The following is a 144,179-nucleotide window of genomic DNA, read 5'->3' as shown; positions in this document are numbered from 1 at the left end:
TGAGCCAGTGCTGATACAGATTTAGATGATAAGGACTGCGTAAAATTGAAGGCTCTGAAGAGCAGCCTGCAAGTAGCAGGCAGCAGCAGCAACAAGTAGCAAACAAAATTAATCTTTAAAAATGCATTAATTTTTATTGAAGAAGACTGTGCTAGTAACACACCGGACACTTAGAACATGGGAAGTAAACAAGTGAAGAATCCCCTGAAAACTGCAGAAATGCAAAAGGTCTGACCAAGTTCATCCCTCCCTCCTACCCTGCCCAAGAAAAAGTGATAAATAACACAGTTTCTATATTTTTTTGGTCAGAATGTAGTTTTCAGTTGACACATCACTGTGATATACAAATTTTAAGGATAAAATATTTGGGGATTTTTAAGGTAGATTGAATAGCAACAGTAAAAAAAAAAAATTGTATGTTTCCTACAATTTCATATGTGCTGTTCCCTTTCATCATCTGATTCTGTTCCACCAGTTTCTGGGAAGATGGGCTGAGAAGCCATTCACTGGATTATGCAAAATGAGCCAGAATATTGCTTTGTCTTCAGAGATCATTCTTTTAGTCCTTTTTATCTTTAGGTTTGTATTGCTAGTCTAGTCTGGTCTGGTCTGGTCTTATAGCACTAGTTTTTGGTGCTGTACCTGTTAGAGTGTTATGCATAAGTTGAACAAGCACCCGTTTACTGCTGCCAGTATTTATGACAATTATTAAAACCACAAATCTATGTTTTGCACTAAATTACATTGTAAGGGTTCCTGCCATGCATAAAAAAGGACACTTGTCATGGTGACACAGTGCCACAGACCAGACCTTGCAACAGGTCCTTCCTATGGCACAGAGTACAGGAAGAGCTGGAGCAGTGCGCAGGGCATGAGCCCTGGGCTCTCCCAGGTGCTGTCTGCCTATGACTCAGCAGCCAGTTTCCCTGGGCTCTGCACAGCTCCAGCAGCCCCAGCCTCCCCAGCACTCAGACACTGTGGAAGAAAAGCTAAGTGTTAGCAGTTGGCTGGCTCTGGTCACTCTTGAAAAGTCCCTTTGTAGGTCATGGAGATGGATTTCATCAGCTGTGAGTGTCCATTGGTCACACACAAGGAACCTTCTTACAAGATGATAAATATAGAATAGTGAGTAACACTACAGAAATGCTAGCAGCTTGTATTGAGACTGACTGTGTTTCAACATGGAAAAGTCAATGTTCAGAGGTATTTATTCATTATACGGGGAGCTTTGGTTTGAAACAAGTACCCATGAGACATTAATTTACATCCCAAGGTTTCCCAAAGGAAATGTTCAGTCTCCTAGTGAAGGCACTACATGATTAAGAGTCTCTCTTGTAAAAAAGGATATAGATATCACTCTTTAGTATCTACACACACCTATTGAGATGTGGTCTGATGAAGATTATCTGAAGAGTAATCAGGTCCTTACTCAGCTAAAGGCTTTAAGTATGAAAAACTCAACCTGACTATTTTAACATGGTTCACAGATACCAGCAATTTGCCAGAAAGTGAAGTCCCTAGATGCAGCTATAAAAATTCCGAAATGGATGCCATCAACAATCCCTGACAGGTTTCCAGTACTGAGTATGTTAAATTTTACTCACACAAAAGAATACCATTCAAGGAGCTCATGCCATTTTTCACCAGCTACTAAGAAGGAGAAAAATGACTGCTACTGCTGAACTCAGGACAGATGGATGTCCATATGGGACAAACCCAGAATGTGTCATGTGAGCTCTGCTGTTGCGTTGAGGAACCAGAGTTCCAGCAACACCACCCATTGGTGTTTCAGATAATTATTGCAATTAAAAAGAACTATATTAAGTAGTAAGATACTTATAAAGCCAGCACATTGTCCATGTAGGGAACAAAAGTGTCAATGGCAGGGTATTTTTAGCCTGGGAGGGTACCTTGGGCAGTCTCAATAATGCTCCTTGCTTGTGTGAGAAAACCCCAAGTGACAAAACAGGACTGAAATCACCCACATGAGAAGCAGGTGCTGCTCCATTGACTGCAGGTCAAAAAATGAATTGAGAATTGAGAAAAACCCAGGATATAAGCAAGTTTACATTTGACTCAGGTCACCTCTCATAAGATTGTTGGGTACTGCTGACAGATCCTTCTATGCCCTTTTCTTTCTACAGGCAGAAGATCTCTTTCTGTGTGAGGAGCATCCTCATCAAAGGCAACAGAGATTGGCCAAGATCTCTGGTTATTTTGACTTCATTTCCCCAAATCACAGTATACCATCATAATTACACCTTCAATCTGCCGAAAACCCAGAGGCATACACCAGGCTCAGTAGCAGCCTGAAGCACCCAAGCAGGCACCTGCCAGAGCATCACTTCCTCCTGTGCCTCCCTATTAGCTTCAGCTGTCTAAGGCAGGTGTTTTCAGCTTAGTGTTTGTGATCTGTGGAGAGGTTAAAGCAAGCTAATGCAATCTAGTTCCAGTTCAACAGAGCTTGTAAGCACGTAGCTTAATTTGATTGGAGTCCCTGGGACTATTACATTGGATGTTATTAACTGTGTGCTTATGTGCTTTGCTAGCCTGGGAAAGGACTTCCCAATTTTGTAGGTCTCTAATAGGCAGTAGTACTGTCTAGACAGTGCCCAAAACAACCATTGTTTTTCAGTAGCTGTTTGCTAGGAGCCTTTCTTTCTCCATGCATTTTGCAATGGGGCTTTGCCTGAACATTGCAGTGAGCCCGAAAGCTTGGGTTGTGAACACACAGGATTTATGCAAGTTACATCCCTGGTCCCAAACTCTTCAGTCTGCCATCTCTGTTAGAAGTTTTGGAGGAGGCTGGTTATATACTTATTTCAACCAGCCAGCTGTGTCATATTCCCTTTCCTACTCTGTACTGCATGGCACAACTGAGGTGAGCTATTGTAAGTCTGTGAGAAAAATTGTGTTGCCTCCATATTTTTATTACCTGGTCAATTGCTTACTTTTCTCAGCCTCACAGTGTCAAGACTGAAGATGGCCAGTCTTCTACACCACAGATCTGATCTGCCCAAGAATTGGTCTAGCTTTTTACCTTCTTTTCAGCTTTCAACGATTTATTTCATGCATAAAAGATGGCTGCGCATCAGGAAATTGTAGTAATGGAAGAGGAGTTCTTGTACCTTCTACACAGGACATTATTTGTGCTGAGCCTTGATGAGCCCTGCTATCTACTTGTTGCATGCTTTTCCTCAGGGATGCCTCAACCGCGCCATGAGTGCTTCCTCGTGAATGCCTGCAACGAGGCAGGCAGGTGCTACTACCACGTATGTATCTCCAAAGAACATCTAAATAACTAAAGCATAAAAATAACCACAGTTCCTTGAAATCAGTCTCAGACTTTAATGGTATGAAACCCTAATGTTGGAGCCTTTCCATGGAAAAATCAAATTTCTTCCAAGGCAACAGATATTAACATTATAAATTAAAACATGACAAAGTCATAAATCTGTCAAAAAACTGATTGACCCTAGATCATAGAGCTTCTGTGCTAGAACAATCTTCTGTAAACTGGATGAGAGAGGGATATAGCATTTAAAAGTATTAGTTATGACATCTGGAAAGACCAGTGCCTTTTTCTCTTCTGTGTATCAGAAATTGAAGATTTCAGTGTTCATTCCCTGGTTGTTTGTGCCATTTCAAAAGAGCAATTGCAATTAAAGGAACATATGACCTTCTTTTGTCCTCAAAGAAAACTCACATAGTCCTCTGGTTTAAAGCAGCTGGCTGTAGCAAACAAAATCTTGTAAGCCATTTATCTAAGTGTAATGGTGTGTAATGGTGTATAATGGTGCATTTGCACTAAACCAAAGAAAACTTCTAGCCATGTGAGCCAATGATAGACACAGGGATCATGTAAGAATATCAGATGATCCATAACAAAACTCGTGTGTTTCACAACAAAAATGGAAAGTGTAGTAAAATCTATGGATATTCTTCTACCCTTTTCTACCCTCTTAATTTCCAGCTCAGGGTTTTCCCTAGTATTGACCTACCTAGATTTTTGATTAATATATTGCTGATTTTCCATAGACACTAAAGACTACAAAGCTTCGTTTTTAGACCAGCACACCATTTGCCTCTCAAAACATGCAAAGTAGAGCATGTGAAAAAGACCTGGGGTGTGTGCATGGATGTGTGTGTATACACAAAGATGCACTACAAATTGCCAAGTCATTCTTTGCAATAGGATTATACAGTTCACCACCTAAACTCAAAGGCTGAGCTTTCTTTTTCGTGCCCAATTTGGGCAGGTATGAAACCAGAAGAAAAACGAAGGAAACCATGTAAGAGCTTTAGAATATATGAATTATAGAAATATAGAAAATCAAGCAACTAAAATAAAACTACATGCCTCTGCATTAACGCAGAAGGGCTGCACTTCCAAGGGGTGTTCTGGAAATGTTACAAGCTTATGGAAATAGGAGGACTGGCTCAGCCTCAGGGAGAAAGGAAAAAGAAATGGGTCCCTGTGTCAGACCCACAGCAGACAGATTCATGCAACCTCTTTGTGAGGAAGAGGGAGGGATTCTACTGTCACTTAAAGGAACAAACCCTGAAGCAGTGGAGTGCCAGCCTTGAGCTAGTCAGATCAAGCTATCTTCCTAGTACACAAAACAATCAGAAGCGATGAAAAAGATCTGAGGGGTTTTGTCCTTAGTTTGCACTTCTAAATCAGAAGAAAAAAAGTGAATTGCCTTCCATTCAGTGCGTTTTTAGATGGAATTAGCTGAGAGACTGGACTTCTTTCCTTGCAAAGCCAGAACCATCAAGGGGCAGATGTCTGTGGAGAAGCAAATGGTTCCCTGTCCAGAACGAATAACAAAATGGGGATAGTTCCGTTTCTATTTCCTTACAACAGGAGAGAGGTGAAAAAAAGGAATCCCGGCAGCAGGGTTTGCTAAATGAAAAAGGTACAGAGAAAACATCGTTTGACTTTCTTACATTTTATGGCAAATTTTGCACGTTTGAATTTGCAATTAGCTCACGGTACCGCTGGATGAAACTAGTATAATACGCCTGCTGGAGGCGGCCAGCTCTAAGCAAACCCTGCTGTAACCCGAAGAAACCAGAGGATGTGAAAACCGGAGGGTGCTCGGGGCTCTCCGCGCCGCGGCGGCGTGAGTGGAGCATCTTCCCGCCAGTCTCAGCCGGCTGAGAGCTGGTTGCCATGGGAGCACGGATACTTACCACCGCATCGCCCTGAAATCTGTGCTCCGGTGCTCTGCCCTTGTAACCGTGTGGACATTTTTCTCTGCAAACGCGGGTGACCTGACAGACTTCGGGAGTTCCCAATGTGTGTTAGCAGAAGAGTCGACATTTCAGCCCCGCAATTGTTAGCTTTAAACTGGAAAAGGATAGATTTAGATTAGATATGAGGAATAAATTCTTCACTATGAGGGTGGTGAGGCACTTCAACAAGTTGCCCAGAGAAGTTTTGGCTGTCCCATTCCTGGAAGTGTTCAAGGCCAGGTTGGATGAGGCTTTGAGCAACCTGGTCTAGAGGAAGGTGTCCTTGGTCGTGGCAGGTGGGTTGGAACTAGGTGATCTCTAAGGTTCCTTTCAGCTAAAACCATTCTGTGATTCTATAATTATTTTCTGTCCCACTGGGTTTATATTTGGAGAGGAATGGGGATTAAGGGGATGCAGCGCCTTCTTTATCATTTGAGCACATGCTGTATGCGAAGAACTCTGTAAACAGCCGGCGCTCGGTGCCAGAGGGGAATGCCCGGAGATGCAGGCGGCAGGCGGGACGCAGGAAGGCGCGGAGTTGCAGCGGGCAGCCCATCCCGAGTTCCGGTCCTCTTCCCAGCTCCGTCCCGGGTGGGGAGCTGCCCGCAGGTTTGCTGAGCCGATGCCGCCCTCTCGCGGGCTGCGGGACCGGTAGCCGGTGCTGGGGAGCTCCAGGCAACCTTCTTTCTGTACAGGAAGAAAAAAAGATAAAATAAATCCGGGCAAATATAGACCTTTCCAAAACCAGGGAGCATGCACGTAGATTTAGAAGAAGCAGCACTGGGGGGGGGGGGGGTGTCCCTCTTTTTCCCCCCATTATACAGACATTTATTTGTAGATCTATTTGTATGTGCCGCCCATCACTGGGATACACGGCTGTCATACACAGACAGAAAGCTCCTGTCAGAGGCAATCAGCACAGGCAAAACAGTTGTGGGGCTGCTGTAGTGTTTAATTAGAGGTCTGCTGAAGCAAACGCTCTCCCCTCAAACCTAACGCTTACCAGGCACTGGGTATCCCAGGCACCTTGCTGGAGGAAGCAGCATGTGCAAGAGCTGTCCCATGAGAAGACATTGTCACTGGTTTAAGACACCAAAAGGCCCTGCAAAAGCCACCCTACAGACCCAACTTGCATATGTTGTTTAGTGGTTCTTAACAATAATTCACAGTTTGTTACTAAGGCTCCAAGAAAGAAAGCAGCCTGGAGCCAGTCTGAGATTCCGGACACTGGTTTAAACCATGTGGCCCCATCTGGTCAAAGCTACAAAGGTTGGTGGTGTCCCTGCGCTGCCAAAGACTTCCTGTTGCCTTAGGCAAAGTCTATTCTGCTGGGGTTTGACCTGAGTGCCTGGACACCTGCAACTGAGGTGAGGGCCTCAGTTCTCACCTGGAAAACAGGTAAAATTGTGTCTCTCTGCTTTACTTGCCCATACATGGGGACTCACCTGGTGTGAGATAGGAGCTATGAAAACTACTGTGACAAAACTTTAAGTGTCACAGTCTGAAGTGTCTCCAAAAGTAAACACACTGCCTACCTGGGCCCTGGATGCACTCTGTCACCCTCTCAGGAGCCCAACAGGTGAGTCTGCACTGGAAAGGAAGGTTTGCATCTTTCTGACTCACCTGGGCAAAGATGATCTATTCCCATTATTTGAGAATCTAGGTTAAACCTAAACCCCACTCTGTGAGTATTTCTAAGTTGGAATATGTATACTCCAACAGCTGTAACACAAGATGGTCTGAAATGCTGTCAGGCTGTTGTGCTCTGCAGGCATTTCTTGGTCGGCAGCAGGCTCTTCAGGGCTACAAGAAAGGCTACAAACCAGCAGCAAAAAGGAAGTCCATGCTTGCACCCCACCCAGCCCCAGCCTTTAGAGGACCAAGGAGCATGGAGCAGCTAGGGGAGTGGATAACATTTTTCCACTAAATTAATCTTTCTATGGAAATGAAATGCAGGAGCTCCTGAGACTTCATCTCAAGAACAAAACCTATTTGTTTGCTATGCTATTTACAATCCCATTGGATTTCCTGCTTCCAGCAGATCTGTGTGGCTGTACCTTAGAGCTTTTCAGCAGTTTGGGCACCACAAGGAAATAGCATTGCAGTTTTGCTGGTCTTGGAAGCACGACAGAAGAAAAAGAAAAAAAAGGTGAAAGAGCATTAGTACAAAAGGCATCCAGGATACAGTCATGGCTGTAGAGGAGCCTGTGAGTATTTTACACCGAGTTATTTTTCCCCAAATGTAAAAGGCAAGAACTCACCACATAAACAGCTCCAGTACAAGCACTCACTTGCCAGTGTTGAAAACCCTCACAAATGTGGAGGTTCTTCCCCAGGACTTTATTGCTTATCATAGGCAATAACAATTTGTTTCAGTGTCTTCACTGTTAGGTATAATAGCCAAACAGAGGTATGAGAGACCCATGCTGACACTCTGGTTGAAATCTGTTGCTCTGCCTAATCATTGTATAACCAGTCACAGCGAACCAACAGATCACCAGTGTGGCTATAAATTCTGTTTTTGCATAAATAAATAAACAGGTAGTCTTGTGCATTCAGATTTCCCATTCCATAATGTGGTTTCTCTAAGACCCTTATGGGGGTTTCTGAGTATTGCTACTCAAGCTCCCAAATCTTCAGCAATATCAGGATTGACAGTTTTTCACCTGTTTGAAAAGCAGCAACATCTTGTTATGTGGAGTCCAGAGAACAATTGGGTGCATTTGTGCCTCATCCATTTTAGAGAAAAGGATCTGAACCATACAGAAGAGGAAAGATTTTGGACAAAAAATAAAAGAGAGCTCCTGGACATCTGTAGATGTGAAATGAGCAATTATCCTCCTTTATGAAGGGAGGACTCACCACACTGCCCAATCCTGCCTCCAAACTGAAATCTCCCCTGCAGCTTTACTGTTGTGTGTGGTTAAAAAACTCCTGCTTGCCAGCCCACTGTGAGCATAATTATTGCTATATATTCTCCTCTGTGGCACACTTCGGTATCTTCAGGAAACAAAAGACAGAAAATGCATGCAGAATTTGATGTTTATCCACAGATTTAATATTTTCTGGATGAACAGAGGCAGCAGCTGGCTACTAATCACATCTGTATGAACCGTTACATTCTGTTTGCTCCATCTCAGTCTCTGGTGTTCATTGTTGCTTTCCCTTTCTGCTTGATACAGTGAAACAGACCTGGGCATTTTGTGGTTCCATTAATAGGCTCAGTGCAGCAAAGTGCTTTCAGCTCATGCACACTTCTCTTGATTTCAGAGAAGGAATGGCAAAGTTAAGGGCATCTGCACTAGTGATTTTTTGCTGACTCGATCTTTCCAATTTTGTTCTAAACTCTTGTAAGAGTTCATTTACTCTCATGTAATGTAGGCCTGTAACCATCTCCTCGCCTTAAAAATGGCTCTCTGCCACAATTTATATTTACAAAGAGTGAAGCACATGGCTCTTTTCCCCATCTTCTTTCATACACTTAGTGCCAGGGTCTGCACTTCAATTGTAAACGAAAAATAGCAGGAGAGAAAGGGAGGCTTTGGAGGTCATAATGAAAAAGATAATATGACAAAGGGATTAAAGACTTGGCAGATCTGAATCCTTTTTTATTATTATTTTTTAGATCTGATCACCATGGCTCTGTTCAGGTATTTGTGTGCATACTGCACAGTTGTTTACTTTTTCATATTGTTAACAACATTAAACATAAAGTACTACATCCACCTGAAATAATGAAATTTGGCACTTAAAAGACATCTAATTTAAATTATGTTGTTTCTGTGGATACAAGATGGCCCAAAATAAGGCTCAGCTTACCTCACTAGTTTAGAAATGGCCTTTTCAGAATGAGACAGAGCATTTGTTGTAAATGAAAAGGGCAAAACCATAAAACAACAAAAAGTCTGTGGCATATTTAGATTAGATTATATTCGGTTAGACTAGATTTAGATTTAGATTTACATGGGACATTAGGAAGAAATTCTTTATCATGAGGGTGGTGAGGCACTGGAACGGGTTGCGCAGAGAAGTTGTGGATGCCTCATCTCTGGAAGTGTTCAAGGTCAGGCTGGACGGGACTTGGAGCAACCTGGTCTAGAGGAAGGTGTCCCTACCCATAGCAAGGGGGGTGGAACTCGATGAACTGTAAGGTCCCTTCCAACACAAACCATTCTATTATTCTATTTTAATTATCAGTCTGAAAGAAACTAAAGCCTCAGGGATAATCTGGGGTTTTTTTTGTAAGGACCTAATCTTAAAATTACCCCTTTAGAGGCATAGTTTCCAACCCTGGGACCAGACTGCAATGGAAGTAAGTTATTCATATTCTTACTCTGTCAGGAGCTTGCAGGTTCGGTACTGTAACCTCAGCCACTTACCAGTGAGCATCGCTTCTCTATAGCCAGATTCAGGCAATGTCACCTAGATCTGGTCCAACGGCTCTTCTCAGGCAAGTGCTTATTTTTTCCCTACTAACTTTATCCCTCTAAAAGCCCATACTGCTTTCTTCTTACCAGTACTTGAGAAGGGACAGTGTGAGTTGCTCATCTCAAATGTTCTTCAGACATTTTGGTATCCATTGGATATTCCTTTCAGACAGTCCAGCCAGGTACACTTAAATAAGATGCACCAAAGTGAAAGCTGCTATCAAAAGTGGAATATTTTATTTATTCCTGCATTCATTTACCACATGCACATTTGGGCTTTGGGCAAAGTCAGCCAGAGGTTTTGGTTTTTTTTTCCATATTACTCCCTTTCCTTGGTAATCCAAGTCACACATGAGAAATAGGGGTTAGAAGTGTAATTTCATGCCTAACAAAGATTGAAATTATTGATGGTGTCCAGTGATGAATTAATAGTGGACATTGATCCAAATTATGGAGTTTAAGCCTTTTTAGTTCAGCAGTTCATTAGCAACAATTAGCATACAGCATGTGGGACATCAGGCATTCTTCGCTACAGCAATCAGTTTACTTTCTGTACAGCCTGCCAAACAAGTCATGTCAGGCTGTAGTTCTGACAACACAGGTAGGGACCGGTCCATTTGGGAGCACAAACCAGAAGAGCTGAGGAGGAGAGTACATGCACAAGAACCTGATCCTCATTAATGAAAGCGTTGCTACACCATCACTTTACTGTGATGAGGACTATCTAATCCAGGTCATCTTTGTCCTGTTCTTTACCTTGAGCTCTCATGAGCTAGTAAGTAGCCCCACGGATGCCCTGAGGTTTATTGTGTGGAGACTCAGCGCAGACACCCAGATGTGCTTTGAGTTCAGCAGAGGTGTCCCACCAGGCTCACAGGTCATCACAGCCAAATTTTCATGCCCAGTGTGAACGCAAAGATGAGAGAACTCAACTTTTCTTCAGTTCAACAGTTAAGGGAGCAACTATTTGCTGAACTGTTGAAATAGTGCTGAGGCGTTTGAGATGTGCACCAGCTAACATGCCAGTGTTTTTTCTTAACTCTTCCGCAGCAGGTTCCTGTTCTTTAACCAAGCTCTATGGATTTTGCTGTCCTCTCGCATGAACAACTTGGTCTATTGGACATGTAGAACTGAATTTTGTTTCACGGCCTACTTATTCTCAGTTAACTAGTAGGTTGGTTTAGCATAGCCTGTGATACATAGCTGGCCACTCTGCAGTAATATGCAGATCAGACCACAAAACATATGCGAGAAAGAAATGCCCATTTTTAATATCTATGTCTGATAGATCCCAAATAGATCTCTCCACACAAAGCAAACATTATCAGGAACCTCAAATCATGAGATTACACCATGTTGATTAGACCATAGATGAAATACAGAAATCTGGGGGTAAAAAGAGGTCCTTTGTTCCTTCCCTGTGGGAGCCACTAATTTCTCACAGCGCTGAAAGCTGAACAAGCAGAAATAACCAGGCAGCTTCAAGCCCCTGCCCACAAGTCTTTCTCCAAACCCCTCTCCTTCCTTCCCATTGTCTCTCTCCACTCGCTGCACCCTGCCATTGGCTCTGCAGTGCTGCAGCAGCCAGAGCTTGGCCATGACTGGCCCCCATGTCCAAACCCACCCATTTTCCCCCGAAAGCAGGAGTGCTGCTTCTCCAGCCAAACCCAGCTAAGTACTCATCAACTTCAGCATTCATGGTCTTGGAGTATCAGTGGGAGTGTACAAATCTCATGCAACAGCCATAAAATATCCCCAGACAATCTATATTAACATTAAACATGCTGCACAGGGTTTTTCTTGGAGCACATCAAAGCAGTAAAATAATGTCCAGTGCAGAAACAGATTATTTTTATCTACAAGAATCAACTATTCAATTAAGATGGAGCAGTGCTGAGTCAATTATATTGGAAGCTGGTCATGCCCAGCCTTTGAGAGAATATTTGCCTTCAGGGTGCAGCAGGCCATGGTCTAGGTGGGATACAGAACTAAGAAATATCCCCAGAACAGCTGTCTCTATAGAGAATTGTCCAGTAGGAGCCGTGAAAACACAGGTTCCCAGAGATTGTCCAAAAGAGAAAAGATCATCACATCTTTTACACAAACACTTCCAAAGTTCTTTCGGCATCAGAAGTTATGACATCTTTTGAAAGAGATGATGGCATTTTGTGTTTCATTTTTGTTTATCTGATTTGTTCCTGTGCAAGAGCTCATCTGGGAAAGGAGTTTGAGAGTGCTAACAGTATCACTGGGGGACAAAAAAGAGAAGCAAAGAAAAAGCATCATGTTTGTTGATGTCTAAAATCTTAATTTGAGTTTTAAAGACCAGGAGTGTTGTTAAAGATCCAGTACAGCCCTGGAGGTTTGCTTTGCTGACAGGCATCCAAGTGTGAAGGGAGATGCCAATGCCTTTACTGAACTATTTCTGAAGCTTTCACAGAACTCTGTTTTATCTCCTGAAAACTTGAAATAGAAGACATTTGGTAGCAAAGGTTGCTGCAAGCAAACTTACAGCAGCAAAGTGTGTCCGGCTTTTTAAAAGCCTCATAGAGCTCCATTCCTTATCCATCAGCCAAGGGGTTGCGTGCTTATATGCCAGAGCACGTCTTTTGCACCTGATAAGTGACCCATCAGAAAAACAAATATCTTGGCTTTTCCGGCCAGCCCATTAGAGGTGGCAGAAGACCTGGTGGCAGCCTGCTCAGCAGCTGCTTACCACAGGAGATAACTACCCGAAAACCAACTGGGCCGTTTGACCTGGAGAGGTTTTCCCACATAGTTTAGAGGCAGAGCACTCAGGGCATCCCATGGGTGCTGCCCTATTTGGGACAGTGTCCTCCTTTCTCAGAGCTTACTCACCCCTCAACAAATTGGATCCTTAAGGCCGTTCAGGGAGTCTACTCAGCAGGAGAGGGGATGGTCTAATCCATCCCTGATCCAGTCTGTGAAGACACAGACAGAAAAAGTCCCCTAGATTAGTGTGACTAAAGGTGTGTGAGGAGGGGAATAGAGAAGGGAATGTGTCCAAAGGTGCTGGTAATAGAGGAGTTACTGTGAGCATGTTACAGGTGTCTCTAGGAAAGGGGAGGGGAAGGGGAGATTGCTGAGTAGCAGGTACAAATGGCAGGCAGCCTATGTAAGGAAGATCTAGTAAATAGGCAGGCAGGGTCAGAAAAGCTCCAAGCCGTAGAAAATCATCTAAAACATTTCCTTTCCATTTGGTACTTCAGAGCACTCTGCCAGAGTGAAATAATCAACCAAAATTAAGTTGCAACCAAAAATGTTTATTGTTTTCCCAGAGGGTGTATTTTCCTTTCACTTTACTGATTTTTTAAATAACTCCCCTGACTCTGAAAAACAAGGGGTACCTTTCACTTTTCTAGAAGTATCCAGCATTAACAGACGTGTCGTCTACTTTGCATGTCTGCCACTCAATAAGCAGGGAAATCCCAGAATGTGACAAGCGTTGAGTCACACAGTCCAGGCTGATCATAGAATAATAGAATCATAGAATGCTTTGGGTTGAAAGGGACCTGAAAGATCACCTAGTTCCAATTCCCCTGCCATGGGCAGGGACACATTCCATTTGACCAGGTTGCTCACAGCCTCATCTAACCTGGCCTTGAACACTTCCAGGGATGGGGCAGCCACAATTTCTCTGCGCAACATGTTCCAGTGTCTCACTACCCTCACAGTAAAGAATTTGTTACTAGTGTCTAATATAATTCTACCCTCTTTCAGTTCAAAACCATTAACCCTTGTTCTATTGTTATGTGAGCTACTAAAAGATTGTCCCCAAACGTGGGGCTTAAGTAGCAGGAGCTGGAGACAAAAAGGCAACGGAGTGACAGTCTATGACTGCATAACTAATTGTTATTGCTTCAGCTTAGATGTCTTCCTTACTATTAATTAGTGGCTAGGGTTTAGATATTTATTCATGTTCAGGAAGCAGGAGACTGGATTCAAGCTAGCTATGTTGGGTCATAAGAATGTTACTTTTCTTTGCCTGTAATCCACTCCTCAAAGTCTGTTACAAGGAGCACCTATAGCCCTTGATATTAATTCTCAGCCAGCTTATAGTTCTGTATCTGAATATCTACATATAAGCCAGCAGTGTCTCAGCTGTGACAGTGGCTGTCACACAGGCACATACCCTCTTGTCTTTCTCCAGATACAACTGAGGTTATGAACTCCCTTGGGAAACACCATGATGCAGGCTAAATCTTTGTAAAGACAACTCTTTCCAGATGAAGTCTGTCACATTCCTGCTTATTGCCATGTTTTCAAAATGCCGCAGTTAAATGCCACTGAAGCAAAGGAGGTGAACATTACGCAGAAGATCATCAATGTGCTCTGCTGCCAATGAGATTAGCAGCCTCAGAAAGTTTGTTCCACTTCTGTGGCTCTTAGTGTTTCATGAATTTAAACAGAAACAGATGTGAAACTCCACCTCTGGCTCACTTTTCCCAGCAGTACTTATCCTGTGCATGGGCCACCATGCCTGTCCTGGATGCTGGAACACCCTGAGAAAGGCACTCCACTGGCTGTGGAACTTTCCTCCTCGGGTCTATGCAGAACTCATGAGGCTTGGGAAGAGAATTCCTGCAGCACAGTGGTGTCCAGCCAATAGTGACAGCACTTTAGGGAGTTCTATCAGCGTAGGTGAACACGTTCTCTATCTCAGCCCAATGGCCTTTGAACAGGAACAAGTCATTTCTCCATCACGGTACCCTGGGAGAGGAGTGTGGAACCTGGCAGGGGTTGCATGGGCAGGCTTCTGATCATTAGCGCTATGCAAGGAACAGAAAAGAGACAAGGAAATAAGTGAACACAGAGATGTGTGCAGTGTACAGACAGCCTGGGAGCCTGCTCTTGCTGTGGTCCCTGGGACATAACCTTCTGCTTGTTGTGTGAGCCATGTCTGTTTGTCTGTCCTGAACCCAGGACACTGTCCCTGCCTTGAAAGCAACATCTAGTTCATTCTATGTCTTACAGTACCAACACCATACATTAAGTGGATTTTACATAACATAGTTGCAAATATTGTATAAATATTTCATACATTGTCCAGACTGTGTTTTGGCCTGGAAAGAAAGAAAGAAAGCATTTATTACAGCTGAGTATTAGTACAAGCATTATGGATAAGTGTGGAAGAGGATCTATATTTCTAATTGTTATAAAACATCCTGTCTCCAGAAGCTTTCTCCTGAGGGTGCCATACATTATTACATTATGCTTGGACAGAAATCATAATTGCACTACTGGAAATGGTATATTTTTCTACCAGCTGCTTCAGGCCTGACTGGGAAGAAACAGAAATAAAGAAAACAACCCTTAAAAGCTCAGGATTTCTCTTCTAAGAGTCATGCCAAAAATTTGGGATGTTTTCTCAAAGTTGCTACAACTGCTGGATTCTTTGTATAACTGAATTGCAAAGCCAAGTACTGCCAAGTCTTCTGACTCTACAAAAACTCTTGGGGTTATGAAGCTTTGTCTTTAAAACTTTGGTTCCAGGCTCTTATGATCATGTTAAAATCTTGGACTGTGCTGACTGTGAAGAAGTGAGCTTCTGCTATCCACAGCTGCAGAAAAGAAGCTGCAGCTAAACCTTGGTATAAGCCAACAATGCAAAAGAAATAGTAGAATTACCTATTTTCTTTCTGTTTCAGGGTTGGGGTTTTGTGTTGGTTTTCAGTTTGGTTGTTTGGGGTTTCTTTGGAGGTGGCTGGGTTCTTTTATATTTTTCTTTTTTCCTAAGTCTCAACAGTTGTCTCAACAATTGTTTACACAGTCCTGGAAACTTTGTGAGAAGAAGACCATGTGTACTCCATGACTTGGGGGCAACCACTGGCCATGTGATTTCTGTCTGCCACCTTCTTACGTCTCTGGTCATCAGAGGTGTATAAAGCAGGTCATCTGGCTTCACACATCAACAGGCAGCTTCAGCCTTGCATTCATGTGTAGCTGGACAGGAACTGCTTAGCCATGGAGAGATCATTTTTCACAGCTTACAAATTGTCAGATGGCTGAAGCAGTTGGGGAAGGAGAACATCATATCCACTGGCTGTTGGGCTTAAAAAATGCTCCAAACAACACTTCCGGAGCATGATGAGAAAGAGGTACAAGAAGATGCAGAGTCTTTCTGAGGTGTGAGGTCTCTTTGCCAGTCATCCGCCTCCTCCTCCCCAGCACACAGTGGGACCATACCCATTGCTTAGAGCTACTAAGTCTCTGGAAAGAAAAGTGGATGCTGACTTCTGTGAGAAGAGCCATCTTCGTAGTGTCTCAGCTTTCATATCCCATTTTAATCTGATGGAGAATGGCAAGAGGTGCATGAAAATTGTGGTCTTTATCAGCCTCAAAGGTTGAAATTATCAGAAAGTCTGGCTTTGTGGAACTTTGAATGGATTCATCAGCAGTTTCACCCACATATGCATCACAGCTGCACATCTGCACATGCGCTGCAAGTATGGCAATGTACAGTCACAGCAGTGGCCACAGGCTGCCTATGAGTCAGGCCTGTGTAGATAAAAGCCTGTGCCATGAACTGTGCATGCCAAATTGCACAAGAAAACGTGCTGCCTTATGGCCCTTCATTATTTAAATTACAGCTTTGCATCACCAATTTTAGCTCTGCTTGTGCTTATACGATCTTCAGGTTTTGGGAAGGTTTAGGAAAAAGCAGGTTTTTCTTGCTTACTAACTTTTAAAGCAGTCGTTGCAGGTACCTACCTGCTGCTCATGGAAATGAGAGATAAGTTCAGCTAATTCCTGCATAATCTATGCTAAAAAAATGTTCAGCAGCTGCTAACAAAAATTCAGAAATTAACTACTTTTAGGAAATAAAAGGATCAGTTCATGTTTAACAAGTACTCCAGGATTTTTATGTTTTCTGCATTTATGCCACCATAGCTGCAATCCTAGACAAGAGAAAAGCATCCTTACATCCTTCTTTTTTGTTGTTTCTCTTCTTTTACAGGTGCTCAAAAATACCTGCCACCTTCTGAAATGGATTTCTGCTAGATAGCCAAAAACCACATTTGTTAGCTGCCTAAATGCTATGTTTCTTAACACATTGATTCATTTGTAATGGTCTTTTTATTTTCTGAATTAGCATTTTCATTTTTAAAGTATTTCTCGTCTTCTGATGTAAAGGACTGTGGAAGCAATCTTAGCACATTGACTTTGTTTATTCTGAATTCCCTCAAACTGGTGCTGAGCAGAGACTAATGTGTGCTTGAACTTTGAGGATACCTTGTGTGTACACGTGTGTATGAACAAAAGAATTTATACTCACACTGTTCCTCTGTTGCAAGGATCTGGGAACAAGAATGAGATTTTGGCTACAGTCATCACTGCCAACTGTTTGTTAGACATACATCTGTCTGACAGATTCTGTGCTGCAATATTAGCAACCGGATGGCTGGCAACTATCAAAATGAAGGTGAAAGTAGAAGCATGAAAGCTGGATAGTTACCTAAGCTGATCACATATCTCAAACTAAAAAGTCTGCCTTCATTTATTTAGACAAACTTGGTGATGGGCTCAACTGGAAATTTCCCAGAGGGAGCAAATAAAGTCAGAACATCTGCCTTGGGGATGATAGAAAGGGAAATTTTCTCTTAGCACCTCAGCACTTCCTTTTCCAATCAAAGACGTGCCAAAGAATGATTGAAGTGCACAAAAATAGAAGTAGGAGCTTTGTCTCTTGAACTCATGTATCTCATCACTCTATAGGCACAAAGTGACAGTGAACATGGAGACAGCAACCCTACATGCTGTGCAGGGACTCATTTGTTTCACATCATTTTCTTTCCAGTTCTAGCTGATGTTGGAGGGAAAGTTTTTCTTCTTCTGAAGGGTCTTTATTTGCTTTACAATAATGTACTTATATTGCCTAACACTGTCACACATTTACCTGTAAATACAATTTAGGCAGGATAAATTGTGTGTGCTAAATATACCCCTCTCTCTGTGAACTGTACAAACAACCTAGATACCTTGTTAGATGAAATGGAGAGAGATGAAGAGTGCTCAAAGTCACTTTCTACTTATCTGGACTGACAATAACGGATGCCTTTGGTTATGGGTGTCCTAGAAATAAATAAAATAGAAACTTCTCTCCACATACAAGAGGCTTGAAACTGTTTAGTCCACCTGGGTGCTTAAGCAGAAGCCATGTAAGCAGGAAACCCAGCTACTTCCTCAGGCTTGGGAATGAGGAGCTAGGCAGCCAGCACACCATTTAGGTCGGTAGCTGATCTGTTACTCAGCAACGCCTCCATTGCACTTGCCTGCAATCTGTTTTGCTTGCCCACAGCTACTAGACTACAGGTGGAGGGAAAGCCCCATGGAAAGCACAGGATGAAGACCTTGGGCCTCTCTGAGGGGGTTAATGTGGTGCTGGCAGGGGACATGGGCACTGCAAGGTGCTATAGATGTGGGCAACCAGATCGTCACCCCCGTGCTGTGGCAGCTCCACCAGGTCTGTCAATGAGTGGGTCACAGTCTGCAACAAGTTGTCTGGAAGCAAGTGACTCAGCCATATGCCCAGGAGGACCAGAAACACCATACCCTGCCCAGGGCGATGGACAGGGGGAAAACCAACAAGGAAGACCACATCACTTCTTGCACCTTGAAGCTGCTCCTCTGCTCGAGTCTCCCAGTGTAGCCTGCCCCTGTGCAGCCATTCTGGACAGGCAAATTGTCCAAGACTGTTCCTTTTCTGTGGATGATCACTGCAACAAGTTTCCCAAGTCACAATCAGGGCTGCTCCACACAAATGGTCATTTGCTCTTGAGCAATATTAACCTGTCAGCTCCTCATGTGCACTGACTGCTGACTGCAGCAGGCAGGATACCCAAAGCTTTTGTATCAAGAAGGATTTTCTGCTTTATTGCATAGTACTGAATGATATATAAGAAAAATCCTCACATGCAGATAATCAGTATGTTTTACTCTCCATGTATCTGAATTACATCGCATAATACATGAACAGATACTTTTCTTCTGCAGGAAAAAAGAAAAAATAAGCGGATCTAGCAAGTCCTGATAGAACTATATTTAATAAATGGTATTATTTTCAATCAGATTAGTCACCAAAGGATCTGAATGTGATCAGCACATCTTAAATGAGAGTCTGAGGAGATGGCAAGTATGAACTAGAACAGAGTAGCTTTTGAAATGCAAACAAGCATAGCTTGCTCACAGATTTGCGCCTTGCAGTCACAGGTTCTCATGGGGAACTTCAGCCACCATGGCATCTGCTGGAGGAACAAACCATCTAGGAGGTTCCTGGAAAGTACTGCTGTAACTTTCTGACACAAGTAACGGAGAGACCAGTAAGGAGAGATGCGCTGCTGGACCTCATATTAGCAAACAAGGAAGGACTGGTTGGTGACGTGAAAGTCGGGAGCAGCCTGGGCTTCAGTGACCATGAGATCGTGGAGTTCAGTATCATGCAAGAAAGAAGCAGGGCAGTAAGTAAAATCACGACAGTGGACTTCAGGAGAGCTACTTTGGCAGCTTCTGGGACCTTCTTGGAAGAATCCCATAGGAACAGGCCCTAGTGGGAGGAGTGGTGCGAGAGAGATGCTTAATATTCAAGATCACTTCCTCCAGACTCAAGACCCAGTGCACCCCCAGGGGCAAGAAATCAAGCACAGATAGATTTCAAGCACCAAGCAATCAGGGTACCTGGATGAACAAGGAATTCCTGTCAAAATGCAAAACACAAGCAGGAGATATACAGGAGGTGAAAGCAGGGACAGGCTGCTTGGGATGAATATAGGGCTATTTGTCAAGAGTATGCAGAAAAGTGATGAGGAGAGGTGAGACCCGTTTGGAATTATATCTGGCTAAGGATGTCAAGGACAGCAAGAAAGGCTTCTTCAAACACATCAATCATAAAATGAAAACTAGGGAAAATGTGGGCCTGCTACTGAATGGAGCAGGATGCTGGTGATAGGACACAGAGAAGGTAGGGATACTGAATACCTTTTTGCTTCAGTCTTAATGCCAAGGTCAGTCCTTAGGAATCCTTGGCCCAGAAGACTAGAGAGAAGGTCTGCAGAAAGAAGTCTTTCTGTTGGTTGAGGAGGATTGGGTTATAGATCATTTGGACAAACCCGACATCTACAAGTGCATGGGCCCTGATGGGGGCATCATTGCTAGGTCACTCTTGGTCATCATCAAAAGGTCACAGCAATCAGAAGAGGTGCCTGAGGACTGAAAGAAAGCAAATATCATCCCAGTCTTCAAAAAGGGGAAGAAGAAGGAACCAGGGGACTACAGGCCCGTCAGCCTCACCTCAATCCCTGGAAAGGTGATAGAATGTCTCACCCTGTAGGCCATCTCTAAGCATGTGGAAGACAAGAAGTTGACCAGGAGTAGCCAACATGGATTCACCAAAGTGAAGCCATGCTTAACTAACCTTCTACAATGGGACAACTGGCTGGATAGATGAGGGGAGAGCAGTGGATGTTTTCTACCAGGACTTCAGAAAAGCTTTCAACACTGTCACCTGTGACATCTCCATAGGCAAGCTCAGGAAGTGCGGGCTGAACAGGTTAACAGTGAGGTGGCTTGAGAACTGACTAAGTGGCGGGTCTCAGAGGGTTGTGATCAAGGGCCCAGAGCCTAATTGGAGACCTGTGACTAGTGGTGTCCCCCGGGAGTCAATACCGGGTCCAGTATTGTTTAATTTACTCATCAATGACTTGGGAGAAGGAATAGAGTGCTTTCTCAGCAAGTTTGCTGATAATACAAAACTGGGACAAGTGGCTGATACCCCCGAGTGCTGTACTCCCATTCAGAAGCATCTAGACAGGCTGAGAGGAGCATTTTGAAATTCAGCAAAAGCAAGTGCAGGGTATTGCACCTGGGAAGGAACAACCTCAGGCACCAGTACAGTCTGGGGCTGACCTCTGGAAAATAGCTCTGTGAAGTACTTGGGGGTCCTGGTGGACAGCAAGTTGTCCGTGAGCCAGTAATGTGCCCTTGTGACCAACAAAGCTAATGGTGTCCTGGGCTACATTAGGAAGAGTATTGCCTGAAGGTCTAGGGAGGTGATCCTCCCTCTCAGCCCAAGTAAGAATGAATTGTAGACCTGATATTTTATTGTAATTCTGTTTATTCCTTCCCTTTCTAGGAATATCTTGTTGATAGTCATTCCCTCATCACATAAATGTTTTCTCAGGAAAAAAAAATATAACTGGGTATTATGTCCTTAGAAATATATTTGATAGCCAGTGAAATTGCAGAGAAGGTAAAATTATCCTTCCAAAAGACTCAGTGATTCACCACTGTGTAACCTTCAACACCTGCAAACACTAAATGTCCTTCAGCTGAAAAGTTCAAGCAAATATAAAACCTCACATACAGGAAGCTCCCACAGTTCAGAAAGTCTTTCGCACTAAACAGCAAACGCAACAAGTTGTTTAGTGATGTAGGTTCCTTTTAATAGCTCTATGACATTCAAAATCGTAAAACTAAAACCTACCAGAAGTAAAACTCCAAAGAGCACCAAATAAGATGCATGCTTGCTTAAGCATTGTACAGTTGATATGTAGAAATAGTCTTCACACTGAGGCATTGCATTAGATAAGGCAAGCAGCACCAGTGTGTGCACCCAAATTACTAGAGGCTGACGGAGCTGCAGGAACTGGTCCCACATGACTCTGTCATGCAGACAAGAGAGAAAGTGCAGAAAAGGAAATTAGGGTACTGAAAAATATCAAGTGAGATCCATAGTCAGACTGCTTGCTGATGGTCCTTGCCCCTTCTGGCTTGGCTGGGCACTTCAGCCTGTTGCTGTCACCTTCAGGCTCTGAAATCTGCGAGAAGTGACAAGCTTCCTCAGAAGGGGCAGAATTCAGTCTTTGGAGGAACCGTCTTTCTTCTAGTGCCTTTTTAATACACTGCAAACGCAGAAGTGAAGGTGCTGTGAATCCCTCCTCCTGGCCATATGTCTCCACTTCCGAAAGCTGGTGTAGTCATCATGTCACCCCAGAGTGAAGACGCAGTCTCCTGTCCCTGCTGCTTCCTCTGGCAATGGCTCCTCAGACTGGTGAGCAGAGGGTTTTACCATGAGAAGTAGCCTTGTTGGACATTGCTGGTGGAGCCATACCCATGCCTGTCCAGGCTAGCATCAGGTGACTTTTTCTCTCCTGCTTTGAACAAAAAGTAAACATACACTCCCATGTGTGGTTTTCCCTCAGTACTCTTTCCATAGGTGTAAGATGAAGATCGAACTCATAATGACGCCTGCTCACAAGAATGAAAACCATTTTTACAGCTCTTTAAGAAATTCACAAAAATATTCAGAAAATTGCACTAATTGCCCTATCTCTTAAATGACCCATTAAGAAAAGAGACGACAGGCAATGCATTTTTGTAACGACTCAGGAGCACAAGGTACCTGCAAAGCTGAATGCTGCTGCCCCCCTCATTTCCAACTCTATGGATGGATGCACAGATTCATAGTCTGGTCATATGGTGACACCAAGGACTGCATTACCCTGACCAGGCACCTGCACTGGTGCTAGAGGTCCCATACTGTACTTGCAGTGTGTGCCAAAGACGTAAGCAGAATATAAATACAGCTACCTCCTGCTGCTGTAGATTATACTTACATCTGTGCTTGGCATTTTGGCTGTAGGTAAATTAGCGCTGCTGAGGCAAGCAGCGAGCAACTCATGTTTGAGAACAATTTTCCTATCCTTCCTCTCTGCTGCTCAGACACTATAAATTGAACTTTCATTGCTTTGCTCTGCCTGTATCATATATAACCCTGTGAGGCCCTGCAGACTCACACTGTCTGGGGTGTATAGTTAAATGCAGCAAGGCTGCATACCTATTTATTAATCAAGAAGGCGTGCATAGCCAGGCACTTCCATCTGCCTTCTGAGACTATCTTTTCAAAGTTGGCAGTGACTACTGCTAAACAGACCTTTGAGAAACTGTGTTAAGTGATGTTGATGGATATCATCACAGGGCTCAGTCAGTCTTTTTTCTTTAACTGGAAGCACATTGCCATATTAACCTTGATGAGAGATTAATTTCTGTTCACTTTGGTTTGTTTTTTTTTTAATCTAGAGCCAGATTAAGATATTTTTTCTCTGAAGCAGACAAAATGTTTAACATGTTGCTAAATTGCATGTAACAGACGTAATCAATAGTATCCCAGATACATGATAGTGACTAATCATGAACACTGCTGAGATAACATAGTTACAGCAGAGCTCAAGAAAAACTACGAACAATTCTCATGACTTTAATGAATTTATTCACAGTTCTTCATTACAAAATCTGCTAATTCATTGTTTTGTCCAATTTCTAATGGTTATATAAATTTAATTTCTAAATTGTTACATAAATTCCAGTAATTATGTGAGGAAACATGCTGCACTTCTCTCTAAGTCTGGGGGAGGAGCATGATGTTAGGACCTCAAATTCTCTATTTGGGTTTGCAATTAGGAAAATAGGCAATGAATATTATTTATTTAATCCAAGTATGTCATTCCTCAGGTCACACTAGAAAGCATGCTGAATCTACAGGGCAATTTCCAGTCCAGGACTTTTCAGAAAAAGAAGAAACAGCACCTTGGAAATGAGCGTTTCTGTCCCCAACTCAGCTTCCTGACAGAGATGGGGAAATGTGTCTGTGTGACTGATTTCTACCTGGTGGTACTTAGGAATGGGTCCAATTACAAAGTGCCGGGTTTGCTGCACAGGGAGAGGAGGGCTGGCAGAAAGGTTTGCTCATCTCCCAAACCCCTCCAGTAAATTGGCTTCTCAAGAGGGGTGTTGAGGGTTTTAGGTATTCAGTGAAGTAGTCATTAATCTAGAAGAGAGATGAGGCTGTCCACATGGCTCCAGCTGATTGCATCCTGTACAGGATTTCCAAAGGAAAACAGCCTTTATTTCCTTTTGAATGCTTTCTATAGGTTTGCAACTCACTTTTTTACCTGACAGACAGTGAGATGGCATGACAAATTTCTTTTACCTACTTTTAGTAAAGCTATTTGATTTTTTTGTTATTGTATCAAAGGCTGGAATTTGATGGCTGTAACTGGATTCTTTATTCCACCTGTCATTTCCACCAGGCTTTTTCTTACTCTCAAATCAGATCTTATTGTACTTCTTTGGTATTTAACTGTCCCCACTAATGATCTCCACTGGTCTCCCTATATTCCTATAATGGCTGCTTTGCTCTTAAAATCTTGTTCAAACTGCAGCCAAGCTTTGTGATCTATAACCAATACTTGTTCTCCAACTGTACTATCATGTTGAGATTGTTATCTCTAATACAAGCTTTGATCTAATCTCAGGTGATACCAGCAATCCATGAGCTATACACAAACCCCTTTCTTTATGGAGCTGGTAATTAAAGGAACGTTTTGTTAATATTACTGAAAGTGCATTGCAAAACCCAATGCATAAAAAAATATCTGATCATGTGAGTGTGGTGAAGGGCATATAGAATAATTGATAGCGGCAATGGCACTGCACAGTGTAAATCTCTCTCACATGCTTTTAAGAACATGAGCAAAGTTCAGATCATTACATGAAGTCCTGTCCACCAACTGGAGCATACATTGTGTAATACCAGCAGTCTCCCCTCCAAAGGTCAGAGGGAACTTGCATTCACATGGTATCTAAAGCCTGAAAAGTGAGGTTGGGCAAATCACCAGGAGCTGCCAAGCTAAGAATGGAATAAAGTCAATTTAATACTCACTCAGAAATACCGTAGTGTAAATCTGGTACACAGTGGCAGAATCAGAGACCTAAAATACAGAGGCTGAATGTTAAACCCATACCTGCTGAGGGCTGAGTCCAGGAGGAAATATTCAGAAATTTCTCCCTGTTTTCAGAGGTGAAGGCTGCTCCACTAGTGGCTGCCCCTCACCGGCACCTGCACACCTGCCTGGGGTCTTTGCGTGCCTTTTGGTCAAGACTCCTGCAGACATCTCCCACTGGCAGCTATAAGGGCAGCTCAGGGTTTGCTATTGGGACTGGTGCTGCTCAATATGTTTGTTGGTGACATGGACAGTGGGATTTAGCACACCCTCAGCAGCTTTGCGGACAACACCAAGCTGTGTGGTGCTGTTAACATGCTGGAGGGAAGGGATGCCATCCTCGGCTGGCTTGAGAGGTGGGCCAGTGCTGTATGCTGGGCTGCATCAAAAGGAGCGTGACCAGCAGGTCAAAGGAGGTGATTCTCCCCCTCTACTCTGCTGTCATGAGACCTCACCTGGAGTACTGGATTCATCTCTGGGGCACCCAGTGCAAGAGGGATGTGGATCTGTTGGACTGAGACTACAGGAAGGCCACAAAGATGATCAGAGGCCTGGAGAACCTATTATACGAAGACAGGCTGAGCTAGTTGGGGTTTTCAGCCTAGAGAAGGGAATGCTCAGGGGAGACTTTATAACAGTCTCCCAGTACCTAAAAGGGGCCTACAAAAAGTCAGGAGAAAGAATTTTTACAAGAGCAAGTAGTGATAGAACAAGTGGGAATGGCTTTAAACTGAAAGAGAGTAGATTTAGATTAGACATTAGGAAGAAATTCTTTACTGTGTGGGTGATGAGACACTGGAACAGGCTACTCGGAGGAGCTGTGGTTGCCCCACCCCTGGAAGTGTTCAAGGCTAGGCTGGATGGTGTTTTGTGCAACCTGGTCTAGTGGAGGGTGTCCCAGCCCGTAGCAGGGGGATTGGAGCTGGATGATCTTTAAGGTCTCTTCCAACTCTAACTGTTCTATGATTCTAAGATTCCTTTTGAACCTGCCCCCATGCTCTGAACAGTTTGCATGACCACTTTGCCTCCAGCTTACTCCTTCTGTTGTGCAATGAAAGCACCACACATGTGGCCTGGCAAGGTCTTCCCCCATGAAGGTGGAAGAAAGAAGCTCCAGAAGACTGAGCAAAACTTTAAGCCCTCTTTCTGGACCTTCCTTGCAGTCTCTCCCACATACTGACTTCATATTGAAGCTTATATTGGAACTGAAACTATTAGTAGAAATAAGCAACCTGACGGATTTATTTAATTTAAGCTCCACCTACAGCTGAGGTTTGAATTTACTCCATACCATGCACACTGCTGTCCAACAAGCGGACTCCCAACAGAACTACTGAGTTTGATGTGATGTTTGGAAGAGTTTGTGTTGTTTTTCACAGTTTTTCATATTTCAGCTTGATGTAGCCCAGAGTACTAAGCATGTAATTACCAGTGTGTGTGTGAATGTAAATTTATGTGAATCAAACTTCGCAAAAGGCTCTGATATTCTCTGGAAAGCTCATCTTTGTGCCTGAACAGTGGAGTGCTAATCAACACAGATGATGAGTTAATGGCAGAGATTTCAGCTGGTGGTACCACTTAAGAATGCACATAATCTAGGATATTTCAGATAAGCTCTGTTGATATCCTTAAAATACAAGAATTATGTGACTTTAGAGGTTGCTAAGTGGTTATAATTATGGCCTTAATAATGAAAATTAGTCTGCTAGTGATAATGTATTCTTGCTTTACAACACTTAGGTTCTAGTTATTTGTCAAAATGCATTCATTAGAAAAAAAAAAAACCAAACTAAAAAATTATACTCTATACACAAATGTGCAAGAGGTATTTTTTTTTATTTTAATGAAAACTTTTTATTTTAATGTCAGAGATTTTCCATATGTTTGTATTCCAATTTTTAGGTGCATTGGGAAAACAGTGAAATCAGGACAAGGTGGAAAACATATGTGTCTTCCACCATGATTATGACCAATTTCACTCAGCATCTGGGATACTGAGCAGACATAAAATAACATGTAGCTGTGACTACTGATGAGATGACCCGTGAAGTTTGACTTCTTCACATCAGCAGTTGGTGAAACTGAAAGCAAACCACTTGCAATACAATGAAGAACTCGGTGATGACATCTTTGGATATTATTCTTCATGTTCTATGATCAAGAAATTGATGGGGTTTTTTGCACATTCTTGGAAAAATTTCATTGTTGCTGATATAGCTGTGATCTCAAGTGAAAGATTTGCTTGGAGTGTTCAACTGCATTTCTCAGTAATTTTCATGTTTTTTTTTTTTCCTGATAAACGCAAAAGTCCATGTCAGTCCTGTGACTTTCTATACCTTCACATTAATAACCTTACACATTTTGCAAGCTCAGCAAATTATTACTACAATGCATTCACTGAAGCAGACATAAATCAGCTAGGCAGGCTGCTGGGAAATGGTTTCAGCAACAGTAGCTTCTGATGTTCACCCTTCAGTGTTGCCCCTGGGTTTTTTATGGTGCATAAAGATAAGGACACATTGGTGAGCATTTCTTACTCAACCCTCTGTTCTGAGCAACAATTTCTTTTTGAATAAAATGTATCTATTTGGAATAAAGTTTCATTTACTGTAAAGATTGACACCCCTTTATCTTCTGTTGATTTCTGAACATGATTCAAATTTCTCTTTTAAAATGCAGTCATAATGTTTAGAAAAGGAGGATCACTGTCAATATGACACATCACTTTCTTCCTCCCTCCCCTTCTTCTTGCATCTTCCTTCCCTTCTTCTTGCACTTTCAGCAAGTCCTTAGCAAAAACTCTGATAGACCCAGCTGAGATGCTGACAAAATCTCCATGATCATCTCCCATTGTTCTCAACCCATTCAACCCATTGTTCTCAAGTGAGGCTTCAGCATCTGCTTGGTTGTGGTGTTTGTTTTTTTCCCAAATTCTGCGTGTCTGCAGATCTGTGTGAGCTAAGGTAGAATTATTCTGAGGTCTCTTATTTGTACATACAGCTGCTAAAGGCTTAGCAGTTATGCAGTTCTGACAGGCATTGCTATCCTGGAGGATGCTAATGCCCAAGATAATCCTTGGTAACCCCTTAGGCATTTTTTTGGTCTTTACTCCAAGTTTTGAGGCAACCACAATGTGTACAATTCATCTTTTGATGTCATCTTTCATTGTTAGAGCTGCTTTAGGCAAAATTACTTCAATCTCCATTGCTTTTTATTAAGCCTGTGGCAGCTCCTTTTAGCAGTAGAGATTTTTTTGCAAGTTTATCTATCAGCAAGTTATCTACACACACACAAGTTTCCTGTTGCTATCACAGAGGATGTTTTTGCCATTTTCCTCTGAACTTGGCATCTGGATCATGAGGGAGTGTCATGGTATAAGCATTGTTCTCAGACTAAAGGCAAAAACACAGCACTGCACCAGCTGCTAAGGAGAAAAATAACAACTTTATTTTGTAACATTTACATTGTAACATTTTTGTAACATTTGTAACATTTATTGTATCATTTGTAACATTCATTGTAACATTATATTGTTACATATAACGTAACATTTATATTGTAACCTTTAAATGTTACAGCTGAACCCAGGACAGAGAGGTGCCCCTTGGTGAAGCTTTTTATTCATCAGATTCCCTGTGACCTGCTCACTGGGGCCAGCCGAGCTGTGGGAGCAGGTATCCTTACCAGCTTCCAGAAGCAAAGACTTTTTTTATGCCAAATAAGCACAAACAGCAGTTGGTACATTACATTTTCTGCTTCAGAATACATATCCCTCTCACAGTCTTGGAGTGGCCCCTTTTTGCTCACTTTAGCGTGCAAACAGCAGCAGTCTCAGTGATAATGAGCCTCTGTGTCAGCAGACAATCTCTCAGAGCAGTAAGGACCTTGTTCTTTTTATTTGCTATAGCACCTGGCACTTGTGTGTCTGCGCTAGCACAACACACTTAATTAGCACTGCACACGTACCTTACTTCATAAAGTACCTGCTTGTTTTTGGAGGAAGATTGATTATTCTGGCTCTCATACTGTTGCTTAGTGATTTCATAGATGTTTCTACATTCAGTCGCTGCTGTCCTAGATTGATAGAATGGGTTGGGTTGGAAGGGACCTTTAAAGGTCATCTAGCTCAACTTCCCTGCAGTGAGCAGGGACACCTTCCACTAGATCAGGATGACCAAAGCCCCATCCAACCCGACCCTGAACACTTCCAAGGATGGGAAATCTACCACCTGTCTGGTCAATCTGTTCCAGTATTTCACCACCTCATCCAAAAGAAAAAAATAATCTTCCTTACATGTAGTCTGAACATGCCCTCTTTTAGTTTAAAAACATTAATCCTTGTCCTGTCACTACTGACCCTATTAAAAAGTCTCTCCTCATCTTTCTTATAAGCCCCCTTTAAGTACTGGAACACTGCAATAAGGTCTCCTTGGAGCATTCTATTTTCCAGGCTGAACAACCCCAGCTCTCAGCCTGTCCTCATAGGGGAGGTGCTCCATCCTTCTGATAGTATCTGTGGCCTTCCTCTGGACCCACTCCAGTGACCCTTGCTCATTTGTCACAATTATCATACACCAGAAGCCCTAATTTTTCCCACTGTAAGAAAGCCAAGGCATTTCTGAAGCCCCTGCCTGTGAAGTATTGTGCTCATTCTCTCCTTTGGTCACAGCCAGGTATGGAATATGATTGCAGAATTGGGCAACTCTCAGAACTTGTATCAATATTTAACATGAAGTGGCATTAGGATTTTCTGCAACTGTGTAAATTGTAAAGGTCTTCTGTGCTTACTTGGAAGGGGATGGACAGGCTCTCTATTTTTTCTGCTTAGCTTCACAGAGATGACATTTACACTTTGGCAATAAAAACTGTATGAGCTGTAAAATGCATGAAAAAGGAAGAAAAGTCAGAACCACCATATACACCATGTATTGAACAACATGGTCTAGTGGAAGGTGTCCCCTGTTCATGGCAGGACATTGGAACCAGGTGATCTTAAATGTTCCTTCGAACCCAAATCATTTTATGATTCTATCAAGGCCTTAGATCTTCAAACCTGGAGTGTAGCTTTATATATTTCATGTATTTCACAGCAGTAATAGTAGTAAGTGCAAATAAAATTGGTGTTTGACAACCAGTTATTATTTCAGGCATCATCTTTGGGAAGATACTGTCATGCAAATGTTAACCCTTCATTCCCCAGGTCATGGACAGAATGAAACTTGATTCTAGTGCAAGGTGGAGCTTGTATATAGCTGTAGCCATTGACACACTAGCTCCATGGTTCTGCTCCTCTCGCGCACTCACTGCTAGCATGTTTTATAAATCTCAGTAAATAAACAAGGGTTCGTGAGTGCAGGCTGCTACGTCTGCCGCATCCCGCAACAGGCATCTTTTGTCACCCATCTACATCCTGTCACCTTCTCGTGGACCCATGGCAGACCGGTACCGAGCAGGGCCCACACACAACATGCACTCGGACGCAGCGTCCAGCTGCCCTCCGCCTCCGCAGGGGTCTCACACCGCCCCGTCAGGCTGGGCTGTGCCGGGCGAGTCGGGAGCACCGGAGAGGCGTGGCTAAGGGTTACTCCCCCACCCCGACCCCCCTCCACCCTCCGACCCGACCAGATCCCATTGGTGGAGGTGCCTCTGGTTACCGCCCAGGGGCGGGGCCGGGGCGGGCGGGACGGCGCGGTGCCGTCCACCCGCTACAGGCGGGTCGGAGCTTTTGCTGCCGCCGCGGAAGGGCAGCATGGAGACCGGGGCGAGGACTGTGCGCAGCGACATGGCCGGGAGATACGACGTGGTCGTGGTCGGGGGCGGCATCTCAGGTAGGTTCGGGGGGCGGCGCCGTCCCCGGGCATCCTCCGGCCTTCCTCGGGGCATCACTCCAGCGCTCGGGGTCGGGCCGATCTCGGCTGGACGGCGCGGGGCCGGGGAGCGGTGGGGCAGGGGGTGGCTCATTCCCACGGCTGGCTTTAAGGCTCAGGCGATGATTACAGAGGGTGTCAGGTCCCCAGGGGCGTCAGCTGCACTTGGGGAAATAAAAACATTAAACAAAGGGAAAAAAATATCCCGGTTGTTGTTTTATCAAGTGTTTACTGCTGCCTGCGCTGGTTTGTACTTCGCGCTCGCCAGAAGAGAGTCTGTAGGAAAACTGACTTTATAATGTCAGGAGAACGCAAGGATACAGGCTGGGACTTCTGCATCCCGAGGAAGATGGTGTTTTGAAATTGTGGGGTTTTAGGTTGCTCTTGCAGCACTGGCAGCTGTATTGCTTTGATAAATGCTGCCGAAGGACATCTGGAATAGCTGTAAAAGCACTTTAGGGTTTGTTACTGTGACGAGAGCTGGACTACAGCCAGCTAAATTCTCCCAGTGCAATGGACTCTTCACACTTTGCTAGGAAATACTTCTCCAAACACTCTTCAGATCTACTTTAACCCTGGCAAGGTACATTGTGACTGCTGATTCTCATGCTTAACACCCCCTCAAGCCCCCCTCCCCCAGAAATAATTATTCTTATGGCACTTAACTGCGCCTAGAATGAGAATGGTGCTATGACGGAGAAAATCTGTTTCATTTGTCAGTTGCATAAATACTGTGTTAACAGCTTTGACCAGGATTCAGTTTTCAGGGAGTCTTTACTTCACTAATGATAACAGTGAGTTATGTCACTTCAGTGATACTACAACCATTACAGCTATAGGTAAAATGAGCTTTTATTAGAATTGAGGAGGAGTTGGTGGATTTCCTTTCTTTAATCTACAGTGAATTAATGCATAAACCAGCAAACAGTTTACTTAATTACATTATATAATTTGCTAAAATGATATTAATTATTTTTTGTGTCAATGTAGTTATTTAAAAATCTGTAGAAAGAAAGAGCTTGGACATAGTTTTGCTTGCATTTTTTCTTTTATCAAATGCCTGGGTATTTTTCTGCTATCATGAGTCATTGGGTCTTCATGCTTAAGGTTCACGTAACAGACAGAGTATCCTTAGGAAATTATAGAATAGAATAGTTAGGGTTGGAAAGGACCTCAAGATCATCTAGTTCCAGCCCCCATGCCACAGGCAGGGACACCTCACATTAAACCATCCCACCCAAGGCTTCACCCAACCTGGCCTTGAACACTGCCAGGGATGGAGCACTCACAACCTCCCTGGGCAACCCATTCCAGCGCCTCACCACCCTAACAGGAAAGAATTTCCTCCTTATATCCAATCTAAACTTCCCCTGTTTAAGTTTTAACCCGTTACCCCTTGTCCTGTCACTACAGTCCCTGACGAAGAGTCCCTCCGCAGCATCCCTATAGGCCCTGTACTATGACCTATCACCCTGTACTATGTGCAGCTGGTGGTGGTTTGAACTTAATGTGGTTTTTAGGGTTCTGAAAAGCTCTTTTTCTCTTGCTTCCCCAGCTTTCAAACTGTAGCAGTGATTTGGAAAACACATCAAGCATTTCTAAGTGGTATCTTGCTTCACTAGTACAAGAATAAGTAAATTTCTTCAGAATAGTTATGCCTTGGACTAAAGCCTGGTGTGGAGTCTGAAATGGAGCCAGCCAGGAAATTCCAAGGCGTTGCAGTCTCTGAAAACTTGTCAGTGGCATTAGGAAGACAAATAAACATGTCATAGCACTCTTGGGGTACAGGAACATTTTTCTTACCAGTGGAAACCCTTATGTCACTCCAGTAGCAGAAAAATTGGTGTTTGCCTATTCTGAATTACAACTGGCATCATTTGAAGAAAACAGTCTTAGAAAAATGGACTATAAATGCCTTATTTCATAATTAATCTATCTTCAATATATAATACCGTTCACAGCTGGGCACTATAATTCCTATCAGCTCCTGGTTTGTTTTGCTTTTTACACAGCTTCTCTGTCCCCACTGTTCCTGTACCAATGCACCTACACCTCAGCTCTGTAAGAGGTTAGACAGCACTGCTTTCTGATCTTAAAAAATGTAATCTGCATCCAGAACTTTGGTGCTGGTGAGATAAAAACCATGCTCCAGTATGGACAGGGCTTCCCCTTAACATGTCTCTGACTCCAGTCTTGACTTGCTGCTGCTTATTTCTCTGAAGATCTATCTGAAGTTGTCTTATCTGCTAAGTTGTCTTATCTTTTCTCCTTCTACTGCATTTTCAATACTCATGACCTGATGTTTGCAAGAAAGGATGGAAAACTTTGGGATGAACTAGTTATTCACTAGAAATAGATGAAATATGCATCGGGTATAAACAAGGTGCTTGTTAATACAGTAAGTGTGAGCTTCCCAGCAGTGAGATTGTTGCTTTAAAAAACAGTTGTACAATACTTGTAAAATAAAGCTCAGATCATGACTGGCAACTCTAGAATTATCTACTCCTCAACGTGAAGCATGCTCTTGAGAGCAAAGTTCTGTACAAACTAACACACTCTTCTCATCTGTGCTCCTCTCCTCTGTATGCACACATCTGTCATTCATAGGGACACAGAATCGAGTCTGCCTGTAGGAAGCTGCACTCTAGGGGTGGAGGAAGCTTCTGCAAAGTGTGTTTCAGAGTGGGGAAGCCCTTGGAAGAAGAGCTCATTTCTGCTTGACCCTACTGCTGATATTTTCCTGCTGTACTCCATGGAATCACGTTCAAACAGCCCACGCTTCATTAGCAAGTGCATTTGGGCCCCTTCAGAGACGGGGCTGCAGAGTTCAATTCCTCTTTTCACATGGGTACACATGCTGAAAATGTGGATCATGGCCAGGAAAGGCCCCAGTCACATGTTTGTATCATTTGTAATGGATAATGTCCCCTGTAATACAGTTAATATTAATTATAATATTTTAAACAGTGGCATATGAAATAAACTGAAGCTTGAATTTTAAGACTTTCCCCATACCCACAGGGAGCTCTTAATTTTATGCCTTGAATATTTCTCCCATTTTCTACCTGTAGGGTTTTCTGCTGAGCTGAAGAGGGTGTTCTGGTTTGGATTGATTTTGACCTTTTGCTTGTACCTGTTGGTTTAGGCTATTAAATTCCCTCATTTGTTAAACACGGCAAGCTGACAGCGCATGGTGTGCCATGGGTGTGTGTCTGCTTAATCAGCAGGATCATAACCCTAACATCCCATCGGAGAATCCTCTGCTGCTTGGGTTAAGTGGCTACACTAATTGAGGACTAGGACATCGTCATCCTCTGTGTTGACTACTGTATGGATGGCTTTCAGAAGTTGTCCCTTTTATGCAGCAGATCACTGCTATACTTCTTCTGACACATTGTCCACACCTCAGCTGTTGCCTGCAACTGAAGCTAAGGCCATGATTACAGGGAGATTTACATTTTGGCTCCATAGCCCTAGGATGCAGTATGCACCAAAGCTCTGAGATATGAAATCAGTTACAAGGCCCAGGACGCTCAGTCACTCCTCAGGGATTGATTGTTAATGACTGGTCAGCGTTAAGTGCTCAGAGAGTTTGACATAAACTTCAGATATTTCAGCTTTTCAGATCTAGGAAGTGGCTGCTGCCTGTATGTGACCTGCAATTCCTTACAACTTTGTAACTGACCCTATTGCAGCATATTTTCACATAGATAACAAAATGTGCTATGATGACTCAAAGGCTATCTCCTTGCCAATTTTTAAGTTGCTGCTAGAACTTCCAAAATAGGAATAAAATAAAGACATGAGTTTTCAAAATCAAAAAATGTTTGTTTCATGAAGGTTTAGAAATAGCCCATTTTGACTGAGATTTTCCAGCAAAAAGGAATCAGCCTGACCCTGAAAATTCTGTCTTAAATAATTCAAAATCTTGCAAAAATAGAGTGTAAGCAAAATATCCTAATTTGTTTCAGTGGAAAGTCTGGGCTATATTTGTGTGCCAGCCTCACCTTACACATGAATTTTGGACACTGGGAGCCACGTTTATCAAAAGAAAGCAAGGGACATTAAGGATGTTTGTCTACATAATGCAAAACAGAGACATATTACAAATGGAGAACAATGTCCAGAAGCAGACAAGCCCAAGAAAACTTACATACAAATACCTCTCGGAAGATATTTCAGCACATCATGTTACAAGCACAAAGCACAAGGGAAACACAGTCATCACTGAAACTTATGCTGAAGATTATAATTCTTTGATATGGACAGTTCTCATTTCCACATAAAACCACATTTGCTCTTGGTTAGAAGCAAGGAGATCTCACGGCTCAACAAAACAATGCTTAGATTCGCCAGCCACATGCAGGAAACAGCACTGTTTTCTGTTGCACTTAAGGAGTCCAAAGGCCACAAACTGTAGGAGAAGCTGGGATGTAAAAATAGTAGCAATTAGTCTTTATGCTGAAATAAACAGTATGACACCCTATTAAGGCTTTTTTTTTTTTTTCTCTCTCCAAGGAAGGGCACTATGTGTTGCATGATGTGAGATTGATGGGATGTGAGATGATTGAGAACCTTACCACTTGAGCTACCCACACATTGGCTGAGGTCTCTGAGTGAAAGAGCGAATAATGAGGAAATGCAGATTTTCCTTGCTTGCTATAATGGCTGCTCTAATGGCAGCACACCTTATGTTGTATACCACTTTGTTTGTTTTGACAGCATGCTGTGCTGCTAGTGGGTGGTGGTGTCAGATAAACTGTCAAATACACAGTTATTGGTAGAAGACAAAATCAGTCTCACCTGTTCAAATCTGGACTAGATTTCAGTAGATTTTTCTTGTGGTTTGTTGGTTGTTGGTTTTTTTTTTCTTTTTTTTTTATAATTTTTTTCTTTTTTTTTTTTCATTGTTACTTCTAAATTTACCCAGAATTTGACCTGTAGAAATGCAATAGCTTGTTCCTAAAATCTATCCTGTGTTTGTCTCTTTACATCTGCCCTGTCTTGGACTCTGGCTGCCTGATTCCTTACTGTTTTCTTTCTGGATCTAACAGGAAAGCTGGTAATCAGTGGTATTGTTGTCACTGAGTACCAGAAATTCCTACATTTTTGGGGATGCAGAAATAAATAGAAATGTTTCACAGAGCTCTTGGTTCCCCATGAACTGCTAGGAAGCTGACTGTCATTATGAGAAAAGTTTACAGCAGGGACAAAACTAACAGGGCCCTGTATAAAGTGTCACAGATAATCTATACAATAGTTGCAAATAAGCAGAAATATCAGTTTCCATTTGCCTCCTTGAAAATGTGTTCTAAAGTTTTGCTACTAGAGACAAAAAATCCTATGATGTAGAGCATGGGTTTTGGTTAAGACGCCCCTTCCTTTGTGTTATGCTTAGTACCAGATACATAGTTTTGGTCAAAATATGGTTGTGATGTGCTCATTATATAACCAGATGTAAAAATATTATTATTTTCTTAATCTTTCATAATATTTGTCATGTTGTTTTCTATGGTAAATGCATCATTTCTAAACATTGTCTAACCCAGGAGGTAACTTGAGTAGCCACAGCAGGTTCTGCCCCTGGATGAAGAATGTGTTAGGTTTCTTTCTGGCAAGACCAAAATGTACACCAGCATGATTCATGGGTTAGCAAATTTAGAGCTCTTGAGAGAGCACTGGAAACGTATGGCTTGTCCTTGAGGAGCAGATTTTGCATTATGTCTCAAGCTTAGGTGAAAGGTATTGAAAGGTCAGAAAGAGTGTTTCTGTTAGCTAGGTAGGTCTGAAGTCTTAAGAGTGTTATTTACTCCACTAAGCAAAATAAATATCCAATTAGAACAGGTCTCTCAATATCCTAGCATAGCAAGAACAGGATGCAACAGGCATTATGTCTTTTCTGGGAATACTTATGTTCTTGATGTTTCTGTCAATGACACTGGCCGCAGTTTAGCAGCAACATTTTTTCGCATACCTATCTAGCCGAAGATTACCATTTAGCCATTAGGAATTTATTCTGCCTACTGAGCAAAACAATTAGCAGTAGTTAGAAAATATGTGTAGTTACATTAGATGTTTCCATTAACTAGATAGTATTAAACCATCTTCGTCTTACCTGGTGGTGTTCATTTTAAGGGGAAGGAGGATGTTGCATTTCTAACTGCATGCTTTTATTAGTTAAGTTTCTTCTGTCTTTAGGGGGAGTGCATTATTCTGGCGAAGAGACGTTTACTGCAATGGGCTTTGGACTTGAAAATCCCAGTGGGTGTGTATGGAGGAGTGGATTCATCCTCAGGACATAATTCCCTGTCCCTGCTTATTGTGTTTCTGTTAACACTTGCCATGAGAAACTGCCTTTGTACTGTTCAGAACATGGCTTGCATCCGATGAAAGCATTTAGACAGTAGTGCCATTTAAACCAGTCAGAGTGGCTGATCTCAGTTGAACAATGTACTCTGTAACAGAAAATATTTGTTCTCTTCTGGTTGAAATCTTTGCTGAATCAACTGGATTATTTTTGCTTGAGGGGAAGGAAAGAATTGATGAAAAATAAGTGAAAAACATTTACCTGAAAATGACAAAATAAATGAATACAACCTTAGCCCCAGAATCAAGTATTCTACATCAAGGATTGTGAAATAACATGTGGAAAGACAAAATACAACTTGTGACAAACAGAGAGTTAGTAATGTTATGGATTTAGGCAACATAGAAGAAGAAATTGTGGATCATAAGTCTACCTTAATGTGTATTCCTACTGGTTTGTGCAAATTTAAGGGGCTGTAATTTAATATCTTTTTGTTGTTGTTGTTCATTTTCAATGGCAATTTTAAATCTTCAAATCCTTAGTATGTGAAAGAAAACAGTTCTTTCATTCTCAGCCTTCTGCATGTCGCTGCCCATATGTGATTTCTCTGGTCAGCCTGATATAAATGAGTACATTTTAATTATATCGTAAAACTTATTTGCATAAAATGGTGCGCACAACAAAACAAATAAACAAACAAAACCTGAACAAAACAGAAGAAAAACCACAAGCAAGGTAAAAAAAGAGGTGAGGAAGCGAGATATTACCCTGGGGTCATGGCAGAAAGGTTTTCGTCTCTTATTGACAGGTTTATGTTTACTTGGCAAAGAAACTTCAAGCTGAATAACGAGACCTTATTCTAAGGTGGGCACTGGCAGATATAATTACCCATTTGCATCTGGAAAAAGTTAAGTTTTTCACCAGTGAAATGATAAAAATAATCCCAACATTAACATGCTGTTACAGTGGAACTTTCACAGGGATATACTGTCAATTGTCTTACTTTACTGATGTGTATTAGCATAATATGTGAACAAGTTTAAAAATTATTCCCCTGCTTAAGATCAGAAAAACACAGAGATTTTCTAGAAAGCTTTTTTCTGTACAGTACTCAATTAAAGCCTGCTAGGTTAGAACACTACAGTAATGGCTTAGTAGTCTTTCACACAACGTAATTATCCCACTCCTGTGTAGCAGGGTGATTTAACAAGGATATTATGAAGGAATGTTGTATTAGGTTGGGTTTTTTTAAACTTTTAACCCAATGGAGGATCCAGAAAAGCAAACACACTTTTTCAGAGCAGCTAGCAAGCAGGCAAACAGTGTGCCCAGAAAACCAGCAGAAATTTACCTTTCCAGTATTAACAGCTAACTTCTGCCTTTGTTTTGGTGTGCTCAATACAGCGCATACATAGTGGCCTCAGTCTGAAAGGTTAAAAGGTCGGTGCCCCTCCACTGCCCTTCTGTGGCTTGGAAATGTTCAGCATGCATTACATAAGAAGTATGCTGTCTCTGGAAAAGGTGCTGGTGGTTTTTGCTTCTCATCATGGGGTATCAGTAAATCATTTTGATGCTGAGAGTTACAGAGCCTAGATTTTGAAAAGTAGAATTACTCTGCTATCACTGTAGAATTACTATCACATTTCCAACAAAGTAATTTTTAAAAACTCCCACTCTTCGTGCTACAGAACCTCTATCTGTTCATATGCTCTGTATCAACTCCAGTGTTGAGGCAACTTGGAACTGTTCTCAGAAATGCTACCCTTATAACCATTTCCATACAAAATAGGCAAATATTTCCTACATTATGGGGCTCGGTTGGGTATCAAACTCAGGTCTCTTAAGCCCCAGTCTTGTGCACTACATGTAGAGTTGAACCTTTCTTTCCTATGGGGTAGAGGCATGCTTCGTTGTATTTTCCATGAGGCTACATGCAAAATCCAGTTTTGTTCAGCACCTCTGTGTTTCAGCCATGGCATATGTCTTGTAGTCTGCAGATTGGTTTGAATTCATCTTACTTGCTTTTACTTATATATTTTTTAACTGTATATCTGGTGTTCTGATGCACTTGAAACTGCTTTGCTTGACAGGATTATGACAATTTTCTGAAAGGAAAATAGCAGCAGTATGATCTCTGGTGACAGCAGCAATTCAGAGTCCTTAATAGTGCTGCAGAATCAATAGAAACGGGGCTTTACCACATGGCGTCTTCAGATGGGGGGGAGCTTGTTGTGAGATTGCCATAGAAACCCTTGTGGAGGATGTATAAGTCATCTCTCCTTGTTTATTCTCATCTAATAACAAGTGACTTTCTACAGCCAGATACTTCAAATGAGGCATGGTTTTGGCAGGTTTTTTTCACCTTTCTGGGGCAAGTAGTTTCTTTCTAATTCATAGGGTGATATCTGGAAGGAGTGCAGCCAGTGATTTGGTGTGGTTTGCTTGGAGGAGGTAGAGGTGGCAATGGGGCACAGCAGTGGCCTTGGTTGTGACAGGCATGTCCATACTGCAGTCATACAGGCATACTCCGGTGATTTTTAAAATACCTCACCTGAGCCCTGGCTGCAGCCTGAGTGGTCACAACCCAGTGCGTGGCTTTGCCCAGGGCACTGTGGACATTCGTAATATCCCAGGACATTGTGGTGTCAGAGCCCATGTGTGATGGAGGGCCATGGCTCTAGGGGAATGCTCAAGTTGCAGGAGGCTCTTGTGGTGTGAAGGTCCTGCCCTCCCCCTTGTCAGCTCCTTCAAGGCATGCAATGTCCTCTGGGGAAGTAATGGAGATGTTGGAGAGGAGGTGAAGACTACATCTGTGTGGCCCAAGGGAAGCTGAGCAGGCAGAGGTGGGGCAAGCATCTGGAAAAGAGAAGGTCTTATTTCTTCCTCTCTCTCATTCTCTCCCGATCAATCAAACAGAAATAAATGGTCACTCTCTGGCATCCAGTCCTGCAGAAGATACTGGAATAGCAACAAAAGTCTTGAAAATTCAAGTTATTCAGAAGATAAAGGGAAAATATGCAATCTATTCAGAGGCTAATTGTGTGTCAAAAGCATGTAGGCTTCATGATTGTTGTGATGCTGTATCTGGTGCCCTTCGGCCAAACCACAATGAAGCTAAAGAGTTGGATTCCGTAGGCAGCTACATAGTAATACCCCATGTGTGGGTGTTGATTCTAGTCTTCCATTTTCAAAGAAAATTGTTTCCATGGTTTAAAGAAATAAATACATAGTAACACTCTTTAATCAACATACTTTGCACTGTTTTGATTTGTGATTTGGGCCCTCTGGCAGTTGCCAGTAAGCCATTGCTGTCCCAGCGTATCTCTTGCCCATTCCCACTCTGTGTATCTCTCAAGACTTTTTTTTCTTCTGATCAGCGTCTAAGGTGACACTTGGTAAACAATAATGAAACAAAAAACCTGTAAGGTGGGAGTGCAAGAATTACGGTTTAACAAGCAAACAGGTTAGAGAACCTTGGTCTTACTGCCACATGTCCTTCATCCTTCAACAGTCCTTCTTTATTTGGACATATCATCTAATTAAGCTAGAAACCAGTAGCAAACTTAGCTTCCAACCCAGTCCAGTGCAACCACTATTCTTCCTACACAGCTATGGCATGAATATAGCTGTCATATACAGCATGGAATGATGGTCTTAGGCACTAAGTATTTGCATACAACAGTTGTGGGGCTTTTTTTCATACCTAGGCCAGATTTTTGTTTGCTTCATGCAGGATAGGATAACACATGAATGCACTGTCCATTTTTTCAAGACTTATACATCTATGATAGACTTTCTTACAAAAAAAATATTCATAAGAAAATACTTCAGTTTGTATTCCCAGCATTATAGACTTGTGTCTTCTATGCTTATGCTGAGGAAGAATAGAACACCATCACAAAAGTATCGAAGAATTCAATATAAATAAATAAAAAAGTTAAATGCTCTCTATAGACTTTCATGCAGGAAAAAAATGATCAAATACTGCTGAAATAAATGTGATTAATTTAGAAGATGTTCACTCCACTGAAAAATTTCTTGCATTTTTGAAAATTAGAAAACTAAATAAATAGAAAAATCAAGTATACTTCTGCTGCTGTAGCAATTGAAAGAATGTAGTGCGAGGATGTAAATTTACTTTTAGATGAGAATGGAAATCGTATATATGATTTTTGTCAATGTAAGCCATTTGAACTTCCTCAGTTCTGGTTTCCAGTGAATGGTGTTCCACTTCCTCATTAAAAGATTATGTGCACAGAAGTTTCTGGGGTTTTCTGTATTGTTCTCAGAATAAACAGATACACTTAATGCTACCCAGAACAGTTTCTCTCCTCTGGTCTTTTCAGACATGCATTCTTTGTTGGCTCATGAGCAGTTACTTTTAATCACATTTTGAGGTAGTGTAATAAACATGAATATAATATTATTATTCTTTACTGCGGGCTATCTTCGAAGCTCTGATCAATACGGCTGGCTTTCGTATACTTAAGGGGGGGAAACGACTCCAAAGAAGATATGCCTCAGTGCTAAATTGGCCTGCAGGGCAGCGGGATAATCTGATTTCACAAACTCATAATTGCTTTTTACAATTTCAGCTCACATTTGTCAAAAGCAAAGAGGAATCCTGTCCTCTTGAATTTTCAGTTGTCTGTACTGCCTCCATCACAAAGTCCCATAATTAGATGATTTTTGCTGTGACCATAATTCCTTTTATAAAGTATCTGTGTTTGATTGCCATGGTCAAACTCCATTGCTTAAAATTAATCTTGACAGTGAAGCAGTCTTTCTTCCTGCATGTGAATGAGGACAGTGGATAGCAGTAGAATGGGGAGTTGATGAATGAGAGAAGTTGGAAGCCTACCTTGCTGTAGCATGCCTAGTTAGTGTATTATTATTTCTATCTCTATGGCACTCCAAGCCCCACAAGCAGGTTTCTGCCTTTCTAGGTACTGTGCAAACGAAGAGTAGCATTTTTGTCTCTTAATAACTGAGATTTTACTGGTTTTTAAATGCCAAAATACTAACTGGAAGGAGGAAAACTTCAGTCTGTGAATGCTACTTATGGATATGCTTATAACATGCAACTAAGCAGCAGCCACATGATTTCTGTGTTATGACATGCAAAGTTTCTGACTTCTCTCAGGAATTTTTGAAAACAGTATGGAAATCTCTGACCTTGAAGCTTTGGTTCAGTTTTTGACCCTTGCTTTAAAGCACTTTGTCTTTTTCTGGTAGGTTTATCGGCTGCCAAGTTGCTGTCTGAGTCTGGGGTCAACGTGGTGGTCCTTGAGGCCCGGGATAGAGTTGGAGGAAGGACATTCACTATTAGGGTAAGTGCTTCATGAGATGCTGGACTCTCACTTGTGCTGATCTACTGTGTGGCAAATGTCACTCCTGTCTTCCAGAAGAGCAAGAAGGAGGAACCAGGGAATTACAGGCCAGTCAGCCTGAACTCAGTCCGTGCAAAAGTGATAGAGCAACTAATCCTGGGCACCATTTCCAGGCACATGTAGGACTAGAAAGTCATCAGTCAGCACGAATTCACCAAGAGGAAGTCATGCTTGACCAACCCGACAACCTTCTATCATAAAGCAATTGGCTTTGTAGATGAGGAGAAAACAGTGGGTATCATCTACTAGGACTTCAGTAATTCAACACTGTCTCCTGTAAGATCCTCATAGCAAGCTGATGAAATATGTACTGTTTGAGCAGCCAGTGAGATGACTGAAAACTGGCTGAACAGCCTTTTCCACAGGATGGTGATCTGTGGTACTAAGTCTAGTTGGAGGCCGGTAACTTGTGATGTACCCCAAGGGTCAATACTGGGTCCAGTCCTGTTCAGCATTTTCATTGATGATCTGGATGATGAGGGGACTGTAGCTTCTTTCCGATGAGGAAAGGCTGAGAGAGCAGGGAGATATTCAAAAGCTGTCTGGGTGCAGTCCTGGGCAGCGCGCATTAGGAGATCTTACCAGAACAGGAGGGGCTGGACCAGATGACCTCCTGAGGTCCCTTCTGGCCTCAACCATTCTGTGATTCTGTTGGGTTTGACTTTTGCCAGGGGGAAAAAAGGGAGTATGAGTTCCCAAAGCAGACAAGTGTACCAAATTGCCATCACTTCTGTCAAGTAATAGAGCTGTTTCAAGAGGTTGCACTGCAATACATGCCAGCAGGCTTCTCTTGACAGGAGGTGCTTTAAGACTGGACTGGAAGCAACTCTGAGAGCCATGGAATGGGACTTGGGTACCTAACCAGAAGCATGTAGTACCATTTTAGCTGCCCTAGGATACCTTGCCTGGCATCCAGCTGCAGGTCTTCCATGTGTCATAAGACAAATCTGTTGGCCTTGCTCAGCTTGGGTACCTTGGGCTGTCTAGAATTGTGTTAAACATCCGTATTAAGGTAATTGAATTCCACCCACATAGTCCATACCCTTTGTCCATGGCAGGATCTGCTCTGTATTTAACATTACGGAGGAAAACTATCATCTTGAGACCATGAGTATCAAAGCATTTCTCCTGTCATTCCCATCTCCTTTTGCATACTGTAACAGACATGGTAACTAAGAGTCCTATAAGAAGCAGCCTGAGCAGAGCCAAACATCATTACAGCTCAGGCATACATTTTAACACAGTTAAATTATCTGAAATAACACTCCTGCTTCTAAAAATGGACCACGTTTTAGCTGCCATTAAAAAGAAAATGAGAGAAATAAGGAGCCACCTGTGGCACAGGGTAGTGTAATACAGATATTACTTCTGCTTCCCACCCTGAAAGTGAGGGAAGTTTAAAATATGTCAGATGCCGTTCCTAGGGAACCAGAGATAAACAGTGGTGTTTCAGCAGAAATCATTGTGCATGAAACATGACGCATAAACACCATTCTTCTGTGACACTGAGAATGCCTAGCTTAAAATGCTCACTATAAACAGTGTTAAAAAGAGTTACTATCTTGGAAAATCAGCCTGCTTGTAATAGTATTCGTTCCTGAAACCTTTGGCTTTCTTTCTGCTTCCCAAGTGAGCATAATGCTGGTCTGAGGGATACATGGAGCACCTTTGGTGGCAAGCATTGCTGGGAGCTGCTAGCCAGAGCACACCAGGCTGGAGCCAAGGTGTGCAGTACTGGAAAGAAGATTACTCTCCATGAATACTGCAGTGCAGTGCTCAGCATCCACTGCATTAAGTCTAAGCAGTTATCTACAGAGAAAACAAGTCTTGGTGCTGGAAGTGGTTTCAACAATAAATGGTTCATGATGTTTTGGTTGGATATTTCTTCAGATTCTCATATCTTTTGTGAGACTTAAAAGACAATATTAAAAACTACAGGGGAATTTAAACAGGAGTTAAACCAAATTGCACATATGCGTGTGACAGAGTGAAGACACTGATTTCTGCGTGTCTGTAATTACATATGCATGTAGTTGCAGTGCTAATCAGTATGGAATTATTCTTTCTACTTCTACATTTGTGTTGAGGAGCATTCTGTGCAGCTTCTGATTCCTGGATTCTTTCTTTTAACAGAACAATCAAGTTAATTACGTAGATGTTGGTGGAGCATATGTGGGACCTACCCAAAACCGGATTCTCCGACTGGCAAAAGAGCTGGGTATTGAGACATACAAAGTGAAATTCGATGGCAATATGATCCATTATAAGGGGGCAAGTATTGCATTTTTCATGTTGAGGTACCTAAAGGTACCACTGAGCTTGGGAAATTTCTGACAGTCATTGAGAGTGTTTCATTTACAGCTCAATTTTAGTATCCAATAAGCACCTGTCTGAAGTGTTGTTATTCTATTTTAACTTACTGAGAGTGTGACCAGTGGTTCTTGTTTTCTTTTGTAAAGTGTTCAAAAAAAAGTGGGACTGACAGCAGTTAAAAAATTTGGGATACATTTGGCACCTGATTGTCTTTGAATCATATCGTCTAAACATATCCTCTGAAGAATTTTTTTGTGGAATTTGCATAAAATGTTTATTCTGAAATAAAGGTTAAATTTAAATAAGAAAAAAATTTAAAACTGTTGGATACTATTGAATGATAATACTAGACAACGTTATTATGAGACTAGTATGGGAGTAAGTATAACATTTTTGCCCCACTTATGTAACTAGATTCACGTAAGATGCCTCCCAGACCTGTAGCATGTGATTTGCCTTACTTACAAATGGATGTCTGGAAGCTGGACATAGAATCATAGAATAGTTAGGGCTGGAAAGGACCTTAAGATCATCTAGTTCCAACCCCCTTGCCATGGGCAGGGACACCTCACACTAAACCATGTCACCCAAGGCTTCATCCAACCTGGCCTTGAACACTGCCAGGGATGGAACATTCACAACCTCCTTAGGCAACCCATTCCAATGCCTCAGCACCCTAACAGGAAAGAACTTCTTCCTTATATCCAATCTAAACTTCCCCTGTTTAAGTTTTAACCCATTACCCCTTGACCTGCCACTGCAGTCCCTAATGAAGAGTCCCTCCCCAGCATCCCTATAGGCCCCCTTCAGATACTGGAAGGCTGCTATGAGGTCCCCACGCAGCCTTCTCTTCTCCAGGCTGAACAGCCCCAACTTTCTCAGCCTATCTTCATACGGGAGGTGCTCCAGTCCCCTGATCATCCTTGTGGCCCTCCTCTGGACTTGTTCCAACAGTTCCATGTCCTTTTTATGTTGAGGACACCAGAACTACACACAATGCTTCAAGCGAGGTCTCGCAAGAGCAGAGTAGAGGGGCAGGATCACCTCCTTTGACCTGCTGGTCACGCTCCCTTTGATGCAGCCCAGGATATGGTTGGTATTCTGGGCTGCGAGCGCACACTGAAGCCCGCTCATATTAATTTTCTCATCGAGCAACACCCCTAAGTCCTTCTCTGCAGGGCTGCTCTGAATCTCTTCTCTCCCCAACCTGTAGCTGTGCTTGGGATTGCTCTGACCCAGGTGCAGGACCTTGCACTTGTCATGGTTAAACTTCATGAGGTTGGCATCAACCCACCTCACAAGCATGTCAAGGTCCCCCTAGATGGCATCCCTTCCCTCCAGCGTATGAACCGAACTACACAGCTTGGTGTCATCAGCAAACTTGCTGAGGGTGCACTCAATCCCACTGTCCATGTCAGCGATGAAGATGTTGAACAAGAGAGGTCCGAACACTGATCTCTGAGGAACACCACTTGTTACTGGTTACATCTATTATGAGACTCATTGAGATTCCCTCTGTAGGTAATGGTGAGAGACAAGCCCCTTCCAAGGCTTGCTGTACGCTTCATGTTTGAGATGTAGGGCAGTGGGAGTACAGATGGCCACTCCTGAGTAGGTACTTGTGGTTGAAGTGAACTAGAATGAAGCCTCTTCAGAGCAGATTTCCAGCCCTTGTCTCAGATCTTTAGGCCACCAAATTTTTTGCTCAGGTCTTAGACACGTCCTATTGCCAAAACAAGCACAAAGGGAGAGCAGTAGGGAGAGGGACAGAGAGGCCTAAGATTCATATGTATGAGGTACAAACGTCCATCTCCATAACTCACAAACTACCTTTCCAAAGACCATAACTTCTTGTATTTTTTAATATCCTTTATTTTTGGTACTTCCCAGACTCTGGTAAAAGGCTTGAAGCCCATATGAATCAGAGTTGACATACTTTATAGAAACACATCTAAGTGGTGGAACCATAAATGGCTTCATTTCTATTATCTTTCCACTTTTTCATCCAAGAATTAGACCAATGTGTTCATGCTGCAAAGTTTTATCATCTGGTTCTGTAACCTCTCCTTATTGGGCAGATTCACATCCTGCTCATAAAATAGTCACATCTTAGATAATTGCATAGCTAGTCTATAATTCTGAAAAAGTTGTTTTATACTACCTGGTGTAAAGTTGGAGAAATTCGACAGCAAAATGGCTGGGCTGATTTGTACCAGCTGAATGTTTGGCCCACTCTATTTTATTTAAGCTGATGGATCTTAGACACGGATCTCTTAGCATCCTAAAGGCACTTATGTGTGTAAAATAAAAGGCTCTAATGGGTTACATGAATTTCAGCCCTTAATCCATTTTAGCACCGAAGCTGCAGCTTTTTTTTTTTTTGTTTTTGTTCCACGTTGCATTATGCATGTCCTTGCTAATGACCATGTAATTTTGTAAATTTTCTTTGAAGTAAAAGCATGTTTCTAAGCAAGAGGCAGCATTATGAGCTATTCAACTGGATCGCAGGCTGTGGATCAGTTGTATCATGGTCCTGCCAAGCTAACTGAGGTCCCCAAAGGAGGCATAGTTGTTGGACCAGGGTGACTGCAAAGGGGTTTTAAGGTCTCTTAGTGCAGACAGACTTGAGCACTGAAGAAATAATGATGCTTTTTCTCTATTAGGTCTCATTTCTCCCACATCGTCTTCCCATCAATTGCATTTTTTTTTTATTTTACCGAAGGTTTTCCGCAGCTTCCTCTCCATACCCTTTCCTTGAGACACCATGTAGTCACCATGCCCTTCGTCAGGTATCTGTTGTTGAACCCTTTCTTACATCCCACTTCTACAAGAAGCCTGTTGAAAACCATCTGTGTAGTCCTGGCTATTGGCTGGGTTGGTGAATGCTCAGGGCTGTAAGGGCTTTTACATTTTAACTACCCTGTTAGTGTGCTGTGATGATGGTGAGTTGGCCAGGTAGGGATTTGTGCTCTCCTGGCTATAGTTACACCCCCTCATATTCATTAAAGATGCTCCAGAAACCCGAGCACCCATGGTATCTCCTAGATAGAAAATGTTAGCAAAGAGATGATTTGATATTAAAGGATCATTGCCCCAGAAATTAGATATTAAACTGAAACAGGGATATGTTCAGTTTCTTGGGCTAATATGCTGTCAGCCTTGGGCCATCTGCTGCCTTTCAGGTTTGAAAAGTTTGACTGAAACTTTTCTCCTTGCATCTCATCTGCTATTTCTGTCATCTGATGGCTGTCAGAGAGCATGTAGCTAGAGACAGACAGGAAGTTCTCTTCCCAAGGGCATTTCTCCAAAGTCTACAATGCTGTGCAGTTTTGTCTGAGGCAAGAGGGACAGTGTTTTGAGGAACGACTAAACATGTCTTTAGATTTTGTTGCGACAGTCAGACAATTGCATATAATCCCCAGCACCCCCAGATTAGGAGTTTTTTTGGTTTTTTGTGTACCATACTAACCATTTCAGTCTGGCTTTTCCTGAAGATTTCCAGGATACTGCTTGGACTGAGTTAGAAGAAAGTGGGAAAATGTTTAATCCTAGTCATGGAAGAAGCCAAGGGAAAGTGAAGATCCCTAGAGGGATTTCATGAGCTTCTTTGCTCTGAAAGGAATTTTTCCCATGTGTGTGGAAAATTTCCATGTATTGCAAGCTTTAAAAAACATGTTGCTTCATGTGGACAGGTTCCCTTTGTAGCTAAAGTTTCCAAATATATAACTATTGTTCATCTTTGTAATTATTGTTTGTTCATTCTTTTACATCAGTTAGTACAGTAACGTGGACTGCTTTGATGTCAATTGGGAATTTGCTTGTATCCTGTCATTGTAAATCTGTAGCTTCAAACTGTAGATTTTGATACGAGCCCCAGATTTTCTTTCCAGCCAAATGGGTCTGTGGCTACTGTCCTTTAATTCATCAAGAATGCTTTGGGACTGAGAAAAGGCAGATGTGGTGGAGTTCTTCTTTCTCAGATGATACAGACAGCTTTTTATTTTTACAGAGGTCCTTGAAGGCCAGGCTATGTTCTGTTTTCACCTTCTCTTTAGTATAAGACTCTAGAAAGTAAACGCATTAGGGTCTTGATGCAATATTAAACTTCTCGCATAACTGCAGTCCTCTAATATCTTGCAGCAGCACCAAACTCCAGTACACATAACTTTAGTAAATAAGGACAGATTTTGCTTATTTGTTTATGATTTTGAGAGCAAGGTAACAGTTGAAGAAAGATGAGCATTTCTATGTAGTAAAGGATGCCTGCCTCGGGGCTCACACCATAGTGAGCTGCTGCTGTAGCTGTATGCACTATGGGTGGCCCAAGGGCAATAGCAATCCCTGCTCTGGTGCACAAGGTGTGTTCCTCCTGTACTTCCTCATGTGCAGCTTTTCCTCAGCACAGAAGGCAGGAGACAGACTTACCAGACTGCCAAAATTGTCTGCTCCTCTTGCACAGCTTTAAACTTGGAGTGGTGTCACAGCTGGGGCAGCTTGGGCTTAATTCCTGTAGTTATGGCTACAAGCCACGGTGCAGCCCTGGGCAGGGAAAAGCGACACCTTGCAGAGCAGAGCTCTCTGCTGCCTTTCTAACCACTGAAGTATGGTTCTTAGGGATATTGTTTCCTTTGGATTGGTGTGGGGTAACTAATCCAAGCAGGCAGTAGGACCCCAATCTGAGGTCTGCAGGAAAACATTCTGCATGTCAGGAAATGAAAGGAAAAAAAGAAAAAAAAAGATAAACTCTGGTCAGGCAGGCAGCTTTGTGTGAGCATGGGAGCAAAGCCAGTAGGTTATTTGCCTTCCAGTTAAGAAAACAGTTGTTCTCAAAATAATACACCCAGAACACTATAAACTTGTTTAAAATGGAATATTGCAAGACCTTGCTTGCTTGCAGTGATCTCTGAAACACGCAGCCAGAGCTGTTTTGCCTAATAGGTAGACAATATTAAAACCAAATGAATAACTTACCAGTCCCAGGTCATTTGGGCTAGATTTATTCCCTGCTGTGGAGATCCTTGTGCAAGAGAGAAAGAGTTGAAAAACTGATGTGGCTAAGGCTGTTTGTCATGTGCTCTCTGGTGAGCAATGGGAATTTCTCTCCTGGAATTTGTTAGAATTGGGCTTTCCTCTGATCAGTTCCCACCTCTTATGCAGCCACCCCTTCATAAGGAGTTAGTGTGTCCATGAACTATTTCAGGCTCTCTGAATTCAATCTCAAACTCTTTCAGGTCTGTTAGACTGTTGTATTTTTCCAGCTTTTCCTGCCCTTGGTCTCCAGTCTTACTGAAGCTTACAGGGTTTTTTGCATGCAGAGGAGAGCAACAAGTAATGCGGCTTTAGACTGTTATGTGTGTTTAGACTGTTATGTTTAGACTGTCAAGTTGGCATTTCTTAGTTTTCAGGGGATAAAATACGTTTTCCTATTAATCTCCCCGGGCTATGCCATTGACCAAAGATGTGAGGTTAATAATGTTTTCAGACCAGTAATGAAAAGATAGTTATTTTTTCAAATAGCAGGTAAGTGAATATCCAGTGCAGTATGTGTCATATTCTTGGTCAGTCCTCAGCAACTTGTGGTTCTGGTGGTCTAAAGCTAGCACCGAGGTTGAAAAGTTGGAGGAAAATATTAGCCAGCGAGAGTGTTCACTCACTAATTGTCCCATCTGAAGCAATCAAGATAGTTCAGGAGTTTCTCAACCTGTAGCTGTTGAGCACAGTAAAGTTAATGTTGGGAGTTGGGAAAGTTGCTTTTGTCCAAAGCTCATTGTAGAGTTTCTGGGAGAGACTTTTCTTGGGGTGCTGTTTCCAGCAATATAAGGAATAGGATTGGCTGAAAACAAGGGGAGGAGAGGAGCTTTAGAAGAAGTTATTTATTTATTTATTTACTTTCTTTTTAGAGTTAAGCAAGAGGATAGGAGTGGTGTTTGCAAGTCACACCACCCACTACAAACACAGTCACTTATCAGAAAGTCTGTTGAAAAGAGGTATCACTCAACAGTGAAAAACTGGAAAGTTTTCACTGCAACTCCTGAATGGCAGGCTTATCTTTTCCCTTTGTCCCTTCCAGTCTCAACATGACAGAACTGTGGTAATAATTTATCTTCACCTGTAGTTGGGTGGCCTGACAGCTTTGCACCTCACCTCTGCTCAAGGGCAAGATTATTGGTGTTAAAGCATGTGAAGGAAGGCATATTGATGGCACCTGCATTCTAACCAGAATAAGAAGTCTAGCAATAAATGAACTTTGGAAGAGCAGTATTTGATGATCTTTTGGGAAAACAAAATGTTGTGCAATAAGAAGAAAATTATTAGCAATATATTTCTGCTTTGTGTCGCAATTTCTTTGTTTGATACAGCACGGGTTTATGATAGTAAAAGCTGTAGCATGCAGTATATCCCTTTGCATGTGGGGGTTTTTTTTTGCCCATTTTTCTGTGGCTGAACACACGGTGCTCCAAACTGGCAGTGAGAAATTGTACTCTGGAAAACGAAGATGCAGAGTCATGCAGAGGATTCCCTTGCTGGTAGTTCCTAGGAGAATTTTCTCTTCCCTTGCCACGGCAGGACTGTGTTTTGCATACACATGCACACCTGCAGAAGGCTAGAGCAGCATTCCCTGCCCACCTTCCTCCAATATAACTGCCTGAACCAGAATGAAATGGGGATAAAAGAACAAAAAAAAAAAAACCCCACCAAACCAAACAAAAAAAAAAAGTTGTACACAAAATTAAGATTACATACTCAGAAATCCAGAGGTAACCAACCACCTCCAGAATCATAAAATCATAGAATAGTTAGGGTTGGAAAGGACCTCAAGATCATCAAGTTCCAACCCCCCTGCCATGGGCAGGGACACCTCACACTAAACCATGTCACCCAAGGCTTCATCCAACCTGGCCTTGAACACTGCCAGGGATGGAACATTCACAACCTCCTTAGGCAACCCATTCCAGTGCCTCAGCACCCTAACAGGAAAGAACTTCTTCCTTATATCCAATCCAAACTTCCCCTGTTTAAGTTTTAACCCGTTACCCCTTGTCCTGTCACTACAGTCCCTGATGAAGAGTCCCTCCCCAGCATCCCTATAGGCCCCCTTCAGATACTGGAAGGCTGCTATGAGGTCCCCATGCAGCCTTCTCTTCTCCAGGCTGAACAGCCCCAACTTTCTCAGCCTGTCTTCATACGGGAGGCGCTCCAGTCCCCTGATCATCCTCGTGGCCCTCCTCTGGACTTGTTCCAGCAGTTCCATGTCCTTTTTATGTTGGGGACACCAGAACTCATCCTGGTGAACTGAAAACTCAGGATTTGTTGGATATTTAACCAAAAGCCTTTAAGCATTTGGATCTCAAACTGAACTAAATACGGAGTTTGCTCTTTGCTTGGCCCATAGCAGAGATTACTATGTCTAGACCTAACAAGAGAGCATATCTGCAGATGCACTCACTGAAAATGAGGAGGAGGTACACCATGGGCCCACATGGATCCCAGGGTTCTGCTACCACTGCAGCTGTCTTCTGGGGAAAGAAGAATCAAACAATATTGGCCATAGCAATTTTTCTATCCCTTACCCATGTACTCTCGTCTCCTACGCTGTACCTGCGCCGGGGCTAACAAACATTGACCAAAATGTGGGAATTTGGATTTTTTTTTTACTGCTTTTTCCAAGTCTGGAAGCTCACTGTGGTCTCTGAGTTTCATTTGCACCATTTATCTTTCTTAAGATCTTTGCAGAAAAATGTTCTGAAGAATATCAGAAATCCATTTGTATTTACACACACATGCACAATTACAAGTAGGGAAGACCTATAAATTCTCTTTCACTAAGCATGGGGAAGGTGCGTTTGGCTCCTGCTTAGTGTCCCCCTGTCCCTCGGTCACCATCTCATGCATTTGCAGGCTCTCGCTTCATCTGTGACTCCCACCTGCCAGGTGTGATGTGCTGGCATAGTATGCACTGCACTGAAAAGCACATTGCACACCTCTTAGCACCGCAGCTCCTACCTATCATCGTCCGCTATGTTCGCTGTACCCTGCCACGTGATCTCATGCAAACTTTTGACACACCTGGAAGAGCAAAAACAGTTAAAGAGGTCTGATGAGAAATTTGCTGTTGATTTATATGGGGGAAGGTTCCAAGCAATTTAATATGAGACAATGTTGCCTGCTCATCCAGTCCTTTCAGATTAAAGTTATCGCAAAGAACCACCTGCTGTTAGGCAAGTTTTGCTTATCACGATATCACAGGATTATCTGAGAGATAATTATTATTATCTGTTGCAGTTATGTTTTATACACATTGTCAGTATCGGTACCATTTTTGAAACAGTATAGATTTTTTCTTCCTGAAGCCAAAACCCTTTTTTGGCGTATTTTTGGTAGGTTTCTACCAGGGTACTTGGAATAATAAAGAGGCACGTTTGCTTTTATAGGTGAGGTGTACCGTAAAGATGCTTAGACACCAAAAGGCAAAAGGTCAACCATGTGATGACTTCAAGAGCTGTGTTCTTGAGCAATGAAGATATGCTCTATTCTATTTCAATTGCTTATGTTCTTATGTGTATTTTAGGGGAAGTCACGCTGTTTCTCAGGTATTTCCCCTCCAACATGGAATCCCTTAGTTTACCTGGACTTCAATAACTTCTGGAGGACCATGGACAAGCTGGGAAAAGAGGTAGGCTGTGTAAATTGCATCTGTTTCTTAAAATGTTCATGTCACCATGAGCAAATCCGGTTTTGGTTTGTTTTGTATCTGGCAGGCATTTTTATTGCTTCTTATTACAAAAAAGAAAAGAAATATCCATCAGGAAAAATACCTGTGTTGCCCGGGAAGTATGAGGAATAGCAGGGTGTCCAAGGTGCCTTGCAACCCAAACCATTCTATGACTCTGTGAGAGGATACAAAAAGGTCCAAAGGTGTCTAAGATATCTGAAGAAAATGAGGTTGAACCTCAGTATATGTATTTTCTCAAGCCAAAGAAAACCATTCCATGAGCTGGGAAATGAGAAGGGTATTTCCCCTTCCCTTGTGACAGCTTATTTGAGTAACAATTTTTTGCGTTTTTTTGTTGTGTTGTTGTGTTGCTTGTTTTTTTTTTTGGGGGGGGGGGCTGGATTTTGTTTTGGTGCTTTTTGTGTTGTTTTGTTTGGTTTGGTTTGGTTTGTTTTGGTTTAGATGTCTAAAAATCAGCTTTATCTTATTTTATGTCTAAAATTTTATTTCTAAAATTCTTACACAGTAAATGCCTTCAAAATTAAAGCAGTACAACTGCCGACCTTCCTGTGCACAAAAATTAGCCTGGAACATCATGCTGTCTTCCAAATATTTACCAGTTGCCTTATAATCTGGCTTCAAACCAGGGGCCCTTCCTTACAACAAACTTCAAGCATAGCTAATGGTACTCCTGCAAAGTTCGTTGGGTTTATGTGGTTTTGCAGAATCAAATTTGTCCATGATACTACAATATTTTTTGTAAAATAATACATATTTTTTATAGATTCAGATATGTATTTGTGTCATCACATGTCATAGTACTTTGATGCAGTGGATTACTATTAAGAATTTAACTGTCTAAAAATAATTGAGTAGTATTTAGGGATTTCTGCTCCCTCTGTAGTTGACAGAGAGACATAGGGGCTTTTGAATGCCCATCTGACTGAACCTCTGACTGGAGAAAGAATTTTTCCCTCAGCTATGAGAGGATATCAGGGCAACTGAATTAGAACAGACACCTTGCTTCTGGACAACTAAAGGCTGGATGAGTCCCAGCATAAGGATGTAGTTCATTGGTCAGCCAAAGCCAGATTTGGTGGTCACAGTACAATTCATGTCCAAAGCTGTGAGTGGAAACTATTCCATTTAGTTAATTTATTCCAAATTTACAAGGGGACAAAAGCAGCTTCTGGTCAATATGTCAGTCAGCTCTGTGTTGCTAACTAGCTATGACCAGGCAATGACACAGTACTAAGTAACTTCTTGAATATTTCACCTCTCTCTCCAGATTCCTTTAGAAGCACCATGGGATGCTCCACATGCTGAAGAATGGGACAAAATGACCATGAAAGAGCTGATAAATAAGATTTGCTGGACCAAGTACATAACTCTTCATTCACTTTGAAATCTAGCTACTATCTAGAATGACAGTGGCAAATTCTGGGGTACAGCTGAGTACAATAGGGGTACAGGTGATGAGAGAGCAGGAAGTATCTGGATGAGGCTGGTCTTTGTGATGTGCTGTTGCGGGGGTGATGGCCTGTAAAGGTTAAGGTGGTATGACAGAGCTTGGTTTGGCTGGCAGGTAGGATTAAGGTACGGGAGAAACGTGGGGTTTGCCTCAGGAGGCCCATGCACACAGGAATGACAGTGTGGGTTCTTCCCACCGTGCTTTCACTTCACGCAGTTGGAGAGCATGGGCCTTTGTCTTTAGGAAAAGAACCATTTAGATAAAACTCCACTTCATAGGCATGAATAAAAGCCACTTGCAGGCACAAAAATGGAGACAGAAGGAGGTGAGGGGGCTTCGCCAGCCCCACAGCAGGCTAGGAGCTGAGGAGTGATGTCCCCTGACTCTTGACTAGGTCCTCTCCTGAACTGTTATCATATTCGTCTGAGTTTATTGTGTGAGCTACATCACATGTACCAGGGAGCAGGCAGATGCTGATGGCAAATCGCAGAGCAGCATGCTGTACCAGAGGGCAGCTGCTCTCCAGTGGTCACTCAATGGATAGGGCAGTGTGAGACCTGAAGAGTGTGAAGTGAGCAGCTGTTGGCTCTGGAAGCTCTGGAAAAGTTCAGACGCTGCTCCTTGTTTCAGCAGTAGTGCCTGCTGGGCAACCAAAACCCTTAGAGAGAAACAAAGCAGCTGAAGCAACCTTTCTTGTTTCCTTTCCCTTCCCTGTCTGATTTGTGCCTTAGCCTGTTGAGTGCCCTGTGTTCATCCCAGCAAGCCTGTTGCTGCGCTTGCTCAGCTCTGCCCACTGTAGTGCACCCTCCCTCAGCTCCCGGGAAGCTGTCCTTGAATGACAGCCAGCTCTCCTGGGGTTCTTTGTCCTACGGGGTATTTTCCCATGAGACAGTGCCAAGCAGGTCCTTAAGAAGGATAAAATCAGCTCTTCCAAAGTCCAGGGCTGCTATTCTGCTGTTTGTTTTACTACTCTCAGGATATTAAACTCCACAGTCTCATGGCCACTGTACCTAAGGCTGCCCTTCACCTTTGCCTCATCCAACAGGTCTTTTTTGTTGTGAGTAGCAGGTCCAATCAACCCTAGCTGGCAGGAAGAGGATCCAAGCTGTTGTATCACCTAGAAAATAGCCTGTGTGTTTTATATGTCTCTGAGGGACCAAACTGTATGAATACAAAAACCAAACAATGTTCAATAAGAGGTGATAACAACTGGAAATACACTTCCTTTTCTTTTTCAATTGATTCTTTAGAAGTGTGCTCAGGTACGCTCGTGTCCCCTCTTGCTGTGCCATCCTCCGTGCTATTCTGTAACACTCTCCTCCCCTATGTATTCAGTGACTTTTATGTGTGCAGCTATGCTGTTTGCTCTTTCATTCTGACTGTGGTTTAGCCCTATGCCTGCAGCTTCCTGACCAAAACTTTCCATCTGAAATTTTGCTAGCTTAAATCTTGCTCCAGCTCCATGTGATATAGGGTACAGCTGCTTGGACTTGCTCTTGCTCTCTGTGGCGTTGTGGTTTTCTTTACAATAAGTTTTATGGGCTATTTGCCTGCAAACTCAGTTACTTTGAACTACCCTTCCTGTTGCAAGTGCTCTGGCTTTTTCTCTTCTAGTTTCTACTGTTCCTCTTAGTCAGGGAGCCAGTGGAATAAAAGCAGAACTTACGGTTTATAGTGACCTCTCCTCTAACACGCTTCTCTGCATGACTGCTTCTACTACTGATGGTTTTGTGGCACTTCAGTTTTAATGGATGAGCTCAGCTGAAACATGTTTAAAAACTCAGTAAAAAGTCATTTTAGATCTTTAAGCCTAGGCAGATTTTTCTGCAAGTAGTTAAAAACCATAGCACCCTAAAATAAAAAATAAAACAAAAAAAACCCAAAAAACCAACCCCCACCCCCCCCACCCCCCCCCAAAAAAAAAGCTGTTCTGCAGCATTTTCTATCTGACTTGGGACAAGATTATAAAAGAAAATTTGCTTGTCATGTGTCACAGGTCAGCATCTTCTGATCCTGGAGCCTCTCTTCATATTTCTTAGGTGTGAACCTGTTACAGCTGTTTTGTGTCTTGGTGCTTTCAGGATTGCAGCAGAGGGTTCTTGCATGCAGAGTGTTTTCATACCCTGGTTTAAGAAATAGAGTTGACTTGACTTAATACCCAGGGAAATGAAGTTATGGAAGTTTATATGTTATGTGTTTTAGCCTAGATAACCTTCAACATTCCTTCCTTTAAGATGATTATAAATTCATATTGTTTTATGAGACTTCATCCAAGTCAAAGACATTTCATCTTCTTTGCAAAATGATCTCAATTGTTTTAGCAATCTGTAGCCACAAATGAAAGAAATGTGAATAGCCAGGTCCTCATTTCCTGCTGCTGGAACTCTGTTTATGTTCATTGTGGTAGACAGCTGGTCCTCTCCTTATGTTTATGGCAATGATCACCAGTTTGGTTTCTCTGGGTTATTTACTATGTCTGATTCTTGGTTTCACAAAAAGTCTGTGTAGCACTGTTACATAGGAAATGGAAAATGTCTTGGCTATTTGAGTCCCTCACGACCCATGGGGTCGTGGAATGATGTGCCCTATGGGCTCCCCATGGAGATGAAATGCAGAAGAGTTTCACTAATAGGTTACCAAATGCATCTTGTGTTGAGAAAAACACTTGTTCTGATGAAAGGAATAGCAGCTGGGAAACTAAAGAAAGAACTAAGGTGAAATCATCAGGATTTCATACCGAATGGATAAATGCTCTGGGGCAGAGGGGGGTGCTGATATAAACCCAGTGAAACAGACTTGCTACAAATTAGAAAGTGAGACACACAAAAATCACTTTGGCTTTTCTGACTTTGGAAAAGCGGCCCTTGTTGAGAATAACAAAGAAAAACCCATAAGCAGTCAGGAACTCATGTTTACTCACTGGTTGCTTCTGCTCTTGTGTCTCATGCAGAGCTGTTAAAGAATTTGCCACCTTGTTTGTGAATGTCAATGTCACATCTGAGCCTCAGGAAGTCTCCGCTCTCTGGTTCCTGTGGTATGTGAGGCAGTGTGGGGGCACAGCCAGGATTTTTTCTATCACCAATGGAGGCCAGGTATAAAATGTCTCATATTCTTCCTCCTCTTTTGAAACCATGAAAAGCAAGTGGAGTATTTTACTTGTTAAAGCCCTGCAGTTATTGAAAAGAGGGCAAAACACCAAGTGCATGTGGCACAACACTCCAGTTGTGTTCCCACAAACTGGAACACCCCTTTTGGCTAACTCTGTATAATGAGGAATTTTATTAGCTAGGTTTTGGGATAAAATGGGACAATCTAGTCAATAGTTTTTTCCTGCATTCACTTCAACAAAGTTCTTTTGTTGCTATTTTGTTGCTTTTTTGCCAATTTGTTTTCTATGGGTTACTTAGCACATTCGAATGTTTTCAAGACTTCAGAGCAAGTGTACTTCAGAGTGCAATATGGTTTTTTGGCATTGAAGCCTCTAATGACATGAATTGGAATTAAGTAGCTAAAGATCCTTCCTTCTTGGGACAGCTCGCATGGCAGCATGTTTTATGAGCTACTTCAGAGTGTTTCTCACCTTGGTTGTGGCAGGTGCCTGGTTACGTGCAAAACATCATGGTTTTCACATGATCGTTCTGAATGGAGTTTCAGAGGAGGGAAGGATGTGCTGGCAAATTAATTTGGATGGAGTATATCGACACCTTTTATGAGCAGTTTCTCAGTTAATGCAGCCTCAGAAAGCACATGTAGCATTTCAAACTCCAGCTACCAACAGCGAAACCAGCAACAGCGTCACACCCTTCCAAGTGTGCCAGGATAGGGAGACATTAAGGGAAGTTGCCTGGAGAAATGCAAAGACTCCATCAACATCTGTCAGTCGGGGTAAGAAGAGGTAACCCTGTGTCCAGGATACAAGTAGAGCCACCCTGGAGTAGGAGCAAGACCTGAGAGCCTTCCTCCCCAGGAGCTCCTCATTTGCATCATTGCACCCACATCAGCAGCTGCTAGACATTGCAACAAGAATTAGAAATAAAATTAATCCCAAGGTACTTGCATCTAAGCAAGACCTGGAGAGGGGAACACCAGCCTGGGAAGATCATTTCCATTTCGTTGTGGCCGAATGGGGAGATCTGTCTTGGTTTCTACCATCCCTCACTCTCCCTTCACTCCAGTACGCAAACCAGTTGAACAAAACCACTAAGAGTTTCTGACTTAGTGGCCATGATGAGTCTTACAAGACTTTTTCAGACAGCCATTTCAGTCTTTCGGCACAAGACTTTGTGGATCCTTCCCTTGCTGCCAATACCAGCATCTTATATGTAGAAGTGAGCTGCTTGATATAACGGTGGCTAGTAGAGAAGTGTGCTACTGCTTCCCCTGAGCATCTCACAGACATTGCAAGGAAATGTGTGTCACAGGTTGTGCTCTTTTCCAGACAGCAATATCTTCATGCCTTCCAGGGACAGATAAAGCTCATTGTCTGCTGCACTTGAGGCCAGACCCAGTTAAAGATCTGTTGTGCTCCTGCACTGGTGCAGGCTTTACTGTATGGATGCAAGCTGGTGTCTTTGTCACACAAGAGGGTTTTGGTAGCACAGTGATGAGTAAAACACTCAAAACATATTTTAATGAGGTGATATATTTATACTAGCTAGAATACCTGCATTATATGTGTTTGTTCACTAGGCTTCAAGAGTCTTTACTCCAGCAAATTGAGGAAACCATTGCAAATACGGCTTAGACAGCAATCCCCACTGAGGCTCAGGTTTATGCCTTTGCTCTTCTAAAAGTCTGCACGACTTTATGTACCTTAGGACTTGCAGATCTGGCCTGGAGGTTCCTTATTGTAAGCAGAAGTCCTATTGAATGTCATCATAATTAATGCTGGTGATATTTTTGTTTGTTTTTCTTTTCTGTTTGTTTTTTAGGAGAGGAAGTTTAAAGGGGGTTCTGGTCAGATATCAGAGAAAATAATGGAACGCCTCAAAGGCAGAGTCAAACTCGAGAGACCTGTGGTCCGTATTGATCAGACAGGTGATAATGTCATTGTGGAGACTCTAAACCATGAGATATATGAGGTAATTTGATCAGAATAAAAGTAGAGTATGCATTTAGTGGGGGAATACATCTGCTGTAGCTCTTAGACAGATGTAATCAGGAAGTACCCATTTGTGTGTGTCCATTTCTCGGACAATGCTGACACTCCGTGAAACCTGCTTTACAGGTTTATTTATGAGTGGGTCTCTTCTTGGTGTGCTGCTAGTTAGTTTCTGTCATTACCCTGTCTTTTCTGTCTTAACATTTTCTATGATTATTTATTTTTTCATTTCAGTTCTGCACTGAGACCATTTCAGAGAAAGAAAAAATAATGTTCCTCTTCATATCGAAGTTTGTGGTTTGCAGAACAACAAAAAAAGACATTTCAAACACCTTTAGTAAGATCTGGCCTCTGTGCAGTGGTGCTGTGAAATTCTCCATCAGTATGTGATTACCTGCAGTGTCACACATAGGGTGGTAGCTGCCTTCTGAACACAGAGCTCAGCCTGCCACAGGGGTTTGTGCAGGACTACCAGAGTCTGCAAGATCCCCATCTCACTGGTGGCAGTGTTTGTGGGATATTTAGAGAATGCTAGCAGAAAGGGAAGGAGCTGTTTGAAAGAGAAGCTGCTCTAAGGATGTCCTGGAGGAGGGACTCTCCCTGACCCGCGAGTTTTTAAACCTCAGAGTAAAACCTCTGGCTTCTCCCTCCATGCTGGCTGAGTGAGAGCCAAGTTAGAGGAGACAGGATTCCTGCACCTGAGAACAGAAGCATCAGTTGTTACACTGTGTCACCCTGAGCCCTGAAACAGTGTCCTTCATCGCACCAGTCAGGCACAGTACCTGCCAGTGGGATAGTGCGCTCAGGAGAGCTGAACTCACCGTTAGTGTTGCTTGCCCTAAAGTTGTACCCTGTGAAAATGCACAGAAGTGATTTTTTTGTTGTTGCGGTAACAGCTTATAATGGACAAATGTGGTTCAGATTTTTCTGGGCATGATAAAACACACTTTTATCTATGCCATAAGATCTGTCTTGTCCCATTTCTCATTTGTCTCCAGCCAAGTTTTGGCTCTGGTCCTGTAGTGTCTGGAAAGCTGTCAAGAATCATCTACCTGCAAACCAACAAACAACTATGCTTTTCCCATCTCCTTTCTCTGAAATGGCAGAATTATTTTGGTCTCTTGGAAATATCAGTGTGGGAAAACTAATTAGTAGAGTCAGGTATGAGAAATCTGTTTAACAACTAAGAAGATCGTCTTTCAAAAGTGTCCTGCAGGGTGAGCTCAGTGAGAGGCAGTGCCTTGTCTGTATTGACTGTGTTCTACATTTCAGGGCAAGTATGTGATCAGTGCAATTCCCCCAGTCCTGACAATGAAGATTCATTACAAACCAGAACTGCCACCAAAGAGAAACCAGTTAATTCAGCGTTTGCCTATGGGATGTGTCATAAAATGTATGATGTACTACAGGGAAGCCTTCTGGGAGAGGAAAGGTATGCGGGAAAAATGAAAGACGTGGGAGCCCCATGCTATGAGAATTTTGAAGCTCTGCTGTCTTTTGGGAAATAAATCCAATGGGAGTTAAAGGTGCAAAACATCAAAACCAAGCACACAGAAAAGTGAAAGATAAAGCTCTTAGGAAGGAGAGCTCTTCTCTCAAGCTTGAGCGCACACCTTGTCCCAAAGATGGGGCCAGATCCATTGTTGCTTGCTGAGGAGGGATGACTTAGAGAACAAGCAAGATTTCCCTGGGAAGCATTGCTGAAAGCTGCAGCAGCAGGTCCCTGCTTCTCCCAGCCAGGGACAGAGTTAGCGTAGCCAAAGAGAATTTATAGCAGATGGTAAGGAAAGCTTAAGATGAAAGCAAGACCTTTCCCTGGGTTTAATCCTCTGTTCGATAGACTTGATTATCTCAGAGGGCCGGAAAATGTAGGTTAGCTTTTTGTTTAACTCAAGATATTTTTTCCACGTGCTGCAGCATCTTGTGTTTCTCAGCTTTAACTGATACCATTTCCAGAACTATTTGTATGAACAGATTAGTTTCCACTTCCTGTGTAACGATACTGAGAGTTATACTGGGTGAGAATATTTCTTAATCAAAAGAATATAAGTTTGCATGTTTCAGGGTATAAACCAGCCATTGGGATTAGAAAGAAATGTAAGCAGGTTTATACATTGTTATCTATATGAGAATTTTTGCATGTTCATCTGAACCATGCACTGATGAGATACTAGATTAGATGGCCCATGCTTCTGCTACAATGCTGTTATGGGACATCAATCCTGACAGTCTTACCATTAGCAAAATCAATACATGGTGTAAATTTGAGCCCACTGTGACCAGATGCAATTACACTGGGTTTTGTTGCTGCTGCTGTTGTTTTGGCCAAAGTTACTCATAGTTTTTATTAGATCTTTTTATTTTAATGTTTATTGCCCTCAGTATAGAGAGCCAGAGGGACCTGCAATAATCCAAAGAAATTCTTTGCTAAGTAATACTGGAATTTAAATACGACTTTTATGAGTCTGTGTACAAAATTTCCCAGAGTCAGAGGGAAGAGAGGAGAAAGCCTGTTACAAAACCATTTCAGACATGTAGGTATTATTGGTGACAAAGGAATTACTGTACAATTCCTTTTTGGATAATCTTCCTTGCTCATTGCTATAAAAAATAACGATCAACAAGTTTCTCTGGAAATAATTTTGTTTTCTTTCCCTCCCTTAGGTTATTGTGGTGCTTTCATCCTTGAGGATGAAGAGTCTCCAGTTGGATTAACCATAGATGACACGAAACCTGATGGATCTTTCCCTGCCATTATGGGGTTAAGAGTTTCTAGCCTACTCTCACAGATGTGTATTCAGTTTTGTACAAAGGGGCGGGAGGAGAAGGAGGAGGGGAAATGGCCAGGTTACCTCAGTGGTACTCACTCCCACAGTCTTCTCAGATGCAGGAGAGTACTTCTGACAAACATCTTATGCCTCTCTAGTCCATGTAACCTTTTAGGCGAAGCTTCTGCTACAAATAGCCTAGAACAAAAGAGCTGGTTGGGAAAGATTAGTTGAAATCAGCTGTAGTTCATTCATGTAGTTCATTCATTTTAACCATTCAGGTAAGGATTTTTTTGTTGTTGTGGAGTAGATCTAGAAATAAATCCCTTTCTCACCTAGCTTTATGAGCCTGTGTTTGGCTTATGTTGTTTAGTGCCTGGGCCAAATTGAAAGTGCAGTTGTCCAAGAAATCCTAATTTGCCTCCTTTCCCCATTGTGCTGAGGCAAGACAGTGTACATCAGCTGGTGACTGAGTGGGACAGCAGCTGTGCAGTGTAGAAATGGGAACTCTGAAGAAACTGACAAGTAAAAAAGTTGTAGTTTGGACAAACAAGTATGAAACATATGAAATAGCTGGCTTTTAAAATAGGTTGAGCCAATGTGAGCAAACAATCTTTACAAGTGTTCCCACTGTTGAGTGAGACTGCCAAAAAAAGGCCAATATAAATGTCAGGAAACTACTCCTTAAGTATCTGGCAAGGAAAGCTTACCACTTCTACTGAACTGTGCATGTTTACGGCCATATTGAAGGCTTAAAAACTTCCATGGCCTGAAAACAATAAGCCTCCTCCTAACCCCACACGGCAGATAGTTTCCTGCTTCCTCCCTGTGGATTTATGCAACTTTCTAAAAGAGTGCAGGAACATCATCCCCCAAGTATCTCCACTAAGGTCAGAAATCTGTATCCTTCAAGCTGAATAAATATTGACCCTAGTTCTTAACAGGACTGGTCCATGACACTATGCAATGCTTGTCAGAGCAGCAGGTTCCCATCACCTGCTAACACCAAATGACACGGGTGGTGGTTTGGCCAGCTGTCTGCAAGTCTTCAAAGGCTTAAGAAAACTCAGGTTCTCCATCCTTTTGTGTAAGACCTAGCTGTCAGAGGGTAGGCAGTGCAGGCTAGTAACTTTCAATTATTAAGGAATGAGGTATGATGAAAAAAATGTTTGATAACAAAAAATTGGATTAATTTCTAGCAAGACCTGGCAAATCAGCCAGGGTGCTGGCACTGAGTGATATTTACATGCCATATTTTTCTTTTCAGTTTCATCCTTACCAGAAAAGCTGTTAAACTGGCCCATCTCAGTAAGGAAGAGAGGTAAGAGTTCAGAAACTGTAAACCTTTTGGAAGTCAGTCAGTTCTCTGGAATAGTTCCCCACAGGAATGCGTGTGGATATGTGTGTGCATACTCATGTATGCACATTCTCAGCACAACTACTAATATGGAAACCGGGGCAAAGATTGAGCTTCTACCATAAACAGGCCAAGACACTAATGCTAATAGGCATCCAGGTAGGGATGAGTTTCCAAGTCCTGCCCACTCTTCTATGTTATGACATAGCATCTCTGTGTCTTTATGTGAACTGAAGAGATTTTTCCTACCGCATTCCCAGGCTGCATCCCGACTGAATGTTACTTCACCCTAGGGATATAGGGAGCACTGACATGCATAGTTTCTGGTGTCCTTCACATTCAGACCAGGTGACAAACTTTTTAAACCTCCATGTTTACAACAGCATGGTTTTTCCTTTAGCCTGTGAAATGAACAAACAGTACTCTCTAAATGGCATTTTGGGTACATATGCAAATAAAAAAAGGAGCTCAGCTTAGGAGTGTGAATAGTATTCTCCAGATCATATTTTGTTGAGAGCTATAGTAAATCTGTAGAGATTTTGCTGATTTATGTTGCTTCTCTTCTGGTCTTACACCAGTGAACATGAGAATGAATTGTCTCTGCATACTAAAATAACTGTACAAAGATTTATTTTTTTAGAGCTCATTCCCAAAATCAACCTTCATTTCCCATTCCCTAGGTCCATTTTGGATGTCACATTTAGACATCAGCATCTGAAATATTTATGTTGAGATAAGAACATGAAATCAGACTTAAAAACAAAGCCGAATTCAGCTTGCTGTCCAGTATATTGTAGTAAATGTGATGTTTTCATATAACAAAAGCAACAGCAGCGACATTTTTTTTTCCACCTTCCTTTTTTCTTTCTTTTTTTTTTTTTTTTTTTTTTTTTTTTACCATGACTCTGATTTTATTCTCATATAGGAAGACGAAGATCTGTGAGGCATATGCCAAGGCAATGGGGATGGAAGAGGCTTTACATGTAAGGAACGAATGCCTGTTGTCACATCTGCTGTACAGTAATGTTCCTCCTTTGTTCTGGAAGAGGAAACCAAAATTCTTGGTACCTGAATTGTGTGCCTGAATTTGCATATTGTTCCATACAATCCATACTCCCAAAGGGAGGGCAGCAGCATCTAGTACAGGAAGAAAAGAGCTGCCAGTCTCACTCTTTACAGAAAAGAGAAGGCAGTGCATGGTTTAATTTGTCCTGTCATTTCCCCATGGGAGGCTAGTGCTTCTATAAAAGTGAAAAGATTCACTTTGTGCAGAGGGATAGCATTAGCCAAATGACAGGATGCTCCTTTGACAGGTATCCTTAGCCTGTTTTTCCCCTCTTCAAAGAAAATTTGGGTTTTTATTTCCAATTTCTCTGTCACTGTTTCACTCTCTAATGTTTGCTGATACTTACAGCCTGTGCATTATGAAGAAAAGAACTGGAGCATGGAACAATATTCAGGGGGTTGTTACACAGCCTACTTCCCACCAGGCATAATGTATTCTTATGGAAGGTAAAACACAGAATTCTTTGCTTTCTAATATACATTTCTTCGCTCATGTGCAATTATACACCTTATGCAACAAACTTATGGCATATGTAGCACATTGAGGGAATGCCAACCCTCGTTCTGCTTCCCTACATTTCAGCTACTAAGGATCTTACTATTGACTTTAATGACAGCAGTGTTTCTCTTGTAACTTTCAAGGAAACAAGACACAGTCACAAGGGGACCTGCTGGAACCACAAAACCTTTCCCCACTAGGCTATGTACAGTATTTGCTGCTACACAATATTTGCAGCAGATCCCTTTAACACTTTCCAAGACCTTGAGGGCACACATCTTGGACAGATGAAAAGTTGTCACTGACTGTAGGTGGAACATGAGGTTCTGATAAACCCCATTGAGTCACATCACAAGGGGAAGACGTACATTTCCCTTACATGAAAACTCATTTGTTCATCCACCCAGCAAAACCTCCCATGCCCTCCCCATGTAGAATTGCTGTATTCCTGAAGGAATAATACTGATTAATATTAGGTATATTCCTGAAAAGTTTGTGGAAGGCATGGCTCAGCACGTAATAGGAACAACCAGACAAGTCTTGTATCCATAATCAAAGACCAGACAAACGATGCAGCACATCGCAGCATGAGCTCCTTAGGATGACCATCATATAGTTACACCCTGCCTCTATGCCAAGATGCATGTGGGAAAGGTCATCTTGTGCATAGACTGTTTTGCTGCAATTTGTCTAAACAGTTGGTGGGTGTTGCCTCTGACCTGGGAAAGCTGGTGTCAGGCAGACAGGGAAAACCTAACTGGGGGTTAGGTGGGAGTCCGTAGAGCAAGCACATCTTTCTATGGGAAAGGGAGCTTATCACCTAGGGCTGGGTTAACCGGGATGCTTGTGCAGTTTTGCACGGCTGAGGGGCTTGCTTATATGAATCTGCAGGTCAAATGCAACTTTCTGAATGATAAGGCCTTCAGCTGCCATCCCCTTTTGGCAGGATGTGCAGTCAAGCAAGTCCAGCTTCCAAATAGAAGCTGGTATTAGTGACCCATCACTGCAAAAACATCATTCACATCCCATTGTAATGTCAGGATAACAACAAAGCTGCCATGCAGAAAACATAAATCTATCAGCTGCACTGTATTTCTGGAGGCTGTTTGGATTATCCTATATCCCAGCACTAAAATAAGTCTCATGTTATTTTGTACAGAAGCTGGGCACACTGATTTATGCCTTAGTTTTTCTCTTTCTCAGATCTTGAGCGTTGTGTATGTGCAAGTACGTGGTCCTGCAGGGACAGCTTATTGCACCATGCTCCCCAGCTCAGGTCTGCAGGAATTCTGGAGAACTGGGTACTTCATTGAAGCCCATAAATTGCTTTTAGAAGGATCATCACCTTCCTGTTACTTTTCATCTTACATTCTCCATTTATTTTGAAGGATCATTCGCCAGCCCATTGACAGAATTTACTTTGCTGGCACGGAGACAGCTACCCAGTGGAGTGGATACATGGAAGGAGCTGTACAGGCAGGAGAGAGAGCAGCCAGAGAGGTACATACTGTTGATTTGCTTTCAACATCTCTATTAAAAGGCTAAAAAGGATTAAGTACAGCTTGGAAGGTCTGATTTTGTGCATCACGCTCTGTAATTGTGTAGAAGCTGCTAGAATTGATGTGGAAGAATCCCAGAATAGGATGTGAACCAAAACCTTAAAAAAAAAAAACAACAAAAAACCAAAAAAACAGAAAACAACAAACAAAACAAACAACTTTACTTAGTTTGTTACTGAATAAAGTGAAGCCAAGAATCTCACCCAAATCAGAACATTATGCAGTGTGTTGCTGCCCTGGAGACTCTAAATGAAGCTCATGCCCTGTACTCCATGTCTAGAGGGAAAAAACCCCTACAACCTGATGCTGCCCTTAGATATACTACCACAATGTCTAACAGGTTAATCACAGTATGTTTTAAAAGTAATTTAAGTCATTATAAATACTTGCAGTTGTTTCCTATGCAGCAATTTGTAAATCTGAGCATTGTTCTCATTTTTGATCAGTCCCGCCTGCTTCTCCTTTTACAAGAGAGTACAGTTAGCTCTCCTTTATGAATTTGTAATAGGCAGCTCTGATAAGGGCTAAAACTCCTCATAATGACACACACTGGGCTAGGTTCCCAGTCACAGTGAAATCCCTTTACAGCAGTCTGGATGGAAGGGGGAAAAAAAACGCATTAAAGGGTATACATTACAGTTACAACTCCTGTATGGCAGAGCTACAGAACTGTCATTTAAGGGAAAAATTGGCCCTTTGCTTCCGTTTGACAGACCATCATATTTACTTTATAATCATCATTACTTGTTTTATTTCAAGTCACCTAATTTATCTTTCCTATTTTCCACCCCTGCGAGCAGTAGCTTCAAAGTCAGTGAGCTGTCTTTTCTGGAGACACTCATTTGCCCTCAAGAACCTCCATGATAGCTACAATCAGTTTATTCTCAAGAAAAATCCTTTATGAGCTTTGTACTACTAAGAGATAACTTCATGATGTACGCTTTGAAAGCTCCAGGGATGTATTTCTCCTTTTTCTAGTTTGTGATCACTCCTAATAGGCTTTGCATCTTGAGTGCCTGGTGGTAACCTCACATTTCCATTCTCAAACTGTCACATGAAAAAGCATTTATACTTGTACTCAGGAAAAAACTGCAAATAAACATCTGGAGAAGTTGTAGTTCATGGGGATTTCTGAGTCTTAATTTTTGGAAATTACTCTCTGGAATCACTATACATCTTCTGTTTCAAAGCACTTTCAGGTTATCATAGTTATGCCTTTTAACAATGTCACCTTATTCTGACTTGCTCTCCTTTTCCAAAACTGAAAGTAGCATGGGCTTTCTAATTTTTTCACTCTGGTGCAAAAAAAATTAAAAAAAAATAAAAAAAAAATATTTTCTTGCAGATATTGCACAGAATGGGGAGGATCTCAGAGAATGAAATTTGGATGCCAGAGCCAGAGTCAAAGGTAAGCCAGACTTTCTTCTTGTTACTCGGTCAGGCACACACCCCTCAGTAAGGCTGCAGTCCCTGCTTCAGTGACTTCTGTGGAGCCTGACCCCATGGAATGATTTGGTTACCTCCCATGCTGATAGGATTAATTTTTTTGTCTGAGGAATCTGGTTACTCCTGTTTGAGGCGTGGATGTCAAAGAGCCAGGGACAAAGATTTCAGAGCCACAGGGACTGCAAAATGCAGGAAATCAGCCTAGTTCTGCCCTGTCCCAGGCCATGGTTTTAAGCCAAATGTAACCCCTTTCCTGTCACAAGTAACTCCATCTTCACTGCCTTGTGGCTTTTTGGGATGACAGAAAATAGGCATTTCATAGCTCCCCCCTGGTCTGATCCTTGAGGAAAACCTGCGACCTCTCCAACCTAGCATGGGACGTTTGCCACCTCCTTGCTCATGCAATGAGGGAGGATAACCATCTCTTCTCTCTCCCAGGATGTCCCAGCCCTACCGTTCACCACCAGCTTCTGGGAGAGGAACCTGCCCTCTGTGCCGGGACTGCTGTACCTGCTTAGCTCAACCATGTGTTTCACCTCTGTGGCTGCTGCAGGGCTGTTTGCCTATAAAAAAGGACTACTAGTTCGAAACTAGCTGGGACCACATGTCCGGTGAAAGCTGTGTACTCCCTCTTCTTCCCTTTTACCAGATGAGCGCTATTTTTGGAGAGAAGTGGCATGGACAGCTGGGAAGGGCAAACATTGTTCTTGTGATTTTTCTTCTTAGTACCACCATTAAGGAATCAAATCTGCCATTGCTACCAGCTAACCAGAAATAAATCAGCTGTGGAGGTGTTTTTCAAATATGCCTTTTCCTTGTCCCTTTGTTTTGATTGGACATGATAATATCGAAGGCATATTCCTGATGCAGGCAAGGCAAAATGCAAATCACGCCTTTGTCAAAAGGCAAAGAGGCCTTGGATAATGCATTCATTATCACTCACCACTTAATTTTTTACCACAGAAGGTAATAAATGCCCTTACGTGTTCACCTTGGTTAGCAGCTCAGAATATCTGAAGTTATTCCCACAATGTCCCTGCTGCACAGAATAGATTAGCATGCCAATCAGATGTAGAATTGCCAAATTAATTTTCAGACGCCTTTGATTAATTATTAATCATCACAACGTGAAACTTTACCATGAGCTGGATGAAAAGAGGCAATTAGCAGGAAGCAGCTCGCTAAACAGCAAGAGAAAGCATGAGTGGACTTTATTCTGCCCACTTTCAAGCAAATACTTATGCTTACCTATTCTGAAGTATCTCTGCATCAGTGTGGAATGGCCATGGTGTGGTTCTGGCTTATTTCCTGGCCCAAGAGCATCCAGTCCAGCCCAGACATTTGCTGTTAAAGCAGAATGAAATGAATTAGCAAAGTTAAAGCCCGTCCAAATGGCAGCAGGTGCTAGCTGTTGTTTTCCAAATGGCAGCAGCTTCCTGGCTCTCTGTCAATTTGCTGCCCCTCATTTTGCTTGTAATCTGTACTGCCTTCCTCCAATAAGGAGAAATATATTTGGGGCTTGAATTACTGCCTTGTAAATTACAGTAATTGGATGCATCTGCCTGTTCCACTCTTATTCTGTACATGATGCACTTAAAATAATCACTTTAGTGTTTAACTGAAGTCTGGAATATATGTTTCACAGCATACCACCGTTTTGCAGTCTTTTTGCCTTGAAATGTGAGCAGTGTGTGTGTCCATGGACTGAACTGTCATTCAACATGGGTGAAATGTGCCTTTCAATGGTTCTGAAACCTTGATAAGAGGAGCTCTTCTATAAACTTTTCTTCAGATTCTTTCTTGCCTAGTTTTTTGTGAGTTTGTGGAAGATGGTGGTTCTCTACTGTGTTAAATCACCGGGCATGTCACATGCAGCAGCCACCCTTGCTCTACTCAACATGATTCATACATATACACCAACAGAAATACCTATCTACCCAAGATGACTTTGCCCCTGGCCTCCGCTTTAACCACATTTGTATGTCCTCTCACTTTTTTGTACAAAAGCCTTGTAGAATATGTAAGTGCAGACCAATTACAGCCTAGGTTCTGGTGGGCTCTGAACCAGAAGCCATTTCTTAAGGGAAAGAGTGCTTCAGGTAGCCCTGTGTCATCAGATGTGAGTAGGTGCTCTCGGTGCCAGTGTTAAGTATCACACAGAAATGGCTATACAGACAGTACATGTCTCCTGAGCTACTTTGTTCACTGTTCACAGCTATTCTGTGTGAGAATCAGCCAGCCACTACTGGTTTCTCCAAGGGGAAAAAAGCCTGAACAGATTATTGATAAGAAAACTGTCTACATTTTCAGCTTCAAATTTTCCATCTACCTTTAATTTTGCGTGCACTTCAAATTACCCTCACTGGAAAGGAGCGAATAGTCTCAGTAGGATGCAGCTTGGATTTTGAACACCCTAAACTGTAGTACTAAATGCTTGCTTAAAAGGGTTTTGACAGATTGGTTGACAGGTTGGTTTGGCATCCACCTTAAAAACATTTTAAGGGGGGGGGGGGGAAGTGACTTATGTGCATTGCTGTTTGACTCAAGGGCTCCCTGCTGAATATGTTCTCCCCAGTTTCAGCTATTCCTGAGCAGGAGTTCCTGTGTGCTGGGACTATCCAGTCATGTAACCTGGCACAACCACAAAGCCTGCCTGAAGGGCTGGGGAGGGAGCTTGGGCTTGCTCCTGGCAAGCCTTTTGTGTCATGAAATGGTTCTGCACCCTTACACACTTTCCCCAAGTGGATATTTCCACCACCTGAAAAAACACTGTCCATACCTGTTAAAAAGTATGCATCCATACTTGTACTTGTGGCAATCAGAGCCATTCAGTTTTGTGCTGACTTCAGACTTGACATCTGAATTTCACAGCTTTTGTGTACACATGCCAAAGGGACCCCAAATCATCTGGAATACACCCATGAACCAACACAATCCAGCCTTGCTTTTTCCATGCACATTTCTGTTGCAATTTGGGTTTTGAATTGCAAGTTCAATTCAGCTGAACTACTCTCAAACTGTTAAACAGGGCCAGGTACAGTGTTCCCCACTTAGCTGGAAAAAGCACGTCTCACTGCTGTGGGAGTGATAAGTGGCAAATGAAATTAAAGAAGTTGATTAAAATTGTCATTTCTGAAACTCCTGCAGCTCCCAGGCACCACGCTGCTGCAGAGAAAGGGCAGCGTTTGTCAGCGATTATAGACCGGTTTCCATCCTGCTTTAATGCTCTTTCTGACAATCAGAACAATTTTCCTGTTTAAACATTAAACATTTAGCTTAAATATTAACAGCCTGGCATCTTTCTTAAACCAATTTCGAAACAGAATGGGACTGAGTTTATCACTGCTGACAAGTCTCAAAGCAAGCTGCTGCTGCTATTAAAACCACGAGTCTGAAGCACTGTGGAAACACCTGTTTCTGCTGGAGACCAAGCAGGGTCCTCACCTGGATGATGGGGTGGGACAGCCTTTGGGGACCTTCCTTGAGTAGGGGTGCTCAGTGCCCTAGTTTTTGAAGGGAGAGCTCTGCACTCCCTTGGCAGAGGTGGGAGATGCTCTGTCTCGTCAGAGTAAGGGGTGAGAGTGCAGAGGCCAAAGCCCACACCAAATCCCTCAGGACCAGGGAGGGAACCAAATCACATTGTCATGCCTGAGAAATGGGAAAGCCTCAGGTAAAAAGGCTGCTTTTTGATGCTTGGAAATAAAGCCAAGATCAGAGCAAGCACTGGCAGAAGAAGCAACAGAGGGGAAAGAGGGGGAAAAAACAAAAACAGGAAAAATCAGACTAATCCACCATGCTATCAGCGAAATAAGAAGCACCAAGGAGCAAATAGATCAGGTGGAGATGATGCACATGAGAGAACCTGCCTCTTTTTTAATTAAATTGCTGGGCTTTCTTACAGATACCACTGCAGCTGTGCCCAAACCCCTCACAGCAGGTCACATAATCAGCCTGTCAACACCTTTGAGAGACACAGAAATCAGCACCGGGGATGGAAAAACACTTCTGCGAGACTCTTGCGCTTCCCATTGCCTTTCTCCCCTTTCCCCGCTGCTGCAGCTCCTGCCCCTGCAGGGTGACATGGCTGCCCACTCCGTGGCTGCCACCAGCCAGCCTCAGAGGGATGGGGACATTGGAACAAGACAGGCTGCTGGGCAGTCAGGAGCTGGATGGGCAGGAGGTGCGGGAGCAGAGCTGCTGGCTGGCTATTTGGCGTCATTGGCCCAGGAAGGCTTTTCTTCCCTCACAACCTGCCCATCACACAACCTCCAAAATGCCCAGCATGTGAACTGACAACCCAGACTCCTCTGATTGGAAACCCACCATGAGGACAAAGAGCCAGGTTGCAGGGTCTGCATGCTTTGGTGCAGTGGACATCAGCATCCCCCAGGTAAGGCAGCATCCCTCCAGCCATGCTCTAGCATGGAGGCAAGGACTAGGTCTGACCAGAGTCACTTGGGTTGTGCTAAAGGCACATCCAGGCTCAAGATACACTCTGAGCAAGCAAGTGCAGCTGTATTTGGTCTCTCTGATAGCTGTTCACTAGCAGTACTTTTCAGTCCGTATTTGATCCAGCTCCTCGTTTTACGTTTGATCTCGTTTCCCAGGATCAAATATACCCTCAAACACTGGCACAAATTAGCATTATATATTTAAATAAATATACCACCCACTGTGATGTTCCAACACTGTGCAGTTGGATGGGCCATAACGTGCAGGCTTCCCACCAGTGTGTTCCCATGTCCTATTGACCAGGTTCTGTTGCCTGGCAGCAAGGATTTTCCCCAGCCAAAAACCAAGCTGGGAACAAGCTGATGACTGCTCTTAGGTTCCCTGCACAGAGCTCAGCTCCCAGGCCCTGATAGCAGTGTCAAGAAGTATAAAAGTGGTCGAATTCTGAAAGTGCTCTTCTGTGGAAACATCATTTTAATCGGTTTCGTTTTTTCCCTTTTGGACTGTTTCTCTTCCAGGAGCAGTTGGAAACTATTTTGCTTTGTAAATGTTCCCTGCAAAAGTTGCTTTCCACACACACACAGAGAAAGCAAATTTCATCTTGGTGAAAATCCAGACAGGGAAATGAAATGTGCTCTTTGTTATTGAACTGTAACTTTTCCCACTTAGCCCCTGCACTTGGAAATCAATGCTTCAGGCTCCAGTTGCAGTTCCTGTTCCGCTTTTTTTTTCTTTGTAGTGCTTGACTTCCCAGTTTCTGTTCCTTGCTTCTTGCCCTCCTTGAGGTTTTTTTAGCATGATCTTGCACAGTAGAGACTGAATAACCCAGGCCACATAGAAGAAGCAGGGAAAAAAGTTTCCTAAGCAAGAGTGCTTTACTTATGAGAGAAAAGGAAGCTTTAGCAGAGCAGTGCTGGCAGCTTTCAGTTGGGAAAAAGAGATAAAATACAGGCCAGGCCTCCCCATATTTGTACTTCAGATGTCATCCTCCATACCAAAGAGGCTTTAACTGTTTGGCTTGCTTAATTGCAGCGCGTGTTTCACACTCATGAATAACCTGGGCAATAGTGTCCATTGTTAAGTCCACCCCTCGGTCACGGGCCCATCTGTATGTTGCATCTCTGCCCTGATGGCCTGAAGTGTCATGGGCCCACCGGGCCAATGTGAATACCCTTATGTTGCCAATCTAAGTCCATCTAAGCCACTTCAATCTTAGCAGCTTTATCCACTTGTTGGTTGTTCTGGTGTTCCTCAGTGGCCCGACTCTTGGGTACATGTGCATCTCCATGGCGTACCTTCACCACCAGGTTCTGCACTCGGGCCGCGATATCTTGCCACAGTGCAGCAGCCCAGATGGGTTTACCTCTGCGTTGCCAGTTGCTCTGCTTCCATTGCTGCAACCACCCTCACAGGGCATTTGCCACCATCCATGAGTCAGTGTAGAGATAAAGTACTGGCCACTTTTCTTGTTCAGCAATGTCCAGGGCCAGCTGGATGGCTTTCACCTCGGCAAACTGACTTGATTTGCCCTCTCCTTCAGCAGTTTCTGCAACTTGTCAAGCACTCCATTCAGCTGCCTTGCATCTCCGATGCTTTCCCACAGCATGGCAGGGGACCCATCAGTAAACAAGGCATACTGCTTCTCACTGCTCTGAACTGCCCATCTCCTCTTCCAGGTGTCCCAGGAGATGTGATATGCCCCAGCCTATAACCAGGAACAGGTCAGACAGGGGGATGAGTTTGCACTGCCTATGACCTTACTAAGCACAAGACAAGACAGATGTCCTTTGCCGCCTCTATCTTCCTGCTGTTACTCTATGAAATGTAACTGCTACTCATGGTACAAGACAGCTTCCACTTGACATGGGGTCAAAAATGAAGCAAAGGACATAATTACTGCTCATGTTGGCATTAGACTTCCATTGGACATTGGTGTTCTGGTTTAAGCTGGGATAGAGTTAATTTTCTTCCTAGTAGCTGGTGCAGTGCTGTGTTTTGTCTTTAGTCTGAGAACAATGCTGATAACACACCCATGTTTTAGTTGTTGCTAAGTAATGCTTACCCTGATCAAAGACTTTTCAGTTTCATGCTCTGCCAGTGAGGAGGGGCATAAGAAGCTATGAGGAAACAGAGACAGAACACCTGACCCAAACTAGCAAAAGGGGTATCCCACACCACAGCATGTCATGCCCAGTATATAAACTCGGGGGAGTTACTTGGAAGGGACCAGTCAGTGCTTGATTGGGCTTGATATTGGTCAGTGGGTGGTGAGCAGTTGCATTGTGCATCACTTGTCTTTCTTTGGTTTTATCCCTCCCTCTCTTTTTCCTATTAGTATTAAAATTAGTACTATTATTAGTATTATTCTCCCCATCCCACCAGGAGGAGTAAGCTAGTGGCTGTGTGGTACTTCATTGCCAGCTGGGGTTAAATCACAACACACGGCCAGACCATTCACTCTAAAACTCTTTGGATTACAGCCTGAGAACCATTATTTTCATCAAAACTTTGGTTAAATCCAGGGTGTCCTGCTGAATTATGAAAGTCAGAGCCTAGCATTAAGGGGAGGCTACTGTTAGTAGATGCCAGCTGCAGACAGCTGTGCTGAAGTATGGCTGGTGCAGATCTGCTGCAAAGAGGGAACAGGCTGAAATAAAGGCTGCCATCTTCTGGTTATGTAATAGCAGTACTTTGCCATCCGGCAAACGAAAATGTGACAGAAGCTTAACAGTGATTTGCTGAAAGGTCTCAGTGGTATTGCTGCACTGGCGCTTACCATTCCCTTTGGGTACCCAAAATATCAGACTCTGGAATGGAAACACACTAAAGGAAAGGGGTGCAATTTCCCAGCTTCAAGCCCCGGTTTTCACCCACCTCTAAGCTCCAATACGCCGCACTGGAGGAAACAGAGAAAGACAGGGTCCACCCCTGCAGCCCCTGATTCACGACACCAGCCTGTCCCTGGCAGAAATCAGGACAATGAACTGGCTGCTGGAGTAACCCTCTGTCTCTACTGCAAGACTTCCTCTGAAGGGCCGCTGAATGCTTTTCTGCTGCTTGGCAGCATGTAGGAGCTGAAATAAAAGTGTGAGCGCAGATCCCAAATGCACCTGAAAATTCGCCTTCTCTGAGAAGGGGGTTTCTTTGGGGGCAGTTTGCTTTACAAAGCTAGATAGAGGTATTGGCTCAACTACACAACCTCTGAAAAAGTGCTTTGGACAAAGTCCAATTCATAGAGAAATTACTGGGAAATAACGAAGTTTCTAGTTTATACTCTTGTTCCACTTTGAGCTGAATTGGCAAGTGGAGGCTGGAGTAACTTCCCTTGATTTTGACTAAGTGTGAGCATGCATTTCAATTGTTGAAGATAATGACTGCACAGCCTGATGGGACATCGCACAGCCTCAGACCTGAAATAGAAGTTTCCACATCTGAAATTATAATGTAATTTCTGCTAAATGCAACACTGCTGTGCAAAGTGTTTTCTTACAGCTTGGAGCATATGCAAATTGGGAGTGAACAGCCTGAGAGCTGACAAGGATGCCTCAGTGCATTATTAATACGCTTCCTTTTCTCCCCTCCTTCCCCTCCAAGCATCAGAGCATACTCAAGTCTAATGTTGATTCCCATTAGACAGGGGTTCAGGAGTCATTTGACAAATCTAATCAGCCAAAGCCTGGTGTTTCTGTTGGGTGCAGCTTCCTCAAGTGCTTCTTCAATAGGTCTCTGCTGCTGCAGGGAAATGGCACTCAATGAGACTCCTCCCCTAAAGTTACTGCTGGCCTTCAATGGCTTTACACCCCTGGGCAGGTGAGGCTGGTTTGTATTTGCTCAGACCCCTTCTGCTATAGATCAGATGAACAGATTGCTTGAATTTGTATGGGGTTTTCCTCCCTCCTCAGAGTTGTGATGTGGAAGGAGGGAGCCTACAGAGCCTGTAGATGCCTTGGATAAGTGGAGCTGGATGGGTATTGATTATTTTGTTAGGGCAATTCTGCTAAGGAGGGATTGTAAATATTGCTAACAGAAATTTCCCTGTACACATAGCAAAAACCAACCCTGGGTGAAAGCTAATAAAATTTTACTTCTAAATTAGAAAAGATATCTCTCACAATCTGCCAAAACACAGAATAAGACTGTCTTTGACCTACAATGGATGTAAAAACTCAAACCAACTTCGTTTGCCTTTTCAGCAAAGCCAGGAAGAATGGAAAACTGGGATAAGCCAGCATGGCACTGGGTAAAGACCCAGTGGACAAGATCCTTAGTATGTGTTTCTCAGCTTATCAATCACAGCTATTTAGAATTCATTTTTGAGTCTACTCTAGCCTACTTTCAAAATAGCTTTTTGCTACTGACTTTACAAATAGTGCAAACTAAAATCAAGTTATAAACCCTCTTACTGTATTTTTTACAGCTTAACTTGGTGCTCAGCTGTTAATTGAAGGCTTTTCTAACAAACACTACTGATATTCTGACTAGAATATCACACCTTTTTCTTTTCAATGACCAGCAAAATCAATGGCTAACAAAATCATTGTATTGCCTGCCTGCACAAAGAACAGCTACCTATTAACATGCAATTTATTAATTTGCATCACTTTAGATTCACAGGGCCTACATTATCAGTGTTTGTATTTCTCCATAGCTGAATACCCCAAGGAAACATTTAAGTACCTAATTGCCATCAGCAGGTGGTAGGAGGTAGAAACTGCCTAATTTGGTAGGTAAAGAGCATCTGTGCCACCTTCACAGGGCTGGTTTAGGACATATCACCTCTGTACGTGTTGCCACCCTTCATAGCAGCAGCTGGAGGCTGGACAGGGGGCCCTCAGATGTCCAAGAGGCACAAAGCAACTGTGTTCTGGTCCCTGAATTGGTCTCTAGGTAGGTATCACATGCTTTTTGAAAACATCTAACCTTGCTATCAGTGTCTTTGTAGAAGAAATGGAACACATGCATTAAAGTTCAGTTAACCCCATGAATCTGAAACACATAACTAAGATGCTGAAGTCAGAAACCCTGTCAATTTTAGGTATCCTTCCACACAGAGACCAAGAGAGAAGGATGTGTCTGTAGGACTCCTTCAGTCCTGCATGGGCTGAACCGTGAGGCTGGGAGCTCCTCTCTCCCTGCTCATTGACAGAGGAGGACCGACCAGACAAGAACTGTATCTCAGCAACCCTGCTGATCAAAGTACCTCAAATGAGGAAGCAAAAACTTGGACCTTAATGCACTGGTCTAAATTAAACAGAAAGCCTTCCCTTGTTTCAAGAAAGACACCAAACTGTATCGGTTCTGTACAATCTGAGGCCAGTTTTGCCTTTCAGTCGTGGATGATTCTTTTCTGAGGCCCATGGGGAATTTATCCTGCCTTAAGCCAGAAGGCAAAACAACTCATTAGTCCCTCAAATGTTCAGCATTTGCTTCAGATCAGCAGGTTGGTATAATGATACAAGGTGAGAGGAAAAAATAATCCTCAATTCTCATACTAGAAGGGAGTTTTTTATGGATTAGCCAAATAATTTGGAAACACAACCAATCCTCTCCTAAACAGTGAGTGGGATTTCTAATTAGTTTCTCAGGAAATCATACTACTATCTTCTACAGATGTTCTACAGAATGCATTTCTCCTGTATTAATCTGTCCAAATTAATTTTCTGTACACTGGACTGCTGGAAATACTGAAGTGCCCCCCGGCTGACATAGTCTCTGCACACTGAAATCTTTGTAAATAGATAAATAACTCCTACTGCTACTACTATTTCAGTACCTCCTCTGGGGTGCCACAGGGTACGTCTGAACAAAGGGTTAAAGAGGTAGGTCAAATCTGACCCCAGGCAGCAGTGTTTAAGAGTTATAACCATTTGTGAGCTGCTTTAAGGGCCCATGAAATGTGTTGCTGGGTCCGATAAGTTTCTTAGGAAACGGATGCTTTATAGAGCATGCAAAGGATTAGCTGAGGATATTTGCTCTCATGGTATTTGTGCTCCTTTATAACTTGTAAGTAATACCGAAAGTTAAGCCTATACAAAGAGCATCACATGCTTTTGATGCGTTTTTCACATGGACGGTTACACTTTTTCCAGTATTCATAGACTACAGTTTTGTGAAACACGGGTCCATTCCCAAGGCCGAATTTGTTCTCCAGTTACATTATCTGTTTAGCACTGACACTGAGCTGCTGGATGAAATTAAGCCAGTGATTTTCGTATGTTTTATTTTTCATTTTATTTTATGTTTACACCACACAGTATTTGGTACATGATCTGTTTCTTCCCATGTTCAGCTACAGCCAAATACCACCTCCCCTTGACTCTTATGAGCTAGAAAATGTGTCCCTGCCCACGTGTGTTCTGGTAAACAAGGTGCTGTGAGAGGGATGTTCATGCTGGGGACACTTCAAATCTGTCTACAGCAATGAAACTTAATTTTAAGTGTAAGACAGTCAGTCATCTACACATTAGGAAGAATAATTATCGGGGGGGTTGTTTGGTTTTGGGTTTTGGGGTTTTTAATTATTTTGATTTGGGGGGTTTATTTGGTTTGTTTAATCCTTCTCTCCTTTTTTAAAGTACTGTCTTAAACGAGAAAAGCTGAAGATACCTCACTGGCTTCAGTATGAAATGCAGAATGTTGTGTTACTAAGTAATAGCCATCACAACCGAGTCAAAAGGAACTTGCACAAAAGAAAAGCCTCAAACAGTAAGTGTGACATGACAATATTTATTGATTCTAATTAAGGTTAAAAAAAGTTCACAGCTGTCAGATAAAAATATCTGCAGTCTATTGAAAAGGGAGCTTAAGAAGGAAACCAAGGGAGACAGTCACCACAGAGGCACTTGAGAATATGCTACAGTTATAAAAGGCACAAATTCATCACACACACAGTATATATATTCCTGCACAGTGAAGTCACTCTTTTTTTCCAAAACACAGAGGCAGGCATCACTGAACACTGACCTGTACATGACCACAGGAGACACGCTATAAGCGGCAGCCTATGACAACGCCTAAACAACTTGACTGCAGAGATACTTTAAAAGCAAGACTGCTTTGGCCATCACATTTTTATCTCTGTTGAACAACAGACTGTAAGATCAAGGTGACCATAAGGTCGTGGAGATGGGGGAGGTAATGTTAGTTCATTTAAATGCAGGTCAGGTTTATTTGTGAGCATTTGCAATCTGCAATTTAAGTGGCTTTGCTTCTTGCCTGAGAGCAGGGGCAGATCTGTTGTCATTTCACCCTGGCTTCCTTTTGAACCCGAGTACTTTTGGAGGACACGCAATTTCTTCTTTCGCAAAAATACCAACAAAAACCTTAAAATTTCTGCACTTTTGTAAAGTTTACCTCAGTGAAACAACAGTCCCACAAAAGCAGCTCCAGGCCTTGGGTTTCACTGATGGACAATACTCAGGCATATACTTAATTGTGATTAATACATCTTTTACAAGCATCTACTGTTGTACTGACAGTAGATGTGCTATCTTGAGTCAAAATCAGCATTGAGAAAAAAGCCACAGTAGTTAAAGGAAAGACAAGGGGCTGCCTCAGATCTCTCACCTCCTTGTTATTGTAGTTTATACAGTTAGCTTTCAAGCACTTTGGCTAACACAGATTTTCATGCCATTACCCAACATTCCTTGCAATATACAGTTGCTATCAGAACTCTTAAGAGCCTTACAAAATACGCATGATAACACAAATCAGTTCATAAGAGACAATACGATTATTTCCATGGCTGTTCTATGATATATTTTATGAAGCTGGTAAACCACTGGAACTTTTATGATAAAAGATTTCTCATCAAACATATTAAGAAATTAATAATGTATCATGACTGGTTACCCATTAAACCAGACTTCATTCCTCTCTTTGAAGGGTTGGCACAAAGGAATTTTAAAAATGTAAGCCAGTGCTAACACTTCCCTCCACCCATGGGGAAGCATCTTGATTCTCTACGTACATTTGTCAATGCTCTTATCACACTGGCATCCACATACACAAAGTGCCATATATTCCTTTTATGTGGAAGATGTTGCGAAAACAGCAGCAAATCCTTCTTTTTAATCCCATGGTGGCGATAAGCTCCACAGCATCATCACAGCAAGACACAGCTGTAAATACAAAGAGAGTATTCCTAAGGCTTTGGCAGTCTGGAATGAAGGAAGACAGAGACTTTTGAGGGCTTATACAAATGCTGCAATTCAGAACTCCCAGCTCCATCAGATTTGGGTAGAAACTTCAGGGAATCCAAATTTAATTTGAGATTTTGCACATACTTTTAGTTGCAGCAGAATAACAGAAGAAATGTTTTGTGTTTTGGTGGCTTTTTTCTATTCTTGTTTCACTTTGAAACTAAGATTAAGAAAGGTTTATATACATTTTATTTCTCTTTAAAAGCTTTGGTTGTGATTCAGTTCAGTTCTAACTATAATTAACTTCTTTTTTTCCTTGGCTTTTCTGCCCTTATGACACACAGCATTGTCTTGTTAGATTGCGAAAAACCTCTGCCAGATTCAGGAGCAAAGGAAAGAATTACACATATCAGACATAAATAAAACCAGTTTATCCTCATTACATTCACGGATTTGCTCCCGTTTACAGACTATTTCTAGGGCAGAAGCACGACTTGAATTCCAAATAGTTTTGGCAGAGAAATCATCTGCAAATGCAGCAGTTCTTTATATGTTAAGTATGTATTCACTGTCTAGCACTTACAAATATTGGGCCAACACTTTAAAACTATCTTCCCAAATTTAGGTTCCTATGCTTATTTTTGGCCCAAGAATTGTCTGAGTTACAAAAGCTCTGAACTTACCCATTCAGCTTTCACTTCCTAATTCATTTAGTAAATAAATCACAGAGAGAAAGCCATATAGAAGCACTTTGTGGTAGGCGAATGTCCCAGCCAATTACCGCTCTATGTGATACAATGAGAAAGGCCATATGTACACTGCTGCACTGTTCTTCTGACTTAAAGATCTTTATGTCTGAAAAGTTCCCCTATGCATTTTAAAAGGCTGTTATGAGGATATTCATTTGTGATAAAATCCAAGCTGCAGCTACAAGAAGATTTTTAAATGGCACATCAAGTTAAAAAGAATGAAACCTAGGGGCCAGAAACCGATGTGCTGCTAACAAATATTACAGCTTTGTAAGTGGTTCAGTGGATTTCCATGGGACTATTTGGAGAATGAAGTACCACTCTGCACAAGCAACATCCGATGGTAGCCCAAAAAGTCTGCCTGAGACTGGTGATACCGTTCCTCTACCTTCTGCTCACACTAATTGCTAGATATATTATTTAATTCCCTCCATGGCTTTCTACTACCATGGAATATTTTACACATAAATCAGCACTGATTGAAGGGAGAAGTGCAGCAAACAGGCTCAGAAAAATTCCAGACATCTCAGACTTCATGTGCACCCAATCCTGTTCTCAGCTGTACTTGTGCAGCTGTAAACCAGCAGAAATACTGAGAACAAGGTAGTGTCATGTTTACAGGTAGGCATATAAGGTTTTGTGGTTGGGGTCCCCCCTCTCTTTTCTGTTCTTTTTTCACATTGCTTGAAATGTACCAAGCTAGGGAGGGCAGAGCACTTGCATGTGACTGTCCTTTCCATGGTTCTTCAATCTCTCTATCATTTATATCTTTCATTAGTTGCCAAAAGTGCAGAGTCAGTATAACACAGCACAGCAGGCAGAAGTGGAAGTGCTAACCCCATCAATATGGTTGTTAGGCAAGACTGAAGCTCTGAATCAGCTAAGCAGTGTTCAGCATGAAGCAAGTGTTGGGTAGCAGTGAAGTTGAGGGTTTTTTTGAATTGTTTTAACGCTCATACTATATTTTCAAGTCCATTGTGTCCTACCAGGCAAGGGACAGCCTCAAGGTGTTCAAAGTGTAAATTTAAGTAGACAAAAGAAAGGAAGGCAGCAAGAAAAAAAAATATGTAAAAGAGGTTTTTAATTGAGATCTTTACAACCTCTTGGGGTAGGCAGAGGTTAATTTGTTCTCTTGTTATCTTGCAGCAGCTTATGGAGCTAAAAAGAGGACCTGCTAGCAAAGAGTTGTCAGACAGGGCAAAAAAGATTTGAAAGGTTGTATCTGTACATTGACACTCTCAGGTCCAACGGCCTGGTCTGCCATACTGCTGCACATATCAGCTGCTGTCTGAAGCCTGCCAATTTGCTAGGCAAAAGAGATTCAAACCTGCACAGGGTGGATGAACTCTGATGTTCCAGGCAGTATGAACAAAGCTGTGGAGCCTAAGATTCAACCATGCTGCCAAAGGCAGTAAAAACATTGTTGTTGAAGTCACTGTAAGACAAAAATGCCACTGGATATGTCAACAACCTATGACCACACTTGAACAGTTTGGATGGATAAATTTAGCCTCACTTGTCTGTTAGGTGCTGCCTGGGTTCTGGACATCGAAGTGAAAAATAAAAACATTAAAAAGATCCTTACAAAAGATCCATGCAATTTGCATGAACTAGTTAAGTATTCTTTAAGCTCTGGATTTCTTTTCTCAGTCTACCACACAGGAAGGCAGAAATCCTTTGTTTACAACTAGAGATGGAAGGGCCTGTGAAGACTTGGAGTTCAGGGTCTGATTCAGGTATAAGTGTAAAAACAACTGAAAGTCTCACCAGAACAGGCTTTAGAGAAGATTTTTGTCACTTCTGTTCTGAGATGTGGATAAAAACCTCAAGGTGATAACGCTTGACACGCTACCCTACAAATTCAGCAACCAAAAAGGAGCTGCTGGAAATAGGCCTGAATTCAAGGGGCTCTTTTTCAGTCCTTTTCCTTTATCCCTTCCCTTCAGCCTCTTCCCTCTACTACCTTCTTTTCCCCAGTCCTGATCTGATTTTGGAGACAGGGAAGTACATGCCAAAAAAAAAAAAAACCTCTGAAAAAAACCCAAAACTGCTCAAGTGTGAGGCTTTGCATTGGCACCTTTTTCAGTTTCGAACTAGAAGTCCCTTTTTACAGGCAAATAACCCAGCTGCAGTCACAAAGGTGAAGAAAGTGGAAAATCCAATCAGCTTTAGCAGTCCTGGCACAGATGGCAAGTTCCTCTCCCAGAAGGTTGTAGTGATGGGCAAAGCTGGAACATCCTGTGGGAAGAGCATCCACTATCAGCATAACAGTATGTCCACTGTGAGAGGCAAGGTGTAAATAGAGATTCTTGTGGCAGAAACAGAATGGATTGAAGCAGTTCATGTTATCAAGAAGTATGCTGTATCAAAATTTTCTGCTCAGTTAAAGGGAAGAAGAGGAAACTCATGGAAAGGTTTCATAGCCTGGTTAAAAGTGTGGTTCTTTGCAATCTCATGTTACAGAGTTGTCAAATAGGCACCATGTTTGAGTTTCTACTATGCTCCTGTTTAGGGAAGGGCAGTTTTGGTGAGTATATAAAAGTTTATGGTGGCTTTGATACAATGAAATGAAATAAAAATGGCCATCGAAATTTTATCTCGTCAGCAAAAACTGCATGAAAAAATAATCCATTTAATCTACAGAAAGACTTACAACTGATTCAGGTTCTGGCTTCCAAATTTCACTCTCTGGGATTTTCCTCATAGCAAACAGTATCTGCAAATAAATAACATTCCCTAGTAAGTACCATTCATCTCCTGAAAGGGAAAAAGAGCTGGCTTCAATTTTTGTTTTAAAATGGCAAGATGAAGAGAACAATTGAGCACAAACATCACTGTGTATTCAAAGTTTAGAATAAGACTCAACCAATGTACAACTCATTTGTGGGGAGGCCTGATATTTAAGAAGACACTCCTGGTGGAAAATAGAAACAGTAACAGAAGAATCTCACTATGCTTAGTTAGTCTATGCAAGATATTGGAACTTGGCTAGTCCCATGGGGAACTAGTGACTAAGAGTTACATATATACTCATGGCAAAGTGAAGCATAGAACATAGAATCATAGAATGACTTGGGTTGAAAGGGACTTTAAAGATCATCCAGTTCCAACCTCCTTGCCATGGGCAGGGACACCTTCCATTAGAGCAGGTTGCACAAAGCCCCATCCAACCTTACCATGCATAAACCAGCTACAGCATGGGCAAGCTATATAAACAGGATTAGCTTGTTTTACAAATTTCACCATGACGTAGGAAGAGGAACAGAAGCCTGTGAGTGACGACAGACTACCACTTTCATTCAGAGAAGAGCAAGACTAAAAGGAGAACCTTCACAATGGAAAATTGAACATTCAAAGTATCAAAGATACCAGTAGGATAGCAAGGATTATCTGAATTATAGTTATGGAAGACAGCAAAATTAACTTCTTCTGCAGTAAAATAAAATGGAGGTTTATGAAATACTGTTTTTCCTGCTCCAGGCACTTGTAGATTTACAATTTGCCATCTTTTATGATATGTTTTTATTCTAGACAAGATTCATGGACCCCATCAACTTTTCAATACAGGAGAGTGAGAAACACCCTTGCACCAGATTTTAAACATATTTTCCTTTCACAAATAACTGAGGAAAGGAGAATATTTTTAGCAACCAAGCTCACTTGCCAACTTCTCTGCTGAGGCCTATGGAGGTTCTGCTGTAATGTCTGCACATTAGAGAGGTCAAGAAGCACTACCTCTGGAGGTTTCAGGGACAGGTTAGGTACCTTCACATATGGGACAATTGATCCCTGTATTTTGGGGCAGCGGTATGGCCTAGACATACTCCCCAGTTCCCTTTCAGGCTAACTTCTGTTCCACTATTGGAGCTTTTTAGCCACAAGATTCCCTTCACTTCATAAAACAAAGATGAAATTTCTTTTGCTGCACCATAAACTGTAATATTGCTGAGAATACTTAAGGAATTGACATTTTCTCAGAAGCAAAATATTTAAGTCCTTGTTTGATGCCTTTATGCAAGGCTGTCTCAATGGTATGTCACTGTCAATGGTATTCTTGGAAACAGTTGAGGAAGGGACTATCGTGGTGTGCAGAGCTGCCGAACTGAGCTGTTCCTAATGAGGCTGAGAGCCATGATATCTCAATACAGTAACTAACAAAGTGCCCATTTTGGGAAAAAAAAAAGAAAAAGAAAAAGAAAAACCAAAAAAGACTCAGTGAGAATTTGGGACTGTTCTATTAAAGAAAGATTTAATCCCTGGCAGCAGAAAAGAGTTTGATGAAACAACCAAAGCCCTTCTTAAGCATTCCAAATCACTGATTTGAACTCAGGAAAACCTTCATCCTTTTTGAAGTCTGTCCCCTTCACAAGGATTTGCATCAAGATTTCAGAACACATGAGTCTGTCAATATTCAGCTCCGATTTCACCTCCAAACAGAAGATCTTTAATTTTCCACTGGATATTTGACAGTTCCCCCTGGTTTATGCTTGCATTTGTACCTCTCTGGCTGCTCTTTCTCCAGCCTGCACAGCCCCCTCCATGTATCCACTCCACTCTGTGGCGGTCTCTGTGCCAGCAAAATAGATCCTACCAACTGGCTGCCGAATAATCCTGGAGGGGGACAAGCAGTAAACCATATCAGCCATTATCAGGAAAGATAACTGAAATCCGCAGGTTAATATTAGAATAAAAGTGTTTTAAGTAACAGCAAGCACTTAGAGTAACTTTGGGTGAGTTGAGCTGGAGGAGGAGTCTGTGTTGCATTTCACTTCTTACAATAAACAGGCCAGTGTTTTGTGTCTTCTAAACATTTACACTGCTCACATGTGTAAAGGACAACTAGTTTGAGACTTACTCTATCTCTTAATTTTAGCCAGCATCATAAATACTAATGCTAGGCATTAGTGGCACAGCGTAGCATTCTGAAATACATCCTCACAATATCTAAAAAGCAATAAGGAAATAATATTTAAATAAGTAATTAATTAAACAAGGTGTTATTGTTTTGTATGTTGTTTTTTCTCTCTTTTTACTAGAATTTGCAATTACTTTAAATACTAAGGCCTCTATATGTTCTTCGTTACAACTGCTTTATTGCTTTCAGTTCTTTTTAAATTGTGCAAGCTTATACCTCAAAAGTAGGGCTATGCCATCACATTAAAAGCTATGTATCTGAACCCTATAACCAGTCTGACCAGTAAGCCTTTTTTGTTGTTGTTGTTTTTAGTAAATCTTATTTTCATGTAAAAACTTATGTCAGAGAGGACTGTATACAATGGCACACAGATTACTATATTAAGCCTTGACTACTAACAGGAAAGGAACAGTCTAAAGAAATCACTCATTACTGTGAATGTTGGCAAGAATTAACTGTCAGTATTTATAAAATACAACTAAAGGTATGCCAAAAGTAGTAATGCTAATCTCAAATATCCAAAACTAGTTTTGTAAACAGATTGTGAAAGCTTTCTAGCTCTCTTCCTACTCATCTGTATTCACTGAATAACAGAAGTCAATAAAACCCCTAATGATACTGTACTCATCCATCATAAAGCCCAACTGACACAAGTGACTATAATATCTATTTAAAATATTCCCCAGTGATCTTAAAGGTATAAAGCGAACAGTGACAGAGGATTTATGACCCTTTCTGAGGATATTTATTAACTTGGTCTTATCTTACTACTCCAAAGCCCACTGTAAATAGACACTATACCTTCCATACTGAGTCATTATGCCTGGTGGGAAGTAGGCTGTGTAGCAGCCCCCAGAATACTGCTCTTCACACCAGTTCTTCTCTTCGTAATGTACTGGCTGTAAAACAGAGATTAATTCACTCAAGGAAAGGACAAAGTCCTGAGGAAGCTAATAAACGAATTGAGGAGACAGCAGAGAAGAATAGCTTATGATTTGTTGCATGTCAATGTCTGACAAGAGGAGCATATTTAACAAATCTTTTAATGCAACATGGATTCAACACAAAAAGCCTTAATTTTAGACACTGCCAGCTATTTTTTAAAAAAAGCTAGCTAATCTGGCTACTGTAGAACATAATCCTCTTAATCTGTCAGTGTGAATGTATGCTTTGAGAACAAATTTATGCTCTGAGACATGTAAAGCAAAATTAACCTCTTGTATACAAAAGTATAATACTTGTAATATGTACACTGGATATAAATATACACTGCTAAAAATGACATGAATGACATTTGTATGGTTTTATGTACAATATCTTTGTGGTTTAAATAATGTAAGCTTGAGATTGGTGCCTACAACATTTAACTTGTGTAAAATTGCTCTTAAAGGAAAAATGGCATTGATCACATAAACCAAGTGTTCACACAAATCCTAGCAGTTATTTATATTTACCATTACATGGAAGAGAAGGCAAGGGGGAAAAAAACCCAAAAACCAAAACAAGCAAAACCAACCACCCAATCGAAGAAAAAGCCAACACAAAAAGCAAACACCACATGCAGGAATGGATCTTAGCAACTAGAAAGAGAAAAGAAACATTATGCTCAACATAGACTGAGGGAAAGGCAAGCCTGTCACATCTGGAAACAGTTGAGAAGTATGGTGGTAAGCACTGTGAATGACAGCAATGAAGATGGACAAGAACATACCTGCCTTTTAACTGTTTCATAAGCTCATTCTTATCCTCCTCATCAAACACAACCCAAGGCTTGCCATAACCTTCTCTCCATTCCTCTATATGGTGTAGCAAGTACTCCCATAGCAGGTATCTTTTCCAAAACACTACACAGGACTGTCCAAGGGCACTGCTCTATTCAACTTTATTCTGCCCTTCCCTACCTCAAGGAGTCTGACCCCATGGTTTAGATTTTGTACTTACATGTAGAGCTTCCTCTGATCCCAGAACCTTTGCATAGAGCTCACAAAGCCTTGTCTTTCTGCAAAGAAAAGCAGCAGAAGACTTGTGTGTGAGGAAAGACAAAACCAACCACTTCTAATACGTCCTAGCTGCAAGAGGACAAATATTAATATCTGCTTGAACTTGAGTTTCGAACTTTTTGGTATCTATCCTAATTGGTAAGCCTTTGGATCACTAGAAATAATGCACTCAAACTCCTCTGCTTTTTACTAGCTATAATGTAAGCTGTTCCCTTAAATCCAATCATTACCTAAAGGTCCTCCAGGCTGTAAGGAAAAGGGAGTAGTAAGGCATTGCACTTTTGTGTCTTGGCACACAGTCTAACGCATGGTCTACTCCTACAAAGATGCAGGTATTGATATACAGAGGCTCTCAGGGAATCTGTACTTCATTTCTGTATGTAGAAAATTTCCTGCTGGTTTTGTCTATGAGTCTATAAACCCATGAATATACTTCATTCTGTAGCAAATCCCAAGCGCAATTAAGTTTTTCCTACAAGCCTTTGGGTCTTACTGTTTTACTGCACTGCACCAAATACCAAACACGAGAAAACCAAGATGAAATGAAAGTTAACAATTACGAGAATCAAACATGCAAACACAATGCTGTAAAGAAGTTTACTTCCGGAAGCAAATCCTGTGCTCCACAGATAGCCATGCTGGGCAGAGAAACAGAGCAGTCTCACCTCTGTAACTGTATGAGCTGCATTTGCAGCTGTATCAGTATATGAGGAAACCATATCTATACTACTGTATGAAACAACCCAGCTATACAGGAGGCCAGTTACACCCATGAGCAGCTGAACTCAAAGAGTGCTATAGAAAAGGGATGAGGGTCAAAAAATCCCAAACAACCAAATCAGGAAGATCTGAAGGTCCTCTTGTGCAGGTGTGGGCTTGAGCAAGAAGACAAAGGCTGCTACAGTTCAGGAAGAGCCATGGCCCTGGGATGATTTTACTGCTGGCATATGTCAAGCCCAGCAGCAGCAGAGTGGAAGGAAGCAGCTCCTTCTTTCTGCCCAGAGGCAGAGGACAAGGGTCAGCCTGCTCCAGAAGCAGAAATGCATGGTGACACAGTGACTGGCCAGGCAGGCTCTGAGAGTTGCAGGATCTGTATATATGAACATATATGATCTGTATATATGAACTTATATATGAACATCCCTCTGCAGTCAGGGGTGACATGAATCCAGCAACAGCCATCATAAAAGGGAACATTTCCTCTGTCTCTCGATGCACCACACCCTGCAAACTCCCAGCACTGACCATGCAGTGTCTGAACAGACTAAAGCCACTTCAGTAGCATGAGTTAGAAAAGCCTCTGCTGAGGTCTGCCTACCACCTCTCCAATATGCCCACCAGCTCCTGCTTTCAGGCAGGTCAGTAATACCACAGGGCTCCGCAGGAAAGCGGGTTATCACCTTGGGACCCATATGCTTCTTCTCCTCCCAGCACCACAACAGGGGTGAGATGGATCCCTCTAGATCTGCCTGTGCTCTGCCCTTTTTCCACATGTGGCTTGCAGACCCTCCAGGGAACCTGGAAATGGCATACCAGCGGCTGGTAGGGATTGTCATGTACAGCCAACTGCAGGACTCCAAGAAGGTGCAAATGCACCACTGTTTGATAAGTACATTGCTCATATAGATAAAGATAGCAGTGCAAAAGAAAACGTTAAGCTTCAGGTCAAGGGCATCTTCAGACTTTTAAGAAATTTCAACCTTGAAAAAAATTATTCATCAATAAGGTATTATTTAACAGGAAAAAAAAGAAGGAAAAAAAAAGAAAAAGGAAAAAAAGAAAAACAACACAGAAAAGCAGTATCTAAAGGATTGAACTGTACCAACATTAATCTGTCACTGAGGACATTAACCCTAACAAGAACAATCCTTGCAGATGAGCTAGTATCTCTGCAACATCTGTGCTATTTGTCCTAGAACAGTTTAAATAATTACTTATTTATGCATTTATGATTAATGCTAGCATGGAACATATGGAATACACAGAGGTTAAATCCTTATTTCTTGGCTCCAGGCTCAGCTCTGAAATTGCCACCAGCACTAAGTAAGAAGAATGTTATGCCTGGAGCTACCTAGGTAGGTCCTGTTGAGAGTTACACTGTGCCTGGTGTGGAAGAAATGTGCATGCAGACAAACACTCAGTTCTTCTCCCTGGTCTCTTATTTCATGGCAGTATGTGATGCCTCCACCTTTGTTGCAAAACTATGAAAGGTAGGGCACAATCTAACCACTGAAAATACTCATTGGCACCTGGCCTGGGAAGACCAGCTGGAAGGCAGCAGTGAGTTTTATTCCTTTCAGTCTGGTTTAGGCTCTAAAACATCTTTCATCCCTTCCCAGCACAGCCATTCTCAGTAATGATTTAGGATAGTTGCCATGGACTCCACATCCTATTCTTCATATCCAAGGATTTCCACAAACCTTACCCTGTCACCAATGTGATAAAAGGAGAGCCCAACTTGTGCTGATAGGTGAGCACAGCATCTCAGCAAGATGCATCCTCTATAGCATGCCACAAGAAGCCTGTCCTCAGAAGAGATCCCTCTGTGAACACCACAGTCCCCGTACAAACAACACAAACTGGTTACACCCTGAGTATATGCTGGGAGAAGGCCCAGGTTCAAGTTACGCCTTCTCCTGGACCCTGATTTCCACTGAAGGAGATTTGTGCTCATGTTCAGGGAAGGAGCTGTAGTGCAGCCACCAAGGTTCCTGACTTGATTGGCTGTGGCCAAGACTGCAGGAATCAGAGAGGTACCCCTGCGCAAGCGTACCATCTATCAGGTACCAACCCAAGCATATTTTATAACCATTCTTTACCAAAGCAAAATCTTTCCTAGTCTGAAGTTTATTCCTCCAAAGACAAGAGTTTAAACTCTTTTTGTGTAAAACTTGGCTGTAGGCAGCAGCAGAGTCAGGTAATTGTGCTAATACTTTAAATGTCTTGGGAAAAGCAACCTTTCCTTCATGACGCCTCACAAACAGTCAGGATAGCACTTCATTTCACAGAAAGAGAAGTCATTCTCAAATACTGCAAATGCTAGGTTACATCTAGTGCATTGACATACAGATTAAGACACTATTTGATGTTTATGATGGCTTAAAATGCTAGGCACACCGAATTTCAGATTACAACACTATTTTTGTCATTGGTCCCCTGCTGGGGGTCTGTCTCAAAACCTGAGTGATGAGGAAAAGGCTGCCTTGTCCATTCCTGCCAAAATTAAAAATGGTCTGTGGTACCAGGCTGTTATTTGAAAAGACTGGCACATTAACATTTAGACTTATTATCCACAGGCTGCCAGACTACCTGCAAAGCTAATCTGAGATGACTACATCTTCCCTAGTTAGACTAGTTACTACTGTAATAATGCTTACATTGACATGGTATTCCTTGTGGCTTTAAAAACTAATCTATTTTCTCCATGTCCAAGTAAGGATCTCCTCATATCCACACTCTCTACTTGTAGTCTTAATTTTATCAGATACTGTTAATCAGTGTGATGGAAAAATTTCATTACTTTGTAAATTCCATTTCAGTAATAAACCAAAAAGCACTAGTATATGCAGACATTTGTTTCAAGAAGACAATAAAAAATATCTTCATCTGTGTCTGAAGGGCATTTTTTCCCCAAACTAAAGGTGGAGAGTTGGAGGTGGCTTTTTGATACCTTCACAATGCTGAGATCTCATTCATGGCAGCTATAGCAGCCTCAAGGTTGTACTACATTACAGATGCTGAAAGGACCTTCAAGGGTGATTAGAAATCAAGCAGAGTGGCCAAACATGTCCTTTCTGACAAGCTTTCAAGAGCTCAGTGCATCTGCAGGAAGCCAGAGAGGTAGCACTAGGGTGGAAAGAGGCTGGCCCTGGACACTTTCCTGTGAGGACAGCAGAGTATCTACACTGCTTTCAAATTCAGCAGCTTTGAACAGCTCTTTTGCTAGAGTAATATAAACAGAGAACCCCTGTTGAACAGTGAGAACCAGAACTTAATCCAAAACCAGCTAAGGTAGCTTTTTGCTTAGTGATATGTCTGCCTACCATCACAAGGTTACAGAAAACTTCTTTCAAATTGGGGCATTTTATTCCTGCTCTGGTCATTTATAACAACATTTTGACTCATAGTCCACACATAGTCTCCAGCATTTGCACTTACCTTTCTTCTTTTGTGAGACCTGTCAGTCTTCTGCACTTCCGAGCAAGAATGAAGCTATAGGAAGACCACAAACAATTTATTTCCATTATGTTACATTTTCTGAATTATTTAAAACACCAATACCTTATGATGGGATGCTGTGATTCACAGTATTAGGTTTTGGGTCTCTATGCAGAGATGGGAAATGGGTATTTTGGATAATGTTATGTTCTCTGCCTGCTGCTTGTAGGTCTCAGTGTGGAAAGAACCATCTGAGATTCAGGTTAGAATATCTGTATGAGCTGTTTCCCAATAACCTTAATTTTGCACATCAGTGGGGGCAGGCATATCACAACAAGAGGTGAAGCCTCTAGCTGTTATAAAACATAGAACAAAACAAAATATAATTCTAGAAAACAAATTTTCATTTAAAGAACTGGAAAATTTGGGGAATGCAAAATATTTGGAGAAAACTACATTTCTGCAACCAAAATTTTTCTTTTTTTTTTTTTTCCCTCCTTCCTTTCCTCTTCTCCATTTTTTTACTTTGCCACATGAAAAGGAAAAAGATAACAGTGAGAAAAAGCAGATTTTTTTTCAATTAGCAATTAAATCAGAGAGAACTTTATTTGAAAGAAAAAAAAATCATAGAACATATTCACCACCCTTGAGAAACTAAACCCTTCAACTATTTTGAAGCATTTCCCTTCAAAAGCAGCAGGTTTCCCATTTCAATTGTTGCCTCTAAGACAAATGAAAAAAATAAACCCAAATACCAACAACAAACAAAAAAACCCCAACCCTAACAAATAAAAAAAAAAGCCAACCAAAACAAAACAGAAAAATCTAGACACTTTCTTTGTCACTTACCCTATTATGGCAGGAAAGCTGCCATCAGGCTTAGTATCATCAAGTGTTAAACCAATTGCAGCGTCCTCATCTTCAATGATCATGGTACCACAATAGCCTGTTAAGCACAAGGTGGAAAAAAAGTTATGATCCATGTATCCAAACACAGGAATGAGCTTTCAAGAAGTTGTGAAATACTCAAAACTGGACTAGAAAAAGCCCTAAACAACCTGCTCTAATTCACTGTGCTTTGAGCAAGGCATGAGACTAGATGACACCCAGAGGTTCCTCCCAATCTCTGTCATTCTCTGGTTGTAATACAGGGAGATATGAAGATAAAGGAAAGGAGAACAGAAACAATTTTTTTAAAAACTAACATGACTCCCATTAAGTGACAAAGTTTAGCACACATCCCAGGTCTAAACCTTGTCTTCTAGAGCGGACTTAGTGCTTGAGTGAGACAGGTGCTTTTTCCTCTCTAGAAGATAAAGTTTAGATCTGAGATGTTCTGATAATTAACAAACCCTTTTCAATCATCTTTAAAACAGAAAGTCAATAAAGGAATCTCTTATTGTTGAATTCATGATAAAAAATAATTTATTCTGCAACCTGGCTAGCAAAGTAGTTATTGGCAGAACTTTATTGGAACATTATTGAACTGCAGAACCTCTCCTATGAAGACAGGTTGAGAGAGTTTGGCTTGTTTAGCCTGGAGAAGAGAAGATTCTGGGGAGACCTTAGAGCAGCCTGCCAGTACCTAAAGGGACCCTACAAGAAATCTGGAGAGGGATTTTTTTATAAGAGCAGGTAGTAATAGGACAAGGGGGAACAGCTTTAAATTGCAAAAAGGTAGGTTTAGATTAGATATTATGAAGAGTTTCTTTACAGTGAGGGTGGTGAGACACTGGCACAGGTTGCCCAGAGAAGTTGTTGCTGCCCCATCCCTGGAAGCATTCAAGGCCAGACTGCATGGTGCTTCAAGCAACCTGATCTAGTGGGAGGTGTCCCTGCTCATGGCAGGTGTGAAGACACCTTCAATTAATCTTGCTCAGTGCATCCAGATGGCAGAATTTTTGCAGGCTGACAACTGATGGGATAAAACACATCACTTTTATGTTACTGTACAATTGGGAGAGGCTCATCTCATAACCAGGTGCCACTGAAGAAAAAGGAGAGGACAACAAAGAACAATGAAGGCAATAAGGAACAGGCATGAGTTATTCCTTCATGCCTACCTCCTTCTTTTTATTTTCCCATCCCCCTCTTTTCCCAAACAATCTCTCAAGTTTCTCAAACAGGGGAAGGCAAAAATGGCACAGAAGTGTATGAAGTCTCCTTCTAAGGTCCAGCATCTTCTAAACACAAAATCTACTCCATTACCATGTACCTTCTTCCCTCTTTCTGTCACTACTATTGCTTTCAATTAAAATGTAATACCCTTCTTCCTCCAGAAAGTTTCCTTATAGTACACAATGCACTTGATGACTGAGCCCATAGGGATTCGGTTGATGAGCTGGTTTCTCATTGGGGGCAAAGGTGGGTTGAAATGAATCTTCAAACCAAGAGCTGGGGGAATGGCACTGATCACATACTTGCCCTGGAAAAGAAATTATATATAAGCCAAATACTCCACTACTTCATTGTAAGTATATTGCTCTAACGAGATTGGCAGACATCGGGGAGGCTGCAGGGTGTATCTTCAGGAGTGATGTTGGCATTTAACATAAGAATTGCAAAACTGAACCCTCACAAAAACCTGCTTGTTCAAAAACAAGCATTATATAGGCATCCATCTGTCTGAATGATGGGTGTTGCTCTTTCCCCAGCACTTAAAAGCACTGTGTTGTAAGAGTCCATTGGTCTCCCTTCCATCTGGACTCCCCTGTTACAACTTGGAAGCAACACCTGCAATGTCTTTCACAGAAGACATTGTGTTGATAAGCAAGCACAGAGAGTTTATTACTAAGCTACGTTTTTGTGTTTGCTTTACAATTATCCTTTATTTTGGAAGGTAACTGAACACAAAGAAGGCATGCTAGCAAAGGAAGAGTTTGAATACACACTTTGATCTTCAGGCATCATTTTAAAGCTTTATCACTGCTCTTACTTTGGGACAATCAGAAAGTGCAACTTTCTGTCACAGTCACATCTCTGCTATGTTCTTGTACAGGATTTTTGAGAAGTCAGAAAGGAAAAGCGAAAGCTTTTCTAGCCATCCCATCACAAACAGTTGCTTAAATGTTACAGATTTCATTACCTCATACAATTCATGATCTAAGGTTTCCACTACAACACTTTCACCCGATTGGTCAATGCGGATGACTGGCTTCCTCAGCCTCACCCGGCCTCCCAGGCGCTCCATTATTTTCTCACTGATCTGGCTAGTGCCTCCAACAAACTTCCTCTCCTGAAACACAGAAAATAACTTGGCAAAGTGGACTCGGCAGAGCAGTGCTTGTGAAGTGTATCAATATGAACATTTTGCTTGGTGTTCAAGACAAACCCCATTCTGTAGTTATCAAAACATTTCTGGGAAATCTGGCAGAATTTCATCTGGAAAACTTGTCAACACCAGTGGGTATCTCAGTGAGCTACTCAAATCCTTCCCATATTTGACCACCAGCCAAAACTAGTAGTAACCTCATGAGAAAACCCCTTCTCATGTGGTCTCCAAATGGATTTCACAGACCTGTGTGAATTAGCAAGACTACTGAAACATGCTTTAACTTTTAAACCTTTCTCTGAGTTCAGTCTTATCCCTGTAGAGGTCTGTGTATCAGAAGCAGGAATCCCAGTTGCCATAATAAATAACAAGGTATAAGAAGTGATGTAGCTCACATCAAAATGTCTCCTGCAGTATAAAATCTAACCCAATTTAAATGAAAATCATCTCTAACTTAATACAAATAATATTTTATTTGATGTATTTACAGTTAAATTATCTACAATTCTTGCTTATCTATGCATATGTATGTATTTTATAATGTTTTTATGTATTTATTAATGATTAAATACTTTGCATTTCATAAAAGAAAATTTGCCATACAATTAGCAAAATTTGAATTTCTAAGAATACCATTAATAGCGTCTTTACTTTCTTGGAATGCAGAAGCAGCACTAATACACCGGATTTCAGAAATTTCAGAGCAATATCATTTTTAAGAAGGGGTGTTCATTTCTCCTCAGACTTAACAGTTCGAATCCTTGGAAGCTTGCATCTTTAGGAACCCAGCTCTGGGCTACATTTTCAACATTAATTTGGAGTGCTCTCCACATTCATGCAGCTAACACTGCCATCTCCATTAAGTGCTTCTGAAGTGGTAAGGCTTGCTTCAGCCTCATGACAGAAATAAGAATAAGTAAAACTTTCATTTTTCAACATGGATAATCAAAGTGTGTGTTGTAACCAGAGCCCAAAAAGAAGCCTGTGTCAGGAACAGATAAAAATCTACTGATCTTTAGACCACTGACATTAGCACAGGAACAGCCTTCAACACAATTTTGCAAGATCCAGATTAACGTGCTGATTAACAGAACTAGTTATCAGGGTGCTACTGGCTCACAGTCATGGATTTCTCAGTTGGTCCTCTGTATTAAAATATTCAAGAAGAAGAATGAAGTTAAATCAGGGACTGTTATGAGCCACAGAAGGTGATGGGTACCTGTCCTCCATTGGTCGTTGAGAATATCCTTGTTGTCCCTCCACACTGCTTCACGTACCACAAAAACCAGAGGGCAGAGACCTCATGGGGCTCAGAAGTAACATCCACGTTCACAAACAGAGTTGCAAAACTCTTGGCAGCGCTGCAGCAAAGATAATAAAGTATGTTAATTTAAAAACCCAAGAAGGGTGACAAGACTGCTCTCAAGTACTGTCTTTGGCAACCTCTTCATGAAATCTTATGTTTGTTTATGCTACCAATGCAAAGTTAGATTCTCACTCTGGATTCAGGACTAAGGGAAGCAAGCCCTCCTGCCTTCACCGGACTCTAAAACTACCATGTCTTCCCACTCTTCCTGGGTTACATACAGGATCTGCAGCTCTGTTTGCACCTGCTCCATTCCTGTCCCTCAAACACACAGCATGGAGGTTATCCAACACTTGTCATAAAAAAGTTAGGGGTATTGTTTAAGCTAATTATCTAAACTCTCTGGATTAGTCAGCATCTCCCTACTGCCTGCTCCTCTGCTGTGCTCAGGGAGGGTGATGCAGCTCAAAAACAACAAGTAAAGAAATGTAAATAGAAAGCCATAGTGAAGAAACAGTATATACACATCCATGCAAAAGTCTTGGCAACAAAAGGGGAATGGATACTTTCGGTTCCTCAACTTCGTATCTGAAACAGTGGTCTGGTAGCTTTCTATATCCTTTCATGCAATTGTCACACAAAGCAAAAAAAAAACCAGAAGTTTTAAACTTTTTGGATAAGAGCCTTCTGTCCATTAACAATAATCTTGAATTAATTAATTCAAATTAATTATTTAATTTATTAATGCTGAAGCCATGAAAAAAATGCCCCTGTCAATGACAGTGTCAGCTTGAGTGGGTGCTGGCAGGCTTCTACACCAAGCTCTTGAAGGCTCGGGGCAGCCTTGTTAGGTGTTTAGCAGTTCTGAAGAGGTGGCGGCAAGAATCAACCTGCCCCACAGCAAGGCAGAATCAATGGATTTTTTTTTCTTCAGTGCAAAGAAAACCAATAAAACTGTTGTTGAGTGGCAACTAAAGAAAACTTGCTTTGATGTATACATAAAAACAGGAAGCATTTTCAGTTTCCCTGCGTAGTATATAGTGCAGCAGTTAAACAATAGAATGATGGATGTTAGAGTGATTTAGTGCTATTTCAAGAAAAGTGCTATTTTTTGTAGTACTTTGATAAGATCAGGTGGTCCAGCACAAAATAAACGTGTGTTGCTCCATCAAAAGTTTGATTCAAAACCTACTGTAGCAAGGGCATTTTTTCTCTTAAAGGTTAAACACTCAGTAAGAAGAGGGAAAGTACACATAACAGATGAAGGTACTACCCAACTCTTCAGAACTAACCCGCCCCAAATACATTTTCCTTTTAACTTTTAGTCTAAAAAGTTATGGAAACAGAATCTACTGTGTGGGCTGACAGGTGGTGTGGTCTGTTATTACAAGATTTTCTCACCTGATTTCTTTAGAATAGCTGTATTCTAGGGGTAGTTATACCTGTTTGCAGAGCAGTGATGTTTATTTGGAGCTGTAAGGTATATAAATATAAGTTATTATATTTCATAGTTTCTTACCTTGTCCAGCAAATTTTGTTTATGAAATCTTGCATAGTCATTTTGTCCCATTCTTCTGCATGTGGAGCCTTCCATGGGGCTTCACTGGGAATCTAAGGAGACATAAAAGAGTGTTCATCAGCAAATGAATGAGTGGCATGAGAAAGACAGCAAATACAAACAAATCTCATCTTTATGTGGTAATTCGTCTTGTAAATTCCTGCTGGTAACACAGCAAACAACAGAGGATGCTTTTAGGTTTTCTGTTGTTTGTTTGATTAAGAAATATATTTCTTATTTTTTATTAAGATTGAAGAATAGAGAACACTTTTAAGAGCTATGACCTTTGCCTAGAAAGGAGAAGTACAGTGCTGCGGAATATTTCGTATCTCTCTCATACACCAAGTAAGAGTAATCTCTTCCCAAGTCCTGTAGCTCAGTCGATTGAAAACATACACTACTGATAACAAACTGAGGAATTTGAACTTAAAGGTGGAGAAGGGCATACATTTGAGTTGTACAAGCCTCTTTAAATACCACTTAAGCAATCATCAGGCAAAGTGCTAAAAATCACATGCATAAACCCTAATGTTCATATTTTCAGAAATGTGAAGGTAAGACTGCATCAGCATGACCTTCAAGAAGAGCTTGCCAAGATGACACTTATACACATGCACTGAACATCAGTGTGTACCAAAATACATGGTGTGATGCTGCTTTTGCCAGCACCATGTTTGTTCAAGCTAGAGCAGCTTTGCCTATCTGCTTTACAGTCCCATCTTCAATCTGCGCCTCCTGGAGGCAAAGCTGAGCTGAGACAGCTGCAATTCTTTGTACCATACCTCCTTTCCCATTTCATCCATGGTCCTCCACAAGTTGTTGTAGTCCAGGTAGGCCAATGGATTCCACATAGGAGGGAATGGACCTTTGAAGGGGTAAGACTTACCCTACAAGAAGAAAACCAAACAAAAACTTCATAAAACCTAAATACAAGCATAATCACGGCTTCTACGTGTGTGAAGCTGCACCAAATGGTTAAGCGTTCACTGGAAAAGAAAAAGCACAAAATTAATCAATACATGTAACAGCTAATGCCAGATTGTACAAGAGGAACTGAAACACAGGAGGTTCCTTCTGAATATCAGGAACCACTTTTTCACTGTGACGGTGACCAAGCACTGGCACAGGCTGCCCAGGAGGCTGTGGAGTCTTTATCCTCTAAGATATTCAAAAGCAGCCTAAACATGGTCCTGGGCCATCTGCTAGCTCTAGGCGGCCCTGCTTGAGCAGGGTGGATAGGCAAGGTGACCTCCAGAGGTCCAGTCCAATCTCAAACATTTGATTATCCAGTTATTCTGCATGTGCAACTTAAGTGTGAGAGAAAATTGAATTATCACAGTTAATTGAATTATCATAGAATTCAGTCACTTGTGTGCAGAACTGATACTGCTTTGTATCTTTAAAGCTTTATATCAGCATTTCTGGGAAATAAATCTAACACCTGTCAGTGGAATCACTAAGTTTAGACCAAAAAAAGCCAAAAAAAAAAAAACCCAAATAAAGAGATGGAACAACACAGCTCAACTGAGATGAAAAATTGGCTGTTTGCTAATGAAAACCAGAAACACGTTACCTTTTTCTTTTTTGGCCTAACTGTTCCTGAAAAACTGCTGTTAATTGTATTTAGTGTTTTGCTTCATTTTTTCTCCTTTCAAAATCAGACAAAAGCAGCTATGACAAGCTTTATTATACACTAAAATAATAGCTCAGAGACCGTCTGGAAAAAAATAGTTTTGGTTAACCTAAAAATCTCCAGCCCTAGAGAAAATATAGCATTTACTACTAAAAAGTCATTCTTCCAATCCATCATTCCTGCCCATAAATTCCTGAGGGTGATAATGTGGCCAATACAAACGCCCCACATCTCCACTATTAGACATTCAGAAAGTCTAGCTTAACCAAGAGTGGAAGACAACAGGTAATTTATAGAGATATTTTATTTACATGGAATTTCCTTGGCTGACTCTATGGATGGCAGCGTAACAGCTTTAAAAATTCCGAAAGAAATGCTCATTAGCATTACATGGTTACTCATTTTTTCACAATCCATTCCGGACTCCATGAAGTAGATAAATAGTAAAGGCCATATTGTTTGTTACAGCTGATTTTCAAAACTCATGTATTTAAGCGGGGACTGCATCAGCATGAGCATCAATTGGTAGAAGCACTAACTTCTAATAAATACTAGATGCAGTCCCACAGCAACTCATCACTAAAAAAATACATTGGCTTCAAAAGAAATACTGCATCAAGATTTAATGTTTAGAACCAGGTAACAACATCACTGCGTCCTGTTGAGGAGAGCTACCCAAAGACCACTTACACAAAGAAGCGACAGGCTAGCTTTGATTTAGCTTCTTTATTAATAATGTGAAAGAAGGGTCATTATTCAAACCTGCAGATGTTAGCAAGCACCAGAAGAGACAGCAAAAAGGGAGGAAAAGCATCTTGAAAAACTTAAAACTTGGTCCAGAAATAACAAAATGAGATATAACCTTGAAAAATGCTGGCTAATAAATTTGAGGACTTCTAATTCAAATTATATGAAAATACTGCAATCAAGAAAACATCCCTGTAGATGGGTATAAACTCAATGAGTTTGTTTCATCAGAAGCATTTGGTTTCAACCTGGACATCTGGGTATCATACGCAGTCTCTTAAACTGAAATTAATTTGAACTGGGGCACCCCTTCATACTCTGCTGCAAAAGGGCTATAACAGAAGAGCAAAAGCTCTCAGACTTATTACTTTCCCACCACAGGTAGTAACATCTGAACCATGTTGGTAATTACCTTTTAGCTTTTTTGGGGCACATTAAAATTCCATAACTAACTATTATGGCAGAAAGAAGTAAGTTTTACCATGTTTTCTTCTTAACATTGGAGACAGCCTTCACTAGTTTAAACACTGCATAGGTATTCCAAAGACAGAGCATATCAGCGTGCTTTTAAGTACTTGGTATTTCCTAGATTTAGGTTTATGAAACAAGCATGCTGCTGTGCTCAAGAAAACCAGGGCAGCATCAGAATGGGTTATTCCAATTACTGATTTTGTTCTGAGCTTCCTGCTTCTGCCAGAGGCAATCCTAACTGAGTTATCCCTTCTGAGTTAACTCACATCCCACAAATTCCCCATGGTGCTTCCTCATGAGTGCACTGCTAAGAGACACACAAAACATATCTTTGTTTTATTACTCTCCTATTTCACTGTGTTTGAACTGCTGAAAGGGGAATCTTGGGTAAGTCTCTTGTGCAGAAATCTGGGGTGACAAGCCTCTTAAAGCACAAGAAAAAACTTCAACCTGGAAAAATGGAAAAAATCATCAAAGTTAGGGAGTCTCCTGTGAAAGTTACTTTGAAGAGCTTCTATGACATTACCTAAGGCCTGATCCTTATTTCCTACACTAACAAAACTCCAACAGCTGTCACTCAGAATTTTGTTTGAGAAGAAACTGCAAGACTAGGCTCTACAAAGAAACAAAAATAGCAGCAGAGACTACACATAGCTCTTAGCTTCCAACAAACTGAAATGTTTCAGCTCTACTTCTGATGAATTTGCACTTTTGCAAACACAACAACCTTTGTGATATTTAGGCAAATTTGCCTGTTTCTATCACTGAAGAACACCCTGAAGAATAGCATTCTCCTTGCCTCCTGGTGCTGTATCATCTCTAAAGGAAACCAAGACGCAGATGAAAAATATGCCGTGAAATGCACAAAACATTCCCTTTTCAAATACTTAAATCAGAGCAGTATAAAACCAGCTATTATAAGCCCACCTTCTGATCATTTGGCATATCTCAACACCAGTACTATACTGCTTAGAAGGATTTCTTATTTTTTTTTTATTTTTTCTAGGGCTTAGTGGGATTTAATATAGGCATATATTCTTATTATAAATGGTTTCATGATGCCACTTGCAATGCCTCTAAAAGCAGAACACCAGCATCAGCAGTTGGAGGTCTACCTGCTGTTTTATGGGTCACTTGATGCTCACAAAGGCTGCTGCTGCAGTATGGGCTAAAGCATAATGAAGAAGCTGAAACTATAAGGAGGAAACTCATGTACCCCAGCTGTCTCACGAATAAACAAACAGGGAAATGAGAAATCCAGTGCTTGTCACAAATATTACAATTCCCAATAGATTTTTCTCATCCATCTGCTTCACATCAAGTGACATTTGGCTTAGTTACACTGGACCCATGCAATATTAAGTGGTATAGAAATAAACTATCTGCATATATGAGCTCTGTCTCAGGTCAAAGAGCTGACATAAGTGGGTTTCTGCAGGGAGAAAAAAGCCCCACAGCACGGCAACTTAATATTAGTAGCCCCTTGAATATCAACCCCAGCACTTCAGAGAGCACAGGGACTGGATGCCACATACCTCCTCCTGTGAGGGTGACAGTAAGTGAATGGCTAGCTCTGCCAGGAAACATCATCGGTATCGCAATGCACAGTGGGATCTCAGGATAAAGTCTGCTTTTACAAGTACAAGACAACTTCATGGTGCCCTAAACATTATGTGGCCAGGTAGCACCTGAGTGGGATGCAACAATGGGGAACTGAAGCCCCTGGTGCCAATGATCCATGCATTTTTTATAGCATGGTATAAACATCCTATAAATATAGTCAACTTTCATTGGAAGAAACAAGATGGTGTGGTGCATTCTCTGCATCACTGAATGAGCACAGATATTCTCCCAGCTAAATCATCTGAACATTGGGGTAACTGATGCTAACTTCACCAAGATGTCACCCTGCATGTTAATTCAGAGTTACACAGGTTTACAGGCACGTAGTGCCCTCTGCTGATTCACAGCTATGGTACATCACACACACCTTGTTCTCTCAACTAAAAATCCTAGTATTGTCATTATTTAAAGCACAGAAATGGTAAGACACAGAACTGTGAGAAGGAAAACAAGAAACAGAAAAGCATCACTTCAGGTTGTAACTCTGGTAACTCTGTACCTGTCTTCGATACTCAGTTTCTTTTCTTCTGTGGAAAACTACCTTTTTGGTTTGGTTTGTGGGGGATGGGTTTTTTAATCCACAGCATTTAACAAAATATGGTTTTGGGACTAAACCTCCTGTGTAATCACAAGTCTCAATAAAAGATGGCAATTAACTGGAGCAAGCCAAGAGAGGTACATAAACCTGCTTAGAAAACTGTAAGAGTGTCAAGCTTCATTTAAGTTCCCTTCTTTGAGAAACTGTTCAGAAGCTCATACACTCAGCTGGTTACTATACTGACAGATATCCTATAGGTAAAAAGCTACACGGGTTAGAAAATACAAATGCAGCACAAGAAAATCTAGATAACTAATGGTGCAAACCCACAATATTAAGACACAACAGAATATCCTCCAGATATCTTTTAATATTTGATGTGAGATCATCAGCTGTGAATGCGAGTGTTTTGTGAAATTTTGTCAGCAAAAGTAATTCTATTTTAAGTGTAGCATAGACAGACACATTGGCTTGAAACATACATCCTGAAAAGGAAAGGAACTCATCGGGAATGACTTGTTTCTGCCATATTGTAGAAATAAAGTCCATCTTCACTCTATCAGTCATGCAATCCCTTGAATATGTGTCTTACCACCACCCCCCCCGAAAAAAAAGGAAGAATGAGAAAACCAACAACACTGATGTGATTTAGAAAGGGAAATTGAGGATCTGACCTGAATTTAAAAGTGAATATATCTATTTGTTCTAATCAGCTAAGAAAACAGTTAACTAAATCTCCTTCCTGCAAGAGCAGGATGTTTTTTGGTTTTGGTCACTAAAAAGCATTCAGGTGTTTTATGAAGCACATATTTACAGACACTTTGTTTCTAAATACTCTTTGAAACTGGGCTTCCATGTGCTTTCAGCTCCTAAATTAAACCTGCCAACAAAGTGCATAATAGCAGTAAGAAAACTTTTCAGTATTTCTAGGATTAGTCTTGAAACAAACCTTCCACTTGCAAATATGAATAAATAAATGAAATAAATTAAATGAAAACAGGAGAAAAGAGGAGTTTCATTTGGGAGAAAGCCATCAAATGAGCATCTGCCTATAGCATAACCAAGCAGACAGGGTACACAAGCTCTCTCATAACTAAAGCATTCTATTTAAAGCAGAAGATAATGTTGGACTCACTTGCTTTGTTCCTGAGATACTCCAGGTTTTTAAATTTCTTACCTAAAAAAATCAAACCTTACATAAAATATTAGAGATGCATGAAACCCAGTATGCTCAACCAGCTGCTCCTGTATGAGATACGTATTTCTCTAATTCTCTTTTTCTGTAGACCTCAATTAGCTTCTCAAGGGAAACGATAATTGGTTCTTACAATCAGATGCAATTGAAGCCTTTCTCCCAGCAGCCTGAATTAAACAAGCTAGGTGGAAGCACTGCTCCATTTCCTTATCTCCTAGGGAACAGACCCTGGGGTCTGGGAGAGTTAAGACTGAGGAAGTTTCTTTCTATTCAAATTTAATTAAGAAACACACGCTTTCTTTCCAGTTCATTTTTCTTACTGCTTTCATTTTCATGCTACCATTAGGTCACAGCTGCCAGTCTACCAATCGATCTTCTTGATCAACAAATATCCTTTGCAAGACCTTGTTTTACAATCCCCTTTGACAGAAATTACTTCACAGATTTACTGTACATAATCTTGATTCTTTTAAGCTGCTGTAATACAAATACTATCAATCTTTTCCTTTAAAAGTCCTAATTATGAATCTCCTTCTTGTAATTACTGCTAGGTGGCTGGCACAAAAAGGGAAAATGGCCCTTTATTTACAGGGCAGGTACAATAACACTGAAACCAGACAAGCCTTTCCTATACTCCCACCAATAACTGCTCTTCATTTAAAGCATGGACGATATCCATTGTGAGAATCCAGAAGATGCTTTCACCAACCTCAGACTATTCAATCCTCAGACTCACTTTTGAGGCTACCAGTGACTGTGATAAATGGTACAGCATCTTGTGACAGGAATGCCTGCATCCTCATATCTAGAAAGAGTCAAAAGAACATGTCTGCTTTCCAATAATGTCTTGTGAAACTACCAAGGCTCAGCAGCAACTTAAGTATCTTTTAATTTACTTAGCTTCCTTTTAAAGACACCAAATGCCCAGCTTCTTAAAGATTTAGATGTATTCTTCTGAGCTCCCCAAGTTCTAGCTTACAAATTGTCAGCAAAAAGGGGAAAAAACAAAATATATCATGCCATTTTGCCTTGCTTAAATTGATGGCAATCAAGAGTCTCACAGACTTTTCATTCTCTGACTGCATTCTAATTAAGATACGCAAAGAAAAATGAAAGCATTTTTATCTAGTCATTCAAAAATCCATTTAAGCTGTTATGCTCTACATTGCAGACTGTGCCAGGAGATACTGCCCTTAGATTTGCAGAGAAGCAGGTCAAAAGCTTAAATAAATCATATTGCTTAGCTTCAGCGCATATATCACTGATATCACTGAAGAAATACCACTAAATTCTATAATTTTAGATACAGCAGTCACTTATCCAGCTGCTAATTAAATCCCAATACAACACGACCATCACATTTTTAATTCATGAACAAGACCACAGCAAACTGCGTTTTAATAAGCATAGTAGTGCTGAAAATGAATGACACCCAAGAGGGCTGTAAAATTTTTTTTCTGCAGTTCTGTTGTAGATCAGTAGGTAACCTGGCAAAATTAGTGCAGATTTGTGGACCAAGTTAAAAGTACTGCATGCGTAAGACTAAACATTCACCTGCAGTGATGTGTTGCAGGCAGGGTTCATATTAGCATTCTTCCCAGAGATGCCAATTGTATGTACTTGTATGAAAGTGGTGCTAAAATTGAAGGGGGCATGACAGGCATTCAGATACCTCTAGCCAGTTCTGCTGGGAGATGAATGAGTGCGAGGGAACTCTATCCTCCTACGGGGAACTTAATTGCGGTAATGAGGTACTGACAAGTTGCTATCAAGAGCTTGTCTAGTGACTTGAGAGCGAATGCTTCATGTTTCTACCAGCATTTAGATTTGGAAGACCCCCCCTGGACGTGCCAAGTGTGCCTTTTGGAGCTAAGGAAACTAGCACGACTTATCTCAATTATAACCACATGAAGAATGTTTTGGATGTAACATTATGAACATAGCTGGCTACCTAAGCCAGCTGTTAGCACTGTCTGCAGTCTGCACTAAGAACACAGAGATTAAAAGGAGTAAGTGTTGTTACCACTTTCTAGCAATGATGTTATAATCTGGTGAAATTCCAAGATGGATCATGGCATTATCCCATAGAAAGTTCTAGTGGGAAAAACATCTATAGAAAAATTACAAGGAGCATCGATGGCAGTGGTGGTGGTGGAGGGGTCGGATCTACAATAGACTTATTACTATATTTTGAGAAAAAAGCTTTGTTGGTCAAATGTAGCCAGGGAGGACTCTTGTTGCAGTCTATGGTCCCAGGTTTTCATGCAAGCTCTGCATCAGCGAAAATGGGATAAGAGGATGTTTAGCTCTTTGCCCTGCACCACAGAAGGACAAAGAGTGGATCACCCTTCATGTATTTACATGAAGGAATCAAGTTCTAAAAAGATGAATTTGGCAAACCAGTCATACCAAGAAATGTTTGTTTACATAGACTTAAGGTAGCACAGTAAAGCAGTTCTGCAGTTATCTTACTTAGCAAAGGAACCTGCGTTACACTTGATAACATTGGCAAGTTTGTGTTTTAAAAGGCAGGAACTTTCTGTGGCTATTGGGATGCACAGAAGTGAATTGCAATTTCAATTAACAAAAACCAACCAAACAAAAAAACCCAACAACAACAAAAAAAGAAAAGTTGATAATTAAACTCTCAAAATAATCAAATAATCTACCTGCTTTCATATTTCAAAACTTCTTTCCAGGGCCTATTGCGTGGCATGGGTAAAAAATACCTAGACTATACTTAGACTAAATTACTTAGACTATACTTTGGCTTGTTTTCTGAGCCAAAAGCTGTTGTTTTGGTGAGGAAAGCAAACATCACCAGTCAAAATTTGAAATCTGCGTATCTAAGGTAGGGTCCTAAATCCTCTTTTGGGCAGCTAAGGGAAAGTTACCGTATTTTAAGGAATGTTTCACTTCTGCCTACCAGTCCAATGGAAATACTGGTATAAGATGATGAATTCTCAGATAGTTCTGCTTTAGCTTCTTAAATCTGGAATGACGAACCTAATTTCAGTTATGCTACTGGAAAGCAATGGTGTTTAGACAGCAATTTGCCCAAATAGTACTTGCAGAGCTATACTAATTTTCTCACTAAGGCTGCTGAACCAGTATTTACACAAATGAAAAGGACATACTGATCTCCTTTCAAAGACCATGGAAAAGGCTGCTTAATAAGCAGAGAGAAATAAAAAAAGTGTAGGGTAAGAAATATTATTTTGAGTTTCTGCGAAGATATCACACACAATGTAAGTGAGACCAAAAATAATCTCAGAATAGAACATTAAAAAAGATTAAAGGGGGAAAAAACCCCTCACAACCCAATCAAGTGGGTAAAGCCTAATTAGCAGAGACCCACCCAGAGATCAGCAAAATGCATTCTTTTCATTTTGTAGTATAAAGAGCTGCATATATTACTTGTATTAAAAAGCCTCTAAAATGAATTTAATTAACTATGAAAGGCTTGATTTTGCCTTTGGGCATATGTAAAAACAGCAGCCAATTTTACAAGATGCGCTGTGATGCCTGCTTATATAGACATAGAAGAATTAAAACCTTCAGATTTCACTGCCTCTGAGTCTCAGAGAATTTTGTGGTCCAGAATTTAATTATATTTGGCCACAGTCACAAAGCTTGGGTTAGCATGTGAATTTTAGCTCACACAGTGGCGACAGACCTTTGCCTATTTTAGAGTCTGGTTTGCAAGCTGTGACTTGAGAGTACCACTTAGATTTCAGGGAGCACAAAAGAGCATTGTCGACTTGCAGGTAAAACACGGGCAATCCCCATGGCTGAAAGTGAGAGACGTGTGAGGAATGTATTACAAATATGTGAAATGCAAAAGGCAAAAGATTATTATGCTAAACTGGCCACACAACTATGCATATGTCTGCTACACAGTGCTCATGGTCCAATATCGTATTTTAGCTTTGACTATATTGATTATTTTCCACAGTTGTATAAACACAGAAGAAAAAAAAAGGAAGTAAAAGTTTTAAAATTAATGCAATTAGGAAAGTCAAAGGAGATTCTACTGACTCTGGAATATATGCCTTCTTTACTGTCTGCTTGGTTACCAGGGAGTTCTGCTGTCACTCACCTCTCTGCCTCTTCTCTTCAGGAGCTATCCTACAGGCAGCCAGTTACATTGGGAGCCTGAAGCTACAAGCTCTGCCTGAATCCAACCTGCAGGCTCTTTGTATGCCTTGGGAGCACCTCAGCCAGCATCTCTGTCCTTGAAGACTTTCCACACTTGATTGGGAACTGCCCCAGGGAACATGATCTAACTATGAAGTAGATACTGCTGCAAGACCAGGGTGGAGTAGGAACTTCCAAAAGCAACTTTTTTCACGTAAGGTGTAGTGCCCATCTCACACATGCCTGCTAGCACTCAGACCAATCCATTTGTCTGTATCAAATTGCTATGTATGCTCCGTTTCTCTGGCATATCTATGAGCATTTCTCAATAGGTCTTATCACAGGCACATGTGTGCTGGAGCAAGTCCAAGCCCCCAGCCTTTCTCAGATACCCCAGGAACTCTTTCACAGATGCAGGCATTAAACAAAGTAGTAAGCACCCAGTATCTCCAGGCTTGGATGGCCTGAATGCATCCAGGAGCAGAATGGTTTCACCTACCTCTGGATTTCGGGATACAAGTCACATTACTGCATTCCCTGGACTTGTCTCCTAATGCCTTAGTGTTCCAGTTCAAGGCCCTTTACACACCCAACGTACAGGCATGCCCCTCTCTCCCAGCCTGGGATATGACCCTGAATGCCAGCAAGTCCTATCAGTGCTGGGTAGAGAGGGAAGCTGAGAGCCTTGACTCCCACCGGCACTCACCATCCCCAGCTAAAATGTATCCTCAGATGATGGAAAAAAGCCATGCACAGCCTCTGGCAACTCATTTAATAAGATACCTGTGGTCAAGGGAAGGACAGATTGCCCTTGGCAAGAGCCCAAACTCCTGTGACATTCTCCATTTTCGTCACTGTAAATGCCTACTGCAAAACAAAAGACTATTTCAACCAGCATGGTAATACCAGTATTTCCCCACAAGCTGGCTCCTAGAGATCCTAAAAGAAAGTGAGGTCTGGCTTACCAAACAAGCAGCTTGATTGGCTGTTGAAAATAAGGCAGGCCCACACGTCAGCTTCACCTTTGGCTTCAGTGACTTCTGATAGCATTTTGGATTGCCCCCATGCTAGGATAGTAAGGTCGTACTGAAAGCTGGTCACACTGACTGGCCATGTCAATTGTCTTATACCATTAACGTTTTCCCTAATGGTATGACCTCCTATTGCTACTGAGAAGACTCTGAAGGCTAGTGTGAACAAGCAAAATATCTGGCTTTGAGGGTAGTATCAAAGGTATACAAAACAGAACAGCATGGATGTACCACCAGTTCTACCACAGGAGAAGTAATTGTGGACAGTCAGCACAGCAAATGACTTTGAGAACATCTTTTCATAACAACTGAGTGGAAAAAATATTGGAAAATATACGACAGAACATCTTTTCTCTATTGCTATTTTTAAATCAGTCTACGTTTTCTTTAACCTTTGATCAAACAACAACTACCATCTGGCAAATATTTTGCCAGTCATTGCACAATGGCTTTTCACAAGCATAGAATCATAGAATCATAGAATAGTTATGGTTGGAAAGGACCTCAAGATCATCTAGTTCCAACCCCCTGCCATGGGTAGGGACACCTCACACTAAACCATGTCACCCAAGGCTCTGTCCAACCTGGCCTTGAACACTGCCAGGGATGGAGCATCCACAGCTTCCCTGGGAAACCCATTCCAGTGTCTCACCACCCTTACAGTAAAGAACTTCTTCCTTATATCCAATCTAAACTTCCCCTGTGTAAGTTTGAACCCACTACCCCCTGTCTTATCACTACAGTCCCTAATGAAGAGTCCATCCCCAGCATCCCTATAGCCCCCTTTCAGACACTCAAAGGCTGCTATGAGGTCTCCATGCAGCCTTCTCTTCTCCAGGCTGAACAGCCCCAACTTTCTCAGCCTATCTTCATACAGGAGGTGCTCCAGTCCCCTGATCACCCTCATGGCCCTCCTCTGGACTTGTTCCAACAGTTCCATGTCCTTTTTATGTTGAGGACACCAGAACTGCACACAGTACTCCAAGTGAGGTTTCGTGAGAGCAGAGTAGAAGTAAACTCAATGTTAATTTCCTCAAGACTAACTTAAAAAGTTTCCCTTCTGAGGGAATGCAGCACTGCTCTATATCAAAAAAGGAGAAAGGATGCTCTTTTGGAGAAAGTACAGTACTAATACTGAGAATTAGCAGGCTTTTTAACAGCTCCACCATAGCTGTCCTGTTTCAGATAGTAAACAGATCATTTAGCTCTGCTTCCACAAGACTGCTTGCCTCCGACTTTTGCAATTACTATCACAATACCTCTTCTTACTCTGCATGATGTTCCCCATCAGCAAAACCAGACTTAAACTCTCATGCTTCTTTCAGTAAGGATAGTACTTGTCACTGGTTTAGGAAGCCCATCCTGAGAAACTTTCAGCTTGATTAAAGACACTTTCGGGACTTCTGAAAGGGACTTTCAGAAACCTCAAGTAGTATACTTGAGAGCTGACCTGTACAGAAGAGTTCCAGTTGTACTGTTCATAAACAGTTAATATTTTTGAAAGCTTTTAAATAAGAGCTCAGACCTGAACCAAGACATCAGCAAACAGGATGTGTCTACAGGGTACGCTTATAAATGTGCATGTGTATACTAATCTGTATGAGTTCTTCATTACCAACATAGAGTCATAGAATAGTTTGGATTGGAAGGGCTCTTCAGAGGTCATCTAGTCCAACCCCCCTGCAATAAGCAGAGACATCTTCACCTAGATCAGGCAGCCCAGAACCACATCCAACCTGGCCTTGAATGTGTCGAGGGATGGCGCACCTACCACCTCTCTGGGCAACATCTACAAGCATTTTACCAACCTGATTGTACAGAATTTTTTCAATGCATACTTAAATATGTATGCTCCACCGTCGCATGGATGAAAAGCAATGAGAAAAGAGATCATTACAAGTTGCCTGTTTTCAGCAGCATGCTTGAGAGCATCTTACCTTGACATGATGTATCAGGTGTTCCACTTCATTCACTTTATACGTCTCTATTCCTAATTCTTTAGATAACCGCAGGAGTCGATTTTGTGTTGGTCCCACATAAGCTCCTCCAAGGTCCACATATTTAACTTGCTTATTCTAGTTTATCACAGACAACACACAAGAGGTGAAAAAAAAGGCAGGGGAAGGATTAGGAAAAAAAAAAAGATAAGCCCTTTGTAAATAGCACGCAAGTTAAAAGAGCAATCCAAAGAAATTCTTTAAATTAAACACTGCCAGAGTATTTTGGCAAGATTCCTCTCCCCATGGAAAACTTTAATCCTTTGGTAGAGTTGTGGTGTGGCAATAACTGAGAATCTTGCCTAAGGATCATAACCCTCTTAGTTGGCCTGATGTTACATTACAGCCTTAACAAAAATGATAGGAAAGAGTCTGACAGGCAGAGAAAGAAGAAGAGGATCAGAGAAATGTGTGCAGTTCCTACTCAGGCTTCACAGCAACAACTAGTTCAAAACAGACTGTACTAGGAAGTAGCACAGGTAAGATATTCTAATGAGCAGAGAGGAAGGGGGTCTCCCAGGTAAAGTTAGGGCAGAAAGTAAAAAAGTGAAGGAAGTCATGCTGGTACTAGTTCCCAGCTACCCTTGCCATTCCTCTAGCCTACATGATGCCTCACATTGCTTCTTACAGTTTTGCTGAAGGCTTTTCACAATGTGATTGGCCTTAAGGGTGTTTCTCCCATAGAGATTTCTCCAGTGCCTCCCTCTGGCAAATTATTTTGAAACTTAGCTAATAATGTTCTCTTTCCCTGAGGAAAGAACTGATGACTCCAGAGCCTGCAGATCACATGGAAGTATTCTGTACCCACCATCACGCCAGACTTTCCCTACTCTTGCTGGTACAACATCAGTAAATTTCCCACCTGATAGTGCTCTAGAAATTTTCCCTCAAGTAGATGTTCTAGCTGTAAAGACAAATACATTTATGTGCACTACTCATATACTATACTATAGTATACATATATATATACATACATCATATATGTGCATACTATATGTACATATGATATATATGTACGCATATGTAATATAAATGGGTTTGGAGATAATTACCCTTACAGTGAAAGTTCTTCCACCAACCCTATCATTGGCTTCCAGCAACACCACATTCAAGCCTGACTCAGTCAGCAGTTTGGCTGCTGAGAGACCTAAAAGATAAAAGAAAAACAATTAGACAATTCTTCTGTACATGCACCCCATGGCTTTTGTGACTTTACATGTAAACTCACACCACTGCCCATCCAAATCCTGAATATTTCATTCAAACACTTTGCCAGGGGGTGAGATGAAGATGGAATAACCAAAAAACAAAAACAAAAACCCCAAAACACCAGACAAAAACCCAACCCACCAAAAAACCAAAACAACAACAACAAAAATCAAACAAAGAAAACCAACACCCCAAACCCCAAACAAAACCAAACCAAGACAATAATCATGAAATGGAACTGAAGCCATATATTACAAAAAAATGTGGTCAAATTTTACATGTGCTGAGCACCTTTTACACCACATACTCAGCTTTTCTGATGCATACGCCAGTACTTTTTGTGATAGTCCTCCAGCCAGGTGAGAATTTGGCTGTGTTTTTTCTTTCCTAACTTTCAGTTTTCTAACATCAGTACATCATCTTTTATAACTCAAACAAAAAAGGAACAAGTGGAGTTTTATTAAGACTGTCCTAAATTTCAAGTTTTCCTGAAGCTTGTTGTATGTGTTTGCTTTCCAGCTCTGAATATTTTGATGGACATTAGCAAAGTTCCCACACAGTCAGTTCACAAGTTTCTTCTCCTGAAGAGTACATGGTCTGATTCAGAAGAAACATAACAGGCACTTATGTATGGGTAAGTCTACCTCAAAAATTTCATTCCTCGGCCATTTTCTTCATACACTTTTATCTCCATCTTGCAATTCCTGAAGCTGAGACACCAAGAGAGGGAACAATGAGAATGTAGGAGGGAACATCTCATTTTAGTTCTGATGCCATAAATCCCCATAATTGCAGAGGAAAATATTAGCATCAGGTTCTGCAGCAAGTGTGTCAATACACTACTGGAATGAAGGGAACTAGAAAGGGTGCACAACATGGAGGGAATACAGTATGCAATCTCTCAACTTCTTAAGATCATCTCTGCCTTTTTACTTCGAAACACAAACTGAGATTTGTATAAACTGGGGCTCTTACTTTGGCCACATGAGTGATTTTCTAGTGGGACAACAAGAGTTATACTCTAGGGAGCTACATCATCCTCTTGGACTGATAGGATGTGTTGAATACAGTTCAGCACAAGCCAGGTTAGAAGCCACACTCACTCATCAAAACTTAGCTATCCTTTCTGTCTCTCTGCTTAGTCACCATCAGAAGGCTATCAGCTTCCATTCTGTGTCCTAGTACATGTAGTTTTTGAGAAGGAGCTGTCCAAGCAGATTGTTCCAAGCATAAGGCAGCCATGGAAGAAATAGCAAAAGTGCTGGCAAGAAAAACAGATGGCCAAAGCTAGCATGGCAGGACTGACCAAAATGATGATGAAGAAAAAATAGCAGCCCTAGGTAGAGAAAGAATATTAATGAGAGCTACTAAAGGTGATGACCAGGATGTTCTGTAGCAACTAGTAACTTGGGAGTAGAAGAACCAGGTCCAGCAGATGTTTCCATTAAAAGGTTAGCTGTCCTGATTTTATGGGTTCATGGGTTTATTTATCCTGGGTTTTCATAAGTGTTAGTGAGAAAACAGTAATGACACTGATAGAGGTCCTTCCATACTTCCTGATTAAGGAAATTACATTGCAAAAACATCTGGCTGGATCAATGGCCTCGACTGCACTCACACATATTTGAAGACACCAAGGAAGAAAAAGATACAGCAAACAGTCACGTTACAGAAACACAGACCATCCCTGCAAACAACCTGCAAAAAGAGATTGGCTCCTGAAAGAAAAATAGACAATAAAACAGCTTACCAGTTAGAGGAAAATTAAAAGAAAAAAAAAAAAAAAAGTTTCTCTTTTTAAAAGACAAATATTTCATCAGTTGGGAGAGGATCAATAGTAGTTATTAATAAATTACAGAAGGAATACACAATCTGAAAGCTGTTGTCACCTCAGGTTTCCATTGGCTTATCATGCTAACAGATATTGACTAATCAATTAAGAGTATTCAGTTACCAACACTGATTAAGGAATATGAGATTTGACTTTCTTTATTAAAATGTAATGAATAAACATTTCAGTACAGCTGGGAACAAAGGCAGTTTATTCCCAGGAGCTGAATAAACAGAGAAGCTTGTGAAAGGATAACTCTAGACTCAGCTGAAAAACAGCTTATGCTCAGTGGTCAGCCCAGATACCATCTCCTTGTTTCCTTATGTACCTTTCATCCACCTTGTTGCATCTACCTACTATTTACTCCCTACTGTTTATTTTAGGGCAGATGTCACCTTCTCCTACCCTGCATCCCCACCCCAAAGATTTGCAGATGTACCCATTAGAGATGGATAACAGTTTACTCTTTCCTGATGCAAATACATAAAAATCCAACCAAGTGTTGAGGGGAGGATCAGGTTCATTAATATCTTGCTGCCTTATGCCAATTCTCTAGCAGATCAGATCCCTGTAGGCAGAGGGATGTGTCCTTGGAGCATGATCCCACAGTGAAAGTCAGTCTAGAGGGTTTCCAACCTAAGCACCACCCGACCACTTCTTTTCAAGGGCTGGTGGTCCACCTCCTTCTCTCACCCACATGATAGCTCTGTTCTTGTACAGAGAACTGCTCTTTTCTGGAGAAATTACACAGATAATTGCTGACAAAGATGGTGAACACAGATAATCTCTAGCTCCTCCTCTCCTTCATCACAAACATGTAACTGGAGAAAAAGGTGGATTAAGGGAAGGCACAGGCCCAATAGGGTCAAATGGCACAGCAAAGGACCAGATTATGTCTCAAAGCATGCACAGTACAAGATAAGGCAAGACTGTGGTCACAGATACCACATTACAGTGCAATATTGACAGGTGGGAATGTTGCTAGTTTTGGTATCTCACACATTTGGAATCACAGTACAGTCACATCGCCCTGTACCTGTTCCCTGGAGCGGGACTCAAGACCCCAGATGGGCTATTGGATAAACACTGCCAGAGGACTGGATGCAGTGGAGGGAAAGCTCAAGCCGAAGTGGTAAAAGGACATATAAGGCATCAGAAACAGTACAAAACCATATTAAAATAGAAATAAATACTAGCACATGAATATTGGGGCTCTAGGTTGAGGTTCGCTTTTCAGAAATGAAACACTGCTGCGTGAAACTCCTACAGATCACAACCTCTTTTTTTGGCAAAGGTCAGACTGGCCTTTCTCTACTTAATACTACAATTGTCATACACAGAGCATGCACAAAGCCTGCGAAGCAAAGCCTGAAAAAATCTTTCATACATGATGTAAGATCTCCTCTTCAGAGGTTTAACCCTTCACAAGTTTCACATTTCAGCACTGCCATGGGCTTACCTCTCACTCTCTTTTGCATCACTTACCAAAAGGTATATCTTTAATATTGCCCCATTCCTCACAAGTGAGCACTCACATTCAAATATTAAGTTCATTCAAAAAACGTGACTGATGTGTATTTCCTGAACTATGTTTTGTCACCAAGTGGCACTTTCCCTTCCTTCCCAAGGCCATTTAAATGGAAATATAGGGGCTCAATGACTTTTGCCACCACTTTGCAGATGACAGTAGTTGGGTCCACTTTCCACTGTTCATCAGCCTTCTTCAAGGGGCAACAGAGAGGCACATATATGTATATGGGCAGATAACTGATGCAAAGAAGCAAAGATGATGAGTCTTATTTAAAGCCCTAGACTGAAAATACCATTGTGCTTAGAGGATGTCTAACCAGGCAAGACTTCATCTGTTACCATGGCAACCCGATACCCAGCTGCAGCCACTCAGAGATGCTGGTGAGAGATTGCCTCCCCCAGAATTTTATAATGCAAGTTCAAGCCATGAAAATCGGTTTTTCATCATGCAGCATTCTGCATTCACACAAATCTTACCCATATGTAATAATTACAATAATGATTTCACCTTCAGTTCCAACGTACTTCTTTCTTGTTTGATATCTCTGTACCTGCTAAACATCCTAAATCGTATCATTTGATCAAACAGCTTCATTGCAACCTCACTTCCTACCATTAACAGCTTTCTTGTAGTAAGAGAACAAAAAATCCGTATTTTTTTAATATTTTTTAAAGAGAAAAATTTTAAATTTCTGTGCTAGGGCAGAATCCAAACTCTCATTTGGATTGACAAATGTGACGAGTCACGTTTCCCCTCTGACTCCCTGCTACAGTGAAGCCTTCAACCAAACACATCTGACTAGCTAAAAAAACATTTTAAAACAGATTTTTAAAAATCTGATTGAGATTTTTTTTAACACCAGTCTGATTCTGCCTGGAATCAGCAAATTTACTGAAATACCCTTTTAACCTTAGCATTTCCACAAGGATTTCTCTAGGAAGGACACAAATGGAAGTTGTATCTCTGATACTTCTTTAAACAATACTTGTGTCTTCTTCCATCTAGGTTTGCCTTTTTTGTTCGTTTGTTTTTTCCAAGGATATTTCTGTCATTCTCTGGATGGCAATTGTCTGGAATTCCCCCAGTTCCTGATGTAATTTCTCTGTATTATTCATTACTTTATCATGTTCCCCCATATTTATTACCTCCCTTTAAAGAACAAAAGAAAAATTCTCTTATATATGAAATCATAAAAATCATCTACAAATTCTAATTTCTAATACATGTAGGGAGCAAAGAAAGAGCCTCTAAGCTACTAGCATTCATTTAACACCCTCCAAGATGGCTGTCAAAAAATTGTTTATTTTATAACCTCAAATTTTTTTCTCCCCAACTAAAACTTCATGTTGAACAAGAAGAAAGGCCTCCACCATACCGTACTAACTTGCAGGTCTTACTGCAGAACTTACATGTCTCACACCTGGACTTCCTTAGATGCATGAAATTTGCTTGTATTTATTTCTCCTCCTCTTTATTTATTTATTTTTACACTAAAGAGATGTTTACAAAGTACTTCTCAAGGGAGTTTTAGTGTTTGTAACAGATGCCAGCCAGTGGGGCTCTGCATACAGACATTGGCTATACATGTAGATTTGAAACATCCAGCTCTTAAAAGAGGTACAGAACTGATTTTTACTTTTGTTGTGCCTTCACAACTTGAACGTTCAGCTGTGAACAAGCTCTATACTGGCTCAGTTAACTGCTGACAGCATCCCTCTTGATACCATGCGTTCAAGCAGGAGCTAACACCTTGTTTTCCCAGTGTACTTGCAAGAGCAGCAGCTGCACTGCCAGTCATCCTCCATGCAGTCAGCAATGTCTGTGTGAGAAATAGCTGCTGTACTTGTCCTGGGTTCAGCAGCAGCAGTCATTTTTCTCCTTCTTAGTAGCTGGCGCAGTGCTGTGTTTTTGACTTTTGGCCTGGGAGCAGTGCTGGTAACACCGATGTTTTTAGTTGCTGCTCAAATGTTTGGTCTGACCAAGGACTTTCTGAGCCTCATGCTCTGACAGGGAAGAGGGGAGGCCGGGAGGAAGCAGAGACAGGGCACCTGACCCAAACTAGCCAAAGAGGTATTCCATACCACAGCACGTCACGCCCAGGATGTAACTGAGAGTTACCTGGAAGGGCTAGGGCACTGCAGGGTTGGACGAGGTATTGGCTGGTGCTCAGTCGAGCGGGGTGGGGCAAGTTACCAGTCGGCAGGTGGTGAGGTGTTGTATTCTCTTCCCTTGTTATTTCCCTTATCATTATTATTATTGGTGGTAGCAGCAGTGATTTGTGTTATACCTTAGTCACTGGACTGTTCTTTATCTCAACCCGTGGGAGTTACATTCTTTCGATTCTCCTCCCCATCCCTCTGGGAGCAGGGAGAGGGCAAGAAAGCGGGGGGTGAGAGAGAGACTGCATGATTTATGGCTGACTGGGTTTAAACCACCACAGTACAATACCTTGTAAATAAAGACAAAAATGACAAGCTTCTTCAGGACTTTTTCCTTGCTCACAACCTGTTCATCCACATCTAAATCCTGCCTGCAGAGACATCAGGTAGTAGATGCTTCTCTACCCTGAGCAGTGAGCAGAACAGCCTGCAGCACTGGAGTCTGAGCCTGAACCCGGCAATGGGGTCCAGGGCAGTAAACAAACATAGCGCAAGGCTCAACATGAGGATCCATCACAAAATGAACTTTGGAAATGGCATATGCTTTAGCCTGCAGAGCAAGCACAGTCCTCTGCCGGTGTTAATGGAGAAATTGTGGCATGTAAAAATGTTTCACAAGACTGATAGCACAAAAAAAGGAAACATACCCTAATTCATTATATGCAAACAAGTAACGGTTACGTTCAGGGTCACTAAGGTAAGTGAAAACAAGTATTTCTTAACGTAAGCACTCAAGAATATTAGCCAGACCACCTTTGCCCATGGACATTTAATGTCTTGAAGCTGTTATTTTAGAAATTGCAAGATTCTCCTTGATCTTAGCCTCATTTTGGCCAGAGGGATCAGGAATTTAATTTCTTACAGAAAGCGGTGAGTCTCACAAAAATCACAAAGCCTGAAGTAGCAGAAATGTTAAAAAAACAAACAACCAAACAGTAAATTGGTCTAAAACTACAAAAAGTTACAGAAGCTGGTGTTGCTGGGGAATCACATGTGAAACAACTTCTCCCACTATTAGATGCCTTCATGCAGTAACCCTTACCTACCACCTCTGATGCTTAGAAATACCTACAAAATGCATAGAGCAAATAAATGAGCTTGGCCAAACTGCTGCACTGTTCCTAGGGAAACAAAACCCATCTGTCTTAACGCTACAGAACTTTTGAGGAAAACCCCTTTGTTAGTGGTCAACACAGTTGTATTGTTTGACTCAAAGACACAGGAAGAAATAAAGAGGAATATGCCCCAAGCTGTTGAGATAAACTGTGAGGGAAGCAGAAAAAACACTCCTTTAGAGAGGAATATTCTCTGGATAAGTTCCTAGCATCTAATAATTACCTAAGTTAATAAAAGAATCCTGATTGATGTTGCTTATGCCAAATTACTTTAAAATTCAAATAAAAATCTTTCTTGTTTATACTCAATGTTCCCTGACCTCCTTTTAAGAGATATCACAAAACCATCCAATTAGTTCAATGCCATTAGCGTAATACTGTTTACTTACTGTTGCAATATTGAAGGGATGGAGGACAGAACCCGAGAAAAGGCATGTTACTATCTTGCAGCTAAGCGGCTATTTTGCACTTGTGGGTTTTCTTTTTCAAGCCTTCCATGGTTTCTTTATTACATTACTGTGTTAGAAACTGCAATTAAATAGCATTGGTTTTGTTTGTGTTGCTCTAATGAACACAATCTGATTACTGCTCTGCCACTGAGAGACTGAACCTGGCACTGGTCACCTTTACCTTTGTCACTCATCATTAGCCAGCTAAGTCCTTTTAATTGACATAATGGCTTAAGACAATAATGCCTGTAAGGCATTATAGGTGAGGACTGTAAACAAAATAAAAATGAAAACAACAACAAAAAAGTAAAATCAACATTTGCTCAGGGTCTGGGTGAGTTAAGGTGGTACAGGCATTTTTTGTAACTTCACATTATGGAAAGGTCAAGGGATTTTGCTCCGAAGAAAAATAAATTTACAAATTTATGGTTTTATTTATAAATTGAAGGGACATGCTCAGAGTTACAATGGAAGCACTACAACAGAGATAGCTAATTGCACACTGCCTGAAACTCCGTTCACGTCAGGCTGGCACACTGCTGTGAACATGAACAATAGTTAGTATTCCTGGTTCATTGCTCTCTTAGTCCTCTTCAAAACAAGGTGCACAGCATCAAGACTGCTCCAAGAGTTGTCTAGGTGACAATACTTTTTAAAAGCAAAGGATTATAAGAACAAGATAGTGAAAAACCAACAATATTTTTTATTAACTTGACCCTTCACCTACAGCCGTATGCTTTCAGGGTGAAGGTAATCTTTTAACATCAATAATTTGGGCCACCATTACAAAGGTACTTTAGATATCTGACTCAATCTCATGGAAGAAAGACAAAAATATAGCTCAGAACCTAAAAACATGGTAGAGCTGTGTCGTGGTTTAAACCCAGCCACACAGCTCATCCACTCACTCCCCCCCTTCTTTCCCTCCCTCTACTCCCGGAGGGACGGAGAGGAAAATCAAAAAGAATGCAACTTCCACGGGTTGAGATAAGAACAGTTTAGTAACTAAGGTATGACACAAATCACTACTGCTACCACCAATAATAGTAACAATAAGGGAAATAACAAGAGGAAAGAATACAACACCTCAGCACCAGCCGACCAATAACTCCTCCACCCCACCCTGACCAAGCACCAACCGATACCTCGTCCAACCCTGCAGTCCCTAGCCCTTCCAGGTAACTCTCCATTACATCCTGGGCATGACGTGCTGTGGTATGGAATACCTCTTCGGTCAGTTTGGGTCAGGTGCCCTGTCTCTGCTTCCTCCCGGCTTCCCCTCTTCCCTGGCAGAGCATGAGGCTCAGAAAGTCCTTGGTCAGACCAAACATTTGAGCAGCAGCTAAAAACATCAGCATTATCAACACTGTTCCCAGGCCAAAAAGTCAAAACACAGCACTGCACCAGCCACCAAGGAGAAAAATAACTGCTACTGCTGAACCCAGGACAAGCTGGGACTCTGAATTGTCACTCTTGGTTATTCTCAATGTCTTACCTTCATGTGCTGAACAGTACAGCGAAAGGTTATCAAAGCAACTCTTTCTTGATGCAAGTATTTTGACCATGGGGGAAGAGACTCCCTCTTCCTAAGCTGTATCACTGTGTAGCAATGAATGCAAACTATCACTCACCTCCAATGTTAGAGAACTTAAAAAATCATAAAATAATAAAATTAGTTTCAGAAGCTCCAGGGATCAAAAGAAGACATACCCATCTGCCTATCTGCTTAGATGTACATTTACTTACAGTATTTCTACAAAGGACAAAACATTTCTGCCTAGGTTATGGCACTACATGAGCAAATATGATTTATTTCTGTTAGTATTTCATTGTCTAGCCAAGGCAAGGCAATGCATTTTCTTGTCTGAGTGGTGGTGCTAATTCTGTAACCTCGTCACTGAGGTCACTATGAGTGTCTCCATGAGTTTAAGTGACTTTACTCGAGCATAAACTCTAGTCCCAGCTTTCTGTGTGTGATCTTCTCTCTGGCAGTGCCCCTAGATGACTCATCCACAGCGCAGGGAGCAGTATTTATTACACAGAATTCTTAAAACCAACATTACAAACAAAGCCTACATTCGTCCCAGGCGTCACACCTGGTTCAATGACGTAGAGCCTAGCCAGTTAAAAGTGAGACCACCAATGTAGTGGTGCCTTAAGCTCAAGCCCTGCCAAGCATGGCATGAAGACAGCTTCTTGAGTTCAGATGGAAACCCAGCACCTTCAGTGTGGTGGCACCCAGGATCAAATGCTGAATCCACAGCAGTTCTGCCCTTGCCCATGGCTTCCCACTAGTTTCCATTGCATTTTTACACTTAAAGTGTCCAGTAAAACTTTAGATTGATAAAACTGGGCACTCCAGCATTTCAAAGGATGAGTATTTCTAGTATCAATAATTAACTCTGTATTCTGCTCTTTTTAAGGACTTGTCATGTCTTACACATAGAGCGGTACACCCATTCAGTGCCCATCTCACACTTTGACAAGAAAAGTCAGAAGTTTAAAAAGAAAACCTGACAAACCAAACCAAACCAAACCAAACCAAACCAAACCAAACAAACCAACCCCACAAAAACCCCAGCAACACATTCTGCATGTCCTTTGTTATGGCTGTATGTTATATTAACAAGTTAAAGTTAATTGCACTGTTATAGTTATAATCTCTACTCCAGTATTATCCCCACACTTTCAATCTCTGCACCTCTTTTGCTTTAGATCGTCCCTTTCTGCCATTTACAGCCTTGGCTGCCTCTAAATATGACAGAAGGAAGAAACAAAGGAGATAAAGAGAACTGAAAGACAATGTAGCACTACAACAAGCATACCGTACCATTGGAATAAACAAAACTTAGCACAATGAACTGGCTGAGGCACTATAGGGATAGTTTACTAAAAGTATCGTTTTAGGGATTGCTATTATGAAGAGATACACAAATAAATAAAAAGCCAGCCTGAAGGAAAGTTTTGCCTTCCATACACAGCAGTGTGGGAAAAAAAGGCTAAGCTACATCTGGAAAATTCTGCAACATTATGCAACAGTTGCCTCAAAAAAGAAATGCTTATCTGCTTTACTAAATCTTGCCTGTTCTCAAGCAAAGTTTTTTTTGTTATTATTTTTAGACCCCTAAGAAAAGTAAATGCTCAAAATACATGATCAAGTAGCAGACGTGAATTTAAAAAAATAAAAAGACGATCATTCTCAAATCTTGACGTTGAAGAATAACACGTAATTTCCCAGGTTTCTCAGTATCTGGTGACTCACAGGCATCTATCCAGAGAGGTGACTTCTCACAGCAGCTAGCAAAGACGTCAGCAGAGCCACCATGCCCTCGTTCCATGTGTATCCATTTTGTTTCATGTTTTCCTTGATCTTCAGCTAACTATTTTCACCCAGTTACCCCTAATAGTTAGGGATTTATATTGAGCCTATCTCGGTGTCACTTCCAAATACCCAACAAGCCATGTCCCAGTGACTCTCTGGAAATTCCTATCTTCATCATAGCACACATATACAAGAAGGTAAGTGTACACACGCATGCACACACAGGCTAGACACTACTGGCGTGTAAAGCTTACAAGGATTTGTGAACATTTTATCTATCTGAGCAACTGAAAAATGAAGATGAATGATACTACTTTCCAGCATCCTGTATAATCACGTTTCATGTCAGCCAGCTCTTTGCTGAAAGCCCACTTCATCTCTTGATGAACCATTTCCTGTCTGAGATACCAAAGGCTGAGAACACAGGTGTCATCCAGAGAAGCCCAAAGGGAGCAACTAAATAAGAAGATTTTCAAGTGACTGTCTTCCCTCCATCTCTAAATGCAGGCAGGGAAAGCTTGAGCCAGACAGCTCATAAAAAGGTTAGTGTAAGGAAAGAAAAAATGCTACTGTTAGATTTATGCCATTCTGATAAAATGCATGGGGAGAAAACAAAAAAAAAAAAAAAAAGGTGAGGAAAAGAGAAGTATCTAAGGTATAAAATAAAACAATTTGCACTCTTCCCTTTCCTCATTTGTGCTTACTATTTAGCGTAACACACTGATTCAGACTCTGGCTAAATTAGCCTTATAAAAAATAACTCATATTGGAACAAAAGAGATGTCTTGCTCCACTATTTAATATGTTCAAACACAGATCTATCACTCTAGCAATAGAGTTTGCAAGTTTATATGCAAGCTATCCAGGTAACCATGATGCACAGTATGCAGCGGCTGTTTGATCAGCTGTTGCCATGTGCAGTCAACCAAATAGACTGCATTCAATGCTTCACATATGAATTATACCATCAAAATAAAGACCAGCTGGCTGGGAGGCAGGAGGCTACAAAGGCACCTTCCCTCTATCCCCTCTCCCCCATACTCAACTGAGTTATGAGTAGCAACTGAAAAATGTGAAGAAGTTGAATAGTACAAAGTAGTATTTGTAATATGAACAGGTTTCAAATGAATTAAAACTTTATGGAATTCTTCAACCACCTCAAACATGATGTGCTGAACAGTGGTCATCACCATAACCTAAGCCTTGTAACTGCAAGATGACAGAAGCTCTAATTAATCACACCCAGACTGTTCAGTGTTAAGTCAGTGTTAAAAATCAGCACATCTATGATGCATTGTGCCATTTACGCCAGTTATCAGAAATAGCTCAAGAAGTCTCAAATTTTCTAGACTGGACTACTTTGTCTTCCGGTCTTAGTAACAAGTTTGTGGAGTGAGCAGAGTTTCTATGGGACTCCACTCTGACATTACTGGTAAGCAAGCTGTTCAAACAGAAAACTGCCAGGACAGAAAAGGTTGCACAAAATACAAGTGCATGGGTGGGTTATTTAAAGGATGCTAGAAATTAATGTTTTAAATACCAACATGGTGTCGTGCACTCTCACTGACCACCGAAATCAGAAAAAAACTTTAAATGAGGATCATGCAACATTACAAAATAATAAACCTTGGACACAAATCAGTCCATAAGGAAATAAAGCCAGCTAATTGGATGAAAAATCACATTTTTTAAACCGTCTCACACAGCAGCAGGAACCTTTATATCTGACTTACGTTCACAGAGATGAAAGAGCTTATCAGCCCAGAAGGAAAATCATGTTAAGTTCAAAAATGGCTGCATAAAAATTAAACTATTTAAACTGTAATGAGATTAATGGAATTTCCTCAAGGACTGAAGCTCAGCTGAAGCTCTGGAGCCCTCAGCATTGGAAAGACATGGACCTGTTGCAGTGAGTACAGAGGAGGGCCACAAATATTATCAGAGGGATGGAACACCTATAAGAACAGGCTGAAGGAGTTTGGGTTGTTTAGCCTGGAGAAGGCTCTGGGAAGACCTTATAGCAGCCTTCCAGTATGAAAAGGAAGCTTTACTTACTGGAAGATGAGGACAAATATTCAGTGGGGCATGTTATGATTGGACAAGGGGTAACGGTTTTAAACTAAAAGAGAGTAGATTTAGACTTGCTATAAAGAAGAAATTCTTTACGATGAGGACGGTGAAACACTAGCATAGGTTGCCCAGAGAAGTGGTAGATGCCCCATGCCTGGAAGCAGTTAAGGTCAGGCTAGATGGGGCTCTGAGCAACCTGATCTAGTTGAAGATGTCCCTGCTCATTAGAAGGGAATTGGACTATACAATCTTTAAAGATGCCACCTAACCCAAACTATTCTGCGATTCTATGGCTGATGACTGATTTAAGAAACATAACTGAGAGCTCTAACAGCATCAAGATACATTCTGTGTAAAGGAAAACCAAAAGGTCTTCAATCCACTATGGCATTGCTCAGCAAATTTTTATAACCACAGCAAACTTCACCATTGTATCGGAGCACTCTGTGAAGTAGCTGCGATAGAACTGAGAAAAAACACAAAGGCAAGCCACTCTCTTCTGGGAAAGGGCATTGAGAACATAGCTTTTTATCTCCAAATAACAGAATGACTTAGCCACAGTTGTCCCTTGTGCTACAAAGAATGAAGCTGTGCCAGAGGGAAATGTGCCAACACCGCCCAGATTGTTTACATACAGAACAGTAACTTCTGAAGAAGCTTTCTCAATTGACTAAATTATGCATAAGACCTTATTTATTGTCATTAGCTGCCATGTGAGATATGTAAACATAAAGCAAACTCTTTGTTAGTTTACGATACTACAAGCAGCGCTGGAAGTTTACCTCTGGGACTATCAGGGCTGTGTAAGGCAGCCTGAGCAGTGTGGGCTACTTAGGCAGTACAAACATGCCTGCTTAGCTTTTTGCCACAGTTCTCCACCTTTTGATAAGACTACCTCCATTCATCAGTTGTCCTTAAGTCCTTATGTACTCCTGAGATCCTGCTGGACTGCCTGAATGCTCCCAGGATCAAGCCAGATCAGTGGGCTGTTCCTCACAGCCTCTGGACTGTGGGCACCAGCTTCTGACCCAGACTTGTATCACTGTGGCGACTGACATCTTCCTATTTGCTGGAGACTGACACTCTGGCCACTTGCTACAGCAAGGAAAGCATGCTGCATTATGTGCCTTTAAAATTACCCCTGTACTTGATGCTGCCAAGGAGTAATATGAGCAAAACAAAATTTGCAAGTGCACACTGTGATTTTTTGGAAATCTCCTGATGTTACAAGAAATATAAAGAAAGGAAAAAAGTAGGCAAGAAGATGTAGAGGACACAGATGCGTATCTGTGGTCAGGATGACCAAGTAAATAATTTTGAACTCTATCTTCATGGAAGAAGAGCACAGAATTGAAATGCTTACTCTTTCCACGTTACTACTTTTGATCTACAAAACTAAAAGTATCCCAAGAAAGAAAATTAGCAAAAAGTATCCCGAAACAGAAAATTTGCAAATAGTGCAGAAGAGCAGAACTAACAAGTGTTAACAGTTCTACCCTGAATACTCAGTATGCCTACTATATCCACGAAAGGGGCTTTTATTTCAGACAAGCTCTTGCATGGTCTTACAGGCTCAAAAGGTGAGCTCCTAGAGCATGTCTTAACTTCCAGTCTCATGCAAAAAGTTATCCAGTGCATATGCTCTGATCCTGCTCTTTGGTGCACATCACAGTAAGTAGCGTCAATCAGGAGATTTACTCAAGGTACACGCGTGATCCAAACCAATACACTAATGCAGATGACTACCTTCCACCATATGCAGCGTGATCAGGTTCTAGTTAAGTGCTAGTTTAGACTGAAAAATCTAGCAAACTAAAAGTACCACTGCAGGTGGTTGCCCAAGTAAATGCACTGAACTTCCTTACAAAGAACTTTCAGCCTCTCCTGTGTTTAATCTTCTTCGTTAAAAACAAAAATTAAAAAAAATTAAAAAGAATAAAAAAAAAAAAATATGCAATTCAGCAATACAGGACAGAACCCTGTGGTCTGTGCAGTCTGTAACCCTGACATCAGCTTCTACACACAAACTTGGATTCTCCATCAGTTATTTCCGTAACACTAAGGAATCCCTTGCCCAAAGTTCTGGCACCCTAACTTACCTTTTCTGCTCTTTCCAGGGTGGTTTTCACATTTTGTTGAACAGACTGAATGAACTTTCACTAATACCACCCTTTCATAATGGTTAAATAAGCTAATGTAAAAGTTTTCCTTAATGATGCATTTCCCTGAGCCTTAGGGGATGGGATGGCTCCTGCAGGTAGACTCGAAAGCTTCTTATCAAATCAACTTTCAGATTAATTAGGAGTGAATCACAATCAGTGAATCAGACAGTGAACTGCAAGTACTGTCCCTGCTGCCTAGGCTACCAAAATATTTCATAGCATTATGCAGCTGCCTTCTGTCCTGCTTACTGTGAATTGCCAAGTGGTTTTGCGAAGTATCTAGAAGTCAAACAGCAGGCTTCACCAAATTGCCTCAGACTCCTTTGCAGTAGCCATGAGAGTAATTGAATACAAAAGGAAGTACCCTCTGATGGCAGATAGAGAGACAGATGACCAAGAATGTGAATTAAGAGCTTCATCATGTCAGCTGATGAGGACATGGATTCCCTTTGCCAGCATGCATCCCAGAGAGGGTGAAATTGCTGGTGAGGGTCATAGTACTCCCACAGATGGATCCATTCCACTTCATTACATACAGCTATTACATGCATGCCACATTTTGTTTTGGTCTGGGGTTTTTTCCTCTCCAAATGGGTGTCTAACATAGGACTCCAAAAACAGTGGCTTGTTTAGCAAACTATCTTTTCAAATTAGCAGTACTATGACACAGTAAATTACTATTAGAAAGCAAAGAGAAACAAGTAACTAGTGGAGCTTATATGCCTCATGTATACTTTTCTTACAACATCACCTAGTTTTGTTTTGAAAACAATTTTGCCCTCAGTTTCAGTCTATTTTAAAACAAATGGAAAATCTTCAGATAATATCCCCCAGAGTGCCTGATCTGTTTTGGGGTTTTGTTTCATTTTGTTTCTTTTAAAACAATTTGAAACTGGCTCACACATTCAGTGAGAGCTGCTGTAGTTACACAGAGTATTAGATCACCATATAAATAGAAAGCAAGGCTTAAGTGGTATCTCAATAATGGAAGAACAGGTATCTAAATATTAGATATAAATATTAGGCATAGATAAAATGTTTCTATTGAAATGTTAGAGTAGGGTTTGGTTCCCCATAACTAAGAAAAGGCTTCACCTTTCAGATTAAGGAAAAATAAATAAATCAATCAATTAACCTCACTTTGATTGTAAAATCTGTGCACCAGGAACTTAAGAGCAGCATTTTCTCAGGTAGGAGTTGTGTTAACATTAGGATAAAACCTGGTAACGTCTTTAAAAAACAAAAAAAGGAAACAAAAGCAAGGACCGGAAGGCACTTTTGAGAACAAGTGGAGGAAGTATTTAAATGAAACCTCTGAACAGATTCCAAAATTTGATTGTAAGAAAATTTCTGTCACCGGTGTCTCAATTAAGAAGATAAGCAAGTCTGATGACATAACCTCATAGTTTTCCCACAGTCGTTTCCACCCTCTTGCTTGAGGAGTCCTTCAAAGAAAAAGGATCAGCTCTGAGCGAACAGAAGAACTTGTCACAACGCAAGTTCCAGCTCCATGAGGACATTTTATGCTTCTGATCTAAACAGCCTTTAATACCAGGCATGCTACACAGTGTTTTCACACATGCATTTTTAAGTTAGGAATTTTTTCTTTTAAAGTATTCCTTTTTAATCTACACATTCACAAAAATTTCAAGGACTTCAGCAGATGTTTTACTCATACAACAGAATCTACTCCTTAGTAAATTCTCCTTGTTCCTCAGAGGTTATCAGCTCTGTTGAGATGATCTGAGATCTTCAGAGAAGCCACAGACCATTTTTTTTAATACTTGAAAGAAATTAATGAAGACTACATTAGAGTAGATTTTCATTGCAGAACACTTAAATTAGCCAGTTCTTTAGTTTTATTCTTTGCTTTTCAACAAACCTGCATTAAAGGACACTGAAAATGATTCAGCAAAGGAAGTGGTATCTTCAGATACAACACCAGTCCCTTCAGAGGAGAACAGTGATTCTCAGGGTTGTGAAGATCTCTCACTGCTATTCCATTATCAGGTTTTCTTACTCCTAAAATTTTCATAGAATCATAGAATAGTTAGGGTTGGAAAGGACCTCAAGATCATCTTGTTCCAAACCCCCTGCCATGGACAGGGACACCTCACACTAAACCATCCCACACAAGGCTTCATCCAACCTGGCCTTAGACCATACTAATTAAATCTGGGTAAAAAGATGGGCAGAACTACCACCAACGAGGGTCAGAGCACTGCAAAGGGACAGCTTGCATTAACCTACATAAATAAATAAGAAATAGCAGAGTGACATCTCTGCAACATGTTTGTTCACATCCGCATAGCAACTCTTTATTTCTTCTGCAATTACCTGCTTCATTTATGGCTGTAGCGGATAACTCAAGCACACCTGAATGCTATGAGCACTTTCTGCTGTTTTACAGCTGTGCACCGACTGATGCCTTCCTCACCTAAAGGCAGTATTTGTAGAGTCTCGGTTGGATGCACCTCAAAAGGCTCAAAACCCGTGTCTTTCTGAAGGAATAATTATCAAATCTGGAGCAATAATCCTAGTCTCTGAGGAGCGACCCCTTTTAAAGATCACGTACTTCATTCTCCAGTGGACAGGAGAAGAGATCTCTACAGCAGTTTGGCACATCAGCAGGAGTTTTCAATCTGAGCGAGGAGATACAAAACTATACCTTCAGCACCTGGCTGCAAGGCCAATGATTCACAGAGAAGCATGTGGGCAGAAGACAGAGGTGAATCAGGAGCAGTACAAAGTAGTGAGAGTGACTGAAGAGAGCTGCTTAGTCAATAGTAATTTTTATCTGTGTAAAAAATCTGTGTCTCTGTGGCCTCTTCTGGCTTTCTCCTGCTAGGAGAAAAGTTGCACCAGCATGGAACCAGTGATTTGGTGAGGATTTAGTGTAAAAGGAAGTAAATAGAAAACTGGTTCCTTACACTCCCCCTGCCACTTGCTGCTGTCCGCAGCCAGCAAAGAGTGAAGCACACGATTTAATATGGTATAGCACTGCTTCTCTGCTCTAACTGCTGCTTTGGAAAAACATGTGGGCTGTGCAGACCTGCCATGAAAATATTCCCATGGCAACCATGAAAGATAAGGGTATGTTAAAAGCTGTTACACTAGCTCCTTCACTCCAACTCATTCAACAGAGGGAAGGTAGCACTACTGCTGCATAAAAACATGCCACTGGAAGTGGTTTTGTTGAGATAGTTACCGCTGGTTAATTTTCATACTTGACTTTCACTGCAAAACACAGCACAAATTAAAAATTCGTCAGCAGAATCAACCTTGCTTCATAGAAAAGCAATCGTTAATATTTGCTAATCACATAAGCATATTGAATTCAATAATTATTCAGCAGTTTGTTATCAGAGAATCATCCTTAGGAAATGATGCCAATAATTTTGTTCACTGCATTCTGTACCTCATTAGAACTGCATGCTGCACACTTTAATTTAATGGTTAAACAGACATCTGGAATTATATATAAATAAGTAGTGAAAATTAAAAGCCATGTAAAAAAAAAGGATTAATAAAATCATTTTTTGTCACATATCTTGAGTAATTTGTTTGCAGTTTGGCAAGAGATACTACTTGGATCTGTGGCCATATGCATACTCAGTAGAGGATCATAGAATCATTTAGGTTGGAAAAGACCTTTCAGATGCACTGAGATTAACACAGAGCACAGGAGTTATTACACTACCTACCTCCCAACACTAAAAAAACCAAAACGCAACTGCTTGACATGTCAAAGGCACAAAAAAAACCCAAACTGTTGCACATAGACAATTTATTGGGCACATGCAACTCAGAACAAAACACGAGACAGATTGACTCTGGGCAGACACAGAGGTGCTCTAGCCAGGATTAGGTTAAGAACAGCAGGTTGCTACTCAGTGCAAGATGCCTTCCAGGCCCGCTGTCCATATATTCTATATATAAAAACCAGAAAAAATAAAGTAAATAAATGATAATAAATTAAAAAAAGATGTATTAATAAACCAATAAAAAATCTAAATAATTGAAAAATAATAAAATAATAAAGTGATAATAACATAGCAAAAAATATACAATTATAAAAAAGATTAGAAAATATATTAAGAAATAATACAATAATGAAACAAAGATAATAAAATCATAAAAACAAACCAAGAAATAATAAGATTAAAATAAAGTATATTAAAATTAATAAAATAAAAATCGATAAATTGAAAATAATTAAATAAAATTTATTTACTTTAATAAGAAATAATAAATTAAGAATAAGGGATAAAATTAATAACATTAAGACTTGATTAAATAAAAATTAATAAAATTGATATCAATTGACATCAGATGAAGCGTAAGAAAATCAAACCCAGTAAAATACTGCCTGCCCCATAGGCATTCAACCCCAGTTACGGGGACCCCACTTCACCAGCTTTACGAGCCGCTCGGGACGCGGTCGCACCTCCCGCTTAGGGCCGAGCAGCAGGATGAGGCGAGCGACAGCGCAGCTTCTCCCCCGCCACACCGGTACCGCCGCTTACCCCGTCTGGGTGGCCGCGCGGGCCGACGGCTGCGAGGGGCGCAGGGCGACGGCGCCCAAGCAGGCTGCGCCCCGGCTGCTGCCGCCACCCCACCCGGGCTCGGCACCCCAGGGGCTGACAGCATCCCCCGCCCTGTGCCGCCGGACCCACCTGAGATGCCGCCCCCGATCACGACCACGTCGTACTTCTGAGCCATGTCACTGCGCTGGGTACCGGCCGCTCGCTCGCTCCTTCCCTCCCTCCCTCCCTCCGCGCAGTTCTAGCCCGGCTCTGGCGTCCCCCGGCGGACACCGCCCCGCCCCGGTGGTGGGCGGAGGCCGAGGGCTGGCGGTGACAAGCACCGGGGACTGTACGTCGGGGGGTGATGAGGGCTCCTGCTGCGTGAGGGGCCGCCCGCCCTCTAGGTGATGGCTGACCCCTCCTCGCATTAGCTCCACTCACCCACAGCGAGAACCGCGTGTGTTGCTGTTTTCTGTCCTACCTCGCAGACGGTCTGGGGAGTGAGCGTGCCCTTATTTGAGGAGCACAGCCCCCGAGGCAGAGCAGCCGCGGGCTCTCTGCCTTCGGCTTCCCAAAAGCCGTGGAAATATTGGAGTCTACTTCTGCGGCCTCCCTGGAGCTGCCAGAAGGGACCTGTGGCTGCTGAGGCTGTCAGCTAGCGGTTTCCTCCGAAGCCCCTCAAAATGCGCAGCACCTTGTGCCAGCCACGGTTTGTGCTGTGCGCCAGTGGCATGTGTCAGTGCTCCTCCAGATCGCCAGCCGCGCTGAGTGGTCTGCCGAGACTCCCAAGAGGCTCATCAGGAGGGAAGAGGACTGCCTCATCCAGAAGCAACAGTGTCATCGAATTAACCTGGAGCCTTTAGGCTGGTCCCCTGCACACCCATCTTTCTCCAAGCTGTGTGCCAATTGACAAATGAAGTCCATCTTTGAAGACGAAAGCCCCAAAACCTGAAGAACTAGCAAAATAAAGCCCACGATTCCAGCATAAGGGGAAGTTTGGGTTAAAGGAAAAATTGAAACAAACAACAAAATCCAAAACCTAGAGAAAGAACAATATCTAGCTGAAACTAGTTTATCACAGTTCTCAGTACCTGAAGTATGAAATTTTCATTTGATTTACCTGATATCTATGTCACTTTGTGACTATCAGATTAATAACTTCAGGAGTGATACCCAGCGAACAAATTCCCCCATGATGATGACTATTTTCTGAGATGTCTGGGAGGAGAAATGCCAGAGGTGCAAGGGATGTCACAGTGTCAGGTATTGAGCCATCATCTTTAGGGCTTTTTATATGCTTATCAGAATGCTACATTTACATTTCTGAAGTTCAGGATGGTTGCTGGTAGGAGATCAGGGTAAGTGAGAAGGAAAAGGAGTGAAAGAGGAAGAGGAGAGGGCAGTAGCCTTGATTTATTTGCCTCTTTTCTGTGCAATTTCTTTTTCATTTCCTTTTAATTATTTTCTGAAAGTGAGAAATCAACCAATACACTTCAGAACTTGAACTGGATTTCTTTCTGAGGATGCTAGTCCTAAGAAGTAGTTAGCTAGTACACATATTCCTTTTGATGGCGGTCAGCCATACCTAATATGTTTAATATCTAGGATATTTTACTGTATATGAAATTTGGGTCTCATTTCATCGCTTTAGTTATGAAGACCATAACTGTGATTAGGTGTATCTGGCACTGCAATTCCATATTATTTTAGACATTCAATTCTATTTTGCACTGGTGAAGTCTGCTTTGATCAAACTGATCTTTTGCTTTCAAAAATTATGAAAATTTGTGGGGGAAAAACAAAAAAAAAAAAAAGGAAGTATTGCTCCTTACCACAATTTTCTCTTTCATTCTTGTTCCGTCTAAGGTCTGTTCTCTAGATCTTTGCCTAGCTGTTTAATACCCTTTCTGTGTACTTTCAGATGTGATCTTTTTCTTGTTGAGGCCATGTAAGTATCAACATTCTACAAAAGAAAGCAGTCTAATGAGAGTATCTACATTTTTACTTTTATTATTGCATTTCTACTTAGAAGATATGTGAAGACAAGAACCTTTGTGTCCTGGGTTTAGCAGTAGCAGTCAGTTCTTCTCCTTTTTAGCAGCTGGTGCAGTGCTGTGTTTTGACTTCCAGACTGGGAAGAGAGCTGATAACACCGATTGTTTTTAGTTGCTGCTAAGTAATGTTCACTCTGACCAAGGACTTTGTGAGTCTCATGCTCTGCCAGGGACGAGGGCAGGCCGGGAGGAAGCAGAGACAGGGCACCTGACCCAAACTGGCCAAAGAGGTATTCCATACCACAGCACGTCATGCCCAGGGAGGTAACTGGGACTTACCCCGGAAGGGTACGGGCTCTCTTCGGGGGGTAGGGGGTGGGATCGAACTTATTCGGCAGTGGTATTGTATTCTCTTCCCTTGTTATTTCCCTTATGATTATTATCATTGGTGGTAGCAGCAGTGATTTGTGTTATACCTTAGTTACTGGGCTGTTGTTATCTCAACCAGTGGGAGTTACATTCTCTCGATTCTCCTCCCCATCCCTCCGGGAGCAGGGAGGGTGGGGGGGGGTGGGTGGGAAGGAAAGAAAGAGGGAGAAAGGGGCAGGGAGTGAGTGAACGAGCTGTGTGGCTTGGTTCAAACCATGACACTCTGCCTCATTAAAAGTGTCATAAGTATCTCCCTCTCAAAACAGTTTTCCTCAATGATACTTGGTCTGCCTGAAGCAACGGTACAGGATTGATCATTTGCAAGGAGAAATTCCGTGTTCTTAGAGAGGCGTGGTTAGTGGAGAAGAAAGAGGCCTTTCCAAACAGCTGGAATAAAAGGTTACCGAGAGACTGACGAGGCTGAATTAATAGCCAGAAAATACTCAGAAATACATATTCTCACTCTGATTAAAAGAACCTGTCTGATTCAAGGATGAATCAAACTCCAAGAACTCTTCATAGTGGGAGACATAATTATCCAATGGCTGTCAGAAATAATAGTTACAGAGATTATTTCAAACCCCATATGAACCACTGAAAGTTAGGGGAGGCTATTTCAAAAGCAGAAGTAGGTGATTTTATTTGGGCTGTTCACAAGGGTAGCTATGGTTACATCTATATACTTAATGCCAAGTGCCACAGATTCCAAATGTCCACAATATGTAGCGCTTATTCCTGGGATTCCTCTGGTCCCTATCTCCCTCCTGTGGTGCTAAGGAATAATATTTTTTTTTTTTTCTTTTTTTTCATGAGAGGGTTTGAAACAGGGCTGTATTGCTTTCAATTGAGGGTAGATGGTTTGTGCCCCAGAGCCACATGAAGGTCCATGGAAGTGTCTGAGAGCACAGTCCTCGAAAGGCTACTGTTGATATACAACAAAGCAAACATCTGTGTCATTGAATCAGTTTTTATCATCATGGAGACATTACGTGTTTCTCTAATGAATGAGTCTATCTCTGTTTCGAGCAGGTCAAACAAAAGTTTGGCCAAACCCAAAGCCAGGTAGGTAGTCTTTCCTTCCTCTCTCCCACAAAAAGTCTGTTTCAAATGTTCATTTTTCTCATCTCAGTAGCTTCTGCTTCCAAAATGTTTACACCATGATGCATTTAAACATACACTATATTCCTCTTTCTGCTTCTCTCTTTGCAGTGTTGACGCTTGTCAAGCACAATAGTATCCTCACATATTGAGATACGCATTTGGTGCTGATCTTTTAGACACCTGAATTTGTCTAAACATATATATCCTCATCAATTATGACCAGAATGGTAGACATAATCCTAATAAGCCTCTTTGATTGCATAAAAATTTGATTTTTTTTTTTTTTTTTATTTATTTTTTGGTTGTGTCTGGAAACCTCACCTCTAATCATATCAGGATTCTGTTTCTGGTTTTTATGGCCCCATTTCTTCTTTCATCCCATGTTGCTCTAACTAATTAAACAAGTAAAAGAGTCTTCTGCCTGGATTTTGGTGCATTATTCTTTGAATGTATAATGTTAAATGTTAAAAGCAGAACAAACTTTCTGAGAAAAGAGAGCAACTGAGAGCCTCTGCATTTTCTCACCTTGGAAGAGAACTTGTCTGAGACAAAGTGTATTGTTTTCATAAATTCTGGTAGGCACTTAGACTCTGCGGCAATGAGATGGCATAAATAGCTATATTGTCTGGGAGAAACTGTACTGATGGCCCTGGGCTAAATTTTGATAAATTAGTGGAAAATTGATGGACACAAGGGCAAAGCAAAAGATCTCCAAATTTACAAAGACTAAGAGGTAGAATTTAGACACATCACTCATGGATGTCTGGTCAGTGGATGGTAAAAACAGTGTGGCATTTTAAATTACACGTCCTCTCAGCTTCTGCTCCTTACACAGCAGTGCCTTTAATAAGCCCACTTTTCATTTTTTGTTATATGTTACAGTCCCTCTTCATCATATTCAGTAGGAAAGCCTCTGCTTCAGGACAAGCCAGTTTTCATGGCTGAAATTTCCTGCTGGCAGGTAATGCATGTTGACATCACCTTTACTCAAAGCATCAGTATGGATTCCTCCATTACCTGCAAGCTATATTAGCACCTGCATCACTAAGGTAATTCAGCTACAGTGATATAATCAGAGCCAGGAATTCTCCTAAATTCCTCGGTCTGGATGCAAGCTCCCACAGCTCCAACCCCATGTTAGAGAGCCCTGGGCATTCATCCTGCCTCCAGCCCTTCCCTGCCACTGCCACCATCCCCTATTGCACAGGAGGGAAACCTGGACACACAGGCTGAGTGGATACCATGGTACACTGCAGTGGGTCCCAGACCTTTATAACTGCTTCAGGGCACAAAGACTTGACAGGTTTTAGGCTGTTTGATGGTCAGAGATTCAGGCTCAGGAGTACAGGTAAGTCTAGACACAACCTTAGGGCATCACCATCACATACAGGGAAACTGCAAAAAGAAAGATAACAAAGAGATTGGTCATTAAAAGCAAGGCTGCATCTTCCATTGGCAGGGAGTGTACACTGAGACTTGTGCTTTCAGGCACTTAGTGAATTTGGCACTTGTACTTCATTAGTAGTTTGTGGTGGAGAATCCTTTGCAGGTAGGGTGAACATGGCTTGCTCCTTCTAGTCTGCAGCCAGGTCATGCTGTTCTTCTGATTAATACCTTTGTGTCTTCTGAATACTGATGTTACAGAAGACAGGCAGGGTTAAATAATTTTTTTTAAATATATATTTTACATAATTTCAATTTTCTTTAAAGCAATTGGTGTAGAAAATCTGAAAGCACATCTCAGTGCCTTTGAAATAGCATACAATTAGATGAGCATAAGCTCCATGCCAAGCTTTCCAATAAGGGAAAACTGCTGGAAGGAGTCTCTGGAGGTTGTCTAGTCTGTCCCTTTGCCCTGTGGTGGCATCAGCTTAATTAGCAGTGAACGTTAACTGGAGAGGTTAAATGTTAATAGCCAAGATTTTTAATCCAACGTGAAACAGTCTGACATTAATCTAGAGCTAATAAGCAAAAAATGAATATTTCACCAGTCAGATTCCATTTGAAGTAGGACTGATCATTAAATGTAAAAGCTACAGGATTAAGCCCATTAGTAAAAGCAATGAGTGAATGTAAACACATTACTCCTCAGCACACAGAGCCTTAGTGCAAGAACAGAACAAGGGTCTGAGTACCATGGTGCAGGCAGGCCAGCAGCTGCCTGAAGCCAGAGTCTGTGATCATGGGAGACCCCATGGGATAGCAACAGGGCAGGCCCTGGCAGCCCCATCCTACTCCCAGGCTGGAGCAGCTGGGGGCACCAAGGCAGTCCCAACCCCAGGTATCAGGCTCATCCCTGTGGAATGGGGACTTTTGAGGTAGGGCAAGGCCATAGTCCTGTAAGAGGGCCTGGCTTAGCTGGGTTTATGGCAAGGTAGAGCAGGGCTGTTAGGAGCTGGAGACCAGCTCTGGTGTCCTTGGGACAGTGGCTGACAGCCACAGAGGGGTGATATGGGGTCCTGGGCCATGGGCAGATATGGGGAGCACTGGTGAGCTGCCAAGAGGCAGTCAGAGCTGATGGTAACTTTAGGGCCCTGAAGTTGAGTGAAAACAGCTTTACATATTTTCAGGTTTATCAGAAAGACCAGCAAAATTAGGTCCCTGCTGATACCATAATTATTAAACACAAGTGCACAAGTTTCTAGACCACAGCATTGTAACACCAAATAATTTTGACTTTCTTCTTATTATCTCTTCATCTATTCCATCTATTCCATCTATTAATCTTTTCCAAAAGAAATCCACCATCACATTTCAGTGATGTTCACTATTGGTATTAGCATGCATATCTGGCACAAGCGCCTGGTACTGCCATGGCATCTACGACATAGAGTTCCACCAGTTTCAAGAGAGACTTTGTATTCGTTCACAGGCAATGCCAGTTCATGCCATGCAGGGAAACTAGCAGACAGGTCCACAGGTAACCCAAGCAGACAAAGATAAAGGAAGAATGGAAAGCAACGTGTTAAGTAGATTTAAAGGAGTTAGAAAAATTAAAATCCCTTAGAAAGTAATAAAAATGGAAAACGAGAAAACAATAAATCTCAGAGGCAGCAGCTAAACTGAGCTCCATGTGTGCATCATGGCAAAGTGGAGCACTGGTTCCCCCATTGTCCGTGTTGGAGAATGAGTTTGAATGAGGTGCTTCTAAGCCCTCCAGATCACTTATAGCCTAAATGCCACAAAATTGAAAACCAGGCAGAGCATGACCTGGAATGGCAGAGAGCAGTCCAAGGGAGTATCTTCCTGCTTCAGTCAGAGCAGACTTAAATTTGCAGTCGAACGGCATTGTTCCAAAATAATCAACATTTTTCAAGCAGTGACCAAAAGACATACATTCTGAACTGAAAATCTGAAAACTGAAAATAGTTTTTACTATGTGTCCTGAGTTCAGCAGCAGCAGTCAGTTTTCTCCTTCTTAGTAGCTAGTGCAGCGCTGTGTTTTGATCTTTTGGCCTGGGAACAGTGCTGATAACGCCGATGTTTTCGGTTGCTGCTCGAATGTTTGGTCTGGCCAAGGACTTTCTGAGCCTCATGCTCTGCCAGGGATGAGGGCAGGCCGGGAGGAAGCAGAGACAGGACACCTGACCCAAACTGACCAAGGAGGTATTCCATACCACAGCACGTCATGCCCAGGATGTAACGGGGAGTTACCCAGAAGGGCTAGAGGGACTGCAGGGTTGGACGAGGTATTGGTCGGTGCTTGGCTGGGGGGAGTGGGGCGAGTTATCTGTTGGCTGGTGCTAAGGTGTTGTATTCTTTTCCCTTGTTATTTCCTTTATCATTATTATTATTGGTGGTAGCAGTAGTGATTTGTGTTATACCTTAGTTACTAAACTGCTCTTATCTCAGCCCGTGGGAGTTGCATTCTCCTGATTCTCCTCCCCATCCCTCCGGGAGTGGGGAGGGTCGGGGTGGGGGGGGGGGGGTGAGTGGACGACCTGTGTGGATTGGTTTAAACCACGACACTATGTAATGCCTATTTTATTTTATTTTATTTTTTCATTTTGGATCCTTGTTTAGAGTCTGTTTGAGCTTTGAGCTTTCTTTTTTTTCTTTTTTTCTTGAACCAAATGAGCCAAGGCTAAAGATGCAAAGCAGATGATAGCAGTGAAATTCCTTCTTGTACCTCTAAACAGACAGTGCTTGTATAGTATGCATTGGCATACTTTAAAACACAAGAGGAGATAAAACACCTTCATCCTTTTAACAAAAATACCTGTCATGTCCTTCACCAATAGCCTAACCTGAAGAGTTCCTGAAGAGATAGGTTATACCTCTCACCCATGTCAGATGTTTTCTTAATGACTAAGACAGGTGACCTTTTATTTTTCCTTAAGCATGCTGGTCCTGTTGCATTGCACCTATCGAAGTCACAGCACGTCGTTTCCATCTGTCACTTGAAAGATAGCTCCCTCTCAGTCTGGCCACAGCCAGCCTTCATTAATTTACTGCTAACATATTTCACCTGAAGTGGAGTCAAAAGGAGTTCCTAGGCTTGCATTCCTGTGATTCCTTATTATGCCTTTTCCCCCATGCTGCTTCTAATGCCTCATTTTCTAATTGTTCGCTTTGGTGAAAATAGACTGACATCAGTAGCTAAGCTCGTTCTTCTGCAGGAAAAAGTATTCAGGAAGGTAGTCTGGAAGCTACTACAGTGCAAAGTTAGGAAAGAATTGAAATAATGAACAATGGGCTATCATGTATTGATATGGAGGTTACTGTCACTGAGGAGGTTATTATTCATGTATATATGTATTACTATGTGTGTATATGATAATGCTGCTGTGACTACTGGGGGGATGCTGCTTACACTTCTGTGCACACTTCCATTATCCAAGCTGGCCCTGTATAAATTGAAGTGGTTCCATTGAAAAGCCTGGATATAATTAACTTTGGGAAATATACTTGCTAGTGAAAAATCTAGATTTAAAGAGGAGAATGTTAATAGGTTATAGCTTTTAGAGATGGGATTCATTTCTCCTTATGTTGACCATCTTCACTGGCCAAGAAGATCTCTTCTCTGGGCAGTGGAAGAGATAGGTAGGTCTGTAGACTGATTTATACTATACTACACTACAACAGTTAATCAAGAGAGGTGGGACAACTTTCCTCCTGAGATGCCTGGCTTTCTCCAAGGACACTTAACTAATTGACTTGAACTTTATCTAGTTCAATGTTCAGATGATTAGAATTAGTGAACTAAGTAAGTCCTAATTCAGGTACGTACTTGGGGAGCGAATTGCTACTCATGTTGTTCTTCAGTGAAGGTGACAAAAATGCTAAGTAATACTTGTTACCTATCAAAAAATGAGAAACCAATACAAATCTTTCCTGGAAATTTACCACTTGTCTTTCCTCCTGAGAAGTAGAAGAAGGTTGTGACTTCAAGATGAATTGGCTCCTTGCTCTTCCCTCAAGACTAGGATTACATGTGTGTCCTGCTCATCCTCTGTGCCTTTCATCAGTGCCCCTCAGTGTCCTGAAGCAAAGCTGATACAGATTCTTAAATGGGCATGGAAAACCCCTTTACATAGGAAGAATGGGGCCTTGCTAATTATTAACATCATAGCACAGGTTTTAATCACCCACAGAGACAAACAGCATTAGCTGTATGCTGGATCAGAATCAAGTCTTTATCTTATAATTGCCCTTTGCACTCACTGTTTTCTAAACATTCAAAATACCAGCACTGCAAAGTTTTGAGTTTAATCTGAGTCTTTCTGTGCGAAATCCTCTGGATCAGAACTTGATCCTGTTCTTTGAGGACTGGGGTAGATTTTCCATACTTGTTTTTCCTTTCCATTGTATACACAGTTTTCATTCTTTTCAAACCTAAACTTTCTCCAAAAGCTTTACTTACTCTATAAATTCCCAAGTCCAGCTCCTTATCAACTTTTCCTTTTATGCTTCCTTTAAGTCATTTCCATAAAAGATAAACCTCCTACAGATAACTAAAAAATACAAAAGTATCTGTAGAATATGGTGTAATAATGAGCAGGGCTTTTCATGTTGTCTCCATGATATTTTTGTTGCTCTAAGCATTTAGGTTTGTTTTCACTTATTGTCTTTGATTTTATAGCCTGTTTATTTTGAAATGCTTGGTTATTTTAATAAGCCTAACTGCAAAGGTGTTATGTTTATATTAGCACTTCTCTACAGTACAGCTAGGATCAGTCAGAATTCTATTTTCTGTCAAATGAGCCTGCTGCATTCACTTTATGTTTACAGATCTTCTACAGAAGCTGATATTCTAGTTTCAACAAAATAAAAATATTTTGAGTTTAGGTACCTCAGAATTTTAACCGTCACATATAGATACTGAACAACAGTTTTCAGATAAAATTATTATTTGAAGTCCTCTCACATTTCTCGTGATCAGTATTTTGGTTTCATGAGGTATCCGGCATGCAGTTTGTATTACTGTGGCTTGTATTTTTCAGACGGTGGATTTTAGAGGATTTCATTACTATATGGGATATTTTAAAAATCTGTTACTTTACAGAGAGGAGCAACCAGATGGACAGCACCAGGAGGCCTTGCCTCTGTCCCATGCCTCAGCTCAAGGAGATCTAGTTTCTTGTTGCTGGTGACTGCATTGAATGGAATTGTTAGGTTTAAGAGCAACTCTAACTATTTTACCTAAAGACCTCACCTGGTCCTCCTTCATCAACTAGATTCTTGAATCAGAGTATCATCTAGAATATCACCAACCATCTAGGTTGTGATATGAAAACTGAAGCTTGTAACATTCAAATGCCTGACTCTAATGTCTGCATGCTTGGGAGAACTGCAGTGATCCTTCATCTGGCAATTATCATCTCGTAGCAGATGGCAGAAAAAAATCAAGGTGAGCCTTCTGTGTTTTCTCTGTTCGGATTAAAATCTTGGTCCTGAGCCATCATGTGTTTTTGACTGGTTGCCTCCTTTCTGTATGCCTTTGATGCCCTTCTGGGGAATTGTCAATACCCAGTGGTAGTGTGTCAAACTTTTGTAACTCATTGTATGCAGGCACTTGCAGCAGAGTACTCTGAAAGTCTATTTCCAGCTGCTTTGCTGGTTCAGACAGTAATTCTATTATTTAAAAAGCTCCGTTAGAAATCCAGATGATGCCCTGGGTTCAGACAATGCACTGATTTGAGTCTGTAATCATTCTGAAGTCTTGCCTGCTTCCCTAACATCCTTTTGGTCTATCTGATTTTGCATTATTTTTTTCTGGTTCCCCGTTGTTGGCATTCTCTACTGTTGCTGAATAAGCGTGAACTTCCTTGTCTCTATTCCTGTTACTTGCATATATCTGCAATATAAGCATAGTGGTCAGGGAAATGGCTATGACATCTTTCTGCATATAGTAGCACGGCTTGCTGTTCTTGTTTATATTGTGCATATGTCTAGTTCAGCTGTAGGTTGGTCCATCCACTATGTCCACCAGTTTGGAGATAGGTCAGAAAATTAATTTCATTGTTTGAGATTTTTTTAGTATTGCAGACAGTGGTGTGAGGGGCTGCTTCTTCTTTATAGTCATCTGCAACTTCTGCCACATTGTGGTTGTTTTGCTTGGTATATTGCTGATCACTGACATATTTTGTGATCTTGTTCTGGTGACCATCAAGGTTGGTGGAGGGATTTGTACTGGTGTCAGGGACTGTTTTCTGAGAGCCTGTGTTAAGGTTTTTATCGCTATTCTAAAATTCCTGGGGGGTTTGGGAAAAAAATGTTTTTCATACGAGATTTTAGATTAAAAGAACATTAACTTAAGCAAGCAGTTCATTGATGTTAGACAGACTTTTGTCTAAGCCACACGTGTTTCTGGAGCTGGTGCTTGTCAAGAAACATCTGGACAAAGGTACAAGAAATATCTCATCTGGTAATTCTTCTGGCAAATAAATGTGACTTTTAAGTTATGTCACTCAAGTAAGGCAACTGAAGCAAGTCTGTCAGTCAGGTCTTATAAATTCACAGTCATAAATGTCTTAGCACTGATGTAAGATTTTAATAAACTAAGTATATTTGCATACTTTCGTTCTTGGAGAGTACGTA

At 41.6% G+C, this 144,179-nt stretch overlaps 2 protein-coding genes across 2 annotated transcripts; one reads left to right on the top strand and one right to left on the bottom strand.

The window, feature by feature from the left end:
- Nucleotides 1-30,129: 30,129 nt before the first annotated feature.
- On the top strand, nucleotides 30,130-70,115 carry LOC136013355 (amine oxidase [flavin-containing] A-like). The gene is made up of 15 exons (XM_065677111.1): nucleotides 30,130-30,291; nucleotides 41,873-41,967; nucleotides 44,161-44,298; nucleotides 52,910-53,014; nucleotides 54,342-54,433; nucleotides 57,475-57,616; nucleotides 59,456-59,605; nucleotides 60,898-61,057; nucleotides 62,290-62,386; nucleotides 63,661-63,714; nucleotides 64,676-64,733; nucleotides 65,165-65,262; nucleotides 66,703-66,814; nucleotides 68,219-68,281; nucleotides 68,758-70,115. Exons 1-15 carry the CDS (start codon nucleotides 30,213-30,215, stop codon nucleotides 68,911-68,913), a joined length of 1,599 nt encoding a protein of 532 aa, XP_065533183.1. The 5' UTR covers nucleotides 30,130-30,212; the 3' UTR covers nucleotides 68,914-70,115.
- Nucleotides 70,116-79,477: 9,362 nt separating this feature from the next.
- Nucleotides 79,478-132,843, bottom strand: LOC136013354 (amine oxidase [flavin-containing] B-like). The gene is made up of 16 exons (XM_065677110.1): nucleotides 132,766-132,843; nucleotides 113,294-113,388; nucleotides 112,182-112,319; nucleotides 99,652-99,756; nucleotides 98,831-98,922; nucleotides 97,225-97,366; nucleotides 95,820-95,969; nucleotides 95,000-95,159; nucleotides 93,584-93,680; nucleotides 92,735-92,788; nucleotides 88,518-88,575; nucleotides 87,378-87,475; nucleotides 86,161-86,272; nucleotides 84,315-84,377; nucleotides 83,739-83,899; nucleotides 79,478-80,891 (listed from the first exon to the last, which is right to left on the bottom strand). Exons 1-15 carry the CDS (start codon nucleotides 132,809-132,811, stop codon nucleotides 83,744-83,746), a joined length of 1,566 nt encoding a protein of 521 aa, XP_065533182.1. The 5' UTR covers nucleotides 132,812-132,843; the 3' UTR covers nucleotides 79,478-80,891; nucleotides 83,739-83,743.
- Between the last annotated feature and the right edge of the window lie 11,336 nt (nucleotides 132,844-144,179).

This window comes from Lathamus discolor, chromosome 4, assembly GCF_037157495.1.
Source record: "Lathamus discolor isolate bLatDis1 chromosome 4, bLatDis1.hap1, whole genome shotgun sequence".
Classification (NCBI taxonomy): Eukaryota; Metazoa; Chordata; class Aves; order Psittaciformes; family Psittacidae; genus Lathamus; species Lathamus discolor.
Note: the sequence above shows the minus strand (reverse complement) of the source record. Positions and strands in the feature narration are given on the sequence as shown.

Bases quoted from the DNA above. Each gene is read 5' to 3' on its own strand.
- LOC136013355 (XM_065677111.1), top strand. From the start codon at position 30,213: ATGGAGACCGGGGCGAGGACTGTGCGCAGCGACATGGCCGGGAGATAC. The intron at 30,292-41,872 runs GTAGGTTCGGGG...TTTTTCTGGTAG, and splicing joins GGTCGGGGGCGGCATCTCAG to GTTTATCGGCTGCCAAGTTG. The intron at 59,606-60,897 runs GTAATTTGATCA...TCTACATTTCAG, and splicing joins TAAACCATGAGATATATGAG to GGCAAGTATGTGATCAGTGC.
- LOC136013354 (XM_065677110.1), bottom strand. From the start codon at position 132,811: ATGGCTCAGAAGTACGACGTGGTCGTGATCGGGGGCGGCATCTCAG. The intron at 99,757-112,181 runs GTAAGATGCTCT...TTCTTCTTGTAG, and splicing joins ACCTGATACATCATGTCAAG to GGTAAGTCTTACCCCTTCAA. The intron at 86,273-87,377 runs GTATAGTGTCTA...GTCCCCCTCCAG, and splicing joins ATAATGACTCAGTATGGAAG to GATTATTCGGCAGCCAGTTG.